The sequence below is a fragment of the Scomber scombrus genome, chromosome 10 (assembly GCF_963691925.1).
Source record: "Scomber scombrus chromosome 10, fScoSco1.1, whole genome shotgun sequence".
Lineage (NCBI taxonomy): Eukaryota > Metazoa > Chordata > Actinopteri > Scombriformes > Scombridae > Scomber > Scomber scombrus.
The window spans coordinates 22,811,912-22,946,488 of record NC_084979.1 but is presented as its reverse complement, the minus strand read 5'-3'; the positions used below and the strand labels follow the sequence as shown (position 1 = coordinate 22,946,488).

At 39.6% G+C, this 134,577-nt stretch overlaps 4 protein-coding genes across 5 annotated transcripts; 1 reads left to right on the top strand and 3 right to left on the bottom strand.

Annotated features, from left to right (window-relative positions):
* The first annotated feature begins 12,953 nt into the window (after positions 1-12,953).
* On the top strand, positions 12,954-69,627 carry scube3 (signal peptide, CUB domain, EGF-like 3). Its single transcript, XM_062427960.1, has 21 exons — positions 12,954-12,985; positions 15,629-15,754; positions 28,469-28,603; positions 42,080-42,217; positions 43,930-44,046; positions 52,209-52,325; positions 54,080-54,202; positions 58,737-58,853; positions 62,808-62,930; positions 63,072-63,188; positions 64,685-64,780; positions 64,901-65,017; positions 65,309-65,467; positions 65,593-65,796; positions 65,942-66,103; positions 66,196-66,363; positions 66,456-66,617; positions 66,700-66,897; positions 67,014-67,166; positions 68,599-68,678; positions 68,994-69,627. The coding sequence occupies exons 3-21, from the start codon at positions 28,522-28,524 to the stop codon at positions 69,144-69,146; spliced, it is 2,586 nt and encodes an 861-aa protein (XP_062283944.1). The 5' UTR covers positions 12,954-12,985; positions 15,629-15,754; positions 28,469-28,521; the 3' UTR covers positions 69,147-69,627.
* Positions 69,628-72,085: 2,458 nt separating this feature from the next.
* Positions 72,086-77,116, bottom strand: LOC133987679 (complement receptor type 1-like). The gene is made up of 10 exons (XM_062427123.1): positions 77,029-77,116; positions 76,744-76,941; positions 75,457-75,556; positions 75,300-75,373; positions 74,253-74,480; positions 73,965-74,153; positions 72,990-73,086; positions 72,806-72,879; positions 72,526-72,714; positions 72,086-72,423 (listed from the first exon to the last, which is right to left on the bottom strand). Exons 1-10 carry the CDS (start codon positions 77,081-77,083, stop codon positions 72,227-72,229), a joined length of 1,401 nt encoding a protein of 466 aa, XP_062283107.1. The 5' UTR covers positions 77,084-77,116; the 3' UTR covers positions 72,086-72,226.
* A 4,740-nt stretch (positions 77,117-81,856) lies between these two features.
* On the bottom strand, positions 81,857-92,799 carry LOC133988331 (6-phosphofructo-2-kinase/fructose-2,6-bisphosphatase 2-like). The gene is made up of 17 exons (XM_062427959.1): positions 92,728-92,799; positions 91,704-91,881; positions 90,540-90,665; positions 89,986-90,082; positions 89,660-89,726; positions 89,493-89,567; positions 89,348-89,404; positions 89,124-89,248; positions 88,250-88,457; positions 87,877-88,023; positions 87,685-87,789; positions 87,364-87,493; positions 85,326-85,388; positions 85,167-85,231; positions 82,530-82,730; positions 82,006-82,074; positions 81,857-81,912 (listed from the first exon to the last, which is right to left on the bottom strand). The coding sequence occupies exons 2-16, from the start codon at positions 91,792-91,794 to the stop codon at positions 82,021-82,023; spliced, it is 1,611 nt and encodes a 536-aa protein (XP_062283943.1). The 5' UTR covers positions 91,795-91,881; positions 92,728-92,799; the 3' UTR covers positions 81,857-81,912; positions 82,006-82,020.
* Positions 92,800-95,869: 3,070 nt separating this feature from the next.
* On the bottom strand, positions 95,870-120,752 carry dlgap4a (discs, large (Drosophila) homolog-associated protein 4a). Of its 2 annotated transcripts, none has more exons than XM_062426760.1 (11): positions 119,550-120,752; positions 118,837-119,072; positions 118,360-118,437; positions 117,647-117,794; positions 116,329-116,575; positions 103,735-104,225; positions 103,547-103,644; positions 101,417-101,856; positions 100,546-100,637; positions 98,505-98,657; positions 95,870-98,302 (listed from the first exon to the last, which is right to left on the bottom strand). In XM_062426760.1, the coding sequence occupies exons 1-11, from the start codon at positions 120,750-120,752 to the stop codon at positions 98,078-98,080; spliced, it is 3,411 nt and encodes a 1,136-aa protein (XP_062282744.1). In that variant the 3' UTR covers positions 95,870-98,077. The 2 variants fall into 2 exon arrangements, with proteins under 2 accessions (XP_062282744.1, XP_062282745.1); XM_062426761.1 differs by having other exon boundaries at positions 116,329-116,548; positions 119,562-120,752.
* Positions 120,753-134,577: the final 13,825 nt, after the last annotated feature.

The following is a 134,577-nucleotide window of genomic DNA, read 5'->3' as shown; positions in this document are numbered from 1 at the left end:
GAGCTCTTCGCTAATGCAGCGGCACCAAGGCAACGGTTGGTGTGGGGCTGACATGCTGCTGTGGCTGGCTGTGTTGGTGTAACCTCTGCTCCGGGGCCTGGGGGTCTAAAGACGCAGGGCTCCCTGAGCGGGCAGGAAGGGCCAGATCCAGGCCCGGACACACTGTGGGAACTGAGCAGCCTTGGCAATATGAGGCCCAAGTGACGGGGAGGCTTACCTAAAGATGCTGCCCGAGTCTCCACTATGAGCTGAGATGGAGGGAAGAAACACCCCCCCCCCCCCCCCCCCACACACACACACACACCCGCCCACCCACCCCCGACACTCACTCACCCCTTTCCTTTTTCACCCCAACTCCTGCTTTGTTTGCTTTGTCCTCGCTTCCTTTCCTTTGCACTTAATAAAGTAGCTGTAGCTTTTTCTCTGTTAGCTATAAGCAATAACTGCAATACACCCACTATGTCAGAAACCTCACTGTCAGCCAATGTGCTATTTTTATTTTCAGCAATGAAAAAAAAAAAAAAAAAAAAAGTGCACAGTTCCCTCTGTCCCCTTAGACATTTACTCCAGTCCTGTCCAGCCCCCTATTGTTGCTTGATAGAAGGCTGGATGTGCTGCAGGTCTGTTTAAGCATGCGAGTGTCGGCATGTGTGTGTGTGTGCATATGTGTAATTGGGACAGTCACAGCGAGAGAAAGTGTATGGGCTGTGTCTGTGGTAATTTGGACAGTTCTTTGAAACTGTATGTGAAGCCACATAAAGGAACCATTTTGAATGGGGCTTTTATGTCTGCCTATCCCTTTGGCCTTGAACTTCTCTGAGCATTTGCTGTTTAGCAGAAAGAAAGGGGAGGGAGAAGGGATGGAGGCTTGGGGCTGGGGGGCTGGGGGGGCACCGCAAAGTCTTCTGTGAACATGGCCAGTCGTTTCACATTAACATTTTGACACCACTTTGGCGTTCCTCTTTCATCACCTTAGCCTTTCTCGTTTCTCAGCTGTGTGGTTTTTGCAATGCCCCTGAGTCCTGACAAGCTCCTGCAGTGGTATTTGTTGAGCTGTTATCCCCTCAGAGACTGGATATGCCTTAAAACAGGCAGACGCAAAAGTTCCCGTTAGTGTCTGCCAAGGTACGGGAGCACAATTTTTGGCCAAGTAATTTTTAACAGCCTGCAAATGGAAGATGGATTCAGGTCAACCAGGGAAAAAAAAGACTTCTTCTGCTCTCATTGGGATACTCCTTGGCACTGAGGAGTTAAGGAGATGTGTGTCTGTGTGACGTTTATATCAGTCAGGTGACATGTCATCTATTTATTTTCTCTGTCTCGTACCTCTCACTATAATCTCCCCCAATTAAAGCAGATGAGCGCCTAACCTGTAAATGTCTTCCCCCCCCCCCCCCCCCCCCCCCAACAAAAAGTACTCTCTTGTGATGTTCGGAGCCAAGCTTGTCTCAGTCTGTCTCTTCTTTCTCTGCAGCAGGCGTGCAGTGACAGATAGTTGTGTTCTCGTTATGATCAGAGTGTCTGAGGCAGGTTGAGCCTCAGGGTAGCCTCGGTCACTCACCGATGAGTAGGTGGAAGGGATCATCCAGCTTCACTTTACCACTCAGCAGACACACTCAGATAGCATCTGCCTGACAAGTGGTGCTCCAATACCACTGTACATGTTGTTACAGAGCAGCAGAGAGAGCAGAGAGATTATTATCTTGGCATTACTTGAGTGGTGAAAACACTTGATAACAATTCTGTCCAAGAGCAATGCGGTATGAATCACGAAAATGACTTTGATCTGCGGGAGTGTGTTGTGAGGACAAGTGAATGTGTACGACTGTGATGAGTGATTTTAGACTGGATATTAATGATTGCACTTAACATGCAGAAGTGCTTTCACTTCCCAAAATGAGGCTCCCTTATAGATGGAGGATCTTTTAAAAACAGGGAACGTATCGGTTTACTGTACTGAGTTTTTCTAATTCTACCACTTCAGTGTGCAGCTTGATACAAACATTTTAGTTCAGTTTTAAGGGAGGCGGGCTGCAGCCACAGACAGAGTGAGTGCCATGTTTACAGGCACATGTTAAGTCGAAGCTATCTGGCACAAGATGTGACCCAAGGCGATTCAGTGGGCCTTCGTTCTGGACAGTTGCTCACTTTCATCCTGTCCACTGGAATGTAAAACCAAGACATTTTCCTCTCTGCAACAGAGTGTCAAAGATTCTGGCCTAAAGCAATCTGACTTCCCTGCTCAAGGCCTCCAAAACACAAATTTTGATTTGTGCACTTTCCAAAAGGTTAACATTTAATCAATCTATTTCTCCTGGTCATTTAAAAATAATAATAATGAGCTAGAATGTCTTCTTATATTCACAAGTTAGGAAAAACAAGAACTGGGTTATCCTTCCACCCTTACTCTGCGAGGCTCAAAGATAACATTTTATTGCAGCGTTTCTGTATCTACATTAAGTGAAATGTATCCAGCATTGATTTAAAGTCTCCTGGAAATCGTGTGTGTGTGTCTTTGTGGTTAGGGTGATTGTCATTTCTGCTTTTCCTTCAGTATGCTACTGCCTCCTCTCATCACCTACATGCATACAATATTCTCTGTGATACACAACCATTGCTCTGTTCCCCACATTTTGTATGCAGTATGAATGTTAGGTGACAGCCAAACGAAACCATAACCTGTGGACACTGCAGATTTCCCATGGTTCCCCAGGGGAACCCATCAGCTGCTGGTGATCCCTCCGTCATGGTACCTTTTCTCCCTTCCTAGAGCAGAAAATCACTTTATCAGCAACCAGCGAGGACCTTGTGACCACTATTTGTCACCTCATTTAGAATGGTTGCAGGGGCTGACACGGCTGTAGATTGTGTGTAAGAGAGGAAGGCAAATAAATGTAATTTAAATCACCCAAACTTTCCTGAGAACACTAGGACAACTGCTTTGTATGCAACACCAGTGACCGGTGGTAAAATTCCCTGCAGTCAGGCGTAAGGATTGCAGAAACTACGCTAGCTTGTTTATTTATCAAGCTTTAATCTGAACAATATGTTCCAAATGAGGCCTGTGATCCTTTTCTGTGGTTAAAATTAGAAAACTCTCTCCCCTGCTCCCATCTTTTCCTCTCTTTCCTTTTCACCCTGTCAGTGGCCTTTGTTCTCCGTACAGATGCACCGCTGTGCTGACAACATCCCTGTTGATTTCGGGGGAGGATCGAGCCAGTGTTGATGACACTCTGACCCCCCCCCCCCCCTCTCCAGTCTTAAACTCACCTCTAGAGCCCCCTCCAAAAGTGCTGATGGCTCGCTGAGGAACCTCAGTGCCGTCCCTCAGCCAGCTGCAGCAGCTCTTAGATCATTAATCCTCTAACCCCCCACCACAGAGCCCACATTTGTTTTTCTCTTCCATTACTCACTGATTGGGGATACTGTGATTCAGGAGAGGATATCAGTGAGCCTGTCATTTTAGTCTCTGTATTTTCTTAGACCGGCGCTACACCATCTTTCCTCCTCCTTAGGCCTCTACCCGCTCCCTCCTCTGACCTCTCAGCTGAATAATGGGGCTGCGTCTCTCTTTGAGAGTTTGGGGGGGTCAGGGAGGGACGTCATTAGGCTGGTCTGCGGTGGTCAGCGTTGTTGGAGGGGGGTTGGGGGTCAGAGAGAGCCTTGTTTACAGACTGTGTATGTTTACATTCCTGATGGTGAGCGCCAGCTTTAGAGACTGCTGGAAGTGAAAGGAAATGCTCTTATTCTGCTTAGTAATGGAAAAATCCAACCCAATACATCAAGGAATCCAGATGAAAAAAAAAAGTTATTTATTTGGTGGGTTCTGGCCAATGCATTCTGGGTAGAAAGAGGGATGACTTAACTGATGAATTTGAGACTTCCTCAATGGACAGAGGCATGGGAAAAACCATATGACCCTCTGTAGTATTTAATCACCCCTGGTGAACTCGGGATATAAATTAATTGCAGACTGCAATAGCTTATACTGTTGATTAATGGGAAATACTGGTTGTTCATAGCTCTTTTATTTTAAATTATTGCACTATCAATCATAGAGCTGTCTAGTCCTTTTTAGTGGGGTAGTGTTGGCCTTAACGTTAGAAGTGAACTTGTGATTGGAATCGTGACAGGATAAATCTGAAAAGCAGCGCTTGCCCCTCCATTAACACCACTGAGGTGCCATTGAGCAAGACCTTTAACCCCAACCTCAACAAAGCTTCCAGCTGTGAATGTGACGGGGTGTTTCTGAATAAATTAAGGTTAAAAAAGCGTAATTTCCTGGATTGATCACAACATTTGTGTCACTCTCAAGCTTATACAGTATTAGATCCATATAGTGAAATCATTGGCAATCATTTATGAACTATTGCAAGACATCAAAGTTAATGGAAAATACTCTCTCTCTCCCTCCCTCTCTACATATATATATATATATGTATATGTTTAACAAGTGTTTCAAATTGCGTGTGTAGTTGGAAAAACTCAATTTCAAACAAGCACATCATTGGAATGAACAGACAATTACAGGCTTTGCATCAACCAGTAGTCTAGATAAGTGGGTGTCTGATGGTGGAAATGTGAGGAATGGAAAAGTAAGAACATTTGCATGAGCCTTTTAAAATTGCTTCTGTTAATATACAAATATCAACACAATTATATTTCTATAATTATATCAGACTATTCAGAGTTGCCAGACTCGACATGGTGCTGCACCAATTAATTGCAGGGTTCACTTTGAATTTAGCCTTTAATTCCAGCGATGATACAGAAACCGAGTCTTTAGGGAAAGTATGCAGTATGGAGACGGACAATTTGAGGAGTGCATATGGAAGAAATGACAAGCAATGCTGTCGTCTGTCGGTTATCAAGGTTTTACTGTCTGCTGTGATTGCACAACATTTATTGTAGTTTTCATTATAAATAATAAAAATCATAAACATTATTGAAGTGAGTTTATTGACAACACCATAAATAGATTAATTGAGAAAATTCTCTGTAGTTAATTCAATAATGAAAATATTCATTAGTAGCAGCTCTATGTTTAACAGTTGGCGAGATTATAACTGATTCTTGGCATCCAGACTCACATTGTCAGCTATAAAAATATGTGAAAATGTTTTAGGCTATAACACAGGTCACCTTACCAGTTGTTTTGTTTCTGATTTATTTGATTTTGTGTGTTTTCTGCACACAATCTTGGCCCAAATTTGCCCTAAAATATGTTCTTCATGCCTCTCCATGTAAAGGTTAAACAGATCAGAGTCTGTATTTTCTGCTCTGATGTCCCTTTATGCAGTCTGCCAGAAGCACTGCTTGACCAGCCATTAAACACTTGATATGTGTATGTAAGTGAAATGTTTGCGTTAAGTGATTGTGCTGTCTTACAGCATTTAAATGAGCCACATATCCAGTCAGTTCCAGCCCACTGAACTTCACATTTCTGAGCTTCGGTAGTTAATGCCTTCTTCACAACTTACACAGAGAACCATTCACTTTATACCTCAGTTTGACAGGAAACAACTAAAAATATCACACTTGTGCTGTAATTGCTACGTTGCCATCTTTATAGTTGGTACTGTATCTGGCTAAAGCAACCACCAATGAATGTAATTGCTGTGTGCAGAGGGGAGAGTGTCATGTCAGTTAGCTCTGGTTGTATAAATATAAAGTATACAGCTGGACTAAGTGCCACCCTTCCCACATATAAAATATGCTGCATGAGGCCAAAAAGTCATTAAGGAGGACACATGCCAAGAAGAGGGAAAAATCCACTGAATGGTACAAATGAATTTCTTGTCAATTCGACTCCTAATGGCAAACTGTTACAAGTTATGCTCAATTATTCAGTGTGGTATGTATTAGACCTCCAACACTTAGTGTGTCATGTCACTCTTTGCGCTCTCTTAGTATTACTCTATGATTCACTTAATTACTGTAATAAGTGTTTTCCTTCTGGAGGTGGTCCGGAGGTCTGTGAGTCATAGTCTATTAAGGCCACACATGCTAAAGGGAAGGCACAACACCAGATGCTCGCTCTATGATCAGAATCACTCAGAATGGACACTTTTTATTTACAGAGCTTGAGTCCGTGCTACCTTGAGAAATGTTTTATAAATGACACAGGGTGAGTCATCTTGCTCCAAAGGCTCATCACTGTCTGTTTTGGTTGGAAAGCACAAGGTATAAAATGCTCATGAAGGTGTCAACGGATTGAAGTAGTAGATACAAAAAACTTGTATGTGTTGGCTGGTGTCGATTGAAGTGTTGTATTAAGGACACACCAAATACACATCTATTATATATCAGCATTTTGCGTAATACAGAAGCAGTTGTAGACTAAATAGTTGAGGGGGAGTACATTACTTTGGACCAAATAAGCTCAGCAAGACTAAGTCACTGTTTCCTTCTTATTTTTCCACTTTTTTGCCACTGGAAATTGACAGAGCTAATAATGAATAGTGAATCTTTTTATTATAGGGAAAAATCTCAAAATAAAGACTGCATTAAGTGTTGAATGAGGACACAAATTATACCATTGAGGCCCCCTTTTTTAAATGGAATTTCATTTGCACAGAATGAGCACACAAAAGTATACCATTTTGAAACACAGAGACACAACAAAGTTAATTAGTAATTATTTCATGCAAAGAATATATATAAATAATTAAATACCAGTTTGAACTTCTGTGCACTCTTGGGTATAAAAAGCATAGATTTGGACACAGTTAATGTATTTTGGCATGCAAACATGATATTGCTGTCCTGAAACTGAGCTTGCATGTTCTTGTTCATTTTCTTGTCATCCTCAGATTAATCTGAGGCTTCATGGTTGGTGGGCATCTGCAGGGAGGGGCCAAGGGTTTTGAAGTTGGGATCACAGTTTTTGAAAGCACAGGATCAGTCAGTGGTCATGATTCCTAAACATTTAGAGTGTGTGAAGGATGAGTGTAAATATCCCGAATGGAAGCAGTTGATATTTTTATTCACAACTTTTAGAAGGCTTGCTGGACAGCCAACAGTGTGTCCCTTCATTAGCTGAAGGGGATCTGGGCAGGAGGGTGGGGAGGGGGAGAGAGATGCTAAATTTTGTGTTAATGTTGACGTCTGCATTTCATCAAAACCATTTTTTTTGGGAGGGGAGGTTAGCTACTCTGCTGGGCCTGCACAACTTGAAAATCCACGACATTTTCACGTTGTGCTGTAATAATGTTGCGACAAGTGGCCATAGTTCCTGTCCTTTCCGCAACTAGCCCTCATTTCCTTTCGCTCAGCCAGATTAAAGGCAAGAAAAGAAACAGATTACATTTGTTTCATTTAATTTTGGTTCAAACACATTGGCTGTATGTGGCTTCAATCAGGGTATAAAATGTGCTGGTTTGATCTGTTCGGATAATGTGTTTTTGTAGTACACAGGAAAGTTAGGCATTATATATTTTCAGTTTTTGTTTTCCTCTAGCATTCATTGCTGTAGTTGCACCAGTCATCAAATCAACACAGCGAAAATGAGCCACCACTCTAAGAGGTTGTTTATGAGTTTACATCATACAGTATCATCATATGGGTCGTTTACAACAAATACTCACAGCGAAGTTAAGATAAGTGTTCATACAGTACAGCCATTTAGACTCTGCTGCTCTGTACATAAAGTAATTATCCTGACCTTAACCCCATCCTGCTCAACCGCAACCCTAAGTATAGTGTAAGTGTGGTGCTGAGATGGATAATTACAATACTTGTTCCTTTGTAATTATACACAGAATGACAAACACTGTGATCCCAAGAACACCTTTTTATGGAATTGAACCCAGCACCCTTCCTCCTCCTCTGCAGCAAGAAACTTATGAAAATGAAGGATTTATCTGAAAATGCCTTTTATCAAGAAAGAACATTTTGTCTCTAATGCGTGACCGAAAATGTTGCATCAAATCATTCTGTCAGGAGGACGCAGATGAATAGTTGACTGCCCTCACTGACTGAAAGCATCAGTTGGTCCATATTTCAGAGTATTATTTTGGGGTTGGCTGCAGGCAGCGCGAGTAAAGCTACACCTATGGGTGTCCCAGCTCCACTCAGTCTATTTCTGTATCTGAAGGAAGTTTGGGGCAAAGCAAACAGCGAGGGTCTCAACACTCAAAGTAAACATTACCCTATGTTTGAACTACACACCTTCGGCCCTACAATTCTCCCACACACTCGCACTCTCCCTTCTGAGTCTTATTCCTGCTAACACCCCCTCGAGCCGGCCCAGCTAAATACACTGCTTATCCCAAGGCCTTCTCATAAATCAGGGAGGAAAAGCACCTCTGACAAGGTCTCACCTCCACAGCCAGCAGCCCTTAGCCGCCAGCCCTTGGCAACTTACATGTGGGGACTACTTTGAAATAAAATCAAAGTCCAAATGGACTAATGGCTTTTCAGAGTAACTTTCCTAATAACTACTTTTACCTAAAATCCGCTTTGCCGAGTCAAGAGCTTGCAACGATGAATTTAGGGATTTAGAAGTTTGACACATGGCAAATTTTCAAGTTTTATTGAGCATACAACAGAGCGTAAAGTGAATTGGTTTCAGAGTAGAGAAAGCATCCTTCATTGTATGACTTGGTTTCATCCAACAAAATCACTGAATTCAATATTCCGAGAATGTCAGCGGGTTTAAACACAGACTCAAGCTATTTGTGGCTTTAATATGCTAAAGTACATGAACCAGCGGAGAGCTGCTACAGCAATATCCAGAATGACACATTCCCTGAAGGAAACTTTTTAAACATCTGGGCATTGCCCAACATCCCTTTCTTCTTTGGTTTTTGTTGTTTTGACTTTGTTTATTCATCCTTGTCTCGAAGCGCCGGCTTCATCCTCCGCTGCCTTAACTTGTTCCGAACAACTGTGATTCCTCAACACAAAAGAATGAAAGAAACTTTCAATGAAAAACACAATCTTTTCATCTTAGGCATGAGTCAATTACCAGAGCAGCATTACTGAACATGCTGTATTTTACTTTTTTCTCTCTCAAGACTGAACTGAAAGATATATTCATTCTGACATGTTTATTTCCATGGCAAAAGCATTTAGGGTTTCCAAAAACACCAGCACATTTAGCTTTTGTCCAGTGTTTTGTCCATTTGTCCGCTGGAACGCTCCCAGTAACTCATTATGGGTGGATTTTTAAACAATACTTTGTAAGAATACTATTGTAGTTTGTGGGCCAAGATTACATAATTTGTATATATTTCAATTTTTGCAGCTCACACCAAAGGCAACAGCGACGTGGGAGTTATTTGTTCGTTTGACATTAGAGTTTGATCATCCCCTCGTACTTGTCTCTTTGTGTCGCAGTTAATGTCCAAATGTTTGTTAATAGGTTTTTTATTGTAGGCAAACAGTTTGCAAAGGAAGTAAGAAGTTGTAACATGTAATATTTGTGCAAGTATATAGCTGTAGAGCAGATTTCACAACTTTAATTGAATTGGTTTGAGGGAGAATTTTTGAGGAGGGGGCAGGTTTTGCATTTAGGTGCATAATTTCACCAGTTTAGGTGGTTGTACCAAACTTGGAGGCTATTTTCATTGTATGAAAGCCTAAATATAGCAGCAAGTTGTTTTATCCTCATTTAAAATTTCACTTAAGTTATGTACCATAGCATGACATGTAATGTTTTAATCTCTTCATTGTGAAATAATGTCACCACTATACAGGCTAACCTTTCATCTAATGTGTTATACAGTCAATCTTTAATTGGTAGTTGCAGTTTCCGACTTCAGGCATGTTTGAATCGTGACCCTGCGACTGTGTGTGTGTGTGTGTGTGTGTGTGTGTGTGTGTGTGTGTGTGTGTGTGTGTGTGTGTGTGTGTGTGTGTGTGTGTGTGTGTGTGTGTGTGTGTGTGTGTGTGTGTGTGTGTGTGTGTGTGTGTGTGTGTGTGTGTGTGTGTGTGTGAGAAGGGAAAGAGAGAGAGAAAGAGAGTTGGCAACGTTGCAGGCTAGAAAGCTAAAGTGAATTGATGCTTCAGATGAGAACATTAATAACAAGAAGAAAAGGGTTTGTCAGTTTCTGTCATAATGTATATTAATTATCACAGAGAGTTGGCACAGAGAAACCTGACAATAAGACAGATATTTTGTTGTGATTAATATCTCCTCTATTGAAAAACACTTCCTCCCACAGCTTTCCTTGCTCTTGCCCTGGAAGACAGTCAGTGAGGAGAAAGGACCCAGGCTGCTCCTCGTGAGAATTCATATTGTTCTCACATAATATAAATCAATACAGGGCAAGGGCTCCTGCATCCCTAAATAGCCTCATGGAAACTTAGCAAGAGAGGAGCCACAATTTACCTCAGGTTCTTACTGAACGCCATGCTGCCCAGGAACTAAAATACTATTTAGACACATACGGCTAATGCTGTTTGGAAACACTTAAGCTGGTGAAAGTCCAGTGTCGATGTTCAACTTCTGTATCAGGTGACAAACAGCATTCAATGTATGCATCTCCTGTGACTATGTATTCAGTCCCTAGAGGATGAAGCCTTCTGACTTTTCCACCACCATGAGGTTGACTTTTGGGTTTTGAGTGAAATGTCTCAAAAAGTATTGAACAGATTGCCATGAAACTTTGTACAGACATTCCTGTTTCACTGTTCCACTGAATGAATTTCAGTAACTTTGGTGATATCTTTACTTTTCCACTAGTACCATCATCAAGTTAATTTAATACCTGCAAAACATTGCCATCAGCCTCAGCTGTGTGCTTCTTTGTGTTCAGTGCTAATTTGCAAATGTTATTATGCTATGCTGCTAAACTAACATGGTGAACATGCGTATTAAACATCAGGAATTGAGAGCATGCAAGCATTAGCTCAAAGGACCTCTTTAACTAAGTGCATCCTCACAGAGCCACTAGCATATGGCTGTGAACAGTCTTTTTAAACCTAACCTTGACTCAGACACTTAATATGTGTCACATAATCATCAAGTAGAAACCTTTTAGTGGATTTTTCAATTTACATCAGACTGTAAAATGGGTATGAATACTGGACTCTCCAGCTAGCATCTGACCTTGTAGCTGTGTTTTCTCACTGGCGTAACACCAGCATTAATAAACTGCTGTTGTTTTGTTTCCAGTAAATTCACCAAAAGGCATTCAAAACCCTTGGAACAGGTAGATTTTGTGATACAGATTTTCCACACAGTTTTGCGCATCCTGCATTGTCACTGTCCTCAATTCCACAGCAGACTCCACGTCCTCCCACAATAGGCAGATATAGCCAATATATTAAGCTCAGGGGTTTAGGTTGCAGGTCATTTCCCAGTGGGATCAGCCAGCTCCTGCAGAGGGCTTGTGATAAGAGTGGATATTGGAAGCTATGTAAACCTTGTTAAGCTGCCCTTCCCCTGTGTGTAGGGAGGTAATCCTAAACACCTGGGCTAGTTAACTGGTGGGATTAGGGGCTCCATGAAGGCAAACCTGATCATGCTTCTGGTTAAATCCATTTCTATTCTTATCTTTTCTCTCACTTATAATTCAAACTGCAGCAGTTACACAACCGTTACTTTTATGCTGAACTATTTTATTAACGCACATACCCGTTATTAGGACTCTGAGTACTAATCAACCATAAATATGATTAGTTCATCTTTAGCCTGGACATCCTGCTTTGACTGAAGTTCGTACTGTAAATTTCCTTTTGAAAACTGGATCAAAAGCATTGTTGTTTGTCATTCCAATGAAGGCTGCTTATTCAAAAGGCTTTTTTCATTATTATATTGGATTGATTTTTAGCTACAACAGCTGCATGGACCAAGGAATGGCGATGTCAGTCTGTCAGTCGCTCCAGTAAATTGGTCCAGATTGAAGTACTTTAAGAACGACTTGATGAATTAGCATACCGTTAAATTTAGAACAGACATTTCTGGTGCCCAGCAGATCAACCAAGTAGGTCTATGTGTGGACTCGGAGTATCTGCACAACACACCCACTTTGTTAGATGTTAGATTGACGCATGAGAAAGGGGGATGGTTAGGGTTAAGGATAGGGATCTGGGGGTTGTGCTGTAACGGTGACAACATGGGGGGACTGCAGATAGACCCCTCTCGGACTTCCGTGATCACCCAACTTTTCCTATAGTGCCATCATCATTTCAAAATGTTTGTTTGTCCAGTGCTTTTTAAATGCCTTCAAAGTAATTGACATTCCCATCAGCCTCAGCATTGTGTTAAGTCATACTAATCTTTATCAAATGTTGGCATGCTAACATGCTAAACTAAAATGGTGAACATGGTAAACATTACACCTTATAAACGAATGTGTTAACAATGTCTTAGCATGCTGACATTATGTAGCATTTAGCGTAAAGCTTTTTATTGCTTGAAAAATGATGGTGGGTGAAATAAGGGGGACTTAGTGGACCCTAACCATGGAGGTTGGTCATGTTTGCTGCCCACCAGGGTGTCCCAAGATGTAATTGTGAAAAATCCTCTATTTGTTGTTCAGGCTTTCTTTCTTGACCCTTTTTGGAGAGATACATGTCCATTTGATCAGGTCACTGCACAACAATCAATAAGTGGTTGTTTATTTTTGATTACAAACAAGGAGCCTGTGTTCATCATTTTGGAACAAAGGTTCTCCAAACCACCAACTTAACCCAGCTTAACCACACAATTATGGAAATACGATTTTAGTTTTCACTGTTTTTTTTGTGCGTCTTTGTATTTGATGTTTTACTTGGAGCGGTCAAAATCAATTACATGAAGTTTGACATTCACAAAAGTGTGTTATTTGTGGTATAAATGTGAAACCATCATCAAGAGTGTTTTAGTTTCATCAACTAACCGCCCCCTTCCTCCCTCCCTTTTCCCTTTCTCTAGATGTGGACGAGTGTGCAGAGGCTCTTGACAACTGCAGCATCGATGCCATCTGCCAGAACACCCTGAAGTCATACAAATGTATCTGCAAGTCAGGCTATAAAGGGGATGGCAAACAGTGTGAAGGTAAAAGTTTCACTAGATGAATGTCCTCATTTTCACCTGTGGTTTGAAGGCACAAACTTCTGTTCCTGTCTGTGGGAGCAGGAGGGCAGGTTTGTTACAGTAAATTGAAGGAAAGGCCACATCTCTCATGTTGATTTGTCTTATCTCTCTTAGCGTAAGCCCCGGGGCCAGTGACAGCCTTGATAAGAACTTCTGTCTCACTCAACATAACTCATTAGCTTTAAGACTCTCCTGAAGAGGGAGGAGAGACGAGAGAGAGAGAGAGCGGTGAACAGAGGAAGGAGGAAAGCCAGGTGCAGAGTGCTCCTTTGTGACAAGATGAAATGAAGCAGTAAATTTCCTACACATGTTAGAGGAGAGAATTAAGATAGTGGCTGAAACGGCAGTCAGCAGCCCTGCCAAGCAGTCAGGGATATTTCCACAGCCAGAGGCCTTGTAGACTGTCAGACACAAGTCTGTTTTTCTTGCCTTTTTCAGTGTGCCCAAAGCCTCTGGATCATTATATCCCACAATTTTTATTAGTGTTATTACAAAACCATACTTCACAATGTCATTTTTTTTCCTTACTATTATTATTCTTTCATTTACTTGACCGAGTGTTTTTCATGGCCTCCTGCCTGTAGGTCATAAAAGTTTGCTTTATTGAATCTATTGTAAAATATGTGCCAGGTTGGGTTTCCATTGAACTGAAGGCTAGCTGATGGTTCCTCAAGGCTGATATACTTGTAAAGAAAAATTCTAAAGCAACATTCATAAAATCAAAAAAGAAAGAAAGAAAAAAACAAAACATGGCTGAGATCTGAGCAGTGTGTATTTGGATGGCCGTCATGCACAAACATTTGTGCTACACCAGGCTTGCACCTATTTGTTGAAATAAGCATGAAGACATAAGCATAAAGACCATGTAAAAGGAAAGCCATAAATGTGCAGAGTTCACATGCTGATTGACTGAATCCTAATTATGGCTTCAACAGTTCCAACATATTTTGCAAATTACATTTCAATTTAATTCTGCCATATGGCTTTTCATAGTGACTTTATGTTTTTAAAACATTTGCTTTATCTTTTTGTGCTTAACAAATAAATAATAATAAGAGGTTGTTTTTTACCTTCTGCTTTGTTGTCTTCTTAAAAAAAAAAGATTGATGTTCAACTCAAACAATTTAGATTAAGGGACAGTGAAAACAGCAGGGACAATGACAATGATGAATGAGGTGCAGGCCCTTATTGTTCTATACTTGGCAACGTCTGTTATATTGTATTTTATTATTTATTAGTATGTTGTCAATAAACCAAAAAAAACCTCAACCATAAAGTGTATATCTGCTTGTATAAAAAACAAATTCACATCTTTTAGATATGAAGGGACAACACTTGAATTGACTTGGAGGATGTGACAAGCATTGAATCAAAACTAATTCAAAGCTATTGGAGAAAAAACACTTTTGTGTTAACATGTTGTGGGCGTTTCAGGTTTAGAGAGCAGCAGGGAAGTGATGGGTGATTGTGTGCTGTGATCGGGGAATGACAGAAATGTGTAGGAAGTGGAAAAGCATGGAGCAGGAGAGTGTCTCTTTGTTTCAGTCCCATCCCTTTGCTGTCAAATCAAATTAAGCCCTGAGTGAGGCAGCCTCAAAGAGGAGGTGAACGACCAGGATCATCTGCCCTAAATGGGCCAGTAAGTGCTGTGTGGATGCACAGTGTTCTTGGTCCACCTTGTCTGGGTCTCCTCAGTACAGGGCCCCTAATCCATCATCGTAACCATAACACACAACTCCACTCAGACTGTCATACCAATCCGCAATCTCTTTTTATACTCCTCTCTCTGCAGTCTCATTTATATGTCTTCGGTTTTAGCTAGCACTGATGAACTTTAGGTTTAGTTGATTTCTCACTCTAATAGTCAATATTATTCTTTTATTAAATATCAGTTACCATTCAGTCTGTAATATCAATAATGTGAGTACTAATTTATGGAGATTCCTCTATGATGACATCTATACACATAAGAATACAACTGTGTAATATTCCTACTTTATGGTATGCCTTTAATTGTAAAAATGATACCTGACTTTTCTGCACATACAGTACCAGTGAAAAGTTTCCCATACACTTGAATGATACATTGTTTTCAAACTTTTGACGGGTACTGTATAACTAGCTGCAAGTATCACCACTGGCTGACTTCATTCTCTGGGTCATGGTAGAAGGTTTCCTGTGATGGAAAAAATACTGTTTCAGAAACTTTCACATCCTGCCAATAGTACAATTCCAAGGGGAAAAAGCAGCATCTTGGCATGAAAGTAGAGTTTAGGATATTAAATATGGCTTCAAAATCTTGGCTATTAGTAACAGGCTTTAAAAATTAAATCATGTCAGTGAGGCCCTGGCATGTACCCAAGTTACATCAGAAACAGGTGAACCAACTAATTACCACAGCTGTTTTCCCCTTCCTGTTTGCCTCATAAGCGCTCTTATGAAAGTCAAGATGAAACAAAACAGATCTTTCAATTCCCTGAAATTGTGCGTTATAGCCTATTTTTAGTATGTGAAGGCTGCTGCTACATACGGTGAACCAGATCTTGATTATATTGAGTAATTGAAGTGTCCGCTCTCAAATCCTTGTGTATCTTCTCTCTGCAGATGTGGATGAGTGTGCAACTGAATACAATGGTGGCTGTGTCCACGAGTGCATCAACATCCCAGGAAATTACAGGTGCACATGCTATGATGGCTTCCGCTTGGCACACGATGGGCACAACTGTCTAGGTGAGTGTGTGTGCTAAACTGTTTTTCCAGACTTTCAGTGCCTAACTTGTCATTTTCTTCATTATGCAGGAAAATGTTATATAAAGGGCTTTTTGTCAGGAGAACATATACATTAACCTTCATGTGTCAGATTTCATTCTCAGTCTAATGTAACCCATGCGGTTGCATAAATTCTTCACTCTGCATGTCTAATTTCACATAATGGATGCTAATTTATGTTATGGTGCTGTATTATGTATTATTAGACTACTCGTTTCACATAGCAGGTAGCCTGCAAATGTGTTTTCACAAGGAAGGGAAAAAGGGTGTTTATATATATGTGTGTGTGTGTGTGTATATATATATATACATATATATCTATATATATATATACATATATATGTGTGTGTGTGTGTGTATACATTTTACAGAAAAAAATCAGTCTTGACATGGTCTTAAAGCATCAAACTTCCCACTCTACTTTCTAGCAAATCAATCAGAAATACCAAATTAAATAGATTCGATAACCCAAACAAAGTAACTCACAGATAGATTTAAAGCATTCCCCATTCAAAAAAAAAAAAAATCCTAATTACAGACCTAACTTTACTAACCCAATCAATCAAAAAGAACAGCCTCTTCAAAAATACAGTAATCTCTACAACAGCCTGGTTAAAGTCAAAATCACTAAAATCATCCTGTAAGTACAATCTAATTTGGCACAACCTTGACTTCCTGTCTGGCAACGCTCATATTCACTTTCCCACATGACAACACAAAGGAATCACTCACTTTCATCTCCTTTTTTGAAAAAAACCTGATTCATTCTTCAACTTTCAACACACTAATCCATAAGTATAGAGTTAGGGAGACATCTGCTCTTTCAGCACCAACAACTTAAATCCATTATTAAATCAAAGATTAACATAACCAACAACCCACTCAACCCCTCGAGACTAGCTGAAGAAATCATGAAGATCACAGACTCCAAAAAAAAGAAGATCTTTAAACTCTATAAACTTCTATCCAGCTCAGATAACTCTATAAAAATCCCAACTCCTTAAAGGGAAAATGACCTGGCTATCCCTCCCAACCCCAACTTCTGGACACAAATCTGTAAAAATACCTTCTCTATGACGAGTTACTGTATAAAACTATTCATAGAACTCGCATCACTCAGCAAAAAATGTTGACTGAATTGACACAGACACGTCACACTGCAGTTAAGGTAGCACTGACGATTACTCTCACTCAACCTGGACATGTCAACCAGTTCACTCTTTTCGGATAGTTGCCACAAATAAAAACTATTTATTTGGTTGCCAAATCGCACGATTTCCATCTAGAAAAATAGTTCTGCTGAGCTGGAAATCGAAGCAATCGTTACACATCAACCACTGGACCAACCTCCTCATAGCAATGATTACAATCAAAGGTAGTGTATCATTAACTCCATATTGATCTAGTTGCTAGTGTTATCACCGCAGTGGTGACAATGATGCAATAATGATAATAATATGCCAATGGATTTTTATTAATTAATACATTTTTATTTACTTATTTCTTCCTCGCCTTGTTTTTCCTCTCATGATTGATTGTTCATTTTCTCTTTCACTGTATTGTCACTATTTATCTTCCTTTTTTTGTCTAGAATCTGATTAAATTGATGATAATTGGTAACCATAAGTAATACATACTAATGCAAATATATGGTAATGCTGATAATAGTGGTTGTGCAGCCAACTCCAAAGTAATGCATCTCAAACAATACGGCATAGAATGATGATGCTGATATATTATTATTATTATTGTTATTATTGCTGTTATAATAACTATCACACATGTTACTATTGTCTATTATGGACACTGATATTGTTGGGATGAAGATGATGATGGGCTTATCATTATTATTAAACAATATCTTAATATTACTTAATTTTGATGATCATGATGTTGATCAGTATTGCTATTATATTAGATTGATACTGATAGTACAAAATTAGTTATAATAATATAATAATATGATGATTACTATTATGCTTACAAGTGATTTCACTAATTATGTCCAATAGTAAGATGATGATGAATTTTATACAGATGATATTATTATTATTATTATTATTATTATTATTATTATTATTATTATTATTATTATTATTATTATTATTATTATTATTATTATCATTAACAAAAGCCCATTTATTTAAGTATTTGTTTCCACATTCTTTTCTTTCTTTTTTATTTATTTATTTATTCATTTATTTATTTATTATTTACTCGCAAATGTATTTACCACTTGGTTTGCATTATTTATTGTCTTCTATCATGTTTCATTTTCTAAAACCAAAAGATATCTCTGCATGACAGGACCATCTTGTACCTGGCTCAGGAGGCTCAGGGGCCCGAGGGTCTTGACTAGTTTAGATGGTCTCTTCTTCTCCCTCACTCACACATGTATTAAGCCAACATTTTTGGAATTGATTCACTTTTCTTTTGGTTCGTGTTGCTGTTTTGTTTGGGTTATTGTCTGGTTCTGTTGCTTCTCCTGCACAAAATAAAATAAAGCAAAAATAATGGGGGTGAATTTATGAAGAGCTTGACCCTGAGCTGGGAGCTCTGAGTGAGCTGTTAGCCGAAAGTACTTTCCCATGGTTTAATATTTCACCAGTGTGCCATTCATATCAGCCTCACAGAGAACGTATTACACTTAAAAGGTTATGAAATGAAGGAGAAAAAAACCCTCCTGCTCTTCCTGCTGTTGGGAGCTGCTAAACATAGACATCATCCACCCATGCCCCCACCCCTTTTTTTTCTGTCTTTCTATCTTGCCTACTCTCCTGAATCCAGCCAACTCACATTCCTTTGTTTTGTTTTAAAACCCCCAAGTCAAACCCTGCTGCTCTTCAGAAATCATCTCCCTCTCGGTTACAAGCTCAGCGTGATGCAGACTGGGCTTGCCCTGGTCGTTGCTGTGAGTTTGTTGTAGAGGAAAGTAACCCGCGACTTGCTACAGAAGATCTCGCGTTGAGGTGAAGTGATGACAGAAAAACCTTATCAGCACTTAACAATGATTCACTGTGAAAGGGCCTTTACATGCGGGCACACAAGACAACACACTCATATCAATCCCACATTCACTTGATGAACTGCATGTAATGCTGGGATTACAGTACACTGGAATGGAAAACACACATCTTTAGATCGATCGACCTGTTCTAACTTGACAATGCCCTCAGTGTCTCAAGTTGAGACTCCCCCCCCCCCCCCCCCCCCCCCCCCCCCCCCCCTCTCTCTCTCTCTCTCTCTCCCTTGTTTTTTTTTTGCACATAAACTTATCTACAGTGTAAAGCAGGGCTATTTTCCAAGCCATTTAGCAGCAGCGTTCAGTAGTGCGTGGATCATTTGCTGTGTTGCGGATCAGCTCCCGCCTTGCATGCAGGTGTGTAATTGCAATATATGGTTGTGTGGCTGCTGCTGTTGCATCAAACAGAGCTGCATCCATCGATCTCTTTGATATAATTTGTCATCTTGAAACACGCACAATCAAACACTGAGGGAGCTTCAAGTTTTTTTTTCTTCTTCTGCCATGTTTTATGTTTCCCGCAAATGACCTGCATGCAAAAGGGCAGAGACTTAACAGGAAGGCTTTGGATTCTGTCTCAGAAATTCTTTTTTTAAACCTGTGAAGATAGATCTAATTAATTATTAAATAGGCGCATGTTTTTTAACTGCAGCATAGCAAACATGGCATGAAGACACACTGAATGGTATACACACGTGGACAAAATTGTTGGTACCCCTCTGTTAATGAAAGAAAAACCCACAATGGTCACTGAAATAACTTGAAACTGACAAAAGTAATAATAAATAAAAATTTACTGAAAATTAACCAATGAAAATCAGACATTGCTTTTGAATTGTGATTGAACAGAATAATTTTAAAAAACAAACTAATTAAACAGGCCTGGACAAAAATGATGGTACCCTTTACTTAGTATTTTGTTGTACAACCTTTTGAGGCAATCACTGCAATCAAACGATTTCTGTAACTGTCAATGAGACTTCTGCACATGTCAACAGGTATTTAGGCCCACTCCTCATGAGCAAACTGATCCATTCTCAGGTTTGAATGGTGCCTTCTCCAGACGGCATGTTTCAGCTCCTTCCACAGATGTGGGACCGAGGATTTAGATCCGGGCTCATTGAAGGCCACTTCAGAATAGTCCAATGTCTTGCTCTTAGCCATTCTTGGGTGTTTTTAGCTGTGTGTTTTGGGTCATTATCCTGTTGGAAGACCCATGACCTGCGACTGAGACCAAGCTTTCTGACACTAGGCAGCACATTTCCCTCCAGAATGCCTTGATAGTCTTGAGATTTCATTGTACCCTTCACAGATTCAAGACACCCTGTGCCAGATGCAGCAAAGCAGCCCCAGAACATAACCGAGCCTCCTCCATGTTTCAAAGTAGGGACAGTGTTCTTTTCTTGGTATGCTTCATTTTTGCGTCTGTGAACATAGAGCTGATGTGCCTTGCCAAAAAGCTCCAGTTTTGTCTCATCTGTCCAAAGGACATTCTCCCAGAAGCTTTGTGGCTTGTCAATATGCATTGTGGCAAATTCCAGTCTCGCTTTTTTATGATTTGGTTTCAACGGTGGTGTCCTCCTTGGTCGTCTCCCATGAAGTCCACTTTGGCTCAAACAATGATGGATGGTGCGATCTGACACTGATGTACCTTGACCTTGGAGTTCACCTTTAATTTCTTTGGAGGTTGTTCTGGGCTCTTTGGTTACCATTCGTATTATCCGTCTCTTCAATTTGTCATCAATTTTCCTCCTAAGGCCACGTCCAGGGAGGTTGGCTATAGTCCTGTGGACCTTACATTTCTGAATAATATCTGCAACTGTAGTCACAGGAACATCAAGCTGCTTGGAGATGTTCTTTACCTTTAACATGCATGTCTATAATTTTTATTTCCAATCTCCTGAGACAACTCTGTCCTTCGCTTTCTGTGGTCCATGTTCAGTGTGGTACACACCATGTCACCAAACAGCACAGTGACTACTTGAAACCCTTTAAATAGGCAGACTGACTGATTACAAGTTTGAAGACACCTGTAATGCTAATTAGAGGGCACACCTTAGTTTAACATTTCCCTATGGTCAAATTATTTTCAATCTTTTCTAGGGGTACCATCATTTTTGTCCAGGCCTGTTTAATTAGTTTGTTTTTTTAAATTATTCTGTTGAACCACAATTCAAAAGCAATGTCTGATTTTCCTTGGTTAATTTTCAGTAAATTTTATTTATTATTACTTTTGTCAGTTTCAAGTTATTTCAGTGACCATTGTGGGTTTTTCTTTCATTAACAGAGGGGTACCAACAATTTTGTCCACGTGTGTATATGTAGCTGTCATGTACAAATCCAACTCTTGCCTTGAGACATGAAAGGACTCTAAAGACTTCTTCTTCTAGAGAATTTAACTCACTCTAATGCCCCTGCTCTGCTCTGCTAAGGGAATAATCCTCAGCACAAACACAAGAGAGGAAAGGAAGAGGTATAGCCTAGGTTTCATGTTAAGGCCCCAGCTTCCTCTTCCAGGTTTAAGCTCCTTTTTGGCCCCTGAGAAAAGATTAGTCTCCTTGGCCCTGGAGTGGAGAGCCTAAGCAGCTGGTTCCCAGACGAGGTCAGACCCTCAGAGCCCATATAGACCAGATGTGCCCGGGGCTACAGAAGAAGAGACATTCACTTGATCCTCAAAAGTTCACATTGAGTTTAGAGTCTGATATCCTGAAGGTGCTTCTCATTGGATTTACCCCATGTTGTTCTTTGACAAAGTTCCAGCAATTTTGTATTATTTCTTCTGCTTTTCATGGTTTCAGCAGAGTAGAAACTCGCAGTTATATCCATAACTTCTGCTTTTAGCCCCCTAAGGCTTTGTTCCTGTCTTTAGGCACGGGTCTGTGCGACTGTCAGGTCAGGGACATGAGTTTGGCCAGAGCACACGCATCCCTGCCGATGTATTCTTTGTTTGCTCACCGCCGCACGTGCCACACGACTCCTTGTAATTGGATGTGTTGGCAGCATAATGACATTGGGCGGTGGCAGAAGGCGGCGGAGCATGAAGCAGAACGCTGCCTCATGCGCCTCACAGGGGACGCTCTGGTTTCTGAGGTCTCTCTCCTGTCTGCCCTAAACCCCACAAAGATGTCAGGAAGTCAGCTAAGTGGAAGCAATGCAATATCACAGCACGCTGCTCCTGTCTGTGTGGAGTGAGATGTCACTCACTGTATAATTTACCTCACAGGGAGCTATTGTACCCACTCAAAACTCACAGTGAAGAGAGGTAGTGAGGCATATAAGAACCTGATTACATCTTTTAGAACTGTCACGACTATTATGTTGCGGAGGTGAGGGAGGGGTGGTAGTTAATCACCACACCTCTTTCATGGCGAGGCTGTAAAGGATTTTTAGAGTCTTAGGAAAAACAGAGGAATCAATGTCAATTTAATCTAAAACACACATCCTCTTTACAATGAAAACCAGATGCAGGAAAGCTATTAGTTCCCCGCTGTAGCACCACCGTCCCCACATTTATGACCTACGTGTTTTGGTTGAGGTCCTTCAGAAACCTAAATATCCTCTTATCATCGCTAGTTCGTTAAACTCTCTCAAGTAGCTTAATATCATAAACATCTGCACAAATACTCCCTTTCCGCATAACCACAAATCACAACATTTCACTTCTATCTGGAACTAAATGACAAAAATAAAGATATTTCTTTTGTTCCCATAAAAATGGTAATGCCACAATCTAATGCAGCCGTGAGCGTGACTCACTGGGAGAAACAAAGACTTGAAATAGACATTACAGATGTTCAACAGAGCGCCACCATGATGAAAAAAGAAGAAGCTTTTGTCAGTTTAGTGTTACTTATATCCATCATTCTCTGCTCCGTCATGTCAGGACATTTTGCTTCATGTTGCCAGAGAACTGATTTGGAGCTCCACACACACAGCTTAACAGACCGTGTTCCTTTGATTTCTATTGACCAACACTGATTTGATTTATATTGATTCAGGAAAGCTCAATTCCCTTTGCAATCTATAGGGAAATGAATGCCCTTTTACTTTAACCTTCCCCAAAGACTTTACATGATCTATAACACAAAAGCAATGTCATTACAGCTTTGAAATGTGGTTTTGAAGAACAGCTTTGAAGAAGAAAGGAAGAAAAGGTCATGTTGGTTAACGCTGTTTAGTGTTTTGCTAATGGCTGTAATTTTATAATGAAATTGTTTTGTTTTGCCAATTGCATTGCAAATGTCCTTCAGAATCTTTGATAGAAAGGATTTACCTGTCATCTACCACAAAGTCTCTGAGTTGTTGACTGGCTGAGTCTGTGTTTCAGTCTGTGTCTTGTATTCCTCAGGGATCGTGTTGCAAGGTTGGCTAATCAAACAGGAGGTTTCAGGGCTGATGTATTATTGACCAGGTTCTGATGGGAAAAAGTAGTCATCAAAGAGTGTTACGTTGATTTGCTCCGCAGCCTTTGCTTTGCTCTTAAACGTATTCCCTTTAAGTGCATTGGCTTCTCTTCCAAAGCAGTGATGATAACTTCTGCACCTCTTCACCTTTGGAGAAAACATTTGATTCTAGCCAGGATGAGGTGCCTTTACCACCTTTTTAAAGATAGTTTCACACTTTTTTAAGGCAGTCTTAAAACAAAAGGCAGGTTTCCATAGGAACATTGAAATAGATTTTGCATGCTGTTATTGTTCCTTCACATCATACTGAACAATAGAGGTGTCCCTCCAGATGCATTTACAATGTAAGTGATGGGGGACAAAATCCACAGTCCCCATTTTGAGCAAAAATATATATTTAAACATTTATCTGAAGATAATATGAGGCTTCAGTCTTCAGAGTTAGACAAATAAAGTGGACATCTCACACAGTTTGTCTTTTTAGTAAAGAATTCCTTCTTTGTGTCATGATATGTGTATTTTTGAACTGCAGTGAAAGGATGGTTAAAAAAAAAATTGGCACTAAAACACAGTAACATAAACATTGAATTGATATGACTGAACTGGACGGCTGAAGCCTCATATTATCTTCAAATAAACATTGTAATACTTTTTTTTTTTTTTTTTACACAAGTACAGCTGCGGATTCTGTTCTTCATCACTTACATTGAAAGTACGCCATGAAGGGATCTCTTCAGGAGGAGTGATTACAACAAAACAAACAAAAAAAAACAAACAAAAACGTGTCAAAGTTCATTTTTGTGAGTTTGAGTATTGTTGGAACAGACTTGATAAATTGTGAACCCATCCTTTAACTCCTGAATATATAGGATTGAGTTGGGGCAATAATGATCTGGTTAACCCCTCTCCCATCATACCCAGAGGGGTTCAGGAAAGTACAGACACTGCTGGGGCTTAGCACTAACCCTCCTCACTTCCCTGCTGCAGATGCAAATACCCCACTCTCTCCCCAGTGAGCAGTCACTTTGCTTTTGTTGTGACATGCATGGATCAGGTTTCCACAGTTCAGAGGAGAGGAGCTGGAGTGATGAGTTAAAGGACAGATTTGAGATTGGTGCATTAGCTGGCTCCTGAAGACTACATCAACACACTCTCTCTGTCTTCTCTCAGGATTGTTCAGTCCCATCCACCATGAAATGAACAATTCCAGCTGAGCCCACTGGCGATGGGGCTTTAAGGGAAACTCAAGCCTGAGATTGGGATTAGGGATGTAAGAATCAAGCAGACTGGGAGCCATCAGACATCAATGTAAGGCCTCTTGTCTCCTTGGTATAATGCTGTCCACCCAAACACTTATCCTGGGGTTTTGTTTTTAAAATACTTCCAGACTTGTTTTGAAGGAACAGAGAAATACCATTTTGCATGATCGTAGCTCATAGTTTTTCATTTAGGAAAGAACTCAGCAAGACATTGGACATGGAATCGAAGTCTGTGCTTATTTACCAAAACGGTTACCTTGGAGATGGGCCCAAAGTCGAAAAAGTCTGAGTTCAATCAAAGCTGTATTAGTTTTGTTTATGTAATAGCATAAAAAAATCAAGCCTCACTGCTGATTTAAGAATGAAATGGTACAGTAAACAGAGATTTTATTCATGTTTGCTTAGCAGATGTGAATCAGTTAGCTTTATTAGACACAGTGGGCCAGGCAGATAGGAAGCGCTGGGGCTAATAAATTGTTCAATGCTAAACTGTACTGTAAGTATCTTAATACATCAACCTCCAGTTTGCAATAGTCAGACATATTTCTATGATTTAAGAGAGTGTGTATTTTGTAGATGAAAGATCGGGACTTCCTGCAACATATCAATTTGTACAACCTCAGTTGACATGTGTAAGACTAAAGCTGAATGTTGTTAACTCAAAGTCTGTATCACCGTCCTTCATCTCAGTTGTCCTCTCAGACTGGGTTCAAACCTGGTGCTGTGGTCACTGTTCAGTCAAGTGGGTGAAGAAATGTGCTATGTCATTGAACTCGAAGCTACAGAGAAAAAAAAAGATCCTTTAATGCTGTTTAAAATAAGGAAGGATCTTGTTATAATTGGAGCTCTCTGTATAAGTGCCACTCCTTCCTCACTGATGCTCAGTGAAGCCAAACTGGTGCCTGTTCATCTGCACATGGCTCCGATTTGCTGCCTTATTAAAGAGTGTTTGCCTCCTCAACTCCTGTAAATGAAATGCCCAAAGAGGTCAGTGTCCGTCCACTCACCTCCTTGTCTCTGGTCTGTCTAGACCGCAGAGACAGTTCTCTCTGTTCCAGACAGAAGCCAAGCAGTGGGATGGATGCATGGACAGCTTTGATGACAGACAGCACTAGTTTTTCACTCACTCCCCCTGCAGAAAAATTCTGGGTCAGTAATAAATGCCCCCTAAGTCGCTGAACCTTTAAAAAAATAGGAGAGCGAATGAGTTTAGCATTTCTCCAAAATAAGGGTTCAGGAGTTTCTGTAAGGCAACCGCCATGTTTACATGGCTCTAAAGCTCTGCGCAAGGCCAAATGTTATATATACAGTCAAGGCTATCTGAGAAACCAGCGGACATGGCCTCCGCAAACACAACCAATCTCTTAATCTCTCTCCATTTGAACCTTCCTTTTCCTTTCGTCTCTCCGAGTAAAGCAGTGATAGAGCAGAGACATTTTTCAGAAGTGAAGCAGCTCTTTTAACTTGATTAAGACATTTTTTTCCATCCTCTCAAGAGAATTAAAAAAAAATGTTTTAAGTCTAAATAACATGAGCACTTCTCCTGGCCATGCCAGAACCCCTTTCCGCTTGGAAATATTTGCTTTGGACGCCAGCCTTGCCCAGCACACAACACAGGCAATTATGGGAGCTATTTAAACAGGAGAGATCTACTGACAGACGACGCCTCATTTGGAGGGATGAAGGTATCAGGAAATGAAACCTTCATTGATGCGCTGAGGGTATGGAAAGACAATTCCCCCAGGCCCTTTGAGGCTTGTTGCATATCTTGTAGGGATTTTGTGCATGCATTGAGGACTGTTGTATTTGTGTAGCCTTAACATGTTTGAATTGTTGGGGTTTGTGTGTGTGAAAGAGAAAGAAAGAGAGAGACTTTTATGCATGTGTTAGAATGTTTTCCCCTATGAGTTGTGGAGATGGTGTTTTTTGTGCCTGCTAACAGTTTATCTGCAAAGGTGCAGCTGTAGGTTGCTGGCAGCTCTTCTCTCTGTTGCTGCCACTTTGATGATGGAGAGATGAGACCGTGAGGTCAACAGCAAGACAGCCACACAGTTGAATGAAAGCCTGCCGAACTATTTTTTTAAGTTGTCCTCCTTTTACCCTGACTTAAAGTCTAAATGTTAACTTTGCGCTGGTTCACCTGCAGAGTGATGTTTTTCCCATCAACCTCAACTGACATGACAAGTTGTTTTTAGAGGAAAGAGACAGTTTTGCTGATGGAATGTGAGAATGGGACAGCAGACTTAGAAAGCCGGTCATGACTGTTACCTGCCACTGACCTACTTTCTGTCTAGTCAGGTGCCACTTTGTGCACTGTATGTGTGTGTTTATACACATGTCTCTGCATTTCTGTGTGGAAAAAGAAGGGGACAGAGTGAAGTGTAATTTCTAACTCTGCCGGGCTGAGAATTCCCCAGAAAGGAAACTTAATCTAGAGGCCTTCTCAGACTGGACAAATAGACAGTAAATTAGTTTCGCATGACGGTTTATTAAAAAAAAAGCCTTGTGTATACAGCAGATTATTGATGCATTGAGCAGAGGGATGGATAAGGTTCCAGTGTGGTCGGGGGGAAGAGCGAATATGGAGTGTCACCTCCAGAGCCACAGTGCAGTCACGCACAGGGGAGGCTGGGGCCACAAAGCGCTGCAGCCGCCAGACATATAAAAGCAGCAAAAATGACATAAGATCTTTCATTTGGGAAATAAACAAATATGGTAAAAGATTTATAGATGTTTCTCTGCTGTTCATTTATTCCTTTTGTGGAGTCTCAGAATAACATGGGGGAAAAAATGTTGTGCCATTTGGACAGAGCAGCTGGAAGTGCGTAATTCATTATCAGTGGAAATGAAGTCAGCAACTCTCATTTGTGGTCAGTTTTCCTTTCTCGCCCTGAGGCAGAGAGAGGCCTCAGGCGACACCTTTGTAAATGCTCTGCCTTTGTGTGCACTTGAGGTGGATTCACATGGTTGCTAGTTACCCTCCTGCCCCCCCTCCCACCCCCTACATCTCATACTCTCTCCCCTTTCCATCTCTACTTTTCCTCTCCCTCCCCCACTTCTCATCCTCCCCACCTCCTTCCTCTCTCTCTTTCTCCCTGCATTCCTCCCGTCATGGGGCTGACAGACACTCGTCATCAGCAGGTACTCTGGCCCAGGTGGATCAGGTTTCCCACTTGCCAGGGGATTGTGCTGCATGTGCATTTTTATGGCTTAGCGCTGCACAGTCGGAGGTTTTCAGTGCGACTCTGGTGTGCTGCCATGTCAGATAACCATTAAGACAGACACAGCCTCCACAGACGGCAGACAAACTCCTCTGGCTTTTCATAATGTCCAAAGACATTTTTTATGTGCCTTGTGTTTTCCTTTTGTATGACATTTGCACTCAAACAGCACTAACTTTGGTGATTCCTTAACTTTCCATCGAGCACCATCAGCAGGTCTATTTCTACTTGTCATTCTTTGCTTTATGACCGAATTACCTGCAAAACTAATAACATTCTCATCGCAGCCGTACTTTGTGTTTATGCTCATGAGAAAATGTTAGCATGCTAACACGCTAAAGTAAGAGGGGAGGTAAACATCAGCATCATAGCAGTGGCATGTAAGCATTTAGCTCAAAGAACTACTGCGGCTAAGCACAGCCTAGAGCTGCTGGCATGGCTGTAGACTCTTATTCGTGTTATAAATTACAGTGTCGTATCATAAAAATCAATACATCCATTTAAAATGTTTTAAAACTAAAAAAAACATTGGTTCAGAACAGCCTAAAAAGAATATTTTTTTCTCTGCTGAATATCTACTAACTATAAGTAATTATCTAAATGTATATTGTATCATCCTTGCTATTTCTGTGTGATTCTGATTAACAGTTAATTGCCATTTACTGGGTTACAATTTGATCCCTGACAACTTTCTGACAAACAGTAATCTGTGTTATTCTGTCTTGAAGTGATTTTTATTAATTATGATTTACTTGCCTGTCTCCCGGCAGATGTGGATGAATGCTCTGAAGGCAACGGTGGATGCCAACAGATTTGTGTCAACATGATGGGCAGCTATGAATGTCGCTGCAGAGAAGGTTTCCTCCTGAGTGACAACCAGCACACCTGTATCCAAAGGCCTAAAGGTTATTCACAGGCACAAACACACACACACGCACACAAACACGTTGTTCAGAGATTGTTGTGCATTTGACTTCAGACTGGATAGTTTGTGGTAATAGCTCATTATGTTACATAATATTTGGATGATGATGATGCAGTTCATTCTTAATGTAACATGCAAATGCTGAGCTACTTTTGAAAAATATGACAACTAAACAGATTTAAACTGAGAATGGGATTGGTACATAAGAGGCCTAAATGAAAGCTGAGCAAAGGTAAGTATCTGCAGTCTGAGGGTAGAAAAAAAAAAGAACAGAGGATAAATCTCTTTTTGTTTTCCTCTCCCACCCTTTTAAATTGAACCAATCTATTGCTTGGCAGCATTTTAGGGTATTGGTGGTATAAGAGTGGTCTGCGGGGTACTGTGAGCAGAGAAAACAATTAAAGGTGTAGCCTGGGGCAGATACACCTCTTGTTTATAGAGCATTCCTGTGGGATGGAGACAGGGAAGGTACAGAGCCAACCTAGGCTTACCACTCACACACAGGAGCACTGAATAGATACATTCATAATGTCATAGCTGTATTCAAAATAAAGTGAGCTGTCAGGAAAATATCTCTGCTTAGCAAACGGTGTTATAGAAACAACATTGCAGTGATTGTAGTGTGTAACAGATAGTCAAAAATGTTAAAATCACAAATATATATTTTATGTGATAAATATCCATTCCTCAGCTTTACCAGATTTTTTGCTGAAAGTTTTTTTTTTTTTAATAAACAAACTGTAGGCTACCAAATGTTGCATGTATCTCTAAATCAACAGAAGGTAAGTGTTGCATTTTTGGTTCTGTTGCAGCATTGGTATGATGGTATCCAAATGTTATAAAGATTATCTAATGAAATAAACTGTGCTGGTTTGAGTTTCATTTGGACAGTTGTAATTTTTTCTGGTTTCAGCTTTTCCATTGTTTGTGCCAAAGATATTCTGATGAAAGTGTAAAAAACAAAATTTACTCAACTTAGTCAGCATAATTTGAATTTGATTTTGTTGATGGAGATTTAAATGATAATGATGGCAGCACTTCAGCTAATGTGTACATTTTTCATTTTTCCAAAAGAGGATAAAAATCATTTATGGACATATTTATGGCAAACTAAACTTCAGGCATTTTCTGGGTGTTCCTCATAGCAGCGGTTGACTGACAGCTGAGAGCCAGTGTTGCTAGGAGACACACTGTCAACTTCCATAGTGAACTACTGACTGGAGCACGTTATTATCAAGGCATTTTTTCCCTGTTTTTAACAAGCCCATAGCTATTAACTATATCTTAACATTAAACATCCAAGTTAGGCTGCCTAGCGAACACTAAAGGTTTCATTCACGTCATCATCACCATCAGCATCATTGATCATCCTACTGAGTTATTGACATTCGACGTTTTTCACACTCAGATCAGCACTTATTAAAGGAGGAGGGGCAAATTAGTGTTAGCTGAACTCTCTATGTGGTGATACCAAGACTGTCAAAACCATTTCTGTGACCTCCGTACTTCATGACACAGAGTAACCTACAGAGTAACACAATAAGGGACTGTTCAGATCATAGATGGGACTAATGCAAGCATGGATGTCTCACATCAGCCAAAGTCTGTTGTTCAGTGTAATTAAAAGGAAATATAATGGATATAATGACATTTTGTTAATGCACAGTATTTTAAACTCTTATACAACTAACTTAGTTATCATACAGCCTTCCTGAGTTGTCAGATGACATGAACACTAAGAATTCCTTAACATGGGAATCTCCTTGAGCCTTTCCATCTATTTGACATGGTGTTAATACAACATAAGCATCGCCTAACAATGTCAACCCCTCAGCTGGTTAACTGTCTTTGTGGCTGTTGGAATTGGTGTGATATTAGCACTCGGCCACACAGATGTTCAGTGTCTGCTGGAACTAAACAATCATGTCCCTGTAGAGTGTTAATGCAGGGCTTACTATCACTGCATAATAATACATAAATAAAACATTTCTTCTTTTTAGTCAGTAAAATTTTGACCAAATAAGTGCACAAGTCAAAACAAACACCACTGATTTCTAAGCAAAGATAAATTTGGTTTCAGTTCAACTTTAAAAGCAGACACTGTTGGAGACGTGTTCCATTGGAATTTTGATTCCAAAATATAAATGTTTTAATTTTCTTCCTGGAGCTTTTCTGTACTGTGGTGTCACAATGCCTCTGTCCTGTCCTTTGTTGGATTTCTTTTCACAGCTCTGAAAAGCACCATTAGAGAAAATGAACAGCTAGTATCACTATCGCAAAACACATCTATCCAAGGATTAGTTATCTAGCTATCTACAGACTGCTCAGCACTGCTACAGTTCGGGCTGAAAGTGTAAATATTCTCAAAATTGTATTGATCAATCTCATTGCACCTGGTCAAAGGTGTTTACTGATGTGTATAAATAGAAAATAAAAAGAGTAATGTGTCTGACAAGAAAATTAGTCCAACTTTATGGGCGACCGTGTATAAGGGGGGTTTACCCAGCATAGCCTTGTACACACAATATACCAATGAAGTTGTCTATGTAGACTTAGAGATGACCGGCAGTATCAGAATCAGAGTAGAGCTATGTGTTACACAGAATTTAAAAGGTGGAGTGAAGAGGTAGCATCCATGTATAAACAGCATCACCATAGACATAAACATGTTCAAGCTTTTTCACAAGATTTTCAATGTGTACTTTGAAATAAAAAGTTTGTCATCCAACCAGACCACTTCTAAATACCTCTAAGATGATACTTTTTCAGTTGAGTCCCGATTAAAAGTGAAGAGATTTGTGTTGAATGAGGATTGGGAACGAGCACAGGAAAAAGTCATGAATTTGGTTTTCTTTGTATTAAGAACTAACTTCAGCTCATGTTGTGAGACTTGAAGCTGTTGAAATGCTAGCTGAAGCTCATTAATGGCTTGGCTCAGAAAAAGGGGCTACTGAGTATGCAACTGTGCTGTCTGCGTAAAGGCGCAATTTAGTACAAGTCCTTCCCAATGTTGTTAATAAATAGAGAAAATAAAACAGGACCCAAATTGAACCTTGGAGGACACCGTTGGACAAATCTAAAAAGTCTGATTTAAGAACATCTGTAAAAACACATTGTGTGCATTCTGTGAGATAATTCCTGAACCACTTTATAGTTGTTAGCAATGGTTCATTGTCTGCAGAGTCAAATACTTTTGACAGGTCAACAAATTAAAGCAGCACAATGCCGGTTTTTGTCCAGGGTTCTGACCGTTTCATTTAATATCAGTATATTTGCTTTAACAGTGCTGAGCCGTGCTTTAAAACCTGACTGTAAATCTGTTAGAATGCCATGATCTGCCAAAAACTGCTTCAGTTACCAGTTTGAGCTTCCAACATTTTAGCAAGAATAAAGAGCTTGGAAATTGGGCGAAAATTGTTAAGATCTGAAGGATCTCCACCCTTTAATAAGGGAAGCACATACGCTGCCTTCAATAATTTTGGGATCGAATTTGTCTGTAGACTGCAATTAAAGATGTGTGCTGTAGGCTTAGCAATAATTTCAGCTGCAGCCTTTAATGGCAAGGGCTCTAGGTTGTCTGGTCCTGGAGACTTTTTTGGATCAATAGCTTTAAGAGCTGAAGTGCTGGAGTCAGAGCAATGAGAGCTTGATTTAGACTCATTGAAAATACAGCCAGCTGATACAAAGTGTTTATTAAGGAGCCCAACTGTATCATTTTTGTTCTTAATTTCAACTTAACTTGTGCTGGGAGTCATTAGATGTTCCTAAGTCCCCCCTGGATGGTGAACCGAGGATCTTGGAAGTCTGGTTTATGAGATCAGTCTGGCCTAGTGAACTGTCAATGTTTACATTTCATAAACACAGTGTTATTTGAGTGGAGTAAAAAAGCTGGATCATGTGTTTCAAAACAGTACTACAATATCAGTGCTGTCAGGAGCAGAGCGTAAGAACTCAGTCTCCCCGGTCTCTCTTTCACTTCCTTTTCCTTTTTTTTCTTTCTTTCTTGATAAATGCCCTCAGTTCCTGTTACATTAATCTTCCATTTTCATATTAATTTAGAATTTATTGCTTCCAGATGAGGCCCATTGTATCAAGAGATTAAAGCTGCCATAAATCTACAAACTTCCTTCAGTCACCAGATAGCTGTCCTGCCATTGTTTCATTATTTTTGAAAGAGTAACAGACAGAACAACTACTCATCTGCTTATTATTACTGCTCTTATTACGACAGTGTGTGTCGAAGGGAAAATGGAAAGTGGTGAGGAAGTGGTTGCGGCAAGTTATTGGACAATAACCTTGTAGAATTGTTGCAAATATCACAAACCTTGCATGCTGAAAAATTATTAGTGGCTCATGAAAAAAATCATTTAGGAAAATTAAAACTGATCTAATCTCCCTGCCAAACCTGTTTAAATGCATCCCTCCATCCATTCTGCTAGGCTTCCTCGTATATAGCAAAGCCTGGGGTGCAGTTTGCTCATGAGCTTTATTGTTCTCATTAAAAAGACATCAGTTTTCTATTTCTTTCATTAATGGGTCAGGTGTTCCTTTGGCAAGTTCTACGAGTCTTTCAGGGGACAGTGGAGAGTTGGTCACTGCAGTGCCTGGCGCTACCAGTCTATTTCCCCTGCTGGTAGCGAGCCCTTGTTAGCAGTGAGCGTGTGCCAATTAGGCAGCAGGGGTCTGCCAGCCTCTCAACTAATGACAAGGCTGCTGCTGGCCTGTCTCTTATTAGACCTGCCCCTGCCCCCCTGAACAGGAATAACTCCGGCCAAATGAAGGCTCCATCGTCTAGCTGGCCAAAATGTAACAGTTCATTTATTCTCTCCAAACATTTCTCCCAGTAAAGAAATAAAGTCTTTGAAAGGCCAGCCAAGGTGCTTAGTGGTTGATAGGAATGCCATTTAGGTCAAGAAGGGTTCCACTGTTTTGCATTTGATTTATTGTCTCTTTTATATAGGAAGATAACAGGAAAACTACAACACATGTATTATATGTGCGTGAGACAGGATCCAGCACATTGGAATTCGGGAATTTCAGACTCCGTCAAGCCACACATCCATAATTTTAGTCCTGTACATTTCTAAATATCCGGTAGGGCAATTACATAAAGTGTGCACTGATGGGTTGTTACATAAGTCGCATATAGTAGCTGATGCAATCAATGCTTTTGTCCTCAGCTCCAAAAAAATAACACAAAATATGATTCATATGATTTGACATTCAAATGATCAGCTCTGCGGAATTCATTGAGAGTCAGTGCAGCAGGATGAATAAGTTGAACTAGCAGAATTTAAAGGAGAGATGTAACTTTTAACAAGAAGTTCAGAACTCTGCGTCAAACTTCCTGTCACTCTGCCAATCAATAAGGCAGATGTGTGGCTGGCATTGTGCAGAAAGCCTAGAAATAGCAGAGAGCCATCTGAAAAGTTCACACCAGCCAGGTGATTACATGACAAAGTATCTGAAGCTAGTTTGATTACACCCATGATCCCTGAGGCTTCACTGTCACATTTCACTGGCAGAAATCTTTGAAAATAAGCCACTGAACTCAAGTCTTGAAAGTGCACAAACAGAACAGTGCTTAAACAGATGAATTATCAGCAAGCAAGGTTTGCAGTAAAGAAGGATGTCTATCATGCAAAATAAATCCTTTTATTTGAAATGATTACAATATAATGTGTTTCATTTAGGGCTGTCAATCAATTAAAAAAGATTCACTAATTAATAGCACTATTTTCTGTTATAAATCGTGATCAGTTACTTGTTTTCTTCTTAATATTGAAATAATTATAGATATTAAAACATAAAGTCATTAAATAATTTAACACCAAGGAAGTACAGTCAAGTATTGTTTAAAGGCATCTTTTTTTATTTTGAGTGCAGATTCACTCATGTGAACTACAGATTTCCAAAAAAAACCCATCAAAGCCAATGACTGCCAGGTTGAAAGACATATCTCATATATGCACTAACAGAAATGAAAACAAAACCCAGGCCTTTAAAGTGCCCAGTGAATTTCAAAACCATCAAGGCCAAGGCCAATTAAAATGAGATATCAGCTTAGAGGGCAATAATGTATTTTATGCACTAATATAAATGATAATTAACATCAATAAATGTGTTGGATGTTCAAGTGCCAGTTGTATTTCATGGTCCACAATAGTCCACGCAAATATAAAAACAGAACAAGGAAAGATTCAGATTCACACTTCAAATACAGAGAGAGAGAGAGAGAGTTCAAAGGAACACCTTTTCCCTCGTCAAAATTTAGCCTAACTTGGGAATTATTGAGCTGTCATGACACGGTTGTTACCAATGGATAGGTCGTGTACTTTTATATGATACCTATAACTTCACTCTATCTTTAAAATTGAGCCTGCCTTAGTCTTTGAAAGACAATTTTTAGCATGTTACATATTTCAAGTTTCATTTGATGTTCAGATTTTAGTTGCCAAGTAACATTTTAAATGTATCAGTCACCTGACTGTGGATGTAAACAGTGCTATATTTCTGTACAGTAAGCCTTATCCTTCCAGGAAATGTTTACTTTGTCAATGAAAACCACTTCCTGTGTTTACAACTTTCATTATCTTCCCAAGGGGGTTGTTACCCCTTGTGCAGCTAATCTATTTCTCTCTCTCTCTCTCTCTCTCTCTCTCTCTCTCTCTCTCTCTCTCTCTCTCTCTCTCTCTCTCTCTCTCTCTCTCTCTCTCTCTCTCTCTCTCTCTCTCTCTCTCTCTCTCTCTCTCTCTCTCTCTCTCTCTCTTTCCCAAACTCAAATATGGACATGATGGATATAAGTGCATGCATGTACAAAGCTCAATAATTTTCAGTTTAATCCTGCTCGAGGCCCATTCAGACATGTTTTGTTATGACATTTAGATGCAGACCGTGGCATGTCGGCTTCAGGATATGTATTTTCTGTGCTGGCCAGAACTGCAACAGTGCAAGGAATTTTCCAATAAATGCGATCATAATAAATCCATAATAAATGGTCGCATCATATTCTCAGTTAGTTTTGCTTTCCAGCCATGAAATTCTTTCTGTATGAAATCAGGCACAGGGTCATTGAATCATTGAACCCTGTTTTATTGTTGTTTTTTTTTTCTTATCACAAATGGATGAAATAACCTACTTTCTTCCTACAATGTGATATCCATTCAGCAGGCTGTTGTACATTTTAATTTCATGAAGTAATGCGCTGCTTTAGGGCCAGTTTCCATCATTCTGGTGATGCAATGTTTAGCGTTTAACATTGCAAAGTTGAATATGCAACTATTTTTATTCGTGATAGGAAAGTCTATGGGCTTTTATGCATGTTCGTGTGAAAAAGGAGCCCTCTGTCAGTGTTGCGTGGTTGTCCCACTGTGCAGAAACTGACATGGTTCTTACATGTGTCCCCTGTTGGTTCTCAGCAGGCCTCCTTGCCTGTCTGTGCATTGGCCACAGAACTGTTTTTACAAGTGCAAAAGTCACTGCTCCATTGCTCTGCAGCCCAACCGTATAACCAGGCTCTTTTCCTATTCTAGGGAATTGGAGCGAAGGGAACGCCTCGTGCTCCCATTGCAGCCTCTCCCGTCAGTACTGCAGCAAAGAAAAAGGCATACAGGATAATTTTTCTGTCCCTCTTGCATCTGTCCTCCTCTTTTTCTCCTCCTGTAATCTTTCCTTTTTGTCCAGACTTTCACAGGCCCCATGTCCCCACCTCCTCCACCTCCCCCACCCCCACCCTTGAACAAATATACATCAGTGGCTTGGGCTTTTGCAAATGTTGGCTGCCTTGCCACTGAATTCTCCGTACCTCATTTGAGTCGGGCATCCCTTACGCTCGTGGGTTTCTTGAAGGCCATCACTAAGCTGGCCAGCCCAGCATGCTGCTGTGGACTGCCTGTGCGCCAGTGGGGTTTTTCCACTAACACTTGGCTGTCATGGCTATAACCAGAGAGCCAGACTGAGCTATGTGGAGACAGATGCCTTCTTCAGCTGCCTCTGCCTTTGATTTTGGGAAGAATGTGGCTCTGTAATAACATACTGTATCTCACATATCTCTTGTGTCTCTCCATTAAAGAGAGCTAGCATCCTTTTGTGTGTTGGGAATGCAAAGGGGTCTGAATGTGCTCTGCTGTGTTAGTCTGTGACCTGTTCTGTTGGGAGGATGCCTGGCTCCTTTGGGAATGCACAGTGAGGTGACCTTGATAGAATGTGAGGAGTGAAGGGGAGAGTGGCGCATCCCCAGCAGGTGCTGCACAACTGTCTGTGACACAGATGGGCAGGCACACACAAATCTGTGTGTGAGATGCATACATTATGCAAATACACCTGTATGTCAATGCATACGCATACATTAATGCAAGCATGCATAAACGCACGCGCATACCGTCTCCACAATATGTGTCTGAGCTTAACTTATTAGTGTATTTTGCCAATTCAGGTGCCAGAACTCAGTTGCTTACACCAGGGTGCTCAATAGCCTGCACTGTGAAGCCTAGCTGTTGTAAAGGAGAGCAGCGCTGCAACGCTTAGGTGTACAAAACAGGGCAGAGTTAAGAAAGGATCTGCATTTGATCATGTTTATTTTAGCTTATACTAATTGATTAAAATATGCCTGGATCGGCCTTGATATCAATCCTTAGGATCAGCTTGGGACATTGCTACAGAAAAGTGTGCTTGGCTTGTTTTGGAACACAGCATATGATAACTCTATATGCTTTGTTGCAGTCTCATGAGCATGATATCATCATAAAAGTTGTACATTAAGCACTTTGGCAGTGATATGTATCCATCCAGAATGCTCTCAGCTGTCTTTTCCATTCTCGGTTAGTTTATGTTTTCAGCGGCTCCATGCTGAAAAGGGGAGTGAAATGAGCAGCCTCAACAAGGCCTTAGGGAGCCGGAGAAAATCTGCGCTCCCACAGCAGACCAAACAGTAGTACTTGGATGAATACTCTCTGCTCTCTATGAACAGAGTTGGTGGGGATGAGTTACTTCCTTGACCGGCTGGCTGCCCCATTGCTCTGTCTGACCATCTGCGTCGCAGCTCAGCCCAACCCAATCCGGTTCAGCTCCTTTCCCATTCTCCTTTCCATGCACTGACATTTTTATCCTCCTATTAAAACTTTTAAGGGCCCATTATCTAAGAGGAAAGAATGTTGCTTTAATAGTGTGGTGGCTCCATGCGTAGGCCCCTTCTTTTCAGTTTGTAACCAACCAGCACTAGCTAGCTACTTAATGTTCTCCAGCCAATGTCGAGCAAAGAGGGGACTGTCTCCCCTTTGAGACGTATGACAGCAACTCAGCACGGACCATGAGCCCTCTTTTCACTGCCCCAAGCACTCAGAGCAGACTATAAACCCTTGGCATGCCTTCCACTACTTCAGCCCCATTGTTTCAGTCTCTCCGCTACATGGTTCTCAGGTTTAAGAGAGCTTGCAGTGCCGTGGTGAAGAACTTGTGGCCTCCTTGGATCTTTTGTTCTGGGATCACATGAGTCGACATCTTAGCTGCAGGACCCATGTTAACTTTTCTTCTTTTGCACAGTTCCTCATGTCATGTTAAGACTCATACTCTGGCGTTTTAAGTTTACTGTTGTTTATTTTCTTGGTAGGCTTTAGCTTAGAAGGAAAGTCAGAGCCTGCACTGTAGCTCCTGTTCATAACATGTAATCCAGCAGAATCCCTTTTTTCACAATAGAGATGATGTACGATATCAGAAAATAAGTTTTCAGTAGATTTTTACAATATGTTAATGTGTTCTCTGGTTCAAGGAGAGCAGGAGAAACATTATGTTTTCTATTGTTGCTCACAAGCTATAGTTTAAATTACCAGCCACTGCCTTAGATAGGGATTTGAGTTCCAATCAATCTCTCCACACAGTTGTCCATTTACTACATTGCCCACAGGAGTTGCCATCATCAGTAAATCCTTATGTACCTTCACTTCTTTCTGTTGTCTTGACCTGCTGGTTTTTAGAAAGGCAGCAGTGTGATATGACCTTTTCTAAATGTCCTGCAGGCACGGAGACTGATCTCACATATTAAGTTGAAGTTCCACTCAGTCAATGACAGAAACACAAATTGATTTTGCTTCAAGGCAGCTAAAAAGAATTTACAGTGGTCACTTTATCCCCAAGGATCCTGCTTTTGTTATTTTTTAAAGGTAAGAAAAAGAAAGATAAGCACTGGACATTCAGCCTGCTCATCAAGATATTATGGGTCACAAGAGACAAATGTATCTGCCTCAGAATACTGAAAATACTTTCTGTCTGGGAACAAATGCAGCACATCACTCTCGGCATGCAATTTAATGCTCTGGAAAGGTGATTATTTGTCATGAAATCATGCAGTTAAATGATATTTTGATATTTTGAGCTATGAAAGAAATAGTTTGACAAATAGGGGAATACACATATTTGTTTTCTTGCAAAGCTTTGGATGAGTATATTGATACCACTGTAATGTTTTATGGTAAATATGAAGCTACAGCCAACAGCCAGTAGCTTAGCGTAGCACAAAGACTGGAAACAGGGGAAACGGCTGGCCTGGATTTTATTCAAAGAAAACAAAATTCACCTACCAGCACCTCTAAGGCTGAATGATTAACAATATCTAGTTTGTTGTCTGTGCAAAAACTGACTTTACGGGATAGTGGTTGTACAAACATGTCAATAAGTGAACTTCAGAGGTGCAGGCGGATTTTGTTACTTTTGGACAGAGCCATGCTAGTAATTTACACCTGTGCTAAGCTAAGCTAGCTGGCTGCTGGTTGTAGCAGCATATTTAATGAACACACATTAAAATGGTATCAATCTTCTTATATAACTCTTTACAAGAAAGTAAAAAGCGTATTTTCCAAAATGTCAAACTTATCCTTTAACACATATGCTATTACCGAAAGTGTAAAAGGAAAACAAAGGTTTTATTGGCTTCTAGCAGCAGCATCACCTCTTAGTATTGAGTACAGAGGTCACGACCTGTCCTGGGAGGATAAAGTTGTGGTTACTTTGCAGAGGGAACACTCCCACTTGTTTTCTTGGTTAATTGCAGTGTTCCCTTTTTTACCACAAGCATAGTAGTTTTGATGACGCCTGTACGTGTTGAGCTGTGTGAAAGCCCATATCCACTCAGCTCTGTCCCTCAGTAGCTATTTGAAAAGCTCCTTCTCAATTCCAGGACTTTGGACTCTATTTCCTGTCCAGTTCTCTGCCTATAAAGTGGCCTGTGATAGTTTTTATTAGTTTCTACATATAGAGTTGTGTTTTATGGGTCAGCAGATTGTTTTAGTGGATCATGGCACATATCTAGTTTCTTTTTTTTATTTCTCTCCTTCTCTTTCTTATCCACCTTCTTATGAAAGGCTGTTTTTCTTTCTGCTCACCATCATTTAGTAATGATAAAAACTGGAGGCCTTTGGCAGCCAGTTAGAGGGAACAGCACACGGTGGATGATAGCTGGGCCTGGCCTGGAGAAAAGGGCCATTGTGTCAACACTTTGGCTTTTATTGGTCCTCAGAGAGATGAAGGCCCAGGTTCTGGCCCCAGCCCGACATGTTATTGATGGATGGGTCTGTAGTATTCAGGGAGAGGGGCTGCATAAAAATGAAGAGGGAGTGGAGTGAGTTTTGAGATGCATAATACAACCTTAGTAAGTAATCTTTACTCCACTGGGGTTACTTAGTTGGAAATTCAATCCTCTGTTAAGTTCATGTTTCTTGCTCTGGCCTCAGATAGACACAAAGGCGAGGAAAGGGACCACTGAATTCCACATCCTACTTAAATATCCACATGACTCGCTCTGAAATTTGCAGCACTTTAAAGCAGCTGCTCTGTTGATGCTCATTCATGGTCACTTCACTCCGTCCTGCCGTGCCTCTTTCTTTCTGCCTCCAGAGCTCAGGCGCTGGCCCCGTGTTTGCTCAGCGCTGAGTCTTTCTGTAGCTGCAGTTAGTGTCTTGATAGCTCAGCCTGTCTGCAAGAGTGACAAGAGCTCAGGCAGTAAAAGCTGAGAGGATTGTATGACCTTGTGACACTTCTTGAAAGACTTAAAGTGATGGAAAGTCTTTAACCAGGGGGTCAGAATTGTCTATTGCTCTTGCTTCCTCAGCTTGTTGAGGTAAAGAAAGACTCAAAAAAAGATTTCTGAGTTGAAATGTACAAAAGGGCAGGTTGAGATTTTAGCAAAACGTGTGGAAAACAAGAGGGCATAATTAAAGGAGGGTTACGGGTGGCAGGAGTGAAAGAACATGTATAAGTAATTAAGAATAGAATGATGTCAAGCTGAGGTTGTTTTCACGTTGTAGCCCTTGAGGCAGGTACATGGAAACTGTGTGAAAGCACACAGTTGTCAAGACTGATACAACTACATTTATAATATAAAGGAAGAGTGCACAAGGTTATATGAGCTTTTCTAGGTGTTGACACTTCTACACACATATGCAAATACTTATTTATAGCAAAAAAAAAGTTGGCTAATTAAAAAAGTTAGACCTCCAAACACCCTTCAGTGCAACTGCAGATTTAATGAGACATTAATGGAGATGACTTCTTGCTCACTGCCTCCCTGTTCACCAGGAGAGAAGGAAAAGGAGAGGGATCAGTTTGGTTTTTAATGAGTCAGAGAGCTGGGGTTTGTCACTGCATCTTTAGTGGTGGCAGTGTTTCACAACGAATAATTCAAATATCTTCTCCAGCGAAGTCAGCTATCTTTATTACAGTACGGAGCAGAGCAGAGGGAAGGCTGCCTCTGTTTGTGTAATTATTCGTGACACGACGGTCTCAAGTTGTTGAAATGCATGCTGGGTGTCTGTTGTACCCCTTCATCAAGCATTTATACATCACACAGAAATTATGCATCTTTGTGTGCCATGTTTAGCAAAGCTCTGAATAATGAAATGCCTCTTTTTCAGTAATATCTTAGTTTAGTGTGTCTTTTTAGAGGTTTGTCACATTCTTACTGAAGTGCTTCAACCTTGATGACTCATGAAAATGTACACTTATGCTCTTATTTAGCTATCTTTTGGTCTCTTGAGGGAGAATTTCACCAAGACGCTTTTCTTTTTTCCTTCAGTGTGTTCCTCCTTTCCTTTCTTTATGGGGATTACCTCAATTAAAATTACAAGTCTACGGGATCAGCTCCTGCTGGGAGTTTTATCCTTTGTGTAGGCTGCCTCCTTTTTATAGCTTGAAACAAGTGAACATGTTCCAACAAGTGCTTGAATCTTTGTAAAGGGTTGGCGGGCATGTCATTCACCAGCAGTAGGCATATATATGACTAAGGGTCAGAATGCGTGACAGGCATTTGAACATTTTTACTCCTCTTACCAGCTCTTTTTAATTTCTAATTAAAAACTAAACTCTTTACTGAGTGGGCTTTGGCTTTAAAACCTGTGTGTGATCTGTGTGTTAGTTAAGAGATAAACTCTCTCTCCTGGTGTTGTTGTTTCCCTCACAGCGCGACCAGAAGGTGCAAAGGAGGGACCCACCTGCATGGATAAGAATCACGGCTGTGCACACATCTGTAGGGAAACACAGAAGGGTGGCATCTCCTGCGAATGTCGACCTGGATTCCAGCTCACCCGTAACATGAAGGACTGCAAATGTAAGTCATCTCGACCACAAGCTTGGTTCCCCTGCATGAAAGACACACACACGCACACACACCCTCACTCACAGGGAAATACACTAGAAGAAGGATTTATAGGCTTCTCATGAAAAGGTGATTGAGGTTGGAAACCTGCCGATGATGTATAATTGCTCTCATTCCACAAATGCCAGATTTAAAGTAGACTACTGACATTTACATTACATTACCACGCCGTGACTAATCTTCCAAATAGTCCTTGTAAAAGAAAACATGTTTATCAAATAAAGCATGATCATTTACACAAGCAGGGCATGTGTGGAGGTTACTTGAAGGGGACCGTTCTGACGGACAGCGCACACTTCCTGTTGCTGTGCAACGGAGATCATCCTGTCAGAGCTGGGGCCAGGGCTGATGGGGGATTTGTCTGTGTTTGGATAAGGATTGGAGAAGTGTTATTCTATAGTTTTTCTGTGACAGCCCAGGAAAAGGGCAAAAGGCGCTGGGATGGTAGGGTGCAGACAGGATGGCGGTGGAAGCCACTTCTTTTCACTCTGTCATCACAGGTGTGTTAAAAGTGCCAAGGTTAATGCTCCCTTCGTCCGCCAGCACATAAATGTATTTGTACTTACAGATTTGCAAAGACACACACCAACACACATACATAGACCAGAACTCTCTCCATCACTTCTGTGTAGCTGACATGACATGAGTGCTATGTATTTAATAAATGTCATGAATTGTAAAAAGAAAAAAAAAGGAAAAGAAAATCTGTATTCACTTTAGGTTTTTGCCCACTCTGCAGAATGAGTGAACTTAAACACTATAAACACTATAAATAAACACTGTCTTAGCAGCTTGTAGGTTGACCTTTTTTATCCACAGTAACAGCTCGGCCTCTTGCTCAACATCACTTCATTGGCTGTTTAAAAATGTGAACCCTTTTCTTCTGCATCTCAAATGTAGATCAAAAGATTTAGTATTTGAAATAATCAAGGAATTAAATCTCTGGTAACAGTAATTAATATACACTATTTGACTCATTGCTTAAGGAGTTAAACATGTAAATGAAAGCATGCCACCCTCACATTATGGTGTACAGATTTGGTCCTTAATTGGAAGTCCAACTTTACACTGCTTTTAATTAGCAACCAAAATACTATTAGACAATTGTCAGAAAATATAAGTCCAATAAATCATTTTGCTAATAGAAAACACGAACACTGGTGTGCACCTGCAGTAATTTGAGTCTGTTTTCAGCATGTTTAGAAGTGTTTGATAATCTAATACATTTTTCCATTTGTATTGCTGCACCTATTGCACCGTCCTTGCTTTTCCTGAGGTTTCTTCATTTTGTCCCCATTAAAGTTTTTATGGGGAGTTTTTCCTTTTTTGAATTTAGGGTGTAATGATAGAGGATGTATAAATAAAATAAAATAAAACAAATAAAAATGTACTTAACTTGACATTTGAGGACCTCTACCATATTCCTTTTGATGCATAGTACGTCCTTGAAGCCTTGAAGCTCTCTGAAGGACTCAATGCAGTCTCAATTGATCCCGCAATATTTACTTTATAGAGTTGAGAAGGAATGTATTATCACAGGGCGCCCTGAGGTTCCAGCTGTGGACTTTTGTTGCATGTCATACCCGTCAACTTTCAAATAAAAAGCATTAAATGTCCAAAAAATACTTCATAAGAGTGTGTATTAACTATTTGTTCTTTGATAGTGACATGTAACTACGGGAATGGGGGCTGCCAGCACATCTGCGAGGAGACAGACCATGGCCCCAAGTGTTCATGCCACATGAAGTTTGTCCTGCACAGCGATGGAAAGACTTGTGTAGGTGAGTCATCTCACCCCGATACAACTACTAAGGGCAAGAAATAATGGCTTTTGAATGAGAAAATGTAAGCCCAGAAATGATTAGCTCAGTAACCAATTTCCAAAAGCATTTTTAATTAACGTTTGAAATGAGGTTTGTAGTGATAAAATGCTATTTGAAATACAGGCCTTGTTGCAGTAGCTGTACGCCTGAGTCTTTTCTCTTGATCTGTGACATACAAGGACAAAAGGCTACCAACCACTGTGCTTTCCCCTCTGCCACTGCTCCAGTAACCTCTCACTCCCTGCATCTGCTTTGGCTTCTCTTCCTCCTCCTCTTCTTCACTGAACACTGTGCATCAACTCTCCCTATCTCTCTCTGTTTCTCCATCCATGCAGTCAGATGCACACCCTCTATTAGCCCTTGGGTCAATTCCTCCACTGCTCTCCATTGGGGATTAACTCACACCTGACCTAACCTTCCACTGGCATTTATCAGTGTTTGCCTCAGTTGACTTAAGTTGAGTAAAAATCATTCAGCTACTCAGGCATATTGAACCGTTCTGAAGGCAGTTTTCCATCAGATGGGACCTGCAGGCACAGAGAAGTCAAAGCACTGGTCTCAATAAACATGAACGCATTGCATTTAGCCATGCAGAATTGCACAGACATTTCGTCGAATGATCATGAAACATTAACAATAAAGCTGGTCAGGCGTAAAACTGAGAGTGACCATTACTGAAGGCAGGGCTTTATTTTATCCGCCTGTTTAACCAAAGTGTCATTAATAGTTTCTGTATACAGTCAAAAAATCTCATTAAAACCAATTTTACTTTGCAGTGTTAGTAATCTGGATTTATGATGGAAGCTTCAATGAGTTGGATGGGACATTTTCTCGTTGTCGGGAAGACAAACATAGTAATAGAATTAGTAGCTACGCCTGCAGAGCAGACTGCTGAGGTGGTTGCTTGGTTTCGGAGGCTGTTAAGTTTGAGAGGTTGGTTAGGGTAGTGGCTGATTAGCTCAGTGTTTCTGGATCCTCTTTATTACCGCAGCCCTGATGAGAGCCAAACCTATGTCAAGGTCTGGTCAGCCAACCTGTCATTATTGCTGTACCCTGCTAGGCCAAGGGGATGCCACAAAGTTGACCGCAACCAAATTATATGTCGTAGCCAGTCTAATTCCCAAGGCAGCGCAAATGTACCTTTGGTGTGCCAGATTAGGAAGCAGTCAGCCAGTTAAAATCTCTGATTTCCCCCACAGAGTCTGGGGATACAGAGGGCTGCTCTGTGGTCGACAGTGGGGCGCTCCATCTTCCAGACACTCTTATTAGTTAATAAAACCTCAATAAAACAAACAATCTGCCAAATGAACCACTGAAGAGAGAGTGAGTGACAAGAATGTTGGAAGACCTTCAGTAAAGCACCACTACTGTGGAGTAAGACTAACTGTGGGGTTTCCGCCATAAAAAATGATTCAAATGAAATATATGCTGAAAGTGTTTGTCACTTCAAAAAGCTTTGTGCCAGATTTAAGTACCTTATCTTTCTGGCAAATAATGATTATGTTTGTTTGGTTTTTAAAAAAAAAATTATACCATCTGCTACCTCAAAAACACTGCTTTGAAGAAAGGGATGTCATTTTTCTTTATTTTAAAACTTCAGACATATAGTCTGTCATGGGACCAAGTAATTGTGTTCTAATCCTGAAGTTTCAAATAGTTGTAAATGTCACAAGCAATGTAAAAATGGCTCATTGGGGTTGTTGTATTTTACACACTGTCTGTATGGCATGTAGTTTAAGTTACCACTGTCACACTGCATTCAGAAATAGTATGTGACAGATATAGTGTAGAGGGTATCCATAGCAACCACACAAAATGAAAATAGTACTCATCAAGACTCTGCATACTGCATCCAAAAGGAACATGGCACATTATTACAAACCAGCTTTAGCCTTGTCAGTGGCTTTGTCGTAGGTCTGGTGGGCTATTTCAGTATGCTGCAGCTTCTCTGTTCAATCCATTTTGTGGGGTGTTTCATATGCATTCTGCCACATTTTCATTAATTTAGTGGTGTCTCTTCACACCCAGGCTTGGTCATGCATTTTGTAATGAAATGTTGGTTCTTTTTTATCCTTCTTTTCTCATCTCTGTTGATACTGGGCATCCTATAGCTGGAAATGTTACTGTCAGTTGGGTTGTAGATAAATGGCACACATGGACTGTTCTCTCTCATACACACACAAACTCTTAGTTCAGTCGCCTAATCAAACTTTGAAGTCACATGTTTGACTGAAACAGACCTAACACAATCAGTATTATTTTTGCATTAGATTCCTGCAAGTTCAAATATCAGAGAGGAGCAGGCATCATGTGGAAGCATTCACACTGTTAGCACAGCAAATCATAAACATTCACAAATAGCAGGCAGATGCAGACATGCTCAGGAGTTCAATCATCTGAAGAGTTGGCCACACTATGCCAGACACACACACACACACACACACACACACACACACACACACACACACACACACACACACACACACACACACACACACACACACACACACACACACACACACACACAGAAAGGGAGCAACAGATACATTTTATAATGCAAACATAAAGCTATACAAACAACCACACAAACCACAGTACACCTCCAGCATGCATGCATCACATGCATGTAAACACATGTAGTCTACATGCATATGCCCATAACATAAACACATTGTGCTCTCATTTCGGGTGGTCTGCACACTCATGCTGGTGTACTCTAATGTATCTCATAGTGCCCTTTCCTCTAACTGCTGAGAATTGTTGTTTCTGTATGTTGCATGTTGGGATTGGGACCTGTTGGTCGAACAGTGGCAGTCGATGTAAACTGTGCATGCTTTGTGGTGTTGACTTGTTGCTGCCAGAGCTAAGCATTTACTTCTTCATCCAGCAAAAAAGCTCTGGCCCAGTAGATATCATGATGATCAGTCCATTACAGTACATGCATTAATAAACACAATTGAAATGGTATAGAAAATAAATACAGAGCACACACAGTCTTTTTTGTTGGGGTCTTAAAATGTCTTATCAGTCACCCCATCTGTATCATGGATGGTTCACATACCAGTATGTGTACAATAGTCAGTGTACATGATTCAGATACAATTATAGAATACAATTATTTCTAAATATAAACTCAGTTGACTATTGAAATGGGAATCACTTGGCAAATTGGGCTTGAAGAATTTGTTGAATTAAAAGTCAGTCAATTAAGTATTAATTTAATATAAATTTTAGGTAAAAATAAGAAATTTAAAAAAATAATTTTTTAGTGACAGCACATAAATTGCACATCTGGGCCGCTGACCGTGTTTAGAGACTTGGCATTACAGCTTAGCATCATTAATTTTGAAATGATCTGATCATAAAAGACACCATAAAGCGCAGACATGAATCTGGCTGTCTCTGTCTTTCAGCTTGCAACACTAACCACTACTTGCTCTGTCTGTCAAGGCTTGTAGTACCTATACTAACTAGCAAAAGCCTCACCTTGCACACAAACAACAACACTGCACTTCATCTGCATTGTGCAGAATATTTGTTTTTGCATGACTGCATGGTTTTAAGGTAACACTTTTGCCTTGAGATGTCACCCTTTTCATTTCAGACAAAGACCTGTTGTCATCAGTTTGTTGTTTAGGATTTGGAAAATAATCACTGCTGTTTATTCAGTTGTTACCTATAAGAGGCTGTCTTTATTTTTTGCAACAACATATTGTCATTCTGTCATGTCATTATCACCTATGTAGACATAAATGGACATTAATGATTTATTTAACTCAAGAAAAATGATCCCTTCTCAGATTAGTCAGTTAGTTCTTGTCTGCGTTAGCTCACATGATTTACATAACACAAAAATGCTGTGAGGTTCAAGTGTATGGAGAACTAAAGTGGTGTTTTTACAATGTGTGTGTGTGTTTGCGTGTGCGCGTGCATGCAGGGGAGAGGAGTGTCCAGCCCCCGCCAGCCCCACAGCTGTTCCCCAATGGTAAATATGTGTTCCTCTGGCTCCTCTCTCTGGGGGTCTGTGGGTGCGGGGAGTAGAGGAAGCTAACATAGCAGGCACTGATCAGGCCCTTCCACTCCCAGCAGGGGCATCATCCTTCTGACCCTTGACCTCTGACTCCCCTCCTACCTTCCTCTTCTTTCTGTGAATGCCCTCTCAATAATAACCACTGCCTGTGTAAAACCACACCTTTTCAAAACACAGCTGCAAACAGGGTGCCTCTAACAGGCAAGCACTACAACAATTATATGAAGATATAAACTGCACGTAATATTGCCAAATGGTAAGATTTTTCTTGTCAGAATCTCCCCTCTTGAAGTCGGTCTGATTGATCTATTAGGATGTATTAGCAACAGTACAAGTCGTCTTTAACAAAGGTCCAAAACCCATCAATTTAAGTGTGATGGCTTTCAAGAGACAGACCAAAGACTTTGGTTTTATTTGTGTTTTGATCCGGGTGATATGAGCGAAATTGCACTTGCACTGTTTCAAACACTTGGCCACGGTGTTCCTAAACTACATCATCACGGCCTATTAGCTTTGGTGAGGGAGCCAATAATGTGTCCAAGTTTCAATGCTGCAGCATACAAAAGATAAAACCAGCGTTAGAAGTAAAACTGGTAATATAATAGTATAAAAAAGTCCTGTATTAAATTTTACTTTACTATACTTTTCTGAGTATACTGTTATCACATACAGTATGCATATTTAGGATTTTTGTGACTAGAAAGCGTTCAGATAAATGTAGTGGAATAAAACCATGCATTAAAATGGAAACACTCAAGTAAAGTACACTAATCTATAACTTTGTACTTAAGCAAAGGACTTGAGTAAATGTACTTGGCTACTTTCCAGTCACATGCAATCTTATGCCATAAACTGGTGAAAATAATCAATAGCAGAAAAGTATTTATGCAACTCCAAAAGTAATCAGTTTCACTACATGTAGAGTAATATAAGCAATGTAGTGCAGTTTGGGGAAAAGTGAAAAAGAAAAGTATCGAAACCTTGCATCTTGATAGCATTACAAATGCAATTCAGCCCAATTATCAGGCTGAGTCGTGTTTCAGTAGTCATGGCAAAGATGCCAGGAAAAATAAACTCGTACAGTAAATCTGCGTGGATGTATCAAACCTCGATACATCAAAGAGATTTACGATTTAATTATACCATGTAAGAGACTGAGGGAGGATTCTTCCTCTCAGAGGAGTCACCCATTCTCGGTAAGAAGCAAAACAATAGTGTTTTAAGTTAGTAGTTATTACTACTGCATTGTATGTACATGAACATTGAGCTCCCCCCATGTTACGGTATAACAGTCTGACCTATTTCAGGATTTTGTGTCCTAGTTTCTGATTTTTTTTTTTCTCAGAAATGAAAACATAAGGAGCAAGAGGCATATTTAGCTTTCTGCCTCATCACACTAATTTCTTGTTTTAATGTACCACTCTGAAACCAGCGCTTTGGTTTACTTTCACAGTTGCACCTCGGGAGAACATTATCAGACTGTTCTCTGTGAGTTTTATTTTCTTATTGTGTGGTTTTATGTTACTGAGAGAGCATCCACCTCAGAGCTTTAGTCAGGTTTTTTGTCTGATAACCTGTGTACCTTCTGAGTGTCTTTGCTCAAGCTGCATGTTTGCTGTTTGGTCAAGAAAATACATTTTTTTTCTCTAACAAAAAAAAAAGAAAAAATACCAATTTCACCAAAGCCATTCAATCCCAGGGAACAACACTCAGGGAAAACTCTCCCTTGTGCCTTTTTGTGCATTCTGTCCACTCACCCGATATATTTTTTTGTGCGGTCATTAAAAATGACTGGTGACAAGTTGCAGTAAGGTTGCTTGTCAACAGTTCTGATGTAAGTGAAGAAGTGCTACAGCTAGAAATCCTGTGGCTTCTGTTAAATGATTATGTACACTGTCTGAACCTCACTATATGAAACATACACTGTTAAGACTCGCATTAGACCAAACACCCAAGACATCATATTGGGGAATATTTACAAAAGTCTGCCCACTGTTACAGTAATTGCAGGTCCCGACCCGGTGCACTGTAGATGTGGCTGGTCTGCATCCAAAACACACAAACCCCCGCACATACCAGAGAGCGTGTGTCTCTGCTCTGTCTTCACAAAACCATAATGTCAGAATTTTTTCTTTGCTCTCTTAACACATGATCATTACAGTTTGGTGAGATGGCTGCCTGACTAAGCGTTTTGGAGGCATGTCCTGACACTGTCTTATCGTCTCATCTGCCAACTGTCTCTGCTCACACTTTGCAATTATATGAACCCACAGTGCTGCACTCTCAAGCCTGGGGTTGGGACAGGGGTATTAACTGGAAGGCCCCCCTCTGCCCACTATGAGCCATCGTTCTTCTACAAAGGATCAGAGACAGAATTTCTTTGTTCTGCTGACTACAGAGACTAGGCAAAATAATGTAAACACCTCACAGAAAAGGATTTAAACTTTGAACACAATGATGAACACTGCTTAGTATTATAGTATTAGGCTGAAAGCATTTGACAGCTAATAGAGGCATGTCAAGAGGGCAACAGCCTCATAAATCATGACAATATATACCAATTACATACAAAACTAATGACTAAGAAGGAGTGAGAAGTTGAAACCAACTAACAGGGACATGATGTATACACATGTACAGCAAAAATATAAAGGGGGATCACAAATACTGTAAGCCACTTGTGTAGCAGTGTTTGCAATGTTGATTTAATTTGAACAGTTTACCTTATTTTTCGGCCCCCCCTGTGTTTTCATCTGTACCAGAAATTTCTCCCAGTATATTCATGCATCATGTTCAGCCTTCAGCAACAACATCCACTGGACTGTGAAACAGCTATAAAACATAATATTACATCACTGTAAGCACCTGTTTTGCTTTGATACACAATTTCAGGTCTGTAGTTGAGCTATTTTATTTGATAGAAAGAGCTTTAAAAAGTTTCATTATGGCTGCTGCAGGCAGTGCAGTTTTAGATTTAAGTGAAGAGGATTAGGTGTTTCCCCAAAGGGATCCTTATTCTCTATAAAAATCCAGTGCAGCTGCATTCCCTCCTTAGTGCCACGTGTTAGCTGCCATCTCCTTGCCCATGTGTAATCTTTGCCTGTGCTGTGCTGGCTCCTTTTTTAGAAGGGTTGCCAGTCAGCATCCTACAGCACATCAGAGATAAGCAATGAGCTGTGTGGATGACCAGTTGCCTTATTAGCAAGTTACAGTGATTGTTCCAGGTTGCTACAGGTTTTTTTATTTGTTTTGTTTTCATGTTTTTGTTCTCAAGTGTGTGTGAGAAGCTTTCTATAAAGCAGACAAAAACTATTAAGGCACACACCAGTCTCTCTTCGGTAAGAACGAATTTCTCTTGTAGTGTTGGTTAAAATGAAAGTCAGATAAATGTGTCACTGTCTAGAGAAGAGACCCAGCTCTCCTCTTGACTGACTACCTCCTTTTAAAAAGGAATCAGTCTAGCCAACACAGGGGCCAGGTCGCTGAAATTGCTTTTATATCCCCAAAATGCCTGGAAGGTCTTGTCAAAAATTTGGGGAAAAGTGATGGTTTTGTCTGCATCTGTCTAGAAGTCAAACTCTGCCCTCATGAAGGAGGAGAGACACAGGTCCTGTGGGACAAAGGACTTTTTGGAGGTTGTAAATTCACCTTGACCAAAGAGAAGCAAACATGCACACACTTGCATACCTTTACACACACGTATACAGATAGAGAAAACGGTGAAACCCTATGTTTGGCTGTGTTAGCTGTAATATTTCCTAATCACTGTCAGTCTTCTTTCATTATTCAAAAGCATCTCCTCACTGTTAATCTCATTCAGCTGCTGCATTTATGACTCTGCTCTCTATCCTTGTTTCCTCTTCATTCCTATCTACCACTGAAGACCTGAACATCTGTTTTGCTTCTCATTTCTGTTTCCTGCTTGACACAAAAAGAGTGCTGAATATAGTAGTGGGTCCTCAATTTTTTTACTATCCCACCAGTATGCATGTATGCTGTTTCAATGGGGAGAAATAAGTAGGCCAAGACGGCATCTATGGTGTATTTTTCTATGGGGTTTGTCTGACTGTGAGTGCTTGTTTCCCCGCAGAGACCTGTGCAGTGAACAATGGTGGCTGTGATAGCACATGTCATGATTCAGTGACAGGAGTCCGCTGCAGCTGTCCCGTTGGCTTCACTCTGCAGCCAGACCGCAAGACCTGCAAAGGTAAAGCATTGCCCACATTTCCAGGCAGCATTCAAATTGCACCTTTCCAGCTGTCACCAAATCAATGTTTGTCTTCTTTCTCCACCTGGAGATCAAAGGAATTATTATTAATTATTATAAAATATTTACACTGTCCTTACCCTCGATGTTAGCACCTTCTCCAATACTTATATTGACCACCGCACTGGCCTCACACTGCCTCCTGCTTTTCAGCATCATATTTTGAGTAATTTTTGTCACCAGTGTTCTTGACAGTTTTTCCACTGCATTACAATTATCCTCCTCTCTGAGTGTTGGCAAATATCATCAATTCATGCAACCTACATGCCACAGCAAGTTCTTCATTTTATGTCTAATAAAATCAATTCCAAAGTCAAGGATAAAACCGAGAATAATATTAGGGGACTGAGGAAACGAAGACACTACTGACAGACGAGAGAGTTGACGACTTTGGAGACAATGAAGACAATCTGTGTTTCCAGAAAACACAGACTGTAGCTTGTAGTGTTACGCTAACAACTCTGATAAAAGTACATTGGCTTATATTGGTTTGGTTTGAGAGGAAAACAAAATCCAGGCAGCACTGGCACAAGAAGACAGGGGCTCGCTGCAGGCCAGGCACTTCTGAAGAGGGAAGACAAAGATGAAGCAAGGAAGGGATTATTTTATTCCATTTCTGATGCATTTATTTCAACCAGATGATGAAGACTTCCTCAAGAGATGGACGCCTCATTTGTGATGATGATTCAGAATTAATCACAACCGCTGCCAAAATTGCCAAGGCAGAGTGAGCATCATCAAAAGCAGGGATGAACACATGATATATCGATTGGGTATTGGCTGCAAAATTAAAGAGAAGATTAATCGGAAGGAGATGGACATTGAGGATTCAGAGGCCCTACTGCCGTGAGGCTTCTCTGTGTGAGAGCTGCATCCTATTACAGCCACATGCAAACTGATTTTAGCCCTTCTGAAGGCCAGTAAGGAAATCCCTGAAGCTCATTTCCAGTTTCTACAAGGCCATCATGACAGTGCAGCCAAACACCTTGGCTCTGTTAGTCTAACCTCCTTTGTTCTTATGTCTCCTCATTGTTTAGAATGAACAACTTTTTATGAGCTTTTATTAAAGCTGATATAATAAATACTTTTATGTTAACATTTGATCATGTGCCTACTTGTATGTGGTAGCAATGAACCTCCAAAGAATTGCTAACTCTTCATTTCCCTAAGCTTTACAGAGAATTTCAGTCTTTTAGCTCATTGTTTTGGCTTCACGACTCTCATTGCTCTCATCAACCTTGTTTCCAGCAACAGCAGGCAGCTGTTTTCAGCAAAAAACTGTCTGATAAACACCCTGTATGTTACCTGCTCAGCACCAAACCGCAGTCAAACTAAGTTAGGAACTAGTGCTGGAGAATAATGGAGCATTTATCAGCTAAAAAGCCAGATGTTCCCCTTTTGGTGGAAACCAAAAACAGAGCTTATATTGGACTTTCATTCATCAGGTGGCCAGAGGCATGACTCTACATTAATGCTAATGTTGCTTAATGTGGTGGATTTGTAAATAATCAACTGTTCACTAAATAGTTCACCACATCAACTACAAAGGTGATGTACTACATGTCAGTGTTCACAGCTTGGTTTCACGGCCCCTAAATGGGCAAAAAATCTTATTGTGCATTTGTTTTCTTTCTTTTTCATTTGTGATGAGTGATTTGAAGTGACCAGTCTTCTCCATGATTTTCTGTGCCCAGATATTGACGAATGCCGTCTCAACAATGGAGGGTGTGATCATGTGTGTCGTAACACAGTGGGCAGCTTTGAGTGCAGCTGCAAGAAAGGCTACAAGCTGCTGACCAATGAGAGAACTTGTCAAGGTTGGTAACCCATTTAACTACCTTTTGCCACTCCAATAAAACACATTTTACCCTGAAATACTCCCCTAAAGCATGTCCTCAATACTTTATCTCTTGGGAGAACATCTAAAAGCAGAGTACAGATTTTAATGTATTGATTAGGTAGAATAATAAACCAAATATTTTCTCCCTCACTCACCAAGCCTACAGTGACGCCAAACTACGCTTCTCTGGCTTGTTTGTCTGTTATATTTGGTGGTGGCCATCGCTCAGCAGGAGCTGGGAGGACCAGTTGCAGAACAAATAAAGAGTTTGCCATGGCCGTACACAGGTGCGGGGAATTAGGGTTCCAGCTCTAAAACCTCTGGTTCATGGATGAATCAAGCCACTACAGAAACATCTGGTGAAAGACAGAGGCAGGCTAGAACTGTGGAGCCGAGCTCAGCTTCTCTCCGAGTGGAAAAACAGATGACATAGTATTTTTTTATTCTCTTTTCTTTATTGATGTGGTCAATCAATATCCAGCCTGCTACACATCAATGTCATGCAATGGGTTTAGAATTGCTAAACTGAATCACACTACTCAGTACATAGTACACGAACATCATATGTGGTAAATGAAAACACAGAGTGTGTCACTGTGCTTTTCAGCCACTTTCTTGTCACTTCAGATCTATTTTTGGAGGGATGCCTTTCTCTCATTATATGGAGCCAAACAATGCAAAGTTTATTTTGCCACAATAACGTAGACAACTGAGAAAATGTGGTCTGTGCATGTAGGAATGTAAATCGCAGCTTGTTTTCTGTGGCACCGTGCCTTAACCAACTCAGTCATATGCTGTTTGGGTGCACCGGGGTAACTTTTGAACAGTGTTGTCCTTGTTTGGTACTGTGTGTTTTGTCTGAAGAGGAAGGTTGTGATAAAGTTAACCTCCTGTTGAGTGATGTTATGCCAGGTTCACACACACCCTGCACTTCTGAGTCACCTGTCTGCTCCTTATCCCCTCCTCTCATTCCTGTATTTATTCTCACCCTTGGTATGAGAACTGAGCAGAATCAAAGCTGTATGCCTCTCAATAAAGGTTCAACTTTTATCTGATTGGTCCAGCTGTCCCTGTGATCTTTGGTGTTTTACCCCTGGTGTAGGTATGTGCCTCTATGATTAAAGAGGTGCTCCAGGGATCAGAAATGCTTGTCAGATTGTGGAATAGCTTTGGTAACCCCCTCCCCCCCGCACCTCTCTGACAACAGAATCAGTTTGGTTGCATCCGATTATTTCTTTGGCTTTCCAAAATCAACAATTAAAAGAGTCAGGGTTGGAAATTCTCTCTTCAGGCCCTCATCTTTTCATTCTTTACACAGCTATTTTTGGTACTTTTGACAACCAAGTACAACACTGTATCCTCATATTTAAAGAATATTGCATCTTCTTCTTCTTGATGACAGACCTTTTTCAACCCCCTTTTGAGTGCAGCCATTTTGGAAAAGCTATATCACAAAGACAACATATTGAACAACTAGTTTTTCAGTAACATAACTTTGCCCTTAAATTTGGAGGATTCACATGAGACAAACTGAAATGAATCCTCAAAATCAGAGTAGCAGAGGCAGACTTTTAGTTCCCAACATAGAGTAAGCCCAAAAAACTACTCATGTAAAGAAAATTGATAGTATATTTTATGAGATTCTGCCTATCTGAAAAATTCCGTTATCTTCCTAACTTCATACCCCCAAGTAGTTCATAACGCAGGATTTCTGGTTTAAAAAAAACAACAAATCAGCCCAACAAGATAACCCTGAGATCAGTACTATGACATCATCAGGGTTGTTTATATGCCCAATCCAGAGCAATAGAAGACATTCACAGGCTGATATTCATGTGTTAAATACCCCATTTTCCCCAGACATACAATATCTGTGTGTTCGAGATGTGATGACACAAAACATAATCTGATCATGCATCTCGCTTAGATGTTTAAGCGTGACCTGCAGTAAATTTACAACCATGTTGCTACAGGTTTGTTAATAGATGCTCGGGCTTGATGGTGTGTCACAGTATTCAGTGACATCAGCTTCACTTAAATAGATGTTTGCAGTCTCCGTGAGGTGTTGAGATGTGTAAACTGAACTCAGGGGTTATCTTGGTTTAAACAGTCATGGTGTTTCCCTGCTGTCAGTCGACCATGGCCCATAAGTCAGGATGGGGCATGCCTGCTGAGCCTCTGTCAGCATTCCTCCACCCACAACACCCTCCAGAGCCTCCTTCTCATCTTCTCCTCACTGGTAATCCATATGAGGGCACTCAGGGAGATGTTCATCAGATACCTTGTTTTTTCCAGAGGGGACATCTATGATAGAGCTTTTATCTGTTCTGTTTAAACAATAGTGACCTTTTTTTAGTGATCTTCTTTCGGTGAAAGCTAATTTACCTCACCAGATTTTTATTTTGACTGAAGCTGGAGGTTCAAGAGCCCTGACACGCAGTTCAGTTTGGTGCAACGAGTGTGCAGATTAACTGACAGAAATAATTGATGGAAACCCCGATTTGTGATCACCATCTTACTCCTTCAGTCTTACGGTAGTTCAAGCGATATGACTGTTCTCACTTCATCTTTCCATGGTCCCCTGCACGTACATCCACCCATGATGCTCGTTTTGAACACCCACGGCATACTTCACCTTAGTTACCAGGTAAATAGGGGTTTTAGGAGTTCCAGATGTCTTCACACATCTTCTCTATCATGGCACAACACAAAATGATATAATGACAAGTTGCAGATCGACTTCTGGCGTCACTTATTGCAACATTTTTTGAGGGTAAACTCAGTCACCACGCCTAGTTCCCAGAGGGGTTTAGACTCCACACTTAAAAGTGTGCTGAGCAAAGTTTATGCATAATATGCTGAAAATTATCACTTTTACAATGCCTCAAACTGTATGTTTCAGGCAATGCTGCTTCCATCTACTATATCATTGCTGTTATGAGACTCCCGGGGGCCACCAGAAGGGACAAGTAGCAGGGACTATATGAGTTTTTATATCTGTAAAGATTTTTCAGAAAGTTTATTTGTGGTCGACTTTGACCTCTCGGTACTGAACCAGTGCATCTAATTCTGAAAGATCTTTTGATTTGTTTGATGTTCAACCTAAATCATATTTATTTTATGAATAAAAACCTGATAAGGTGGATTTGATTCATGTCTGTATCAATGAAAACACACCTTTAAAGATCAACCTTGTGAACTCTATTGTAAACTGATCACTTGCTTTTAAAGTTTTGTACTTTTTCATCTTTGTGGTGCTCTCAAAACAAGACTTACTTGTAATAAGTCAGCATATCTAAGTAGTACTATTTCTGAAGGATTATACCCAGTGTGAGTATGCTAATGTTTTGTGTACCATGTGCAGACATTTATCACTCTGTCTTCTTGGTGTCTTCAGCATAACCCATTATTTAACTGAACTCCTGTAATTGCTCTGAAATACCTGCATCATCTGTTTGATGGCGACTGGCGCTGCTTCATAACTCAGAGGAGGTTCAGATGTAGTGGATGAAAGCTTGATATTCCTGGGAAAATCCTGGGAACCTTTCTTAAATTAGCCAATTAGACATCCAGCAAAGATGTAGCACATCCCTATTTTCTCCCAGCATGTGCTGCCTGGGCTTGACACGGATTATTGCTGACATTAAAAGAAATCTTGATGCTTATAAAAACCAAATGTCATCCATCTATCTAGCTTCATGTATCCATCCATATGGTCTTTGGGCCTGTGACATTTAACTGACTTATCAGAATGCACGTGTAAGAGAGCAGAAAGGCTCAAAAAGATAAGACAGAGAGGCTTCTGACAGACAGGAAGGTACTTTTGCAATGTGGTTTTGCAGGTGTGACAAGGCTGACAGGGTCAGAAGGATCAGAGAGACTGGTTTAGCTTCTTCTCGTCTGCATTTATGCATATTGAATGTGACATATTTATCTAAATACAATAGTCACTGGCTTTTACAATCATTTTTAAACACATGACATTCATATGAAGTCATAACAAAAGACATAGAGAAATAATATTATGGGGTTTCTAACAATCCAGGGTCATTTGTGGTATGTTTAAGTGGAGAAAAAGGGAACATGATTGGCAGGGTCTGTGTGGAAAGAAAGAAAAAAACAGTCCTTCAGCTCCTATTATCAGGTGAAGAGCCCACTTTCTTATGACTCCTGCTGTAGCTGCTTGTTATTTCAAAAATACTTTGAAAATTCCATTTCAGTGCATCAAAATGGAAAACTGCATGACTACAGGAGGTCAACCACTATGCCAAACACTAAACAGAAGACGTCTTCTTTTCAAAAGACACCTCTTTTGTCGTTGTTGGCGTTGTTGTTGTTGTTGTGACATATGATTTGACCCAATGCAATTTATGACAAACAATGAATACAATACCAAATATGAAAACGGGAAATTATACCATGATAGGACAACAGAGTCCTGTTTGAAGATTGAACATCTTTTTTGTGATTGTTTGAGAAATGTCTAACAGTGTGTCTTTCTATCTATACAGACATTGATGAATGCTCTTTCGACCGCGCCTGTGACCATTTTTGTGTCAACTCTGCTGGCAGTTTCCAGTGCCTCTGTCACAAAGGCTACGTCCTCTATGGCCTGGCACACTGCGGAGGTGAGCCAGCCAGTACTTCTGTTTCCATCTACGCCTTATCTCTTAATGTTAATCTACTTTCCATCACTCTTCCTTCCCCCATCTCTTTGCTAACCAGTAGAACACAACCACACCAGAAAAAGATAATTTTATTAAAATTCAAATATCAATATGCTATGTATATTAAAGAACCAAACCAGAACATTTTAGCTGATTAATGAAAGTATTTTGTATACTTACTGCTGATTAATCTCCAAAGAGTCTTTTAATTTAATTTCATACCTTGAAAACAGGGATTGTTTTAGTTTATATGTGTTAATATATGAAAACTTTGCAAGTAATCTTGAAACATCTTGATGAGTCATCCATGAACATTTTCTGGTCCTATGTTGTTATTTATGTTATTGTATTGATAGTGCTGGTAATGAAGAGGGACTGTTATGAAAACTCGTTAATCTGGATGCCAGAGTATCGGAAAACATCCACATCGAACAGTCCCTGCATACAACTGCAAACTAAGACAAACAATCTAAATGTAGCTAAATGCTCTTTTTGATGGATTTTCTGTCTCAAGCCAGTTTTGAGTCTCTACAAGTTGAAATGAACTGAAATGAGCCGAAATAGGTGGCTGCCTGGAAGAGAGGAAATCAATCTAAGAACTTGTGCTACACTTGGCAGCAATGTTAAGTGTAGATTATTTGTGCTGTAGTTAATGGACTAAAACATGAAAAAACAGTGTTATGGTCCTTCAAGGTGGAGTGCGACCATGTCCTTCAGACATTAGCAGGTACCTACTGTACTCTGGTTTGGAACAGATAGCAGTAACAGCCTTTGGTGTCAGGAGGAGGTGTGTGGGGGTGCGTCAGATCTGTCTGGCAGGCAGCAAGAGGCCCGCCAGAGCACATCAGGGTGTTGCGGCGGCCCTTTGATTGAGTGTATATCACCAGTTAGAATCTGCTGCTGTCTCCAGCGCCTCAGGGCCTCACAGTAGTTGTGGGAGAGACAGAGAGAGACAGCATATGCACTCGAAATACATAGCTTTGCAGTGATTTGTTCTTTTTTTTGGTCTCTTGTTTGACAGGTCTACTGATCAGGAATGTTGCAACAGAATGTAGAATAAGGAATGTTACTCAGTCTAGAGAGCAGTAATGTGTATGGGATCATCAGGTCTGCACGAACACTACAGTGCAGCTAGTTACACCTTCAAAAAGTAAAAAAAATGGGACACATGCCATATTTCTGCAACATCCTTGGTTCTGTTCTGGTTGGGGAGCATTATACATCTCTTTATACATACACCTCTCCCCATGTTTCCTGTCTGTGCCTTTACTGTCGTCATCTAATAAAGACAAAACACCCCAAAAATTAAACAAACCAAATAAAATATGTCTTACTCTGCAAGTGCCACGTATTGGTGGAACATTATGACAGTTTTAAGTCCAAATGAGCACTGACACATGTTTTTATTTATGTAATAATTCCCCCTGTTTATACTGGACATTAGAAGATCCCTTCATAATGCACTTTCAATATAAGTGATGGGGGCCAACATCTACAACCTTGATTGTGTGCAAAAATGTATTTAAAAGTTTATTTGAAGCTAATGTAAAGCTTCAACCATCCAAAATTGTCAAATTAAGTCATTATCTTACTTACAGTCTTAGTTACTTAGTTACAGTCTTTTTAGTGCCCTCCCTCATATTGTCTTCAGATCAACTTTTAAATACAATTTTGCTCAAATTGTGGACTGTGGCTTTTGTCCACCATCACATACAGTGTAAGCATATCTGTGGTGGATCTTCTAATGGTCAGTAGGAGAACAGGAGAAACAGAGACTAGAGAGTAAAATCTGTTTCCATGTTCATATGGACACCTACCTGTTGTTATAAGATAGACTTGAGAAATTGTTAAACTATCCTCTCTGATCCAGCAATGAGTACTACCTAGTAAAGCCTGTTTTTGCTCACTTGTATTATTATTGGGTTTTTTTAAAATTTAGACTGAATCAGAGAGGTGATAGTGATGGTATTGACTTGCATTATATAGTAAGGTGTAAGGTGCTGTCCACCCCTGTATGTAATGGTACTATATTTTCTATGGGTCTAATAGGTTCATTCCACACGTAGGCTGCTGTATTAGCTGTCAGTTGTGGGAATAAAAGCACCAGAATTGAATTTGTAAAGCTTTTATACTCATATGATGGACTGTGATCGAGCCACACTGAGACGCTGAGAGGAGAGAAGACGGTCAGGCGTAAATGACTCTCTATACCATTGTTGAGAGAGCTGGTGATGAATGATTTCCTCTCGTTTTTCATCGGCGCTGTCGGAACTGTTAGATAACCCCAGAGATTTATGGCACTCCCTGTTGTACTCTCTCACTCCCTGCCATAACGAAGGTTATGCTATTCCCCATGTGGTTTATCAACTGAAATATAGCTGCCAAACAATCCAGAAAGCTGTGCTCAGTGTTTAACAATAGACTCACCCTAAATAAACCCAATTAGGTCAGTGACCTGCTGTCAAGGGTTGTGCCGAGGCCTGTCAACATTCCTCCCAAGCGAGAGTATATCCAGCCATTCTTCCTCTCAGCTAGCAAAACAATCTGCTCATTTTTGCTTATCTGGTAAGAAAGTAGAGCAGTTGTGACTAAATACTTTGTAAGTATTGTTAAATTTACCTCATTGATAGAGCCAGTATTATCCTTAACCGAAATGCATTCTTCTGGCACTGATTAATGTACAGTATGAAGATTAATTCCTCCCTTGATGTCTTAACAGATATAAGTTAATTGGAAAAACATACAGAAAAGCTGTCCAGATTGTGCATTTAGAAAAAGTCTACTTAGAAAACTCACTTTACAGTGTTGATAGGATTGAGAGTTGATTAAAAATGCAGCTGCTGATGAGTAAGCACTCACAATTAATTAAAATGTAAAGTTTGCCACATTTCCATGAAGTTAACTCCTGAGTCAATCCCCCAAATTCCTCTCCATGAAATCTTTAATTGTTGAGTCTAAATGTCAGTTTGTCTTTTTTTTTATCCTGTCCTTTTCATCTTGGCTCTGCCTTGAAAAAGACTTAAGAGATCTGAAGAAAGGTCAGCAAAGATCTATTTGGTTATAGTTCAAGTATGGGAGGAACAAAGAAGTCAAAACAAGAGTTGCTGGTAGATGAGCTCCGCTTCCATCAGATATTCTTTAGAGTTCTTTGTCCCTTAAATTTAGTGCTTTGATGCTGAGGATAAGCAGTGCATCGCTCAAAACATTTCCAAGCAGCTCTGGCTACACACTGGCAGAGCACTGTTGATGAAGTCATCATCTTCTCAGTGAGTGCGTAGGTATGCAGACTGTTTTTATTCAGGGTGAATAATTGAATGAGATGAGGAAGCGCATTTTTCATATCAGAGGGCCAGATCATCAATCACTGCCATTATCTCTGTCTCTTTCCCGGTGTGTCTGCCACTTGTCCGCAGCCTGCCACATCCTCAGCTCTACCCACTAAACTAATTTTCTGTCTGGCGTCGATGGCAGCCAGCCTGTATCTGGTTCCTGGATGCTTTTAGTGGTTTGAGCTCAGCATGTGTTTGAAAAGGTGATTGTAATTTACTGCCTACCACAAGTCTTCCTCACTGAAGACCAGAGAGGTTTTGACCATGAAATTGAATGTGGCGACATCAGAGCAAGGAATCACTCCCTGTTTACACGCAGTACATTAATCTTCTGAGAATTGTGACAGGATGAATTGAGCTGACCTCACAGAGACTCCTCATCCATAGCTGCCAGCTGTGCTGTTTCTAATTGGCCCATTTCTCTTTCTTTTCATTCAAAGAAATTGATTTTGGATTGCTTCTTAATGGTAGTGATTTCATCATCAACAATGACATTTGTTTTTGTCTGTTTTTCTGTTGTGTATTGTTGTACAAATAGTAATTTAAGTGTAACTTATGCATGTCCATTAAATGTTTCTATTTATAGATATTGATGAATGCAGTATTAATCGAGGTGGTTGTAAATATGGCTGCGTTAACACGCTTGGCAGCTACGAGTGTACCTGTCCACCAGGATACAAGCTGCACTGGAACAGGAAAGACTGTATTGGTATGTAGCAGCACTGCCCCCCTGTGGTTACTACACTGAAACACACTCAAAGCTATGTCTGCACTACAAGTCAAGTGTCTTGTACTGGTGCATGGTTTCCTTGAAACAGTGTGTGATTCAGTGTGGGTTTTGTTTTCCCAGAGCTGGTGAAATGTCCTCCTGGACTGGTAGCGCCAAAAGCTACTCTGACCTGCAGCAAGACGGGCAAGAAAGAGAGCTGCTCTCTTACCTGTGCTTCTAAGGCTCACTATCTGGCAGGTATGTAACCAACAATTAGAGTGCATTCACAAAACACCTAACAGATGCCTCCCAAATAGAAAATCATGAAAATTTTTTGGATTTTCTTACCACATTTTATCCCTGTGCATGCACTGATATATAACTAAACCTCATCTTTGTTGATTAGTTACTAGTGGACATGACAGGTGGAGTTCACATAACACAATTATATATTTATTTGTTTGACCATGCACTATTTGCAGCTAGGAAAGGCATTTCTATCCATTGAGATCCACTGTTTTGCCAACTCCTTTAGCTTTCTTTTTTTAAACTTGTAATAAGGCTTATTCTAACATTAAAGGGAACACTCAGGAATTTTTGACACATTTTGAAACGATTTAAATTAAAAAAAGACACAAAACAAAATGATCTGAACCACGATATATAGACCTTTTTATAACAATAAGTATTATTATGTGTGTATGCATATGCATTTTGTATGCCTATGTGCATCCTTAAAGAATGTAGTTTCGTCTCACTCATTTATGGATTGTTCTTGGACACCGTAGTTCATGTTATATGTGTATTTATGTTGGTTTATTGTGAGCGTTTTTCATTAGCCTCTTCCACTCCTGCCTCCCTACAGTAGACCCATTTTTGGGGGGACAGGGCATCTTTCAGGGGAGATAGCAGGTCAACAGTATATGCCACATACAAGTGGTATACATCATCTGAAAGCTGGGAACCTGAAGATTAATATGAGTTTAGCACTGTGTGTCAAGTTTTTCTAGTAATAAATCTGTATTAACATTGTGTTTTGATTGGTGCTTACACACATTTGGAAAGTTTAGAGTGTTTAAGGGCTTACACGTTCATGATCTAAGTATATGACGACCAATCCCATGCTCAGTATTGTCTCACAAGTTGTTGCAGCAATTTTTGGGTTGATGCCATTTGTTACACAGGCTTGGTGCAAAATTAAACCATTTATGACTACTCTAGAATTGCATTTCTCTGTGATTGGATGAAAATAACTCAGAAACCCCCTTATTGTCAATACACCTAGGAAAACCATGCATCCTCTGAATGCCTGAGATGTCAAGTTTATGGTTGTAAAGTTTCATGAGACTGTGATAATTCTAGAGGTCACAATAGGTCATTTTACACAGTGAGGTCAAGTTTCAAAATATTGTCTCGCTACAATTAAATGGGGTCTGACATCACACATGAATACAATTGAGCTAATTCGATCCAGAAGCTTTCCAGTCATACCCAATTTATGCAATTCCAAAACTGTTTAGGGACCCCAGTATGCAGAAATATTCAAATAAACCATTTTTAGAACAGGCGAAAAAAAGGTTTTGCATTTGATATCAGTGTCTTCACTGTAGTTTTAAAACTGAGCCTGCTACAGTCTCTGAAAGACAGTCATTTCATCATCCTCGGGGAGTGAAAGAGGTTGATAAACTCAATTTAAAAAATCAAAATGTCTAAACATTTTATTTACTTATTTTGTTGTGTGCAACCTTTCGCAGAGTCTGACAGCAGCTACTCAGTGAGCTGTGGTATCCCCATTCTCAGAGGGAAGTCCGCTGCAAGGTTCAACTCCAGCAGCAGTCAGAGCTGCATAGGTTGGCTGCTCTCCACATTGTTACAGTCAAACACATTTCAAATCCAATTTTTATATCACACCTGCACAGATAAAGTTGTTAAAGTGTGCCTCTACCCACCGTTGCTGTGTTTGTCTGTAGAGACTTTGGCCCCTCCAGTGAAGCAGACAGCTTCTTTCAAGATTAAAAACGCCAAATGTCACCTGCATCCTAAACTGACAGGCAGGACAGAGGACAGGGGACGGACACTAGGACCAGGTCAGTGTTTATCTCTGTGTGTATTGCTGTATACATGTGCTTGTATTTTTAGAAATACAAAGGAACTCATACAGCAATTATTATGAACTGGTTGCCATTTATGAGCCTTAAAAATACATAAAAATAGAAATTTAAAAATCTTCCTTGATGCATGGCTTTACATGCTTTCATTCTTTTAGTTTACTTACACATTTCTCAAACCAATACAGAGCTAAACGTATATTTGGCTAAACATTTATTTAAAAATTACTGTACTTGACTCACAGCCCTTTTCATATGTGTCCGCAGGAGGTGGGCAGCCCTGTAGTAACTGCCTGGTGACATTTGTCAACCTCAAATGCGACTCCTCCAAGAAAGCTAAAGGGCGGCGTGCTCGCAACCCCTCTAACAAAGAGGTAACACGGATTACTTTGGAGCTGGAAGCTGAGGTCAAACCTGGAGACACTACAGGTCAGCCGTCTTCATTAAAAGCTGCCCGTGTTGACCTTAAGATCATTGATTGATACTTTATTTTACTGATAGTCAATAACATACTTCTTAAAAATAATAATTTTTATTTAATTATGCCTAACCAGGGAGTTGCAATCTCAGCTGCCTGAGACAGCGTATGGAGAAGCAGGTTAAGACATATATCAAGGCTCTGAAGAAGTCCATCAACCAGGAGCGCTTCCTGATTCGAGTTGCTGGTTTGGAATATGAGGTTGCTCAAAAACTACCCCAGGCTGCTCCCAATCAGGAGAATTGTGGCCCAGGCTGGGAAAGGGACAGTGGCCGATGTGGTAAGACCTGAGAGCGGGACCGGGCGTGTCAAATGAATAATTTTAAGCAGAAGTCAGAATGCAACTTTATTTCCAGCAACTTACTGTACATCATCATGCAATGCAAGGTGGCGTGAGCCGAAATATGTTATGGATATTTTCTCAGTCAGATGCTTGCCAGGGTCTTACTACCATGGTGAGCAGGAGCGCTGCGTCCAGTGTCCGCCTGGCACTTTCCAGGAAAGGGAGGGGCAGCTGGCATGTGACCTCTGCCCTGGCAGCGATGGCCATGGGCCTGTCGGGGCACGAAACATCTCCTCATGTGCAGGTAGCTCCCAGGGACATTAAACATATTTCTCGTCCAGTGAATGGCCTCTATGCTTAAACCTGATCATTCTATGCTCTAAAAATCAAATCCAGGTCAGTGTCACACAGGGTACTTCTCCAGTGATGGGTTCAAACCCTGTCAACCATGCCCTCAGGGCACCTACCAGCCAGATTTGGGACGGACGCTGTGCTTCCCCTGTGGTGGAGGACTGAGCACCAAGCGGGAGGGTGCAAGCTCCTTCCATGACTGTGAAGTCAAAGGTCAGCTTGAGCTTTATATATTTTTATGTGTGTGTGTGTGTATAATTCAATACAAATAATACTTAATGTGTCTTTTCAATTTCACCCTGCAGTTCAGTGCTCTCCAGGTCATTACTACAACACCACAGTACATCGGTGTATCCGCTGCCCTGTGGGGACTTATCAGACAGAATTTAGACAGAACTACTGTATTTCCTGTCCTGGAAACACCACCACTGATTTTGATGGTGCCACTAGTGTCTCTCAGTGCAAGAGTGAGTATGAAAATTACTGTTTTGAGTTGTCAAGTTTGTTAAATGAGCTGGAATCTAATTTGTTTTGTTTGTGTACGTCTAGACAGGCAATGTGGTGGAGAGATGGGTGAGTTCATGGGTTACATTGAGTCACCAAACTATCCTGGTAATTACCCTGCTAATGTGGAGTGCATTTGGAACATCAATCCACCCAGCAAGCGCAAGATCCTAATCGTAGTGCCAGAAATTTTCCTGCCATCGGAGGATGAGTGTGGAGATGTGCTGGTTATGAGGAAGAACTGTGAGTGTTTCGCTTTCCGGTTATTGTTTCAGTGGAATTCAGTGTTTATATTTATAATCACACCATACAAGAAGTAGTTCTGATAACATAATTCATCATTTCTGTGCCCCTGCTAGGGTCTGCCACATCCATCACCACCTACGAGACATGTCAGACGTACGAGCGGCCCATCGCCTTCACAGCTCGCTCCAGACGTCTCTGGATTAACTTTAAATCCAATGAGGCCAACAGCGCCAGGGGCTTTCAGATCCCCTATGTCACTTATGATGGTATGTAGAGTTCTAATTTATCACACTAGCTGGCTTTTACTGTCTGTCTAATGTGTATAGAATTATATTTCTCATCCTGAGAAACTGACTCAGATTTCCAAAATTTCACTGAAATGACACCAACAAAACCTTTTTACTTACCTCTCTGGTGGTGTCTAACCACGTAGATAGTTTGGCTTTTATTTCCCCTGGTTTGGAAAATATCAGTCTTTGAGATTCATGCACCCCAATACACTGTGTGGAGCTTATAACACTGAAAAGCATATTTGCTCTTCTAAAACAACCCCCCAATTACAATTAATAATCCACAGACATCTTTCTTGAGATGTTGTGTTGTGTGGTTCACCTACAATAGAGTTAGTGGCACCACGTGAAGCTGATTCCAGTCTCTGTGAAGCTTTACATTGAGCTAAATGCTAATGTCAACATGCTAACAATCACAATGTTAAGCAAGCTAACATCTGCTAATTAGCACTAAACAAAAAGCACAGCTGAAGCTGAAGGGACTGTCATTAAGTTTGAGGGAATTTGGTCTTAACTGTAACTTGTCCTATACTTCTGTTTTTGCATCTGATGATGGTGCTACGTTGAAAAGTTAAGGGATCATCAAGTTATTACAATTGAATTAATCCTGAGGGGAACGTGAATGTCTGAACCTAATGTCAAGGCAATTAATCAACTAATTGTTGTGGCATTTCACTCAAAAGCACAAATGTCAACCAACTGTTGGTGGTAGATGAAAAGTCAAAGGATTCATCCTCTTGGGACCATAAATGTCTGTGCAACATTTCATGACAATCCATCCGATAAGCTGAGATATTTCAGTCTGAGCTACAGTAGACTGAATAAACAACCAACAGACACATATTGCCATAGCTAATAAGATGCTTCTGCTGAAGTTGGAAGTACTGTGAGCATCACAAATACAAATTCAATTATTACCAATATTTCAATTTTCAAAGAAGGATATGTCAAAACCTGGGCAAATTGCTTAAGGTACGAATAGAGGTTAGTGAGAAAATGTGTCTTTTCTAATCAGTGCTTTAATGCTACAGCTCTCTTCACATTAAATGGTCTGAAATGTGGAATTTCAGACAGGACACTCAAATCACGGTTCTAATTCTTTAGTTCTTGCAACAGTGTGTGTTTTAATTTGGCTCATATGATGCTTGAACAAATCTAACCAAGCTTGACACAGACTGTCCCTGAGCTCACAAACCACTTTGACAGAGACAACATGAAAATAAATTAAAAGAAACATTCAAAATTCATGAACAACTAATACATGACTTCTGTGCTTGCCTGAACTACAGCAAGGCTGCATTAGGAAATATTAGTTTTTCACCACCTAAGCCTGTTTTGGATACACTGTGTTTTCAGCACTTAATGAGGTGATGAGTAGCAATTGTGTCTTGTGTTTTTGTAAATTCAGAGGACTATGAACAGCTTGTAGAGGACATAGTACGGGATGGAAGGCTCTATGCTTCAGAAAACCATCAAGAAATCCTCAAGGTTAGCACTTTTATTCCTTCCTACTGTGTGTATTATTGGCTTCATGTATTGTTTGTACATAAGGTGGTGTGGAAGACATGACTTTTAAGCAATTAAGCTATATCACATGTGTTGTTAGGATAAATAAAGCTGTTGCTAGCAAACATATTAGTACTATTATGAGTCAGATGGGGCATTAATATTGAAAAGATAAAGTAGGTGTATATTTTTTTTTAAAGCATTGTGTAATAGCCTGAATTGTAATTCAGACACTTACTAATTACCAAAATATGCATTTCAAGTGGAGCGTTTACACCTATCTGTTCTTCACTACAGGATAAAAAATTGATTAAGACTCTTTTTGACGTGCTGGCTCACCCAAACAACTACTTTAAGTACACCACTCGGGAGTCCAACGAGATGCTTCCTCGCTCCTTCATCCGTCTCATAAGCAGCAAAGTCTCCGCTTTCCTGCGACCATACAAGTAAACGTCACACAGCTGCTGAAGCACCGGATCGTGACCCTTCCCCCAACCCCCCCTTCCACCTTACAGGCTACATCCCGCATCTCTCACAGGACTTAAAAATACAAGACATACTAGTATGTTTACCCCTCTCTAATTTTCCATAGGCTTTGACAATAAACACTATGCAGACCTGAGAAATACTGAACATTTGTGTTTTTAGGGGTTATAGTCAGTTTCAATTCAGCACAGGTCTGCAATCCCGAGCTTATAAGCATTTAGTGGGGATGTAGAGTATGTGAGTGGGTTTGGTTTCTATTGTGTAGCGCAATGAAACCATGAAAACAATACAAAACCCCTATTTCAGACAGTAGGAGTGACATTTTGTGCTTGCAGTTTGAGCTTGATAGAGCTTGTTGGTGTACTTGCTTAAATGAGTGGTCTGAATTGCAGCTTGAACTCCTACCATAAAGTATGACTGTAAGTGTTGTGTAACCCTGGTTCCATCTTCAGTGTCTTGTGTGCTGTCATAGAGGAACAGTTGTTGAATTCAGCTGCGTTCCAGGTCATTCAAAGCCTTACTATATTTGAGCTCTTAGAGCAGTTTCCAAGGGTTTTACTGTTAAAACAGTTAATCTGCATTTTGTTCAGTCTGTCTTAACTGTACCAGCGTTTTCCAACCTTCAGATAATTTCTGTTGGGGTTTTTTTTTTTTTTTTTTTTTTTTTTAAGGCAACTTAAAGCAAATACTAAACGGTGGCTTATCATTCCAGGAACACAGTGGACACGGGAAATGAATAACAAACTAATAATTGGGAGAGCCACAGAAATGAGATAATGTGATGTCTAGTGGAACATGTCTCAGAGAGCGATAGAGAGAGAAATGTCTGAGGGACATTATGTTTGCTGCTTCTTGTAAAAGGTCACTTTAATTCTTCAATCTCATATTGTCTTTCTGATGTACTCTACACACTAATAGTCTATAGGTTTTAAACAAAGGAAGCTGAGAATCTGAAATACTTTAATTCTTACACACAGTAAATTGATAATCTCACATTGCCTGTCTGTGGACTACCAGTTTTATTGTGTTTTTATTCCAATCTTGTAAATAATGAAAATAAATTAGACGAGGGTTGAATTTTTTTTTTTTTTTTTTTTTTTTTTTTTTTTTTAAATCCTAATTTGTTTATGCAGGACCCCAGAATCACTTTCTGCCCCTGACGTCCCACCTGTCTCAAATCCAAAGACACCCAAAACCCCCTTCAAATACCCCACTCACATTTTGGTCTGTCCCAAATGAAGACAGCTGTTCCAAAGACAGCCCAAAAGAACGGGTCACGTCGTTTTGTGCACTAGATTTAGAACCAGTCAGCCTACCTTTTTAGTACGAGTGCAATGAATAAAAACACCTTCATTTTGGTTACACCCTACTGTGACCAACAATGAAGCTTGTGGAATCTTTGTGATTTCAATACAGCGACCAGAACAGGGTAAAAATAATTTAAGTTTTATAAAAGGATCTGCTAAATAGTTAAAAAGGAATAGTTTTTGACATTTTGAAAACATGCTTATTCATTTTCTGCAGTGTTCGATGAGACCGATTCCACTTCTCATGTATGAATCCTACAGCAAGCAGCTGATAGCTTAGCTTAGGATAAGACTTGAAATCAGTGGAAACAGCTAGCCTGAATCTATCTGAAGGTAAAATCTGCCTACAAAACACCTCTAAAACCCATTAACAATGTAGTATCACATTTGGTTAAATCTGCACACACCAGTGTAAAAACGACTTGCGGTTTTTCGGGTTGGACCATTTCTAGGAGGAGCAGTGAGCCTTTGCTCACTGCCTAGAAACCACACAGTGACTACAGGACTCCAGGAAGGAGTCTTTACAAGAAAGCGAATATGTATATTTACACAAATGGCACAACTATTCTAGTCACTACCACCACCACCACCGTCATGTAGTCACATTGGTGCAGAGGACTACATGACTAGTGACAACGATAATCCCAACCCTTGTATATTCAACCCTCTAAAAAGATATTAAATTGAGTCAATGCTTGCTCTCTGATATGTAATGACTTTTTTGGGTGGGAATTTTTCCAACCCCATTCATGTAAATAAAAAAAATATATATTATAGGTGGGATGGTACACTTAATTTACGTACCAACCAGTATCTTTAAGTACCCAAACTTCAGGATGACAAAGGGATTTTGAAGACATTGTCAAAACTTGAGGGCAATGCTGGGCCAAGCTATGAAGAACTCATGTCAGTAATAAATTCCAATATACACACACTTCAAATTCCAGCTGAAGTCATTGATTTACATTTATATATTTCCATGTAGATGCAACCAAACATATCTTTCTCTCTCCTCGGCCCACATGCCCTCATTCCCCTCCCACCAGAATCAGCTTCTTTCCTGCAACCTGATCTTTTTTTTTTTTTTTTTTTTAGGTTTGAATTGTTGCCTTTTAACGAGAGTTTGCTATGATGTATCATAGAGTTGATAATGATATTTGCACTTGAATTGTTATTGCTCATGTAAAGAAATGTCTGGATTTTGTATTGTCTTTTTAAATGAATGGAATTGGTGTTCTTATTTTCTTGTAGCTTGTTTGTTCATGAAATGCTCACTCACCGTTTTAGTCTATAGAGATGACACACATAACATTATCAACTGTAAAGAAAAAAAGCAATGTACAGAGGTGAATGAAACAAGTTTGTACTTGTTCTTGCCCAAAACACTTATCGAAATAAACATACTGTACTTCAGCTTCATTTCACACATTTTAATGTCTATACAAAAATGAGTTCATACAAAGTTTTTTTTGAAAATAACAAAAATACATCGGTACATCATTGGTTTGCTTTAGAAGGAAGACATTTAGTATAGCTTAAGGGACTATATTTCCCCATCCTCCACCAGCTGCTCTTTAATGGTTTAAACAGCTTGGATTGAATATTGTAGTTTCACATTTCAGCTACTCTAAATTCGCCAGTATGAGTATGACGCTAAAAACAAGAGGCAAAAGAAAAAAGATTTTAAAAATAGTGTTGTAAAACTAACATCAAGTCACAGATTTACAACAAATGAGTTTATAGCTTACCAATGCGTTGACAATTGGGAAGGCCAGGTGACCATCGCCCATTATCACCACACGTGATGGTGCTCGGACCACTCATCTTGTAGCCGCGCTTACACTCAATTGATATATTGTCTCTGTATTGAAACTTCTTGAGGTGACCTTGCATCCAGTAGGCATTGGACACATTTGGAGATGGACATGTTATTTCTGTGAGGAAACAAAACTCAAGTTTTAATTCTATTCATGACACAAAAAACAACAGCCTCTAAATAAAAAAAAGATTGCCGTTATACCAAGAATGTCACAAACCTTTTGGGGAGGAGCACTCCGGAGGTGGTGAGTTCCATGTCCCATCGCTTGTACACCATATGTAGGTTGGTCCAGTCAGGGTTCCCACATGACACCGATAGCGAACCGCACTTCCATATGTGTAACGTGAATCCTGTAGGCCTTCCCTACGTGCATTTGCCACTTCTGGAGGCTCTGGACATGTCACAGCTGGAAGAGGTACAGATGTTTTTGCAGTTAGAGAGGAGAGGAAAATTAAAAAGCCACCTGACAAAAGGGTCAGTGTGTAAGTTCACTGCACCTTCACAAACAGGAATACGTCCATCCCAGCCGTTACTCAAGCAGTTTCTGGTTTCCTTTCCCACAAGGATATGCCTGATGCAGAATGTGTATCAAGTCAAATTTTCAGTGATGAAGAATGCAAAAGCTTAAAGTGTAGTTAATAACCATATACAAGAAAGCAGCCTGTCTAAGTATTTTCTTACCCCTCATCACAGATGGCTGTAGCAACGTCTCCAAACTCGACTCCAGTATACATAAACCGTCCATTGAGAATCTCGCCCGCAGAGCCACATGTCCTTACTTTTGTGGAAGAAAAGTAAAAGATTTTGTAGTAGATTAAGATATTTCAATATCAACAACAACAAAAAGTCCTAAAACAGGCACCCAAATCAACATTGATACACGTTTCTACTGTAATTAAGAGATCCTTCAATGATGGCACGTTCACTGTAAGAGATGGATGACAAAATCCAAAGTCCTCAAACCATTAAAAAATGCATTTAAACATTTGAAACTAATAGGTTTCAGACATCTAAATTAATCAAAATCTTTCCAAGTTAGTTTTTTTAGTGCCAAGTTTCCTCTTTGTTACAATCCTTCCACTGCAGCTGAAAAGGTAAACACTGTCCATCGAGACACAAAGAGGGACATTTTTTACTAAGACTGTAATGTTGAAAGATATCTACTGTATTTGGCTCAGATAGCTGAAGCTTCATGTTATCTTCAGATAAACTGTAGATTTTGTCCATCACTGTACATTGTAAGCACATTTGAGGGGATATTTTAATAGCCAGTATGAACAGGAGGAATGATTACAGTAAGAAAACCTGTTCCAAATGTTCATCTGGGTGCGTGACTGTTTTAAGATGGATTTGAAAAATCATGAACCAGTATTTTCAGGGTTTACACTGTAGTATCATGCATTAGTAATATGCCAAAGATTCAAACACAATGTTTACTGGAGGGAGTTAAAGCTCTGGTATATTGTTACCTAGAGTTATTTTCACACTATGTTAAAAATTAAAACACCAGTGGCTGAACAAAATATAGCAAATACATTTTTAAAAAAACAAACAAGAGCATGACTTGGAAAATGGTGAGTTACCATATCATCTTCAGTAATATCCAAAAAGCATTAGACAAAAGCTTGATTGTGGAAGTATGGTAAGAGTTCTTACGTTCACATCTTAGGATCAACCGTGTCCATTTTCCTTCGTTGCATGTACGATATCTGCTGCCGCCTGCTTGAATGTATCCAACATCACACACGTAATGGACCTTGTCACCAGAAGCAAATGATGTCATCATAAAGTACTTGTCAGCAAGGCCGGCGTTGTTGACGTTTTCAGGCACACCACATCTACCTGCTGAATAGATTGACATTTTCCAGCCAGGAAAGTCAGTTTAGACACAAAATCCCTGGCGAAATTTGCAAAAGTGGAGCAGCTAGTAGAAATTAAACTGACCTTCTTTGTTGTCAGGTGCAGGTTTAGCTTCATCAGGGGAGGGCAGGCACTGTGGGGGTTTAGGTTGCCACTGGCCGTCTGACCCACAAGTGACCAGCTGAGCTCCATCCAGCTGGAAACCCAGGCTGCAGGTGAAAGTCACGTTCTCGCCAACCTGGTACACAGAAACATATCCGCCACTCTTCACAGAGTTGGCCACAGCAGGAGTGGAGCAGGTGGCCGTTCCCTCTGAAGAAATCAGAAGAGTTTTTCTGTTAAGGAGGGATTTTTATTTTCTCCTGAATAAAGGAATTTATGAATTTGTATGTTTAATAAGATTGACCTCATTTACATGTTTAAGCTCATAAAAGTCCAGAAAAACATAAAATATGCAATCATCGCCTGAGTACATTACTGATATGTACAGTAAGTGTTAGATATTCAAATACAGACTACTCCAATGAGACCATTTTGATGTCTGCATCACAGAAATAAATTAATCCTGCCACGCCTGGAGGAAAATGTTTCTATTAGATATGTTTTGATCACATGATTAACCTTTTAAATTACATGACTTCACATTGAACAACTCAATGTTCCTTTTCACAACTATATGGGTGTGATGGAAAATATGGTTAAATGAATTAACCAAATACCTTCAGGTAAAGTTGAGGCAGTTGTTACTCATTCTTAAAAAACTCAAAACTGCCCACATAAAAACACCACTCCTCAAGGTACCAACCAGAGTGTAAAGAATGATTGAATCATTAGTGTTTTACATAGTTGGACATGTATCTGTGAGTGTAGGTGTGTACAGTACATGTACACTATTCACCATATAGTGCACGTATGTGTACATTTCTTTGCCAATTTAAATATGCTTCAATTTATAATAAACAGATTAGTCAGTATAGGAACTATTTGACTGTTATATACATATGAGAAATGTTCTCTCCCCCCAAAATTTGAACACTATTAAATCTTTGTTTTTTGGGGGGGGGTGGGCCCAAAAATGAATATGACTGCATTTCAGATAACGAGCCAGTATGAATGCTGTGTTAAAAGTACCTTCACAAGTGGGGAAGTCCCCAGTCCAGCCAGACTTCTTGCATATCATATAGTTGAGTCCTTTCAGAGTGTATCTGTTAACATGGATACTGTCAAACACAAACTCAGCAGTTTAAACAAACCAAGTTTTAGATGAGTTTATAGAAGCACAACTCACCCATCATTGCATTCCGCATAAACCTTCTCTCCGAGGAATGAATTCCCTTCATACTGGAACAGCCCATTTGGGAGGTCGCCGGCATTGCCACATGATTTCTCTATTGGAATCAAGGGTGTAATATGATTTGCCAGATGGAGACAGAAGACGGCTTTATTTTACCAAGTTGCAAAACAACCCATGTAAGCTGCAGCAAAGCCTAATCGCCAACCTCAGTTTTACCACAAGCGTCACAAGTATCCAATTATATTGTATCAAATAGTGCTGGGGTCAAAATTGATATCAAAATTTGAAGAAAAAAAAGTGATTAGGTTGTACTGGAGCGCACTAAAGCTCATTAATGTAGTTTTAAAAATAGGTTGCTCTTGTGGTGAAGTGATGAAATTCAGATTAGAAAGACTGTATTACAACAGGTAAAAGTGCCCTGGTAGTCATCCACCTAAACAAAGCAGCAGAGTAAATACCAATTTCAAAGACTAAAATATAAAATGTACAAATATACATATTTAGTACAGTTTTCAGTATTTAAAAAAAAAAAACAAATCAATGGGGTAATTGCCCAATGCACTACAAGAGGTGATTTGTGAAATTCAAAAGAAAGCTGTGCATTCAGGATCTTTATTTTTTTAATTTTTTTTTTTTTTACAGTTAATTATTTTAATATATGCATTTAAAATAATGTTAACATTGTCCTGTGTTGTTTTAACATTGAGTGGTGAAGCCAAAGATGATTTCCCACAATATAGACATTAAAGTTTCTAACTAACTTCCATAGCTCCATCCACATGAGCAAGTTTTGATAATAAAATGAAATGTTTTCAAGTACCAGATATTGTACAGTCCAACTGTAACAAACACTAGAGACTCGTTTGAAGTCCATAAACAAAAAAAACAAAAAATGGTATTCGGTATCAGAATTTTTTTTTTTTTTTTTTTTTAAACAAACAAAAACACGACATTTACTGTCCACCAGTTCACATTTAAGTCTGGTTGTATAATATACATACATTTAAAAAAAACTAAAACAAAGTGAGAACTCTTTGCAATGCGGTCTGATTTTTGCCCTAATAATAGTTTTATTTTGTCTTCTTACATCTGGTGCAGACATTAACTGAACATGCACATTTCATATGACCAGTAGAGGGCTTCAGACTGTTGGTGAGCCCATTTTAAATCTCTTTAAATCCTCACCTCACATCAAGCTTCACTCCGGAAAAACAAGGTTTAACCGTATGTTTGTCAGGTGATTACTGAATTGGACTGCCAGTAAGTATGTCAAGTACTTACTTTCACATTTTAGTGTGAGTTTGGTCCATTTTCCACCAACACACTGCACAGCACGGATGCCTCTGGACGGAGTGAAGTCCTCAGCGCAGTTAAAGTACACTTTCTCCCCGATGTTGAACCTCTGTCTGAGAGTGTACTTCTCGGCTAGTCTGGTGTACGGATACTCCGGTGGTGGCCAACATTTCTTTACAACTTGAGCTATTTTGGAGGATAAATTACCATCAGTTAAAATTTCAAAACATTTATAATATGTATTTTTGTTTATTTTGTGTGTGTAATATTTACCTGAAGCAAGTGAAGCAAACAATAAAAACACAGTATTCCACCAGAGACTCCTCATGTTTGTCAGTCAGTGTTGCGCCGTGCGTAAAACAAATCCTTGAAGGCAGATCACAAGTGCCAACAGCGGGATCAGATGAAGCAATTTATAGAGGAGAGGCGGCACGCCGGGAGCAGCCCAGGAGACCAGCTGATTGAAATGATTACAATCATAGACTTGAGGACAAGGAGACAGTACAAAACATTACAGGGACAAAGATAGGGCTGAACACACAACACTGTAGTAAGAAGTAAAGACAGGATGGGAATATAGCTAGAAAAATATAGATTGATGGCACACTGGTATTCCAGCACCTTGGAAAGTAATTGTGACTTTACTATGAACATTGAATTGTGATAATCATTCAACCAAACCTTTATCTTTTCACTCAGAACCCTTTATTTCAAAGATGGTGATCTGAATTAATTAAAATCATAAAATCATTAAGGGCTAAAAAGAATTAAATGTAATTCTCAACAGGCAAAACCATGCCCATAAACTACATGTGGTGCAGCGGTGTCCCAAACCTTAAATCCATTAAACCCAGATTAGACTTCCAGTAAAGAATTGGGGTCCTATTTTTAGTTCCTATGCTATAAAGATGAAAGAAGGGCTTTTAAGACATTTGAAAAAGTGATAAACTGTTTTTTATAAAATAACAAAACTGTTATCTAAAGGAAATCCTTTATGGATGATTTGGGGTTTAACATTAAAGCAACAAAACTCCCATCAGATTTCAACTCGAATTTTTAATATTTAGAAATGAAGAATGTTGATCATATTGGTTTTTACAGTTTGGTCCTTTAATAAGCCCAAATTACAAAGAGGGCATGGAGGACCACAATAAATATTTGAGCACAATAAAGATTGCAAATAATGATATAGTTGTTTTTTCACTCGTTTTTCACACCATTACTGCATTAGTAATTTCATTAGTCAGAGTTTTCATTCTCTCTCATCAGTGTTTCTATGTTGATAGATATGTTGATGATATTTTTTCCTGGTAATTTACTTAAGTAAATTGGTTAAATTTCCTGTAGCAGTGGGTCACAACATTGTTTTGCCAATGTGGTTTTGAGTCACTGTGACTGTGCACATTAGCAGCAGTGGCAGGAACTGTATTCAGACAATACCACAATGTAAAAAAAAACCCACTCAAACACTTAAATACAAGTAAAAGTTAGGCATAATGGATGCATCACATGTAGCTAAGCACTGTTTTAAAGTTGTGGCTGCTCCATCTGTGCTACTTTGGAGAGGGCATGAGATGATTAGATTAGACTCCAAGGATTTAGTATTGAAATCCTATCTTTTTTTTTTAATCACAATGGGCTACAAAGAGAAGGCCAAAATTGAGCACTAAATCCATAAATATTGTCTTTCTTATTCCATAAATTATTTGTCCTTGTCAAAACATACATTACTCACAATGCCACTCGACCAACATGATTCAGGTGTGATAAGAGGCTAATGTAGCCTCAAACAGAGATGTGGAGCAGGTGGGAGCATGCTATTGGTGTTTGCTTTTAATAAGTTATGAATTTTTGGAACTTATTGTGATATATTGGATAGTTTAACCCCTCACACACTAATACAAACTTTTCACGTTGAACTGAGCCAGGAACATCTTTCTTTGGTTGAACTGTTTGCAACTCATGTGAGCAGTATGCAACCTGTGACAAGAAGTTACAATAAAACATCAGTTTGCTTTTGGGGATCATGAGACAAAAAGGTTGGGAACAAGTATTTTATGAGATCGCAATTTGTTTAGATGTAAAAAGCTTAATTTACAAAGTATCTAGTAACTATACAGCCATCAGAAGAAGGTAACAGGGGGAAAAAAGTACCATATTTTCCTCTAAAACAGAAGTGTAGTAGACGTATAAAGCAAATACAGCTAACTGAAAACTGCATTGAACACAAGTAAATTAATACAATTGCCTCTTCCTCCCAGCGTTGATTTATTTTCCCCACTTTACACACCAGGTAAGAACACAATGTCATCTAATTATGTCCCTCTGCCTCTGACACACAGTGATGTTTTGACTCCTCACACTAATGATGTCAAAGTCCTGCCAAATAATATTGAAACTGAAATGCCGGCCACAGACCTGAGCCATCATGGCCTGATAGACACCTTGATAGTTAAAGGTGCATTGTGTAGGATTTAATGGCATCTAGTGGTGAGGTTGTAGATTGCAACCAACTGAATGCCCTACCCCTCACTCTCACCTTCCAAGAGTGTAGGAGAGCCTACAGTGGCCGCAAAATTGGCGGGAAAAAAAAACAAAAAAACAAACCACAATTCTTATTTTCAGGTTATATACACCGTTTAAAATATACCTATGAATATTATATTCCATTTCTGCCCAGTCCATTCTGCTAGATGCCACTAAATCTTACTCACTGCACCTTTAAATGTAAATGTAATGCACTTTTAGCATTGTTAACTGATTACATAAAACGTGTCAAGTTAAATGCATCTTTTGTTCAGTATTTTTTCACTAGTAAAACAACTAAGAATGACACATTACATACATGTTTTCTTTTTCAATATCTGCAGCCTTTTTTATTTTAACATCTGCAATCAGTGTTGGACTTAATCACAGCTTTTTATCTGAGTTCACCGATTCAAGGATCATTTCAGGCGTCAAAGCATCTTGCAGATGAAATTCCCAAATACAACTGATTAGTTGACTCTTTCCTCTTCCATTTCCCCACTGACTCACTATGCAGCAAATACCAGTAAAACTCAATTTGGAAACATTCAGTGAGCATAACGAAAATGTCTATTCCTAATTTAGAACTTTGCATATGTCTATATTTAGTAGAGATCATGAGTGACTCAGTGATGATGTTGGTTTAATTGGTTAATAGGCTGCAGCATCTCATCAATATTTTAAACAGAGTGAACTCAGCAATGAATTACACCTAAACAAAAAACAGTGACAGTCTGATTTGTCTCATCCATTTTGACAAAAATGAAATATTACATGCTTGTGATGTCAGTTAATTTTTATATCCATGTCAGCATAAACATCTCTTTCACCCATTAGTTACATAACGTGAAATAAACACAGAATTCAGTTTGTTAGGATCAGAGTGATGTTGTGTCTGGCAGGAAGGCGACTCCCAATGATCTCAAAGTCCTTGGCCACATTTCTTTACCAAACCTTTTTTCTGAGGTCATGGTAATCATAAACACTCTGTAAAATAGTTTAAAATCAACTTTATTTATTAAAACATGCGCAGCAGTGTGCAATAACATTAAAGCTTTTAAGACATCCAAAATGTTTTGTCAATCCCATGTCTCTTAAATACTTTTGATTACTATTGTCACAGCGTTGTAGTCCATCAATAAAGGCACTTTTCCAAATGATTTCATTATCAGTATTAAAATCAGTCATCTGAATAGATACCCACATGGACATTATGAAGATAGTAGTTAACACACAGTATCTTTGTTGTATCAGAAGTGCAGAAAGTGTTTTGCTCTTCCTGATTAAAAAAAAACAAAAAAACATTAAACTTAACTAAAAAAAACAAAAAGAAAATATCAAATGCTGTTGAGCACTTTGCATTTGCAATATTTGTGTTTTAATCTAGCAGAGGTCAAATGTGATCATCGATTAGACGGCAAAATATACAAATAGGTATCATTAAAGAAAAGACTAGAATAATTGTCACAGAGGAAAAGCACAGAGACACTGTAGCTGTTACACTTTTAAGACAAAACATTTCCTTATTTGGTAACACTTATATACACATTTTGCATTACTACAACTGTGTTTTTACTGTTGTCATTTATTATATTTGTACACCAGCTGTCACCTATGGGTGCCCACAGTAGGAGATTTAACTTCTAACAACTACCTTATAGTGTGTTATAAACTAGAGCTACAACAATGAATCAATTATCAGATCGACAGAAAATTGATGAGCAACTATTTTAATAATTGAATAATCATTCTTGTCTTCTTTTAAAGCAAAAATACCAAATATTTGCTGGTTCCAGCTTCTCAAATGTGAGAATTTGATTGTTTTCTTTGTCATACATGATAGCAAACTCAATATCTTTATCTTTATGGACTGTTGGTTGGACATTTGAAGAAATTATGACTGACATTTTTCAACATTTTTTGACATTTTATAGACAAAAGACTAATGGATTAATCAATATTTGATAGTTTTTACATTGCTTAAATAATTGCTAAAAAATGGAGACGTTAAAGCTAAGTGTTACCCATTACTTTTTACAGCTTGTGTCTCTCTTCTACAAAATAGATTGTAATTTAATACGCTTAACTTAAACTTCAAAACAGTAGTATTACAACACTGTCAGACCATCGGATTAAAGATGCACAGGAATGTTTAAATAGCTTAAAGGAACAATCTGAGGACAAATTAAGGCTTATTTTAAGACAGGCACTCCCTTATGCTAAAACTGAAGGCAACAGCTTCTACTGAGGTATACAATCTTAAAATATACAATTCACATTCAACATTTCCTACATCTAATACAGCATCCGACAGTTTACAGTATAAGGAGTGTGCTAGGAAGTAATGGATGGATTTTCAGAATCTTATCTACATATCTTTACATTATTATAGCTGAGGTGGTAGGCTGCTTGTGCAAAGGCAACATGTTGATGTATGCATAATATGTGCACACACACTAACCCTGTAGAACAACAACCTAAGAGATAACATATGCAGGCCTTCAAAGATATTACATTCTGATATATATTCGTGACATGAGTGTGCGTAATACAGTGTTTATGAGTGTAATGGTTGAAGCTTGTCACTGCTGGTCCTCACAACTGGTGATACATCCATGTGAAGAGAAAAGCCTGGGATAGACAGCAAAATAAAAGACGTGAGGTATTTAAGGAGGAGAGCACAGATGTTTTGTGTGGTAGATAAGAACAAAGTGTTGAAAATACCTTTTTTGTGCTTCTTTAATTTCGAATACAGTCGTCTGACTCTGATTCAGTGAAACCATTCAGAGGGTCCTGCGGGATGCAAAGGGAAGGGAGAGCAAATTGAGCCAACGGAGGAATTTGAAAGTATTTGTTTTGATTGGCACCAACTGAACTTGAGCTAATTTTAAAATGTGACCTCACGAGCCAGTGAAACACTCTCCTTTCTGTCCCTTCCCAGTTCTTGAAGTACAGCAAGTAATAAAGGTCATTTCAGGTGCAGCAACCTACGCACTTGGAAAATACTACAAAATCTAACTCTGCACATCCAAGATGCTTGTGAAGGGAACTTTGGTTTGTTGTAAACACCCACATGGAAAACACAACATCACTGTTTTTCATATTAGGCCTCTGATCTGTCAACCTGTCATACAATAAAATATGACTGAATTACTTTGGATTTTGATTTTTTAAATATTACTTTAACAAACTGACTTTAAATACTTTAAAAAATAACTCTTATAAAGAGTTATATTCACAACACTGACCTGGCTTTGTTGCAACTCTGCCCCCTCAGACGCCTCAGAGAATTGCATGCTGGGTAAAGTGGGAACCTGTGACATATAGGCTTGTGGGGGGTTGCCCATGCTGTAAAGACGACGACGCTTAGTCTGGTCTTGGCTGGACAACGGAGTGAAGCTGTTCCTTCGGAGGAAAGCTGGTGGAACAACATCTGCTTGGACTTTATTCTGGTCAGAGAAGAAGAAGACTGTGAGTGGAATGATTAACACATGCTCTTTATGTCATACGTCAATTATAACTCTCCTTGGTCTGTAATCACTGTGCTCTGCGTAACTGACAGTAAGAAGATGAAGAAAGAAAAACATTTTCTGAGACAAACAGCCATATAAAAACCATTGTTGTGGCTGATGTCAGCAGACAGGATATTTCACACCCCATTTAACAAGAAGTTTCTCAATGTCACTGAATGTGTTTATGTGCTGACACCCACTCTGTCTAGAACTTGAGGTTGGCACTAATAACAAAAAAACAATACAACCAGAGAACAGATACGGAGCTGGCTGATTAGGAAATGACAAATGACGAAAGGAAATGTTCTGTAAGTGTCATGGGATTCCCTGATAAACTGAGTATGAGTTTGTGTGGGATTACAAGTTGGTTTACTAAATTAAAGCCGTTATAAATGAAATGTTTGGATCAAAAATTGATCAAATGACTACATATAATGTGAAAGGTGTTGTTCTTAGAAGTGCACACACAGATTTTCACCTGACTCTGTAGTTCAGTGTTTTGGTGTCTTTCAGTTGAATGTTTTTGTACTGTGGACCACAAGTTTACGGTTTTGATTTACTCTCACCACTCTCATCAACATTGTTTCCAGATGCAGGCAGCGGTTTTCAGCTAAAAAAAACCCACAGCTACCTACCCAGCACCAAAACAAAGTCCCACTGATTAAACTTAGAGTAATCGGTAGAGTTTTTAACCTCAGGTAGTACATGTTTTTCTAACCGGTGGGTTTTCTTTTTGTTGTCACGTGCATGCACATGAAGATGCACAGTCCAGCCAATGGTTTCACACTATCTCAATGATCTACAAGTGGCTGTAATGTGCAAAGAAATACAGACATGTGCTGGCAAAGGCAGGGAAGAAGAAGATAGTAAACAGGAATGTAAACAAGACAGGATTTTTAAAACCCTGACAGCTTTGCTACACTTTTGTTAAGGATGCACACAAAAATAGCAAGAATCAATATAAACACAAGTGTAGTTATGAGAAACATACATAGGGTACCTTTAATTTTGATTAATTACCTTTGTATGCTTAATTTTTTCATTCTGTCTATTTACATTCATTTTATTTCCTTTATTTTATCTTCTTTCATTCACTCACTGTCACACACACTCACTTTTAAGAAGCTTAAGTCTCTTTCGATGTGAGAACTGTGAACAAAATCACAGTTTAACTTCCTGATTTATGATGGTGATGACTATGGTATCATGGGTGATGACTGTTTACATGTATTTGATGAATTATGGGCACTGTAAAAAACTGTGGTGATGGTGTTTAGACCCAAAGCACAAAGGTGTAAGCCAGACTTTAGTTAACCAGATTTTGCAGTACACTAGTGAGGCCAGAAACCTGAGAGTAATCTTTGATTTGGACCTGAACGTCTCTATATCTCTAAATTAAGATTAGATCATTTCTGTCATTCAGTGATGCACAAGCTTTTGTCTCCAGCCATCTATATCACTGTGACTCATTATATGCCGGACAGCCCCAGAAATCCATCAACAACCTGCAACTTACAAAATGCTGTAGCTTTAGTTATTGCAGGAACTCAAAAATAGGAGCACAATTCCTCTGTTTTCACCTCATTGCACTGGTTACCCGTGGTGTTCAGTATTGACTTTAACATTTTATTGCTTCTTTCTAAATCACTGAGCAGCTTTGCCCCATCTCACATCATCATCATCTGCAGACCATCTGTTGTTCTCTGTCTCCAGGACAAGGCATGAGACATAGACAGGTAGCTGGGATCCACAACTGTGAAATAACCTCCTATTGATAATCAGACAAGCTGGTTCAGTAAGCTAGTATTCTGGGGGTTTTTTTGTCTGTGAAAAACTTGTTTATTATCATAATTATTATTATTATTACTACAATTATTATGTAATGGTAGCACATACAGTAATAACAGCTGCTCTGGCATTGTTTAAGGGCTTCAACAAAACACAGTGTGTGAAATGAACCTTCTCTTTGTCATTCTTTTCAGGTATAAAGACAGAGGTGTTAATGTGAAAAGAGGTAATTACAGGTAAATAATACATCTATTTATGGAGCACTGTGTAAGTGGAAATTAGGCTTATGCACTTGCATCCAGTTTGTCAATGATACACAGATTTTTAGTCATGAACTTTTTTGCATCTGGCCTCAGGACGTTTGACAGAAAACTGGATATCTGGCTCCTGAAAGCTGAAACAGCAGTGTGTAATTTTGTTGAATTTAAAAATAGGACTGGTCACAGGAGTTTGTTCAGTCAAGACTTTAAGGGTTGATCTTTCAGGCCACACACACTATTTAAACAGGATGGACATCAGTTGCAACATCAGAGATAACTGACAGCAAGTTTATAATATAACATAATAAATAGGTCACAAACTTACTAATGGTCTGTCCCTGTGAGTGTTGACAGCCTCCACCTTCAGGTCAAACATGTCGACTTTACAACCTAGAAGACAGACACAGCGGGAGAAATGTCACAACCCAACAAAGAAAAACTGTGAGTGAAGTTAAGTTGATTCAAGGACAGTGTAGTGACTTACCATAAGCTACAGGGGTGAGTTTCAGGACAGTGTGCAGGGGACACTTCAAGTAGGGTAGATCATCTGTGCCAACAAACATAAAAATATGTGAGACACTCTGTGCTGTGGTCATCCAGTCATGTTTTTGTTTCCTTGCAGATGCAAGAGGAATGATACACCCCTCAGTACAGACAGCTTACGCCATGCTTTATGAAGGAGAATGCATGATGCTGTATTAAGACTGCAACATGTCCCGTGAAGAGATGCATTGGGAAAAAATGACACTCAGAGCTGCACCCACTGCGTTTTTTGGTTTCTTCAGTCATCCAAATGTGGTTTCGCCATCAAACAGATGCTGTAGCAGTGCCCACTTCCTGTGCTGACTGACTCGCTCTGCCCACACCTAATTATGGCTTTGATTTTGAGCAGCATTTTCCACTGTAACCACCCTGTTGTTATTTAGGTTTTTTTTTTTGTTGTTTTTTTTTCACACCCATTTCCACACGTGTATAAATATTATGAGTTTGTCTTTAAACCATATATGCAAATACACATTTTTCACATGTGGTTCAGCAGAAAAGCCTGAGTCAACTATCAAGAACTCATCAGTTTTCAACAACCAACAAAAGGTTATATATATATACACAAAGTTATTCCTTACAAAGTCAAAAAAAAAGTATAGTTATTGTATTAAAATTGTTTTTCTTTTTTAAATGTAAATGTTGAGAAAAATCCATGAGTATCAACACTTGAAACTCATGCAAGAGGCTTCATCAGTTCTACAGTGCGAATGACTGAATATTCAAACAAATATTTCGATTTATAATATCAGAAATTGTGCTGTTTAAAAATAGCCAGAATGGAGTCTGGACATTAAAGTGGCACTTCTTTTTTGGTAGTGTTTTTTGATAGTTTGTGTAGATAATCTGGTCTAAAGGAGAGATTTGTTTAATCTGTGGAAAAACTGTTTATAGTTATCAGGTTGAAAGAATTGTCAGTCCAACAATTTTTCCGGAGCTATAGTCCAGTGTGTGGAAACTTAAAACCAGCTGTACTACACCTGACCTTAATATAGTATCACACAACCATCTCTTTGCACTGTGTGTTGACCATGGTGTTGACTTTGAAAATCCACAAATTCACGATGATCCACCTCTGTCAAGTTTAGCTTCTGATTCTTCTCTTTCAGATAATGTTCACCCTGTTAACTGCAGGCACCCACCAGTACATCTCTACTGCGATTAAAACAGTATTATTCTGAGAGGGTCTTTGGAGTAGCTGGAAGTTTAGGATTAAGTAACAGCTAGTGGACGGATGCCTCAACCACCTTGACCTAATCCTGTTTATGCGAGTTAACAACATTTCAAAACAAGGCTGGGTGACACCTGTAAAATACCAAATCACAACCAACCAGTTGGAAGCACTGAAGTTTGTGTGATTGTTTGGCAATCAAGAGTTAATTAAGATATCCACATTGGATGAGGGGGCAGCATGGTGGTGCACTGTGGTTAGCACTGTCTTGTCACAGAAAAGGTGTTAAAAGCAGTTATCCACAGGGCATGCACAGAAATGAATTTGAAAAGCATATTTCAAGGTCACAGAAATGCCTAAATGTGTTGCATGTGACATTCTCCAAAGATCAAAACAACAGATGCCTTATACTTGTTTCATCGTTCTGCTAACTGGAGTGGAGCAGTTCATGTTTGTATCATGAATGCAGATGCTTTTCTGTCTCATTTGTTGTTAGTGTGATATACTGGTGGTACTGAATATCTCTCCAGTGTATCTTCAATACCCTGAAACATTTCATTTAGCTGAAACTTGACAGTTGTCCAGCACTCAGGGAAACAATATGGCCTCAAATGACTTCAGTGTGCTCTTTTGAGATTATTAAAGAAATGTCACTTGTGTAAAATAACCATCATTTTTACATAAATGATTGAAACAAAACATTGGCAGCTGATTCAGACTTTTGGGACCCAACAGTATACCATATAAACGTCTTTATAATGTAAGTCATAGTCGTGGCATCTATCATGTTTCTGTTCATGCTTTTAACCTGCGCTCTTGTCCAGGAAATAGGCGAGAAGGCAACGCATGACAGCCTGATGACAGATGACCAGCACGTTGCCCTGTCGCTCCAGCTCCATGATGACTGGCTCCAGCCGCTGAACCAGATCCTGGTAGGACTAAAGAAAGCAGAAAGGTACATATTAAGTTAATGCTGGGTTTGGTTCAGGTTAATTTAGCTGTCATCAAGTAGAAAGTCTTTTGGTGTCCAGTTTATTTATTTTTTCATATATATGTATCTCACAAAAAATATAATGGCAAAAAACATAACAGACCCTAAACTGTTGGCTACACTTTTACTCCTTTTTACCTCTCCTCCAGGATAGCGGTAGTGATACTTGTCCTGGTCCCTCATCGCAAACTCCTCTGGGTATGTTTCCTCAATCATTTCATAGGTCATCTCTTCACACACTCCCTGAAACACAACCAGTTAAACACTCAACACTTATGACCGCCTCTCACTAGGGTGTTTGTCATTTAAACGATACAATACAGAACATACAGCATCTATTTCATTAAGGATCTTCCACTGCTCGTAGGGAACGCCCAGTTCCTCTGCCGTCTGAATGGTACGTCTCAGCTGGCTGGTCCAAACTTTCAGGTCTGACAGACGGTGTTCTTCCACAAAACCCTTCAGTGCTTCTGCAAACTGACAAGAGATCATAGAAGGAAAATGTAATGCTTTATTAACTGACACCTAAGCACAGAACGGTAGTTTCACAGTGGATGAAATGAAGTAATTGTTCCCATAATGGCACCAATGTGTTGATTTGTAGCTGCAGGATTTCGTTGAAGCCCTCTAGAAAATGTGCATCTGCAGTGTACAACCTGAAGTGTAAATTTAAAAATAAGAGCGAGACAACTTGCTAAAGCACCTCTTTCCCTCGGTCCGACAGTTCAGAGTCTCCCCCGATTCGCCCCAGCTCGTTGTGATGGCTCTCTCCGTGTCTACAGAGGTAGATGGAATGGGAGTGTACATGGATATTCATGAGGTAGTAGACTATTTTACTCTGGATGTAGTCCTGCACCCTGTTGACCAAGAAACGGCGGCCGACATTGATGACCTGAATGAAGGACCGGTTCCTGCAGGTCAGAGCAAAACAAAGACACCAGTAAGTGAGTCAATCACACATACATGACTGAAGCAGTTAAAAAATACACAAGGTAAGGAAGGAATATCTTGCCCTTTAGGTTGTAGTCTAATATATTTTTTATGTATCTATCCATCTATCTATCTAGTAGCTTCAAGAAGATCAACAACTGTTCCCCCTCTCTACAAACAAAGATCCTAAACACATGAGTTTAGCCAGATAAGATTATCAGTTCATTTATAAAGAAATCAAACAAACCACCCACAGTTGAGCCTCTTGGCAGAAGTTTAAAACATTACGAGCTTTGAATCACTGATTTTCCTGGAACCACAAAGGACTTACACTACTGACAAGAAGACAAATCATTTCTACTTTTGGATTTACCGCATATCAGCTCCACACATCTAAACTCAGTAAACAGAAGATGATGAGCATCTGTATTACAGATGCGCTCCTGTTTCCACCTGCTGGACGATGTCTGCAAGTACATGTTCTTGATAAATAATGTCAAACAATGAGGATTTTGACAGTTAGGCCTCTAAATTAATTTTGCTTTAATTGGTTTAGTGATGTTGAGAGGTAATAAATAATGTCAAGACAGAATAAATACATATGAGGAAATATAACTAGTGTTGTCTGTGACAAAGTAACTTCTTACTTGTCATGTTCGTCCGGATCTAGAGGCTGGTACGTCACTTTATAGCATTCTATCCTCTTCAGAAAATCCTCCATGACGCTTTCTCTGTCCCTCTCTGGGTAATCTGGGCTGGACACCTTCACATCCTTTTTTAAAAATAGACATTTGTAAAGACGACTCACTGCACCTTCTACCAGTTCGAGAGTGCTCAAAATTACATTTAAAAGCATAAATGCATTATTTACCATGATATTTTCCGCAATGACATCTGGGTCGTCACATACTGATTCTACAAAAAACACCTAATAACAAAAAAAAGACATCCAATTTGAAAAAGCGATAATTCATATATAAATGAATGATCACTTCGATAAGCAGTGTAATTCTGACCTTGTATGAACTGTTCTTTGCAAAATTAAGGATGAGCTCTCTCCTCTCTCTGGTGGTGTTAGTGGCATCAAAAACCTGATGGTCAACATGAGATATTCAGGTTAAATCAAATTAGACTTATATTGATATTTAATAGCAGAAAGGTGTTCGGCTTTCTGTGTGCTTACAGCGATCTGGCCTCCTTCCTCATTGAGATAGGCCCTGACATCCTGCAGCGCCACCAGAGCGCACTGCCTGTGAAAATCAAAGTCATTAGCTATTTGAATGAATCCTCAACACATCCTGTGCTGGGGTAATTTTAGCCCCATTTGTTTAACAAAACACATGCAGTCAAAACAGGCATTAGCTTGGTCAGCCTATATCTGAAAAGCAACCAAGCAACACTGACATCCAACAGTGTGCTTTGTAAATGTCACTGTGTTTATATTGGGCTTACAAATCATGAAATTCTACTACACCAGAGATTAATACCGAGAGTAACTCTCTTACTCACTTTCTAATTTCCATGGCTTCTTCATTGTCATGCCTGAAGAAGTCGTAGGACTTGTACGACTTCACCGCCTCTCTCCTATAAACTCCGAGGTTGAACACTGCAAGACAACCAAAAGGAGAGAGAGTCAGAGCAAGACATTTAAAAGCAGAGAGAATGATTACGGTATGTTCTGTTCTGTGGTGACCTTTATCTCAACTGTGTTTGCCAAACCAGTTCTCCTTTGTTCCAGATGGTGATATAATCGTACAATGGTAAACAGAGCCATGCGATAGGGGTGTTGACAGAAACACAATTGCTAATTACATCACCTTTGCCTCAAGGACAAGATTTTCACTAAAGCAGCATCTTAGAAAACTATCACAGTATTCATAAAAGGTATCACTTTGCCCCCTTGATTTGAACTGGATACACTGGTCTGCCACTTAAAAAAAACCCAAAACATTTCCTTTTTAGACTGTTCTGCTATTTCATAATGCTCACATTGTTGCATTTCCTGTGGACAGTTGACATTTGAATGTGCCTGAAACTCAAACATGTGTTGCATCTGTACTGACCCTTAGTTGGCACTCCAATCCAGTTGAGGTAGCGTGTCAGCTTCTTTGACATGTAGGTTTTCCCCCTAGCGGGCAACCCAATCATCACTATCACAGTTGGAGAATTGGTCATGTAGGAGGCCCAAGCTGCAGTTTGCACACACAACCATCAGGTACACACACACACACACACACACACACACACACACACACACACACACACACACACACACACACACACACACACACACACACACACACACACACACGGACGGAGAGATTATTACAAGGAAACTCTATGACCTACATAACTGCCACATACTGTTTTACTTTCAGTTATACTTTAAAAACATTCCCAACTGTAAAAGCAGAATCTAAAATGTCCAATTTGTAATACAGGGGAAGTATAGACATGCAGTTTACACTGACAGCAACAACAATGAGGGTTTTGAAATAATACAATGTCACCCCTGCAGTATCTATCTACCAGCTGGTCAACGTTTAGTTTAACATTTCCGTCATACCAGCATTGTCATTCCCTGACATCTGGTTAATGTTTCTTAAAGTTCTGCTGCTGAACAACCCAGTCAGCTGGAACATGAAACAGAAAATATTTAAACTGCTTTTTTTTCTCTGTCCTTTTTCTTTCAGTGTCCTCTAAAGACCATCTTCAGCTAAGGGAACACAAATCTGTCAAAACAAAGACCTAGCGAGACCAGACTTGACTCGAGATTCTACCAGCAGATGCCTGCAGGCAGGAATAGTTTTGTGTTAAAGGCTCATTTAAAAGGAATCATTTTAGATCCATCCTACATTCTTAAAAGTGTGCCTGTAAAGTACTAATTAAGTTGAGTTTAGTGACATTTTTACTAGCTGACTCTGAATGTTGACCTTGCTCATTACAGTGCTACAATCCTCCAAAGGTATGTACCCACCCTCGCTGGATACATATGGTGACAGAGGGTGTGCCACAGTTGACATTTGATAATCAGTGCCTACTGAAACCTTTTCAGAGTGATTTAAAGAACCATTTCACAATTTACAGCATGATGTGACAGCATATATTAAGTTATGTAATAATTAAGGTTCAGCAATTAATACTGAACAGATTAATGCCTCAGATAATGAGTCAACATTTCATCTTCAGGGCAGAGCTGCCACACAGAGGACGAACAAACTACTCACAGCACTTCTTCTCAGTGGCTCTGAGGTCCGTCCTTTTGGCTTCTGCTGAGCCGTCTGAAGCAGCTGCAGGTCTCTGCTGCCTGGCAGCCATGGCGGGTCTACTCTGCGTCCTGCTGTCCTGTCACGGCTGGTCTGGGGACACGGACCTCTATTCACTGGCAAGACAAGGTCAGCATCTCTGCGTGGAGGACAGAGCAATGCTGCATTAAACGCATGATGATACAGCAGATCATATACAGTCAAATGTGATGTTCAGATTTATTTTAACGTGATGACACTGTAATGTTTGAGGATGCTGAAGACAAACAGAAATATTTGGTGGACACTTGTGAAGACGATTACAGTACCAGAGGAAATAAAACTAAGTGAATAATCTATTCAATTAGTTGATCTGCACAATATATCAGCACATCACTTCCACTATGATAAGCTGGCTTTGTTTTATATCATAACTTTTGCTGTTGAAGGTCTAACTTTACTAAGTTTCATGTCATTAGAAATTAATACTTTTGATGTATTAGTTCTTGGTCAATTTGAGACTTCTCTGAAGGCTCACCTTGAGGAATGTGTCAAAGTGGTTTGACATTTGTTGTCCTTAGTTGAAAGTAATTTATGCATAAATGAAAATGACTGTAGACTAGCCTCTTGACTCATTACAAATTTTACCAAACTATACCCTCCAGCCCTGCACAGGACTATTAATCATTTATGCATGGTTAAGGTGCAAGCCACAACTCCTGAGCCAAGTAATTAAACTACTGGTTAATATTTCTGCCTTCGTAACATGGAAATGTAATACCTACAGGGCATATGTCTCAAAAACAGTCAGAGGGCAGAAGTTGTATCAGTGAGTCATCCTGTGATATACAGTAGAGCTGCGGCTGCTACATTAATACGCAGGTTTCACTCTCCTGGCCTGCAAACTTCATCACTTCAGCTTTCGTGAGAGGAAGTATTGTCTGAAAATAACAATAAAAATCGTTGAAGCAAAGCAGGGTTGTAAACCACAAGATTATAAACTTACCTACACGACAGCAGGTGCCGGCCGATATTCGTTTTTTTCTTTGCTTTGCTTTTCTTACAGTGCTGCCATCAGTTCATTCGGCCGACTGACGCCAATGTTTTTTTCCTAGGATGGTAAAAACATGACCCGCCCTACTCTGCCTCTGATTGGCTAATACTCGTTGCCTTCGTTGTTGGGTTTCGGCACGAGGACTATGATTGGCTAGAGTTAGAGTTAGAATGTCAAGGTAAGCCAATCAGAGGAAGAGTAGGGCGGGTCATAACTTTGCCGTCCTAGAAAAGAAAAAATTCACCCGCCGCGGGCACCTTCTTCTTCTCGAGTATTTTTGCTCCTCCTCCTCCTCCCCCGGTGTCTGCTGTGGCAGGAAGTTCAACCTAAACATCAACTTCCGGTCATGTTTAAACATTTAGATTGCAGCCTGAAGACTATTTTTAATAACACAGTACTATGAATCAAACAAAAACAAATCCCGCTGTTTATGATCAATTAATGTTTTCAAAATGTTATAACTTGTGGTGGAAGGAGTATTAATATCTAATAGCCTACAGCAATGTAAAAATACATGACACCATTCAAAGTGTTATATTTATTCTGTGTTGGAATATATTTTTTAACAATTGTATATAGTCTTAAAGTGTAATCTATTACAGTGCACCATATATTGTTTTAAGCTGATCATAGACCTATGTTTTATATACACCTGTTAAATGTAGTGGAGTAAAAAGTGCTGTATTTCTATCACACATTTAGTGAAGGAGCAGTATAAATAAACCTAACCAGGACCTCAGCATTGCATTAACATACTACAATATAGTTGTAAGAAAATATAGCCTAAGGATGGTTCATTATCAATTTATTATTAATTCATTAATGGACATGTTTATGAATAGCCTATATTTGTCAACTTTGTTTAATTCCAAGCATACATAACTTATGTATAACCACATAAATGCTTGATAAAATGACAGTTATTAAAACTAAAATTAGTAGTGCAGAAAACACGGAAAAAACTGATGAACTTAGATTTGGACAAGACATAGGATAAATCACATGCTGAAATGATTTGTTCACATCATAAACTGTGAATTTCAGGAACACATCAAATTGTGCTGATTTTGACCATTTAGTGTTGCATTTTTAAAAGCAATTATCACATTGTATTTAACAGGCTGTCTTGTGGTTATTTTCATTTGCTTTGACGCATGTGTTCATGATTCTTTGCTGCTTATTCATCATGAAGCCTGTGGGAGGCGATATGTTCAGCACCTGTGACGCAAAGCATCCTCCCGTATGTTCACTATAGAAGAAAGCCACTAAATTTAGATATATAGCCATATGAGGATACCTAACATGTAAATTAAACTATATAGCCAAAATATAAGGACACCTACACATTACATCCATATGTCATTGTTAAACATCTCATTCCCAAACCACGGGCATTCATATGCTGCTATAACAGCCCTCCATTCGTCTGGGAAAGCTTTACATATTTTGGGACCTGGCTGTGGGAATTTGCTCCCATTCAGTCACAAGAGCATTGGTCAGGCAGTGATGTTGGGCAATAAGGTCTGGCTTGCAGTCAGAATTACAAATAATCTCAGAAGTGTTATGATAGGGGTTGAGGTCATGTGCAAGCCACTCAAGTTGCTCCACACCAAACTGAGTAAACCATTTCTAAATGGACCTTGTTTTGTGCACAGGAGTATTGTCAGCTTGAAACAGGAAATAGCATTCCCCAAACTACTGCTACAAAGCTGGAAGCATACTGTTATTATCAAAAATATGGAGCAATATGTCGTTTTCCTTTATTTTTCCTATGTGGAACTAACAAACCTGTAGCTGACATTTTGAGATCAAAATCACAATATGGAAACTGGTGTCCAGTATAGTATTGATCATATAGAGCATGTCTTGTACTGTAATTGCTAAAAGAGTATTATCTGTATGACCACATACTAAGGTGGACCAAAAGGAAGTGTTTTGCTGCCCCTTATTTTATTTTAAGTTATAAAACAATAAAAACAAATCAGCACAAAAAAAGAAACAAAGGTTGCTTTGGGGTCATAAAGAGAGATTTTCTGGACACTATTTTTTTTTTTGCTCTAGATCCAAGAACAACAATTAATATAATTGAGGTAATTTGTTTAAAGACATGTCCAAGGAAAAACATACATGCATCCCAACATTGAGTGGCATTCCCCTTTAATTCTATAGCTTATTTCATACAGAAAAAATGCCACATAAGTCATTGCAATCACAATTCTTTATTCTCTTAAAAGAAACTAGTCTCACAGTGTCTAACTAATACACCATAACATTAAACAACCCTTCATCTGTAAGATATGTGCTTATTTTGTAAAATAATGTTCAGCAGTACAAGATAATCTGGAACTACATAGTTTTTGCTCATTTTGCCTAGCTGGATCTCTGAGAGGACTGATGCCAAGAGAAATGGCCACTAGGGCGAGTACTGAAGTCAGGATGGGCTCGTGATTCTCAGTGTTTCTGTCCATCAAGCACAATTATCCAATTTTTATCCCAAAGATATTTGTGACTCAAACAACAAATTCTGCACATCACTTATATTGCCTCGTCCACATGGTGGTTGAATAGCACATCCACAAAATCTGCTTCCAGAGTCGCACCTTCTGGTCAACGTGTGTCCGTTTTGTAGCCCTTTGAAACTCAGGAAGTACAGGTAAACAAACCGTCTGAGGATCCCTGATCAGGTCTTGCTCTCTTCAAGTTCAGTATGTAGGCGAATAAAGGGATCCGGCTCTCTTGATATCTGATCTGATATGAAAAAAGGAGACGACTTCCCACCGTGTGTCACAATTACAAACTCACTCACTCACGTACAGTTCATACCCTGAATGCCTTACACAGATTGAATAGTTTCAGATCATTTGCAAGACCCATTTAAAGGAGTACTGAAAATTCACTGGCAAAGATCTTTGTATAATTGTATATGTCAGAAGGCCATGCTTTTAGAGATTACACAGTAACAATAGGTCTAATCTAATGCTTATGATTTGTTTGTGTGTAATATTAACTCAGGAGCTAATATTACCATTTATTATGGATGAGTGCAATAAAAAAGACAGCAAGAATGATGACCAGGACATGTAGCAAAGGGATGTTTAATGATTTCTTTGGACAATGAAATGCACATGTCCATTGTTGATGTAATACAAATTAAGAGAATAAGAAAATCATCAACTCAGTGTTGTGTCAGCATTCCCAGTTCAACTTCATTTCTGGTTTAACATGAACTAAAGATTCAAAATGGAGCAGAACAAGATGTCTGGAGTGTCACGCAAGGACTGACCAGTAGGGGGAGAGCCAGCTCTTACTAAAAAAACAACTAGTGAGTCAACCTATACTTGTGCATGAGTATCTGCTATGCCCAGCTCCCCTCATGAACCCTTGGCACTTGTGTTTCACTCAGTGTCATGAGTTTTAGACAGAGGCAAGGCATAGCGTGTCTGGAGTGAGCTGATGAAAACACAAACTTTGCTGAGAATGCGCACACAGGTAGCTGAAATCATGAGCAGATTAAATAAAATTAAAAAAGAAATCACTTTAAATAAAAGCTTTATCAAATGACATTGAAATGTTGATGATTGTTGCCATTTTGGCACAATATGAAATCCCTCGCAGCACCATTAAATATTATAATTACAGAAGTCGACGTTTTGGAGTTGACCTCATTTCGGATGAAAATTACAAAACGTGTCAAATGACATTAAAATTAAAAAATGTACCACAGTTCTTCATTCTCGGCAGACTGGTGGGAGTTCAAGCTGCTAGAAAGGGGAGTGAAGGAGAACTGATGCTTGTACTTCTCTGCACTAAATCTTAGCGCTGACTAATTCTTCTCACGGAGGAACACTTAGCTCTGATGTTGAAATACTTTTTGGCAATGGCTACAAGCATTTGGCCAATTCATGTGTGGTTATACAATAAATAATCCATCTATAGTGGTTTTTACTGTTGAGTCTGAGTGTTCAACCTGAGATTTTAGGAATTTTAAAGACAAAGAAATAAACATTCATCCTTTATACTAAAAAAAAAGGCTGGAAATGTTAAATAATTTAAGACTGGGTACCTACTGTGCTGCCTGCTCTGATACAAGTACATTTTATTATTGCTATATCATTTCCTTTCCAGTAGCGGGTAAACCCCCACCCCATCACACGTAGTTTTGTTGAATGGGAATGCCATATCAAGTGGTGAATGTCTTGGTCCCCTACGTCACACAAGGATGCAGTGAAAGTCAGAAAGATCAGGCAAACAAAGATGGGGCAAACATGATCTGAGGTGAATGGAAAGTGCAGTGATCAAGTCAAAAATGAGCTGTAAATGCATACATGTCATACATTCCTCTACAACTCACTGGCTGGGCAGTCATTCCTCACAACCCTTCACAAAAAAACAAAACAAAAACAATTTTAAGACTTTAACGATGAGTATTCACAGACACAGACTGTGTTAGTGTGCGTTTGTGAAAAGAAGAGAAAATAGAGAGAAAGAGAGGTGGAGTGAATGATTGCATCAAGTGCTAATATATCATGACAGTACATGTACTCGATCTATAAAAAAACTACCTTGGTACTGAACACTGACCTCTTTCTAACAAATAATCTGGTATACAACATTTACAAAAGGAACATTGTAATAGTGTGATATACATAATATATATGCTACTGCCTTCCTCTGGTTCTCTGCATTTTTAAACCTCTGAGTACATTTAACGCCATCATATAACTCTCACACAGTAAAGCGTACACACCACACCCAACGAGTGGCAGCCTAATACAAATAGAGAACAGGAAGACTCTGTGGACAGTGAGCACACCTGCATGTGTATCCTGAGTGTGTGTGGATGGTAGCTCAGCTCGTAAACCAGGCAGCCACAACTTGCCGGTAGACTCAGCAGTGAAGGGAGTTAAGAGAGTAAACTTCTGGGATACCAAGATTCTTCAGCTCACAAGGTACAGGATGTCCTTATCCAAGATACTTGCACATTTAAGACAGTCTTGATATACTTTAGGAGATAATAATTATTATAATGTCAATAATAACAATAATAACAATAGTATTAAACATCTGTCAAGGTTATTTCTGTCCCATGGCAGCAGGGTGATCATCTGCATTATTCTGGATTGGTTCGATGCCCTCTGATCCCCGCGTTACTCCTGTCGTCAACTGTGCTGCTATGAGGGATCGGCATCTACACATCCGTTGTAGTTTTGTGTGTTTGTCTCAGATCTGTCTTGTGTGTTTTGTATCAATGAATGTCTGAATTGAGTCAGGATTTTCCTCGATGATCGGTGCTGGTCCACTCTCAGAGGCGGGTCTGGGCCTCAGGGACGTAGATTTCGATGCTGTCGGCGCTTTCCGTGGCAGAGTTCTGTCGTACTGATGCCGCGCGCTTTGCTGCCATCAACCGCTTTCTGGCTTCTTGCCGCTGCTTGTCCACAGCTGAGTCCACGCTCCTGTCCTTCCCTGCAGACAGCTTGGGCTTAGATTGCTTCTTTGGCACAGATGATGGAAGCTGCTTGTTTTCATCCTGAGGAAATCGTGTCAAGAGGGAAGAGGAGTAAGGTATGGTGCGGTTTTAGCCGAAAACACAACCTGCTGTGGTGTTAATGCGCTGACATTTGTAAGCCATTAAACATTAATCAAACAGTGTAAAAATAAACACCCTCCCGTATTAAGTTAGCGCTCTAAAAACATAAATATAATGAAAACCGTCTGGCACAAAACATCACCTTCTTCTCTGATTTCTCAGGAAGTTGCCAGTTGTTGGCTTTAAGTTGGTAAAGCTCATCAAACTTCATGCTGATGTCTTCTATTGAGAGCTGTAGAAGATCCCAGAACCCTGCAAGGTCTTGCGCTGTCGGTCGCGGGTTTGCATTAATGTTCTAGTAAAAAGAAAAAAACAGACAATACAGAGAAATGATGGATGAATGGCTTCGGCCAAATCAGAGAGAATTAATCACATCCCTCCCCACACATATTTCCAAGGTAGCCTCTCTTCAGGCAAATGAATGAAAAGAAAATTAATTTGACCCCAGTCTACTTTAACAATTATTAACTTTCAACATTATTAGACATGTAATAGAGAACATCTGACAAGGCTGAACAGTGGGACAATCGAGTCAATCAAAGCAAAGTGAGCAGAAATCTGTCACAGTATATCTGAGTAGATAATCATCAAAGGTTTCATGTTTCTGTTTGAAAAGATCATTTCCTCTCTAAAAATTGTAATGTAGTTGGCTTGTAAAATCTTAGTGCTGCATTTGACACCTTTGACCATCACATCCTGTTACAGAGGCTGGAACATTTAATTGGCATTAGTGGAACTGCATTAAGCTGGTTTAAGTTGTGTTTATCAGATCAATTTAAGTTTGGGGATGTTAACTGTGAATCCTCAATGAATGCGAACGTCAACATAGAATTCCACATAGTTCCACAAAGAATCAAAACTATTTTATATCTGCTTCCATTAGGTAATATTTTTTGGAAACAGTCCATAAAGCCCATATATATTTAGCATTCAAACAAAAAGTTATTGTGCTTGCCTCTGAACACATTATCCAATGATATAACTACTATGAATGCCATTACTCTGGCCTTCAGCACCACTGAAAAAAATCTGGGAGTCACCTTTGATCATGATATGTCTTTTAACTCCCACATAAAATAAAGTTCAAAGTTGGACTGCTATTTTTCAGCTACGCAACATAACAATCAGGCACGTTCAGTCTCGAAAGAATGCAGAAACACTAGTCCATGTATGTGTTACTTCTAGGCTGGATTATTGTAATTCCTTATAATCAGGCTGCTCCAATAAGTCTCTAAAATGTTCCAGCTGGTCAAGAATGCAGCTGCACACATACTAACAAAAACTAGGAAAATAAAATCATATTTTTTCCATATTAGCTTCTCTGCACTGGGTCTCTGTAAAATCCAGAATAGAAATAAAAATCCTTGTCTTCACTTACAAAGCCCTTAATGCCCAGGCACCATATTTTTAAGTGCCCATCTTCCAGACTGGGTCCTGGAGGCAAACACCCTCTCTACATTTGAGAGTGGGCTTATAACTTTCCTTTTTGATAAAGCTCATATTCAAGGCTGACTCAGGCTTGCCTTGGATGAGCTGCTAGGTGACTTCTCATGATGCACTGAACTCCTCTCTCCTCCTCCTCCTCTTCACCATCTGTCCACATTCATGTACCATTAATGCATGCTACTAACTTGGTAGCTTTCTTGTCTCGCAGGAGACCCTTCGCCTGTTGTCCCTGCGGTCCAGTTTGACGCCCATTGCTGCTGCTATTAGTCATTTTTGCCCACTGCTACTGCTATAATGATTAGTCGTATTTCTATAATTATTATTTTTTATATAGTTATTATTGTTGATGTGGTTCTCTCTGTCTCTGTCTCCTCTCTCTCCCCTCCCTCTTTCTCTCTCAACCCAACTTGTCAAGGCAGTTGGCCGCCCACTGAGAGCCGGGTTCAACTTGTTTCTTTGCTGCTGTCATTTGCTAATGGACGAAAGTTTGGTTTCTGTAAATTAGATGAACGGTCTAGATCCGCTTTATATGAAAAGTACGCTGAGATAACTTCTGTTGTGATTTGGCGCAATATAAATAAAATTGACTTGACTAATGGGAAGACTGTGTCAGTGTATGTTGGACAGGAGAAAGATGGACGCGAATGGGGTCAAGTAAGAATTTGAGAGGCTAACAAAAAGATGCAGTAGGGTAGCGTATCAAGAGACATTCAATAGGATGTAACGGACACACTCACCAGGTTCTCATTACAGAGCCCTCTGAACTGCTCGAACTTTTTAGATATGAGGAGCTGGGCACTGCCTACTGCACTGCGGATTGTCCCCAACACTGCAAACAAAAGAAGATACGATGAATCAACAATAAGCTGGCAAGAACATCTGAAGAAATAAAAGCATAAAAAGATCAAGCCAAAAGGGTTAGAGAGCTGTATCAAGACCTACGAGAGAGCGACTATGTAGAATTTATTCCTGTTGTCTAGTAATGAAATATTTATGTAAACATTCACCATTTAACATCCTGTGACAGTAAATGATTTCTTTAAAGTAATTTATTAACTCAATCTCAGGGAGGACAACAAATTACTAGCCATTCAAGCTTTTCCGTTTAATATTTGCATGTAAATGGAAATTCATAATTCAGGTCCAAAGATAGCTGGAGGAATGATAATCTGATGGAGCCTCTGAAGCTACGCTGTTCCTTGCTCATTCATATTTAAGACACTGCAGGGATGGATCTGCCTTATAGCCTGAGTGGTATCCTGGGAGATGAGAGAGTGGAATGACTCTGTGGTGGCTCCATTACAGCTAAAACAAGGCTTACTCCCGCCCTAATGAGCAGTGTTATTGTAAGTCAATGGCAATAATGAGTGCGTCATGCTTCTGTGTCGTCGCCATCTAGGAGGGACGGGGGTCTGACCGAATCTGCCTGTGAAGTTCACCAACAAGGACATCAGTTCAATGACAGTTCCTCATGTCACTAAACTGACAAGCTAATGTATGTGCTTTCTGAAGAGGAGGACATACTGGCTTTAAAGGGGCTATGATGATGACGTTATGAGACTAAATCTTTAAAAAAAAAACTCCACCTTTTGAAATTCTGTCACTTACCCTCCTCTGAGAGCTTGTTGTCTTTGGTCTCCTGCTCCATCTGTTTACACCAGCCCTCCATTCGGCCTGTTTCCGCCTGCAGCAGCTTCAGAAACCAGTTACCATCTCGGAGGCAAGCTGGCGTATTGGATTGGACAGCGTCTCCGTGGGTGCTGCTGCAGTTTCCGGTCTCCAGGCTGGGGTCTGGCGGAGGCAGCGAGGAGGGGTCTAAAGCCGGGTCCAGAGTCACCAGGGGCAAGGTGGATATTGTGGATGGGGTTGAAGTGTGTTTGAGGGGCTTCTGCTCCATGGCTTTGTCCTGTCCGTTGGGCGCGATGGTATTCACTGTTTGACTGTTGGTGCAGTTGGCTGTGTTGTTTTGTGTGGGTGCGGCATCCTCGGGCTCCTGAGGTTCAGTCTCTGTATTTTGTCTGGAGGCCATGCTGCTGTCCCGGCTAAGACTGCAGAGATATGCATAAACATCAGCTTCTGACTGACAGTTTTACCAAAAAAAAAAAAAAAAAAAATTCAAACAATGAGGTGATGCGTCAAACATGTTCAACAGTAACAGTATGAGGTCAGTGAGTTAAACTGACATGACATTATGGCAGCTAATGGTGCAGTATCATCTACTGCAAAGGGGCACACAGAGGCTGAAAAGACAACGCATCAAAGACGGGAGGCAGTGGGGAATAAGCAGCAAATCATGTACACAACATAAAAGCATTGCAGACCGCTGGCTTCAGAGATAATGAGCTCGAGTATGGGAAGGAGGCTGTCAAACAAATGAGATTATGGGAAATTACAGTGTGCTGAAAATAAGTTTTAATGGCCAGATTCTCACTATACTCAGCTCACTACAGTCAAAACAAGAATAAAAGGACATCAGAGTCCTGTGCTGCTGCCAGGCTGAATGACATTAGCCACTCTCTGCTGCACAGACTGCAGATTCACAAGCTACAGAAAGAATGACACCGAGTGTGTGCATGAATGGATGTTACGGAGGGAGAAGCAGGGCAATAGAGACAGTGAGTTGAGACATGTAGGAGGTGCTTTTCTTTCAGGGCTGAGCAACAGGGACAAAATCAGTTTCACAATAACAATAATAGTATTGATACTGTTTTCTGATATCAATATACAGTAAATTAAACATGATGTGATGTTGTTAGGATCACATCCTGTGCCTATGATGCTTTAAAATCAAAAAAGGATGCAGTAAACTCACTATTGATGCATCCAGGGGAAACGCAAATATTTTTCCCTGATTATGTTACATTGTGAACAACAAATCTGTGTTGAAATCATAGAAATAAACAAGAGAAACTTAAAAAAAACCTCATCTCAACAATCAAAACTACAAACTTGGTATCAGTAAATAAACTCTCCACTCCACTCCACTGTCAAGAATGATCAACTCTGGTCGATGCTGAATTTACGCATGTCGATGAAAAAAAAAGAATATAATAGTGAAATAGATGGATAGTTGGTAAAACTTTTCAAGCTCCTTTAAGTACATTACTTCTTATTTCTGTAAACAGGGAATAATAATTATTACTTGCTGATTCAATCATAGTGCACTCTACTGGAGCTGCTGGGAGCCATTAAAAGTTAGGAAAAATAGGTAGGAGAGACCTGCAGGAAACAGAAATCATAACAGACTGATGCACTGCTGCTCTTTTGTCTTGCGTTGAACTGAGAGCTCCTCTAAAGTGATTTTGTAATGCGTCTTTTAATTTGCTCGTCCATCATTCGCTCTCCATTTTAACCAGGCTACTGTCTCTCAAACCCAACCCAACCCCTCCGATGCAGTGGCCAGATATGTACAAGAATGTGATCCACTGTATAAGGAATAGAGAGCCATATGAAATCCATATCCTATCATGTTTCAGTTTACTTTAAAACAATGCCATTAAGAGTATAGATTATTATCCTCTCTTGTAACATCCTGGTTCTTATAGATCACATGAAATCTTTGGCTTCTACTCACAGTTACATAAAATATGAGAGTGTACTTACGGCCTGCCGTTTACTTTAAAACAATGCCATTAAGAGTATAGATTCTTATCCTCTCTTGTAACATCCTGGTTCTTATAGATCACATGAAAACTTAAGTCTTCTACTCAGTTACATAAAATATGAGAGTGTACTTACGGCCTGCCGTTTTCCACTTGAACTCCGATTGACTGGAATTTTAGGGGTGCGGCCAGGTGTAGTGGTTCCTCTCTTGGAATTGGCTGAAGACAATCCACCTGATAAGTAATGATGGAAAATAGAGATCCAGTCAAATTCCAGTCTTCTCCCAGTGTGACCTAGTGCGTACCCAAAAAAACAAATCCTACCTGAATTCCAATAGAGGACAGTTTCCTCTTGGTTGCAGTCGGGGGCTCGATGATGATACCGATGCTCAGGGTGTCATTTTGGGGCTGGGTAGATGTGGAAATGGTGGTGGTTGCAGGAGTGACAGTGGTTGTAGGAGCGGTGGTAACTGCAGGACTACTGGCGGCGGTAGCAGCAGCGGCAGCAGCAGTGGTGGGAGGAGGGAGGTCACGAGGGGCTGGAACAGGAGGTACAGAGCTTGCAGTGGTTGTGTGGGTTGCGGCAGGGACAGCAGCTGGAGGTTGGTGCCTCTTAGCCAGGCTGCCCGTGCGGATGCTACAGAGACTGTCAGACGAATTGCTGCGTCCTGACTGGCTGTTGGCTTCGCTGCCGTGGTCGTGCTGGTCAAGGTATGTGTCTTGGGCTGACTCTGTGCTGCTCTGCAACGTCACTGAGATAAGGGGTTTGGAGGTGGTGCGGGGTGGCACTGGAGGAGGAGCCTTCCTATTGCTGACTGCAGACAGAAAGGGAAAAAGAGAGGAAAAATTGAGCTTAGAATAATTTAGAAAGACTTTAGTAAACAAGCAAAAGATTCGTTTTAAGCCTCAATGAAAACAAAACATAAAAAATAAATGAGGGCCAGCTGGTGCCTATCAAGCAACGAAACACAAAACTATAAACACAGCCCATCTCAAACCTGCACTTTGTCCTTATTGCTGCCTCCATTAAGTTGTACTTAGAGCTACCTTTTTCCTGTCAACCTGCTGCTGGTGGTTGTTTTCCATTGACGTCAGACTGTCTCTGTGGATATTACTTTACAGGCCACTCCTTCACACTGCCTTTGCTCTGGGGACTGTCAGAATGGACAACTCTGAATTCTCCGCTCGCAGCTCTCTTTTTTTCGCTCAGTCCTTTTTGCGCTTTTCTGTTTGCATTTCCACTACAGCTGTAGAACAGTGAAGATTAGGCACAAAAAACAACAGTTATCCTGTTGTTTTTTGGTTTTTTTTGTATGTACAGTTGTGTGTCCCGATGTTATGGATAGATAAAAAGGAGAAATGCAGGTGGGAAAGGAGACTGAACACTCCACAGTGTTCGCCTACAAAGAAGACAATCTGCTGAGCATAATTTGTTTTAAAATGTGTAAAAGCCATAAAACAATTAGCGAAAACGTTTTATAAAAAATGTCTCTTCTTCGTTTGCAATCTCATCACCTCTCCCACTTTAACTCACTCGCTAGCTATCTCGCTCTTCAATCTTTTCCTCCTGATTAGTTATCATGTCAGCTCTTGTTTGCTTATTTTTTGCCCAATCAGCAAGAAAACCCCCCCCCCCCCAAAACATAGAAATGTAGTTCCTAGTTCCTCTGGTTGAAACTGAGGTAAAGTCCCTGCACTGCTTCTTGGTCCCTTATCAGTCTGAGGCCAGTTTCACCAAATTTGCAACATCAATTTTAACACATTTAACTACACAAAAGAAACACCAGGCATACGAGAGGACTGTAGGACTTGAAAATGTATGTATAATTTGATAGTGATGATCATTTGTGAAACAGTCAGTGGCACCATTTGAGATCAGCGTGTAAACATTGCTCACAAATTCGCTGTCATGAACAGGATCCCTGAAACATAAAGCTAGTAACACAGCAGCTCAAATCAAATACGACGACTGTTTCCTACATGATATTTACACAAACTTAACCACAAGAGTACACCTCAGTGAAATAAACCATCAGTAAACTTAGAAGGACTGCATTTATAATAGAAGATTTATCATTTTAAGTGTTGTTATAATACTACAACACTTTAAATTTGATGATTGATTGAAATTTGTATCGTTGTGTCATGTATATGAATATGTCCAGCCCACATGGGCTTACAAGACACCACAAAATCATTTATGCCTGCTTTGGCTTTTACTTCAATCAATTAACATCAATAACTGCTTAAAAATGGTGAAGTCCCAGTTTAGTTTAAATTAGAGCAGAGCCATTAACCCTTACACACTGTTCATATTTGGCCATTTCACACTATCCCCTCATATTTAGTGTCTATACATACTTTTGGGACCACAAATCATCATCAGTCTTTAATAAAATGTGCACAAATATTTTTAGAAAGTTTAAATATTATTATTATTTTTTTCACTTTAAGATAAGTCATCAAATTCCTGGCTAAAAGAAGAAGCTTTTAAGACGTTTTTCTGCTCTCGGATGTACAAATGGGTCAATTTAGACCCTGAACAGTAAGTAAGGGTTAAGACTACTTATCACCCTCGTGCTCTGACACTGACAGAATTAAACTTTAGATTCACAAATGCTTTCAACATACCAGTGAGTGAGCACAATCTGACTCAGGGACAAGGAATGGGGGTCTGGACTGGAGGCTTGTGGTGGATCATACAGGATTGACTACAGTCCTACATGACAAACCAGGAAAAACCGCATCCTGTCTTCAAGAACTGTGAAGGGGAAGCTGAGCGTTTTTGTGTGTGTAAATGCTCATTTTAAAAAACAGCTGGGACATATGACAGATAGTTGAAAAACAATTTTACCCAATTATAGCATCCACTGACAGACATGATGGATGAAATTTTATTTCTTTAACCCTTTACATACTGTTCATTTTATGACTCAGTCTCTACACTAATACACATTCAGAAATTCAAAATCAGTCATTAACAAATGTTTGATTAAAACATTCAGAATCACTATTTTATGGTCCAGGAGAACATTTTATAGAATATGATGAATACCATAACACGTTTGAATGCAGATTTTTTTTTTTTTTTTTTAAATATACACAAGTCGAATTTTTACAGCTCTTAAATGGAAAAAATGGGTCAAATTTTATCCTGAACAGTATGTAAGGGTTTAAAAAAAATAAATAAATAAATAAAAAAAAATCAGACCCAGAATATAACTCAAGGTTGACCGCTTTGGGATTGATAATGAAAATGTAATGTTTATTCTTTCCGTTTTCTTTTCCGCTAAACAGCAGCATAACACCCTGTAATTCTGAGGGCGCTGCACTTCCGTCATCAGCCAGTGACTCACAGCTGCAGCAAAGCCGTCATTAAATCCCACAAACATACACAAACATGGCCGAGGAATCCACGCCGTGTAGTTCATGTGTGTGTGTCTCATGCCTTTGCCCCCGACAGTGACTCAGAGGTCATATCTAACCCAGGAAATAGAGGACACTCCAGAAAGAATGAGATACTTCTTTTAGTACTCATAAGCACAAATACGTGACATTCCTGGTGTTAATTAATGTGGCCCTGTCACACCCAGCGTCTCAACGCATGCCTCTGTCCTGTTTGTTGTGTCTACATTAGGCCGAAGCTCTCGGTCTCTTACCCAAAACACGCTGAGCTATAAAAGGTGACTATGAAAACATTTCCACTGTGATGAATCGTCTCTTCGGAGCCAAATATCCATCAGCACTTAACCACACACTCGCGGTTCTCACTCGACTTTATAACAAAAGTGTATCAGTGTCGAAAATAGCAACAAAAAAACAGGCTGTTTATTTGCACCCTTAGCGGGGAGAGAGAGTACAGTCCACGTTGCTGTCCTTGTGTGATAATTGGTGTGATGACTGGCTCTGTGTCTCCTACCTATGGGCACAAAGCCAAGAGGCGATTAGGAGACGGTAAAAGCTGCCTAGACGCTGCGTCTCTGGGGCAGGGCCAGCTTATAGCCTCCAGCTGACTGCTTCCTCTTTTTCTTCAGTATCCTAAAATACTACCACCATCATCATCATCAGTTTTTAATTTTTTGTAAACTTTTTTTAACCCAGTTTTAGTCGAGCTTTTATTAAACATAATCTTTTATTTTGTCTTTTTAAATCTATTTTGACCTAGTTTTTACTCTTACTTTTCTTCAATCCTTTTCTTCATGTTGTCACGTGTTCTGTCTTTATTTGTAACACACTTTGAACTACACTCACCTGTATGAAAAGGTGCTGTATAAATAAAGTTTGATTGATTGATTGAATATCTGACACATGAACACATAAATGAACAACTCTCTGACGTACTTATTGAAATAAGAGATTCATTAATGTCAAAAAAAAAGGAAAAAAAGTGATGCACAAACTGGCTCACCCAAAATGTCAACAGCTGGACTAATTATAGATTATAGCGAGCCTTCAGCAAGCAACGGTGATTAAAGCCTGTTATGGGATAACCGGTTATATTAGATTACCAAATTAGAGAGAGATATGACACATTAATAAGTGTTAGTATCCATGGTTACATGTTAGGAAACCATCATCCAAACCATAAGAGATTTTTGTAGTATTTTAGCATTTATTAGATGGTAAAAAAAGGTGTGAATCTACTTGTTACCTGCAGCTCTTTTTTCTAACCAACTAACACAGATGCTTCCTGTTTTAACATCTTCTATATTATCCTTTGTGTTAATAATGCACCAATTTCTTTATGCAAAGGAGTTACTGTGAAAAGTTACTGTCATATTCCTCCCAGTCATGTAAATTATAGCCTCATGATCCTAAAAAAACAGTAATACATACTTCTGTTGTCAGGAGACTTTTGAAGGCTTCAGTTGACACAAGAACAAGTTAACTTTTGCACCCTGAATCAAATGTGTGTTACTGGGTTATATAAATTACATTTCTTTAGACAGTGCTGTTTAAATTGCTATTTAAAATGGTTAATTAATCATTATTATAACTTGATAGTTCAAAATACAAAATTTATTTGGGGCTGTGCTGGAAAAAAAGCCCTCATAATTAGTTTAAATATTTAATCAAACTTGCCTTTTGTGTTGTGTAAAACTTAAATGATTTATTATTTTACACATGGGCGAAGTCCAACTGTTTGAGGCAAATTGTTTAAAATGTTCCCAGTCAATATATTGAGTTAAACATGCTGGTTGAAGAACTCCCACAGCAGCTTTGTATCTTCAAGTTGACGATGTTACGTGGACAGTAGGCGTCTGTGTATCATACATCATGCATATTTGAGCGACACCGATGCTTTCCCCCTTTTTGCTCTGCAAGCAATTAAGATCAATTGCAAGTCTGTCGACGCAGCTATGATCATCGAATGTTAAGTAAATTGCTTCACTTACCAAAGACATGCTGTGTCTGGGCTGAGGACACACCGAGGCTCCATCAGCAGATTTGTCTGAGAGCTATCAGATGACCACTAATGGGCCTTTCTGCAGCCGGCTAAAACTTTAGTGAACCACGAGAGACTATTTTCAAAACATTGTACTGTTGCAATTAGCAGTTTTTTTTTTTTTTTTAAAAGAAGTAAAAAGTTCACTCCCATTTTTGACAAAACTGTTTGGTGTACAGGGATTTGACACATCTGATTACTGCTGAGCTCATTCTGGAGTAATTTTGACTTAGTTCGGTGTTTTAATTACGCTGCGGAGTGAACTTCTCTTAGACAGTGTGGATCCAGTTTCTGCTAAAGCACTAAAAGCTAAAAACACAGACACACACAAAAGCAGAGTACACACACCAAGCCTTGCAGACAGTATTACAAGCTCATTGTGGATGAACCTTTGTCTGCAGAAACTCTGGATTTGAGCCAAGTATCATGAAAAGAGGAGGTAGCAGGAGCTCTGTCCAAGATTAGCAGTGGTATTGTAAGATAGTACGGCTGGCTGACAGACTGTGGGAGTTGGAGACTGAAAGATTAGACCGGGACACACGGCTGAGCGTGACTTCTGACAAACAGACAAAGCACACGACGGGAAATCATTAGACAAAATGACGTATATTCAAAAACTGATTGGAAAGCTGGTGTGTGGAGCTTGATTCACTATTTGCCATCGTGACAGCTTGGAGACATTATTTATTTATTATTATTATGCGTGGGAACATTCACAAGATTCATGCAAGGATCCATTTTGTCAGGTTATGTACTCGTGTCTGAACCACCGGTGGATCGAACCAATCAGTGTCTTGTGTGATCTTGTGAATCCAGCTGTCTTGCAAGGTAAGACAGTGATAGACGGGCGGTTTATCCAATCACCTGCCACGTTTTTTTTTTTTTTAAGTGCCCGCCCTTTTTTTTAAAACACCAAAGCCGAGGTCTAGTGCGTCAGGTTATAGAACAACTGCTGACATATTACAAATATACTGTGTATACATCAGGGATTTTTCATCACAAATATGGGTAACAGATGTCATGATAGACGAGTAAGCGTCACGACGGCTGATCTTTTACTCCGTTCCAGGCTTGCTCATGCTGTAGGACAAGGGGTGTCAAACATACGGCCTGGGGGCAAGAAACGGCTCGCCAAGGGGTCCGATCTGGCCCACTTTGCAAAACTATGAAAATTACAGAAAAGTAATTTTTAAATAAAGTGCACCTCTAATGCTATTTTCACTTATTTTACTCATCATTCACAATCGAGGCTTCTGATCTGCCCGTAGACGTCCAACTTGAGATAATTGAAGAATTTATAAATAGATGGTTCATTATTGGGGAGTTTTATTATATATTTCATATTTAAATATATATCTATATCTAAACAATGGTTTAACTGGTCCGGCCCAGTTGAGATCAAATTGAAAAAATGAGTTTGACACCCCTGCTGTAGGGTATGAAAATATGCATCAACATTTAATCTCTGACTTAATTTACATTCATTTTCTTGACATGTAGTATCAAGAATCAGACATGAATAAGAGCAAAAAGCCAAACAGTGTGAGAGTAGAAAGGCAGTCATTTGAAAAGGCAGTCGTTGATTTAGTAGACACGACTGACAAAATGAAAAAGTAAACCACTTCCACAAAAACACGAGTGACAACACCAAAAACAAAATACATGCAAGGAAAACATTCAAGCAACTTGTTTTCTACTGCCGACAACTAGCCTCACCAAACTAAACGCAAAATAAAATCATCCACTATAAGCAGTGAGCAGCTTGCCTTAAGAGGAGCCATTTAAATAGAGACAAAATCCAAATAATTTCGTCCAATCTTTACGCTGCTGGAGACTCGGTTTGCTCATTCTTATCCGCTGTATATTCTGTTATCCTTAAGACCGTAGTCCGACCTGTCGCGAATGGGGTAACAGCTCTGGGTTTTAGCCTAATCAGCTGATGTGACAACACGTGGCGAAGTAACTCTGAGGTCAATCCTGTCAGGATGTGAAACTTTGGATAATTAAAGCAGCATCTTTGAACCACTCGGACTTCATTTAAATACTATACAGCTGGATAAAGAACAGACGTGCTTTTAGAGTATGTTTCTTATTTCAAACTACATCATGAAAAAGGTGAACAGCACCTAGTTATAGATCAGGAAATGATCTCCATGTAAAAACCAAAAACTAACATCTGGGTTTCTCCACACCACATCATCAGGCTGATCATTGAAGTTGAATCCAACATCACGTCTATGATTAGGATTATTAGTAGATCTGACCGTCATCAGATAAAACTACACAATACATTAGATGTAATGACACATTATTAAACATTAAGTAAAAAAAAGCTCACTGTTCATCACACTGTGTTCAACAATAGCTGCAATCATTAAGCGATTGACAGAAAACTAATTGGCAACTAGCATTTAGTGCTGGGCAATATGGGCAGAATCACAGTATCACAGTATTTTTGACCGGATACTTCAATATCGATATTTTGCGACAGTATTGTAGGAATGACTATTGGTGCTTTCACAAAATAATTACGCAATGAGACTTTTGATCAATAACCATCAGTAATGTGGATATAATGACTAAGTGGATAAAGGCAGATAATAGAACAGCCTGTAAAGCTCAGAAAAATTACATTTGTAATTACATTTTAAAAACAGGAAAAGACAACACTTAACTCATATTGTGATATTTTACGATGTTCAAAACCTAAGATGATATCTATAAAATATCAAGATATCGATATAATATCAATTTATTGCCCAGCTCTACTAGCAATTAATCATTTCAGCAATTTTTAAAGTAGTATATTGAATATACTTGGCTTTTGGACTGCACAAAACAAGATATTTAAGGATCGAAATTTTATAGAACAAGCCGTTAATCAAGAAAATAACCACAAGATTAACAGATGATGGAAATAATTGTTAGTCGCAGTCCTACTATCAACATGTAATAAACACAAGATACGATTAAACTTAAAGGCAAGTGTCAAAAATAAAGCCTACTTAAGTTAAATGTGTGTGTAGGTGTAATTATAAGCGCTTTTTTTATATATCTAGTGAAACTCTTCTGGACGGGAGTGTGTGTTTTAATGTAGATCTCTAATTAGTAGATCTCAAAATAGTGCAGGGCAAAGAGTTGAAGCTCAACTTTACTGTCTGGCTCTGTTAATCATTAACTCCACACACACAGACACACACTCATACTGATGACCTTACTGTGTGAAAGTACAGTTAGTTGCTTCGCCCATTCAGTCAAGAGATTACCTCATCAATGAGAGTGAGAGGAAGAGAGGGTGTAATACTGTGTAGGATGACTCACGGTCTATCCATGGTAATATACACACACACACACACACAACGTCTTGTGTAATATGGCGGTGGATACAATAATCACACCTTGATGCCACAATGAAGTTTCAAAGTCAAGCAGATTTGATGACACCCCAGCAGACAGTCTAGTTTTTCGATTTCTAATTTCTAATTTCCAACGCAGAGTGAAAACAGTTTACGACACATTTCCGCTAAAATATGGAGTACTAACAAGAAAAACTGAATCCTCCCCAACCACGATAAAGAAGATAGTACATAAAACTCTAAAACTACTCTTTGATGTTATTTTTCCTTTTGTGTGCACATCCTGATTTTTTTTTTGGTCAGGTGTCCCTTTAAAAGCCCAGTGAAGTGTCCTAACTGGTGAACTGCAAAGCATTAGCCTTCAGTACACACAGTGCAGGAAGCTGATAAATTATTGATTGTGTCCTCAGGTCTTAAAGCATAGCTGGCAACTGAATAAAAAAAAAGGCATATGAAACTGTAGAAACCAAAAATAGCTACAACAATTGGAGGTACAAATGATTGGTGGGTTTTCCAGACATCAACTTCACCCACACATGCCCGCATTACAACTAAAGAAAAAAGCAGAGTGTATTATCATATAATACCATAAATCATAACGTTTAAAACGATAAAAAAAAGGGACTTTGACCTGACCAGAAAAAAAGAAAATCCCAATCTATAGTAGAAATGACTCAGTTTTGACTTTGCCTGATGATAAGTTAACCTAAACGTGATTCATAGCTTCCTCCATGCCTCTGAGCTCACATCACTGTCACATGCTGAGCCCCGGACGAGGAGCACTTAAACGTTACTTTACATCATTCAACAGGTAATGTTAATCTATAAAATCCCCAAAATAAGACAACTTGAAATACTGTAAGAGCACAAATTGAAGCAATATGATATTCTAAGAGTTATCTGTATTATTTGGTCACATTTACTACAATTAAAACGTCTCTAAATCAAACTTACTGGCAGCATAAAATCCCTTTTATTACATATTAGTTACATTAGCCATACTTAATAATCTGGTGTGGCAGACATGAATGGTATGTCCACCTACTCGGCAGTAGAAGCCTGAGCTACTGCTAGCTTGTGCTAGTAGCCTCATTACAGGGAGCACCGGGCATTTAACGTTGAGAAATGTTAGCCGGGGGCGTTATGTAGATGAGTATCAGCCGGCTAACAAAGAGACGCTGCTACCGGTAGCTTTTTTCACTCGTCCCCGCCAAGTCTACTAACAGCAGCCAGCCTCGTATTTAAAGGAGGTTTCATCCCCCCTTTTTCTTCATCCACGTTAGCTAGCTAACCCACTGTTAGCGTGTGCTGCTTGCTGCTGCTGCTGCTAACACACCGACAACATCTGACAGCCGGAGCCTGAACGCTCAGTCTAGAAAAAGCGACACACACATACAAAAAAAAGAAGAAACCCCTTACTGTATTGTGGGTGACTCAAAAATCCTTTTTTCTTGTTCATTCATGGACACCAAGGCAGACAAGATGCAGACGGGGCTACGGTTCCCTGGCGTTAAGACACACAACGACACTGGGAAGAAAAGATTTGTAGTACACGCCCTTGACGACGAGGATTGGAGTCCACGTTTTGTCTGTAACACCGTTCTGCAATCTGATTGGACAGCTGTGCTCATCGATGTCATCGGACAGCAACGTGATTGGCTGAAACCTCAGCATCATAACGTTGCCCTCACAATAGGTGCGTTTCATTTGGTTCTCTGACGCCGCGGGAACAGACTCGAGTCTTGACATTTAAATACACATATTCAATTAATAGTAAGCAAGCACCCGTCTCATTATCAATGAACATCTAGGTTTCAATAACTTAATTATTCCGATTTTTTTATTTTATTTTATTTTTTTTATTGGAAAAATCTACAATATTTTACCAAGAAACAAAATGTATATTCAATTGCCAATTAAAGATTATAAGTAACATAAGTATCCTTTCATTATAGTTCATGTTATCATTTATTTTAGGATTTTTTAAAGAAACTACACATAGAGAAGGGTTGAGCTTAAAGGATAGGTTCACAGTCCATCTTTACAAAGAGTTAGGTACCCAAATGAAAATGTCAACCTGTTTTTTCTTGCTGTTATCGCTCCTGTTTGTACTGGCCTTTAAAGGATCCCCTCCTAATGTGCAACAGGCCAAGCTACAGGGGACACAATCACAGTCTTTTGCGCAAAAAATGTGTTTAAAAGTTTATCTGGAGCTAATATGCAATATAATCTACAGTATGAATTAGTATAATAAAGTGGATATCTGCCACAGTTAGTCTGCTTTTTTAGTAAAACTTTCTCTCTTTGTGTCTTGACAGTGTTTTCCTGTTCAGCTGCAGTGGAAGTATAGTAACAAAAACAGGAAATTTGGCTATAAAAACACTGTAACTTTGAAAAATATTGAATTGGTTTGACTAATTTGGACAGCTGAAACTTCATATAAGCTTCAAGTACATTTTTAATTACATTTTTGCATAGAAGGAGAACTGTCGATTTTGGCCCCCATCACTTATATTGAAAGTACACTATAAAGGGATCTTCTAATGGCCAGTGTGAACAATGGGGATGATTATAGCAAGAAAAAGGTCATCTGACTATTGCTTTAGGACATACTTGAAAGATTGTGAACCCCAACCTTCAAAATTACGATTAGTAACAATTCAGTATATTGTGACGGCAAATGTGCATTGTGTCAGTTAAAAGTCCAATATAAATGTAAGCTTTTCATACATAACATTTTAATTCATTTAGACATATGAAGCAATACATAAAACTGGTAAGACTGAGTTTTGAACTGCAGTTTATCACGTAGGTAGGCCAGAAAGAATACCTGTGTCCATATCCTAGGTATAATAGTTTTTAACAGTTTTTATGTGCAATGTTACAATGACTGAATTTATGATGATTGTTATATGCATCCAATTGTTTAACATCAGGTACATACTGACTGTTAGCACAGCAGAGAAAATACTTAATCTCACATTTTTCTGCTAGTCAGCTGGGAAAAAGGACCTGAGGTAAAATATTTTTTTGTATTGCATATAAAATGCCTGAATTTACTCATGTACAGTCATGACCTTGATGGTGGATATTTCCATAATAAATCCAAATTATTGGTACTTCACCTCAACGCCAATTGATTAAAGATATTTTCAAGATAACTTGAACAAGCTTTGGGTGATTATATGGCCTACAGAACAAAAATGTTGCGATAGGTCATCAGGTAAACACTTTCTTTCAAACCCAAACCATTAAAATGTGAAACATGACTCGTTTTCATTAGTATGTCTGCTCACATCATTTTTTTTTAACAAACATGAGAACAGCATTGAATGTAATCTACAACTTAGTGATGCTCGATGAAGACATTATTACAGACTGAGACTTGAAAACAAAACACTTATCACCTGAAAAGGGGACACTGGTGTAAATGCAAACTTTTAAGCGCTTAAGGATCCATTGTATCTGTCATAAACTGTTAAACATTCTGCCTCAAAGTTAAATATTGACTGTTTACACTCTGCTTTCATTTATTCATCAATTCAATAGAGTGCTGTTGTTGTCCAGCTCTGTGTTCCAGATGGTGCAATTATATTTCGCTGTGGTCTTTCACTGATAGAGCACAGAAACTTGTAACCAAAAATACCTCTTCAGAGATTGTGCAAAAATATTTCTTATTGTCTTCTTCTCACAAGTTTCACATGAGTTTCAGCACAGAGATGGTTTACAACAAAGGAAACAAACCCAGACATTTAATTTGATCCTTGTGGAAGAAATGATAACAAATTCTATATAAAAGGTGGAAATATACTTTATAATACCACCTAGATTAGTGTTTGTACTCTTTATATTTTCAGAACTAAACATCCAAGTTACACTGTATGTGGGCTTTATAAGTAAATATGTTTTAAATGTTTGGTGTATTGTATATATTGGATGGATTTCAATGAACTGTCTTTTTTCATTTTAAGGGATGTATTGTCAATTTCCCTCAAAATTTTCTCAAGCAGAATAAATGGGTGAGTTGACTACATTTACTGGCATTTATTTCATCCCTCTCAGCTATCTAGCTGTCTAGACTATCTTTAGACCTACATTGTCCTACGCAGTACTCACTGGTGTTGGAGCTATAGTTGTAGCCTGTGGTGGTGGGCGGTGGTGAGTCTGAGTCCACCGAGGCCGTATCTTCGTCCTGGGAACAGCCTGCCTGGATGGCCCGCAGGTAGCTGTGGCTGCGTGACCGGAAGCACGTAGGCGCAGGAAGATCCAGAGCATCTACTGCCTGTGATTCCCCCTCACAGTATGGTACCGAGTGCCCAAAGCCCTGCCCGCATACCTGAAAGAACGTGTGCAGACTCACACGCTGACGGCAGAGGGTAGACTGAGAAACATGCAATCACTAGTGCTACACCTGTGAATGAAAACCTAGCCACTCTAGAGTTTCGGTTCTAATGTGTTAGAAATTATTCATCTCATGGGCACATCATTTAATAATGTTTTTATCAGAAATATGGAAAGACAATTAAAGAATGAGTCCATTTTGTTCTTGGAGAAGGGGCAGTTTAAAATATTTTATGTAGAATTGTATGAGTTACTCAGTATTTCTTCGTTGAATACTAGATTTGTGTTGTCGGTGTTTGATGAGAACCAGTCCTGTTATACAAACATAAAAAAGTAGTAGAATAGTAGTGGCTATGTCAAGTTTGACATTTTAATGACAAATATGAAAGCAAAACGGTAATCTCTCAAAACAACTCGCTCAAAAAGTTTCAGTGTAGGATCCACAAATGTGTTACTTCAGTTGACTTTAGAGTCATTTTGAAAGAAATTGAATCCCTCTGTCATTATTTGACTAATACAAAAGCTTCTATGTTCAAATAACATTGCACCTCTATCCTCTATGAAAGGTATTTTGCATGATCTGGCAACTTTTGATGGTGTGTGCTTCTGCATCACAGTCCAATCCTGCTGATAGAGATATAAAACAAGCTCCCTTAGGTTTATACTGAGTTATATGTCCCACTTTGACATTCTGCAAACACACTCAAGCAACTTTTCTATTCCACTAACTTATTCCCGGCTGGCTTATTAATGTACCATCTCAGCAGCCTCAGCAGATATCACATATTCAAATATTCTCTCTCAATAGCTTCACAATTGTAGAGTCACATTTATTCATCTTTTTTGGGTCACTGGCATTGATCGAGAATGATCTTAATTATTTGCTTCTAGACATTGCAAATTAAAAAAGTTATTAATATTTACATTTTACCCAGAAAAACAACTGTCATGTAAATGTTGCTTGAGCATGACTCTAACCTTCAACTTTTTAGTTTAGCTGACACAAATGAGGATATAATCTTTGCCAGCCAAGTGACAATAATGTGACAAGCTACAGTAACAGCAACACATTTTGATAAGATAATGCACATACCTGATTGGCCGAGCCTCTGCCCAGTGTGCCAGAGCATTGACTGTAATCAACGTTCCTGTGGCGTGGCGGGGCCTCCAACGGGCTCACCAGACAGTCTAAGTTATCGAGGCTCCGATTCGTGGACATCTCTTTCAGAGATGGCAGGGCGCTGCGGAAGTGAATGCAATAATCAGCCCCTCAGAAGTCAAACACCAGAATAAGTGAGGGTTGTGTTTAATTGATGATATCCAGGAGAAACCTTAAATCACACTCCAAAATGTTCCCCTGGGTATTTTTAAATGAAATACTGTTGAGATGCATGGATAGTGATATGTGATTGGGATTAAAATAGCAGCACAGAGGAAACAACACCTTAATATGATTTCATAAATTCACTTTGTGATTGATCTTGAACATTTCTAACTCGTTTCCTCTGTTCTGGCCTGCCCATCTAGCACCTGGTGTTAGTGACAATGTGTGTGTGCTAGGCAGCAGAGTTTAGTGGAGTGATTTCCATGGAAAATTTGCATGTTATGAAATCAGGTTTTGAGGAAGCAGGTAGGAGTAAAGTATTAACACACCACTCAGGGTACCTGCAAGACAAGAGATGGAACAAGGGTAAGGAAAAGTACTGGGAGAGTTACACAAAAAAAGTTTGTGATGGTGGAGGGTAGTTGTGGTAGGGCAAGTGAGGGTGGGTGGGTCAGACTGCCTGTCCTGTGGATGACACTGACCTCAGATGCTGCATAGAGCATGCACTCTGTAGTGGAGACCATAGAAAATCCTCCCGCATGAGAGCGTAGCAACGAGGCCTGTCCGTGTGGATGTAGGGGTAAAAAACATTGCAAAATTTCACCTCCTTTTGCTTTTGTACCAAAAAAAGATGATACGGTATGTCATGTCTTGTCGCCTCTCTTTAAGATTTGTAGCTCCATGAATAGCCTCTATAAGCTTGGTTTGACTAAATATTTCTGCACGTCCAGAGAATTATTTGTGACAAGATGCTGCCACCTGCTGACTACCTTTGGGGACATGAAAAGAAATGTTTCTTCCAAAATATTTTAACTACAAATACCCTTTCAGTGACTTTTTCTATTTTAATGAATGTAAAGTAAAAGAGCACAAACTCAACTATGGCAAAACAATGAGTATGATAATAAAAGTTATAATTCCAGTATGGTGAAGTTGATTCTCTATGCTGTGGGACTCACTTGCGTGGAGGTGGTGGTGGCTGCTGCTCACTCAGGGAGTGCTGGGTGGCCTTTAGGTAGCTCTGGCGACGGGCAGCAGATTTGGGGGAAGGTTTGGGGCTTCCCTCTGAGTCCTCACTGTCCTCTAGATCTCCCATAGCTTTCACATAGCTGCCACTGCGCATCCTTCGACAGGGAATCTCAGTTCCTCTTGGCCGGCCCCGACCCAAAGTACCTGCCCAGTCCCCCAGTGGGACCTGGATTATAAAAACACATACATGCTGTGTTGAGTCTCTTTAATCATGCAGATATTTAAGGTGTACCCCTTAGATACTGCACAGTATATATACAGTATATCATAGTTTGTGTCTCATTTTGATAATGATTGTAATAAATATAATATAATATAATATAATATAATATAATATAATATAATATAATATAATATAATATAATATAATATAATATAATAAATATATGCAGTATGATTTTGGGCATTGTGCAGCAATGGTGCTTAAAATAGTGTGATGAATGTGATAATTTGGGGGGGGGGGGGGTATAGCTGATATATCTGAGTATAAATGTATACAGAAACAGAACATAAATTAATCTAATTAAATTATCAGGCAAAGCAGGAACTGACTTCCAGGGCTCAAAACTAATCAATACCTCGGAGAAATTATAAAAATAGCCATGCAAACTCACAAAGAATGATGATGAAGATGAATACTCACTGGCCCTCCTACCTGCAGGAACTGGTGTGCTAGGTCTTGGTGGCATGACTTTGATTTTAGCAGGGTCCTGTTAACTGTAGCAGAGCTCTTCTGCAACACTTGTCTGGCCTGGGTGAGGGTGAGAGTGGACCAGGAGCCCCTCTTCACCAGTGTATCATCCTTGCTCCTTGTTCTCCCCTCTTCTTCCTTGGGTCCTACCTGTGATGCTTGGCATGCCAGGAACTTGAGGTCACTGCTGCTTTTCGAGGTTTTGAGAGGATGTGCAGAAATTGTGTTGTAGCCCTGTGGGATGTGTCTGGCCTGGCTGTCTGACACCGCTCTTCCTAGGGTCATCATGCTCAGTGGGTTGCGGTAACCTACAGCAATGGTCCCAGCTTTGGTAAAGTCAGTGTCCAGGGCATCATCTGAGCTCCAGAGTCCTAGTGCATTGGGCCTAAGTCTCTGCTTTGGCCCCTCAGTCTTAGCCCTGTCTTTACTCTTGCTCCTGCGGCTTGGTCTACCACCATCCTCACCAGCCCCTGTGGTGCCAGTCACTCCTCCAGCGGAGCGTCCATTAATGCTGCCTTTGATTGCAGAGTTTTCCAGGGACTGGGATTTGGCAAAGAGCTTCTGCACAGAATGCATCAGGTGGCGTATCCGTCCTGGACTCTCACTGCGTTGCTTAGACATACGTCCTCTATGGAACTGCAGTGTGCTGAAGCCATCACGCTGCAGGGGCAGGTGCCTCTCTAGCTGATCCAAAAGGTTGGAGGGTAACCGATTCATCTTGGCTGCTGTGGAGGAGGAGATGGTGGCTGTTCCACTCGTGATCATAGGAGCACCAGTAAGGCCCAGACCCAGGCCCATACCCATGGACAAGGAGGAGGATAGTGTACCTGCTCTGCTGCCTTGTCCACCACCAGCCATATATCCCTGGGAACAGTCACCCTGCTCAGTCTGGGAGGTGAAGTGGAGACGAGGGAAGGTGCTGCTGTTGGACATCTGATTGAAAGGCAGCAGGCAGTCAGGGGTCAAGGTGGGAGGGCTGGTGGGAGGGCACTGGTGGAGATGAGGGTCGAGGGTGCCATAGTGGTTTATGGTGGGGCTCAAGAGAAAGGAGCTGTGAGGGTCAGAGGTCAAAGGACAGAGAGGTTTCTGTGGGCAGCCCGCTGGTTCACACGAGTCAGACAGGTGACGACTGCGGTTGGCTCCTAATCCTTTCATGGTGGCTGAGATGTTGTCCTTAGAACATGTCTCCGATCAGTATGGGTCTACACACCTGGATGGCTCATCCTGCAATGTAGGACGATACACAGAAATCAATTAAAAATGGAATACAAGACTTTTTAAAGGATGTTTAGAGCATCTATTAAGTAAATGCATACCTATAGTTAAAGCAAGTATTAATATAAAACTGTGGAAACACATTTGTGTATATTCCTGTCATATTTTTGGTATTTTCTCTGACTAACCAGTTTTCATTCTTGTTTAATGGTCGATTCTCTCGGGAAAGTTTAATACAAATGTGCCCCTGTTTGTACCATTGCAGAGATTATAGTTAACAGTGCATAACAGTGAAAAAGCCATTTGTGTACAATATAAAGCCTCAGAGGGGGAGTTTTACACATCTATACTTAAATCTAATGAACACATTAGAGTTAGAGCCCCTTTAGATATGTTTCTCTCTGTGTGTCCTTGTATTTTTAGTACAGTAATTGAGCTAAAGAAGACATTATATGGCCTCTCTGCTGTGTGGGGCATTTCACAGAGGCAGCATAACACAGCCAGTAATGTGCCGAACTGGAGCCATTGTCCTCTACAGTAAGACCTCTTGTTAGAAGTTGCTCAACACAACAATACAACCACCAGGTGGAGCTCCAGTAACCAGGGCTCAAAGGACAGTGTTTGAGTTCGGAGGAATAAAACACACACACACTGTATATGAGTCTTGAATTACATTTCCAAATTAAACCAAGCATGTATGCAATATTAAACCATCACACTGCATGATAAATATTCAATTAATATTGAGTTAAGTGATTCTTAAAGGTAAACATTTGTACATGTGTTTACCCTGTTTTCTTTGACTTGCTACTCTGCCACTAAACACATTAGAACAATCAAGCCAAAAGGGTGAAAAATAAAAAGACAAACACACTAAATCACATATTATTCTCACTGAATAGGACAGCCATTTCAGTTTAGTGCATGAACCGCTCTACCAGATAGCCACAGGCCCCAATCTAAGACATCACAGTGATGTACAGCCTGAAGGTACTCTGCTGACAATGCAATTGTACTGTGACTCATACATGTAAATGAGCTTAATATTTAAGAAATGCTATTTGTTCCAAAGCAGGAAATGAACCCACATTTCCACAAATCATTTTTGGTGCTTTGCCATTCTCTCCAATCCACTTACTGTGGGATAAACTGTGATTCCTTTCCTTTCTAACCATGTGGAAGAACAATAAATCTTCCCTAATGCTCACTGCAAACTGAACAATTCTGTAAAGGCAAATAATTCATCATTGTATCTCAGTGGCATCTGTATTAAATACAAGGAGGAATAAAATGCTGAATTCAATCTGGTAAAACTTCACTAGACTTCACTCAACTGTCCTATCTGATGTTTATAGATTAAAGAAGTGACAGAGCACAGTGTGTTTTTTATCATTTTATTTTGCAAGAAGAGCTCCTTGTTTTTTGGTAAGATTTTATAAAATACTGTTTATAACCAAAGAACTGACAGGGGAAGACAGCTCTGATGTATATTTACTGTCTCAAATCTAATATGGCCCCGTAGTCAATATACTTCAGAGTTTCCAATGCAACTACTATAATTAATTTTAACATAGGCCTCCATTTGTTTTTTGTCGCCTACTGTGTATGATATATGGTATTTCTGCCATAAAGGCAAACATGGTTGCTTGGCTTTGTGTCCCAGCAAAACAGCAGCTGACCATGCACACAGAAACACATATATAATGCAGAGCAAATAGAATATTTTAGACATATTTTAGTGCCACAGTCTTATGTTCTTCCATCACATGCCTACTCATTCTCAAAGCCCACTATGAGAAGCCAGTAATATTGCATCAAGGTTATGAAAGCTCATAATTCACACAGCAGAAACCCATGCTGCATTAAATTCACTCTAACAGATGCTGTCTGTATCACAGTGGAGTGACTCACCGATCAGTCAATGGTAAGAGCCCTCTCCCACAGCAAGCATGAAATCTTGCCTGGGAGCTGAATGTGGAACGTTAACTGCACACATTTTCATTCCACTGTGTTGGTTTGCCACTTCTTACATCTCTCTGACCTATCATACACCCTCTACTGTGCGAAAGGAGCCACTTATCTGAGTCAGTGTTCCTGGGTGGGCACCAGGGGCAAACTTTACCATTAGGCAAGGTAGGCAACTGCCTCGGGCCCCCAACTAAAAAGGCCCCAAACAGCAATAGATTTACTATCATGCTTAGACATGAAAAATGTTGAATTATGTTAATGTTCTAGGCTATTGTACCCCCAAAAATTACAAAAAAACCCACAAAACAACCCCCAAAAGATATGCAACTGCTACTTACTTACTGTGTAATGTTAATGTAATGTACTACTACATTTGCTGACAGATAAATGCCACTGGTTATATTACTGGCTATGTTGCAGATTCAGATTTTACTCACAAAATATAGCAAATAAAATATGATGTATTGTTATGCATTAAAAATATCCAGTATTATATAAAATACCTTTAATTAAAAACTCCACTGTGAACAGATGTTATGTAATTTTAAGTACATTGTGCTAATAAATACTCTCTGTCACTCTTTAAGTAAAAATTTGAATGCTATTAATAGTTCATAGCTTTACTTAAGAAAGATGGTTTGAGTACTTTTACCACTGCCAATACCAGCATTCCCAGTTAAAGAAAGGGTGAAAAGTGACGCAAAATGGCGTTTTCCTGGGGCCCCCAAATAGCTAAATCCGCTCCTGATATGCACAAATACACCAACGTTTTACAACAACGCAGCCTGCTGTAATTCATCCATCTGAGCTTACCATAGCCCCACATGCTCACATACTGTAGGCGCCACTGCTGACACACACCTACACACTGACACACCAACACACACTGACACACACATGAATGTACTAACCACCCACCCACCTGCCCGCCTCACCGATGAAACCCTATCAAGTGTTGAGTATCACAGGGACCAGATGAGAAAGAAATAATGTTCACAGTTCATGTAATTCTGTCACAGGTTCAGTGCATCTGTCTGTGTCTGTGTGATGGTGGCCAGCAGGCTCCTGCATAATTACAAGGTGAATGAATCCTGGGACTGCATGTTATGTTCGCAAAATATGTGTCTCTGCTTCACACACACACACACACACACACACACACACACGCACGCACACACACACACACATAAACAATTGGCTGGAGAATCTTGGACATTCACTGAGTGCTACGTCTCTTTCACTATCTACATGTGTGTGTACAGTACCAGTCAAAAGTCTGGACACACCTTCCTATTTATTTGAATGAGAAAGTGTGTCCAAACTGTTGACTGGTGCTGCATGTGTATTGCAAATGCATGTGTATTGCAAATGCATCATCACAAAAAATGTAACCTCACACGACCTCATCAGCGCTAGTGCCATAGCAGTTGCACTTGTAGTCCACTTAGGTAGTAGGGAGAGTGATCTTACAGTTATTTCTGTATTCTGGTCCTGAAAGGGTCGTTTGGAGGTTAAAAACTCCTACAGGCATTTGGTTGATTGGTGCAGTGTGAAGGTGAAATGAGGAAGAAAAAAAAAACACAATCACGGTTTAACATTGTGGAAAATTAGATTTGACAGGAGTAACTCGTTGCGGATGAAAGAGTCTACACTGTATTGTCGTGGTCTACACACAGAGTCAAACATTCAACCATGTGAGTGGTCAAGGTCTTTCTGTAAGAAGCTCACTGTGCATAAGTAATGTTTCTACAGTATGTCTATGCAGCATATTACAAAACTTACTGAAGCAACTTTTAATGCACACAATAAAACATAAGCTAAATAGCACTGGGACTGAAATTAAAACAATTTCTGTCTTTAAAGAGAAAACAGTGATTAAAAGTCTCAAGAGTTTTAATGTTAGTCAAACCAAAATGCATTTGAAAATACTGTTAGTCTCTTATTTCTTACATTTTTGTAAGCAGTGTGAAACTAAAGTAAACAATGGAGCTTATTAGAACACTATCTGTCTTTATTCATTTTATGAACCAAACAATATATCTTTGAAATATATGAATAAGAGTGTGGGGACATCTTCAAAACAGACATAACACAGTCCAATTATCCATTTACCAGAATCACATAATAAGCAGTTGATGTGAATATTCTTTCAAAACAAAACAGTAAATCTTTGAAGTATAATTTATATCTTCCAGTTATTTTGACTTCAAATTTCTAAATATTTTGTCCATCCATCTGCAACCAAATCCTCCGAATGACACATTGTATGACAAATAAAAATAACACAGTAGCTTTAAAAGACAGAGCAGATCAAATAAGCATTGCCTCTTCCCCCTATACTACACTACAGTGCTGATACAGTCCAAATATCAAAACTGGCTGGTTGATCCACAAGAGCCTTTAAAAAGCATTGTGATGTCCCAAGCTTCATTGTATTGTATGTAATATGAAAAAAAAAATCTCCACGAAGAATCAGAGTAGGTCATAACAAGTATGTTACACACAAAAAAGTACTAAATTATTATTTTATTGTTTCTAAAATAAGACTGAAACTAAATTTAAACTTTAATGAGGATTAACTAGAGTTTCCTGTTTGTTGCATACATGCCTCAGTATATCATATCAGTGTATACTGGATATTCATTAAATAAAGTGTTTAATGAATATGTTTTTTGCCACAGATTGCCTTTAAAAAAAAACAACATTTTTTTTTACATGTATGGTCACTAGAGGATGACGCTTACAGACTCTGCTGATTCCTGGACTTTTCCTCTTGCACCACAAACTCTTGGATTGACTGTAATGAAATTTGATACAGTCATATTCCCCCCAGGATAAACTGAAGCCTAATACCTTTAGTGCTTCATTCTGTTATGCCCCGGCCTAGCAGAAACCCAGGCACAATTTTAATAAAAATGAGCATATGCTAAAATGCTAACATTCTAAACGAAGATAAGCAGCACTAACTACAGAAACACAGAGCTGCTAGAGTGATCAAACCACACACACACACACACACACACACACACACACACACACACACACACACACACACACACACACACACACACACACACACACACAGAAATCTACGTTATTGTGTTGGAAAATTAAAGCCAGATGATGAACAATAAACAATCATAAATGTTACCAAGGCTGCAGCTTTGCCAGCTGAATAAATGTTCATTGTTGGAAGACATCTGAGACTTTCCTTGTACCTTGTAGTTATGTAATGTTGTTTTTAGATCTCTAAAAAAAACAAAAAAAAACACGGGAAAAATAACATTTTAAGGATCCTCTAGGCTATACATCACATGTTCAGGTGTCAATACTGAGGAGTTTTAGATGATTAGAGCATCTTGCCTAAATTATAATGAAAACAAAGGCTGTTGCCAAACAAGGGTCTACAATTAGGAATGACATTTTAAATAGAATCATACTGCAGTATAATGTATGTTTAAAAAAAAAACTGAAATCAATGATATCAAATATCTGTTTTAGAGATAATTGTTACTAACAGCCATGAAATTGCTATTTACTTAGCATTGAAAACATTAATTAATAATAATAATAAAGTATCAATACATTATCAATAAAAATGGGCAAGTTTTTCTGCATTAATGAAAGACCACAAGCACCTGCAAAATAACCAGTAAATACCTATAACTGCAAAATCAAGGAAAAGAAATGCTGAGCCTGAGTTTTATACCTCCCTGCAAGCACAAGTATGCTTCATACTGAGTTCATTAAGTCAAACTACAAACTAAGATAAAAGCAAACTGTGAAAAACATCTTCCTTTTTAAAGTCTTCTTCAGAGTTACTTTGAAGGTTTCTTTTGGTTCAAACATGTAAAAATGAAACATAATGAAGACACTTTGAGATCACTTTTAGAGAGAAATTACATTTAACAAATGGAGATGGAGCTCTGAACATAAATGTGCTTTGACAAAACAATCATCCTCACAGGGCCAGTGAAATTGCTGCTACTTTGTCAAAAAAAAAAAACAACCTTCATTGGCCCATTGGGAGGTGATGTCACGTAGCCCAGCGCTGACATACAGCCCCTGTTAGATCTATACAGGACCTGCTAACAAGCAGAACCAGGAGTTGCTGGGCTGTGTCCCACAGAGCCACCGAGCAGGCCTGTAATAAATGTCTGCTGTAGCTGTGCACTTCCCCTCCAGCCTGCGGTGATGAGTAGAGGCAGGAGAGACATGGTGAAGAAAGAGAGAGGTATTGATCCAGGTCTCGCTCCTTGTTCTAAGGGTGAATATACAGCTGCTAGGTATTGGCTTTTGCAGTCTCCTTCAATAATCACCTTCTTTTTTCTCAATACCTCACTCGGTCATCCACTCTTTCTCAGACACAAGTCCATACTCCAGTTAACTACAATTAATGATCGCCTGTATAAACTGTACATTTTTTAATTACTGTATTGTATCAGCCTTATTTTTTAATCCCAGCTTCTTTGCTTATTTTGTTAAAAAAACAAAAAAACAAACATAGAGGTTTCACAGAGAAGACTAATTTCAGATTCATGAAACGGAAAATATATCTCTCTTCCTCCGAGCTACTACCATTACAAGGTCCATGTCTACAATATTAACACTTTAGAAGAGCCAGCACTATCCGTTATCTCCACTGTCTGCTGAGAATCTACTAATAGCTTGTTTCAGTAAAAATGTTATGACATCGGTTCTTCCTGTGGATAAAGCAAGTGTTGCTCTTTACTGTGGCAAGTGTTATTTACTGCCTGGGGAAAGCAAGAGCAACAAGGCCCATTTTTGAGGACAACGGGGCTAATAACCATAAAAACATGGCACTTTTTCATAAAATATCTTATAAGGGAAAAACTAAACCATGATTTTGCATTTTTAAGAATTTGATTAATGTGACCAAACCTGGCAAGGCCAATACATTAAAAAAACAACAACACAAAACACCCTCCCCCCTCTCTTTTGGTTTCTGTGTTGCTGAAAAGGCCAAGTCCATAACCAGGAGGGATGAACATCACATGAACAAATATGAGTTACACAACAATAATTCTTTCTATTTTTGCATGCCTTGATTCTAAAATGCTTTTGGTTTTTCAGAGATTATATGTACCATTGAGGGTGCAATAAACTGGAAGCTAAAGATACCACTGTAAGATATAACAGAGTGATTCTGACAATGCAGCCATATATCCAACAAACCATTCATTCACACATCATGTATACAGCCAAGAGGCCATGGTGCTGGGACATTATTCTCTGCAGAAGGGATTTAACTGCCAAGTGTTGGTCAATCACATTGAAGGAAGAGGCAGAGGTTGTTAAAATGGTTAGGTAAGGAAGTAAGAATCAACTACGCTCAGGAAAAATGTACTCCTTGATGCAATAAGACTTTAAGCCGTTGAGCATATACCTATTTATTCTCACAGTCTACAGTGGACCTACAAATGTAAACAGTTACATTTACTTTTTTTAGAAAAACACAATTAATCTTTAATGTAATGATTAGCAGACTTGGCTTTTGTACCTGATAGCACATTTTAGTATTGATCAGCTGTTACAGACATGACTAGAAGACAAGACGGTTAATAATGTAGTACTTGAGGGCATGTTTTGAGTGTGGTAGTAGAAGTGTGGTAAGACTATGTGGAAGACAGATGGGGGTTTTACATTACAGTAAAAGCTAGAGCAGCTGACAGCTTTCTGCTCCTCTGTATTTACTGTAGGTGGCAGCTATTTGAAACACCTGCTGCTTATTTCATTCTGCGACTTGCTTGTCAGAGAACTTTGTTGATGGCATGCAAGCACATCTTCCAAAACCTGAAAGCATCTTCCCTTCACATTGTCGAACATGGGTCATGTTGCTCTCAGAATGTGAAGCCCGCTGAAATATTCAGAGCTGGGAGCATTTTGGCGTTCGTCGGATTCTCATCAGTACTTTGCCCATTAAAGCGATCCCAATGCGCTGCTCTCCCTCGTTCACCGCTGCAGGCACTGAAGTGTAATTAGAGAGAGAGGTTGCACATTTCCCTTGGGCCATTTACCATCCTGACTGTACTGCTGCTGGTTCCTTTCTACATGTTTTCATTTGGTAACATCTTGTGCCAGCACTTCAGCACTGTCTGTCCACAAAGATCCAGTTCAGTGACTCTGCAAGATTAGATGCATGGCATATAGATGGGTTAACATTTACAGCGTTAATTTAAAATAGGCAAAGATTGTAATCCTAATATTGGTTTATTAGATTAGCTATGCAATGGGGTAGGAATGTGATGTGTAAATCACTATATATAGACTATTAATAATATAATAGGCATATGAGCAAAAGGCATGCTATAGAAGCAAATGGGCTTGAAAAGGACAAACATGATTTTAATGTGCATTTCTGCTTTTCTGTCTTCATGAAGCAGAACTGAAGCCAAAGCTGTAGGGCGAGTGTTGTGAGCTGTGAACTTCCCTCCTTGACAAAATGACTTTGACACTGTATTGGTCTCAGGCGAAACAAGACATAAAGTGCCCAATAAGCTGCACATGTTAACCTCTGCAGTCATGTGCTGTTGTGTCATGCATGCTAAACATGCACAGCCCAGTGTCTACACTGTTAAAACACACTACCATACATTCAGCACAGCCCCTGGGCCCCTGGGAATTATTGCATGCTATTGGTAAGTAGATGGCAGGGTGAATCCACCACCAGTGCTCATTTAAAATGCTGTCAAAGCTTTAATAGTCCCCCGGGCTTGGGTTTAGAGAGGAAACGCTTTAGTCTACTCTGGAAACAGAAAAGGCAGAACAGACAATGCTATGCCATAGGAAATAGTACAATTGATTTGTTTGAGCTTTGTTTGAGTTTTAAACTAATCTGCTGTCTGGCATCATGCAGTATCTTAACAGCCCTTTGCATTTCTAACCCATTTTCAAACTATCAGGGTTAAATCTTTGCAGACTGGATTACATCTATCCGTTTTATTGTGAGCTGTGTGTGGTTTATCTCTTTCAATGCTAGCTGACCCTCATACTGGAACTGAACTTCCTCCAATATGAAGCAGGACAGTCCCCTTGAATCCTACAATCACATACACGGCACAGTAAAAATTATGTTCTTTAATGCTTGTGTCCATGGATTGTCTGCACTATTTTTCATGAAAAAAGGATGCATTTTCTCTGAAGTCTGGACAACATTATTAAAAAGATTAAAATGTATAAATAATCTAATATCATAATTTGTAATTCTACAAAGAACATAATATTTACCTTGCTGTGTAATTGCTCAAATATAAAGAGAAATATCTTGCTGCATTATGGGTTTGCAGTTGTATTACCATAAACCACAACAGCGTTGGCTACATCATATTCCAGCCTGGGGTGTCATATTAAACGGATTTCTCAGAGATAGTCCCATGTAAATCCAATGGGAGGCTAGATCAGGCCAGCTGCACAGCAGCTGTCCCTCGCTACTCAAATTGGCCCCGGCACTAAAAACAAGAAGAAATGAATATGCTGTTTTGCTCTCTGTACTGTGACAGGATTAGAGCATCTGACAGTATCAGGATTTAGGATTCAGTGTGTACTGCACATGACCAGGCCGAGTGGTTCGACTGCAGCCACTGTGGTCCAGCAGGATGGAGCACATTGCTGGAGGAGGAGCATATCTGTCAATCAAGAGTCACACTTAAACCCGAGCAGACACTGTTGTAAGGATTACATGAAGGTCACATTAAATATGCACAAATATTTTTTTTTCTAAAAAAGTGCTGCAAAGTGGTCTAATTAGAGTGTATATCAAAGCATGAGCATTATAACCAGCAATGGGCATGAGGATCATATTTATATATAACACTAGATACTAACAGGATAAGACACTGAACACAGTATTCTGTATTTTGATAAAAATCAAGACCAATATCCAAAATGGTTAAGTCAAATATGCACCTGTTTCCATATTTATCCAAGCTTTTCATGCTTTTAGGTATTGGTGTATCGCTGTGCTTCAAGTCAGAATAATACTGAAACACAGACAAAAACAGAAATATTTATAAGTCCCCCTCCACTCAAAAATATGTTCCTTCATTTCGATGTTTGAGTGTCACTGCGCATAATGACGTACAGTAGCAGTCAAAAGTTTGAACACAGTGACTGGTACTTGATGTGATGAGTTTACACACTAGAAGGCTGTTTCACATTCATCTGCTGAAAGTGGAAAGATTCTCTGAGATCACCTCATCTGAGTTTAAGGTGTGTACATAAAAGCTGGATTTCTGAAATCAATACTAGTTTGAAAGCCAATTCTTGTCCAACTGTGATGATGAATCTTGTCTCCAGTGCACAAACACTGAGAAAATGGACAGAGACATTTTGTGAACAGAAGTTAAAAAGTTTTAAAATGAAAAATATTTGCGTATTCTGGATTTTTCAATGAGGGAGAAAAAAATGAGGCAATTTAAAATTTTTAAAAGATTTCAACTAAATTTGAACATATTGAACAGAAAAACCATATGAGACTATCAGAGATTATTTTTATGTCTTAAATCATCCTCGTCCTAACCCTGACCAGAACAAGTGGTGTCCAGACTGAGGCTGAATCATTATCCTCCACCCATTCCCCACATCAGAAGAGTAGGTTTGTTCTCGAATGTGCAGCGTTTGCATCACTTTGAAATTGTAAAGATTGATAACAATGAAGTATCTGCAAATTAGCATCTTTTTTCATGCTGGCGGCATGCAAAAATGTAACTGTTTTTTTACGTGTTGTTCTGTAAAGATGGTTTTGACAAACCTTTTACAGAATTATTCTGGCAACCAACACCTGCTGGTTCTTTCCGTAAAAACAACGTTTTCTTTTTCTTTACAGTGTAGCTTTCCTCTCTACCCATACCTCTTACTGTCCACTTGCACATGCAGTTTTTTTAGCATGGTATTAATGCATTTTACAGGTGGTTCATAAAGGTGCCCTGAAAAGACTACTGAAGTGACATTTTGTCATGAAAATCCAGCAACATGGATATCTGCCTGTTTTTCTTGCAGTAATTTAGTATTATTAACTGGTGCGTAACTTAATCAGGAGGTTAAACCTCTGGGATTTCATCAAATCTTGACACTGAATTCACCCTTCAGTACTCTGTCTGAAAGCGCATAGTGTGAATGGAGTTGAGCAGAGAACTGTAAATCTCCCACACACGTTGGCTGCATTCAACCAGGAAAAGAAAATAACACACCAACAGGAAAGTTAAAGGAAAACCCTGAAATGTGTGGAGAAACATAACGACAGCAGATGCTTCCACACAGGTGCACTGCATGGTACAATCAAGCAAGTGACATCCAATCATGATCTGTGGTCTGTAGTAAAAAAGCTTAGCAGGCCCAGTTGCTTCTGATTTTGTGTCATGATGGCAAGAGGAAAAGATCTAAGTGACTTTGAAAGAGAGCTGATTGTTGGGACATGAATAGCAGGAGCTTCAGTCACAAAGAGTTATCAGCTCAATGGTGTTTCAATAGGAGCAGTGACTTAAGTGACATCTGCATTTAGATCTATGTGAAAGACCCCAGTAAATAGGGTCGGAAATTGTGGTCAACAGTGCACATTTGATGACCGTGAGCAACTCTTCCTCAGGTGTCAATGCAGGACATTATCAGACTGTGTCAGCAAGAACAGTCCGGCGACAATTACATAGAGAGGACTATTATAATAGGGTTGCAGTGCATTAGCCCCTAATTACAAATATGAAGCACATTTGGAAGTTCAGTGGTGTAAAAACCACAGGCACTGGTCTACATATGTGGAAAAAAGGGATACGGTCAGAGGAGTCACCTCATTCTCGACAAGTGGACGATTGCATCTGGGGCACACACCAAGAGAACGGTACAGGTCTGAATGCTTGACCCCTACAGTAAGGGGATCAGGTGGCTCTGTTATGCTGTGCGGGGCATTTTGCTGGCATGGTTTGGGTCCACTTGCACCCTTAGAGGGAAGGGTCACTGCAAATCAATACAAAGTTATTTTGAGTGATCACCTTTATCCTGAGATGAAACATTTCTATCCTGATGGGAGTGGTCTCTTCCAGGATGACAATGCCCCCATCCATAGGGCACGAGGGGTCACTGAATGGTTTGATGAAGCTATTGAGGCTGTTCTAGCAGCATGTGGTGGCATGACATTTTACTATGACACTTTATGTTGATTTTTCCTTTTAATTTATCCCCCGTTCATATGTGGCTGCCCACAGTCATAAATTAAGGATGTTTGGTGCCCCCTGGCCCAATACCCATACACATTTATCAAAGAAATAACAGTAAAAATGTTATAGAAAAATCATTTCCTGTGCTTCATCACAATTAACAGAGTCACTACCACAGGTAGACATCTATGTCAGACCCACCAAGAGGAACCAGGACCTCTTTTTCGCCAGCTGAGATAACAAGCTGGTTATAGTACCCTTAGGACTATGACAGTTCAGCAGGGGGAGCATTGGTCACAGGTCAGACTAGCTCTACCAGCTGAGCTGGGACTGGGACAGGCTGTGGGCTAGAAGGGGGCGAAAAAAAAGACCTTGTCTTCTGGACCAGAAAGATGATGGTTGAAGGATGCAGTTGTCAAAAAAATATATATTTCAGCTCTTTTTTCTTTGATGGTGGTAAAGAAGTAGGAGGCACGAAATCAACTCAAGATATCTCCCCTGTCTGCAAATATGACAAGAGGAGCCCTGACTGGCAGATGCTCCAGACATCACACTTTCATAGATTCTCAGATCTTGTCATGTATGCCCTGTAGACACACGTTAGCAAGCATCTGGTGTAATAATGGTAGACTGTAGGTAGACTGAATACTCTGCCTCGCCAATATGAGCAGAGCACGTCTCACAGATGACGCACTGTAACTCCATCTTGGGAGAGTGCTGGGAGTACTTCTATTGCTGCTGCCATGTCACTGCTGACAAAGCTCATCAGTCAGTGCTTTCCTAGCTGGCCTGTGATCCCATGCGTGCTTGACACCAAGGGACATGAAGCAGAGTAAATGTGGATCAACGGCTGCAACCAAGTTGGGGTATGATGGGCAGGTTTAGCCAGTGCAGTGTCACACTCATTTATCCTTGCCTATGCTGTCATCTTGGAGCTGAGATGAGTGGCTAAGCCTGTGAAATGGGAAAAGTGTAAATAGAACATCTGTCTGTGGGTTTAGATGCTATACTTCAAGCTTCTAGCAGCTGGAGGTTTAAGCTACATAGCACATTTATATTTCTTCTTTCTTTCCCGGTACTTGGCAAAAGCAGATGCTCTATCCAACATAAAAATGTATCAGGGGTCACATTTGTGTTTCCTGTTGCCTTGTGGTTTTCAGTGGATAGACACAGCATAGTGGTAAAAGCAGAAGGACGAGCCTGCAATCAAACTGTGTCACACAACAGCATGACTCATTCTAGGTCCCAGTTTTATAAATATAATAAAATATACAATCACAGCTTGTGATATGCTTGCCAACAAACTAGGATTATAGTACACTAGAGCATCTACATATTTACCTTTCCTAGTGATAAAAGAAAGATCTGTTTCATTATAAAAGGAGAAATCATCTTACAATTAATACTTTTAAAAAAGAATAAAGGTTTGAAATTATGATTAAGGTGTCGGTCTTAATTTGCAGATGATCAGACATCTTAAATTCACAGCATAAAGTACTGTATAGGAGTTCTCTCGTAGCATAATCTACATTCACAAGAGATCATTGCAGCTCTATATATGCTAATATTCCAACTTCATTTCGGAAAAATTGCATTTAAAGTCAATGTGATTGGCCTAACACACTACA

What these genes read in the sequence shown, in the direction of transcription:
- scube3 (XM_062427960.1), top strand. Translation starts at nt 28,522, where the DNA reads ATGATGGGCAGCTATGAATGTCGCTGCAGAGAAGGTTTCCTCCTGAGT. An exon ending in GAACAGGAAAGACTGTATTG is followed by an intron (nt 62,931 to 63,071) that starts GTATGTAGCAGC and finishes TTGTTTTCCCAG; the next exon opens with AGCTGGTGAAATGTCCTCCT. An exon ending in CAAACCTGGAGACACTACAG is followed by an intron (nt 65,468 to 65,592) that starts GTCAGCCGTCTT and finishes ATGCCTAACCAG; the next exon opens with GGAGTTGCAATCTCAGCTGC.
- LOC133987679 (XM_062427123.1), bottom strand. Translation starts at nt 77,083, where the DNA reads ATGAGGAGTCTCTGGTGGAATACTGTGTTTTTATTGTTTGCTTCACTT. An exon ending in ACTCACACTAAAATGTGAAA is followed by an intron (nt 75,557 to 76,743) that starts GTAAGTACTTGA and finishes TGATTCCAATAG; the next exon opens with AGAAATCATGTGGCAATGCC. An exon ending in ACAGCCATCTGTGATGAGGG is followed by an intron (nt 72,880 to 72,989) that starts GTAAGAAAATAC and finishes ATTCTGCATCAG; the next exon opens with GCATATCCTTGTGGGAAAGG.
- LOC133988331 (XM_062427959.1), bottom strand. Translation starts at nt 91,794, where the DNA reads ATGGCTGCCAGGCAGCAGAGACCTGCAGCTGCTTCAGACGGCTCAGCA. An exon ending in TCCTTAATGAAATAGATGCT is followed by an intron (nt 87,790 to 87,876) that starts GTATGTTCTGTA and finishes GTTGTGTTTCAG; the next exon opens with GGAGTGTGTGAAGAGATGAC. An exon ending in ACTCACCCCTGTAGCTTATG is followed by an intron (nt 85,232 to 85,325) that starts GTAAGTCACTAC and finishes TCTGTCTTCTAG; the next exon opens with GTTGTAAAGTCGACATGTTT.
- dlgap4a (XM_062426760.1), bottom strand. Translation starts at nt 120,752, where the DNA reads ATGAAAGGATTAGGAGCCAACCGCAGTCGTCACCTGTCTGACTCGTGT. An exon ending in CAACTATAGCTCCAACACCA is followed by an intron (nt 104,226 to 116,328) that starts GTGAGTACTGCG and finishes TTCTGTCTGCAG; the next exon opens with TCAGCAATAGGAAGGCTCCT. An exon ending in TGTCCTCTATTGGAATTCAG is followed by an intron (nt 103,645 to 103,734) that starts GTAGGATTTGTT and finishes ATTACTTATCAG; the next exon opens with GTGGATTGTCTTCAGCCAAT.